At 64.1% G+C, this 133745-nt stretch overlaps 7 protein-coding genes across 17 annotated transcripts in view; 5 read left to right on the forward strand and 2 right to left on the reverse strand.

Moving 5' to 3' along the window:
• Positions 1 to 643: 643 nt before the first annotated feature.
• On the forward strand, positions 644 to 10417 carry C1QTNF6 (C1q and TNF related 6). Of its 3 annotated transcripts, none has more exons than XM_062202883.1 (3): positions 644 to 742; positions 6282 to 6534; positions 8369 to 10417. In XM_062202883.1, the coding sequence occupies exons 2-3, from the start codon at positions 6288 to 6290 to the stop codon at positions 8914 to 8916; spliced, it is 795 nt and encodes a 264-aa protein (XP_062058867.1). In that variant the 5' UTR covers positions 644 to 742; positions 6282 to 6287; the 3' UTR covers positions 8917 to 10417. The 3 variants fall into 3 exon arrangements, with proteins under 3 accessions (XP_062058867.1, XP_062058866.1, XP_062058864.1); XM_062202882.1 differs by lacking the exon at positions 644 to 742 and adding an exon at positions 773 to 1060; XM_062202880.1 differs by lacking the exon at positions 644 to 742 and adding an exon at positions 2357 to 3760.
• A 15522-nt stretch (positions 10418 to 25939) lies between these two features.
• On the forward strand, positions 25940 to 43374 carry IL2RB (interleukin 2 receptor subunit beta). Its single transcript, XM_062201885.1, has 10 exons — positions 25940 to 26004; positions 31947 to 32064; positions 32407 to 32521; positions 33530 to 33608; positions 34918 to 35023; positions 35833 to 35981; positions 36653 to 36818; positions 37389 to 37515; positions 38733 to 38817; positions 40717 to 43374. The coding sequence occupies exons 2-10, from the start codon at positions 31977 to 31979 to the stop codon at positions 41506 to 41508; spliced, it is 1707 nt and encodes a 568-aa protein (XP_062057869.1). The 5' UTR covers positions 25940 to 26004; positions 31947 to 31976; the 3' UTR covers positions 41509 to 43374.
• A 10997-nt stretch (positions 43375 to 54371) lies between these two features.
• Positions 54372 to 83644, forward strand: TMPRSS6 (transmembrane serine protease 6). Of its 2 annotated transcripts, none has more exons than XM_062202884.1 (18): positions 54372 to 54565; positions 58607 to 58809; positions 62340 to 62473; positions 63158 to 63225; positions 63631 to 63815; positions 63995 to 64036; positions 66994 to 67198; positions 69010 to 69146; positions 70431 to 70543; positions 70823 to 70932; positions 78448 to 78593; positions 78956 to 79054; positions 79685 to 79798; positions 80037 to 80153; positions 80260 to 80428; positions 81253 to 81524; positions 82407 to 82543; positions 82997 to 83644. In XM_062202884.1, exons 2-18 carry the CDS (start codon positions 58608 to 58610, stop codon positions 83153 to 83155), a joined length of 2409 nt encoding a protein of 802 aa, XP_062058868.1. In that variant the 5' UTR covers positions 54372 to 54565; position 58607; the 3' UTR covers positions 83156 to 83644. The 2 variants fall into 2 exon arrangements, with proteins under 2 accessions (XP_062058868.1, XP_062058869.1); XM_062202885.1 differs by having other exon boundaries at positions 63775 to 63815.
• A 1353-nt stretch (positions 83645 to 84997) lies between these two features.
• On the reverse strand, positions 84998 to 93952 carry KCTD17 (potassium channel tetramerization domain containing 17). Of its 7 annotated transcripts, XM_062202891.1 has the most exons (10): positions 93764 to 93952; positions 92851 to 92959; positions 90653 to 90744; positions 89656 to 89751; positions 88262 to 88387; positions 87215 to 87311; positions 87033 to 87101; positions 86589 to 86677; positions 86317 to 86333; positions 84998 to 85656 (listed from the first exon to the last, which is right to left on the reverse strand). In XM_062202891.1, exons 1-10 carry the CDS (start codon positions 93935 to 93937, stop codon positions 85587 to 85589), a joined length of 939 nt encoding a protein of 312 aa, XP_062058875.1. In that variant the 5' UTR covers positions 93938 to 93952; the 3' UTR covers positions 84998 to 85586. The 7 variants fall into 7 exon arrangements, with proteins under 7 accessions (XP_062058875.1, XP_062058876.1, XP_062058873.1 ...); XM_062202892.1 differs by lacking the exon at positions 87033 to 87101; XM_062202889.1 differs by lacking the exon at positions 86317 to 86333.
• Positions 93953 to 106779: 12827 nt separating this feature from the next.
• Positions 106780 to 113354, reverse strand: MPST (mercaptopyruvate sulfurtransferase). Of its 2 annotated transcripts, none has more exons than XM_062202894.1 (3): positions 113293 to 113354; positions 109983 to 110598; positions 106780 to 107370 (listed from the first exon to the last, which is right to left on the reverse strand). In XM_062202894.1, the coding sequence occupies exons 2-3, from the start codon at positions 110575 to 110577 to the stop codon at positions 107072 to 107074; spliced, it is 894 nt and encodes a 297-aa protein (XP_062058878.1). In that variant the 5' UTR covers positions 110578 to 110598; positions 113293 to 113354; the 3' UTR covers positions 106780 to 107071. The 2 variants fall into 2 exon arrangements, with proteins under 2 accessions (XP_062058878.1, XP_062058877.1); XM_062202893.1 differs by lacking the exon at positions 113293 to 113354 and adding an exon at positions 113209 to 113272.
• A 276-nt stretch (positions 113355 to 113630) lies between these two features.
• On the forward strand, positions 113631 to 119078 carry TST (thiosulfate sulfurtransferase). The gene is made up of 3 exons (XM_062202895.1): positions 113631 to 113673; positions 114320 to 114935; positions 118608 to 119078. The coding sequence occupies exons 2-3, from the start codon at positions 114341 to 114343 to the stop codon at positions 118904 to 118906; spliced, it is 894 nt and encodes a 297-aa protein (XP_062058879.1). The 5' UTR covers positions 113631 to 113673; positions 114320 to 114340; the 3' UTR covers positions 118907 to 119078.
• A 7177-nt stretch (positions 119079 to 126255) lies between these two features.
• Positions 126256 to 133745, forward strand: part of CIMIP4 (ciliary microtubule inner protein 4) — a 7759-nt gene continuing 269 nt past the window's right edge. Inside the window, exons 1-5 of the mRNA XM_062201886.1 lie at positions 126256 to 126404; positions 126483 to 126540; positions 127059 to 127568; positions 128413 to 128557; positions 133594 to 133704. Of these exons, the coding sequence (XP_062057870.1) occupies positions 126256 to 126404; positions 126483 to 126540; positions 127059 to 127568; positions 128413 to 128557; positions 133594 to 133704 (973 nt within the window). The remainder of the gene's footprint in view (positions 126405 to 126482; positions 126541 to 127058; positions 127569 to 128412; positions 128558 to 133593; positions 133705 to 133745) is intronic.

Consider the following 133745-nt stretch of genomic DNA (forward strand, 5'->3'; position numbering starts at 1 on the left):
GGAGGGGTGTGGCAGCCACTTTGCCCGACTCCTCTCCTCCAGCAATGGGAGTTGCTCCGACCCAAGGCCTTACCTTGAACTTGTCTCTCGGAGGCAGTTGCTAGGCAACAGCCCATGGCCAGCAGGCTCTGTGCATCAGTATCAGCACCACCAGGGAGGAGTGGCAAGTCTCCAGGACCTGGGGTGGGGGCGTGGGGGGAGCCATCGGGCAGCCTGGCTCCATGGGACTCCGCACATTGAAGAAAACTGTCAAGACACAGAGAAAAAAAAAGAAAGAAGACACAGAGCAGTTCAGGCTGCAACACGAGACGCCCCTCTCCCCCCGCCCTCTGTCATGGGCAGTCTCGATGAGGATCTCCGTCTGTCTACTAGTCACGGGACCCAAAGTCAGGAAGCCTGGGTCCCAGGCCCCACTCTGCCACAAATCCACCGTGGGTCACCTCTCTGGGCACAGGCCATTAAGTGAGCAAAAGCATTCCTGAGCCCGGACTGGACTCGAGGGCCTGACCGGGCGGGGGTCGATGCTCCCTGTGTCCGGCAGGGGGCGCCGCGGGACCTCAGGCTCCGCCCCCTCGCACCGTGCGGCGCTCCGCTCGGCCGGCCTCGGCTCTATTCGGCCACATTCGGATCCACTCGTTCAGACTCGGCTCTGCTCGGCCTTGTTCGGATCCGTTCGGCTCCGCCCGAGGCCCAGGGACCTCAGCAGGGACACCTCCCTCCCTCCTGGCGTTGGCCATCTCGGGTACTGGCCTGGGGGGCGGGGACCGAGCTGCCCGTGGGACCTCCGGCTGGTGGCTCCCTGCGGCCGGGGTCGCGTTTGAAGCCTAAGCCGGAGGACGTGGAAGGGGCTCCCCGAGCCAGGAGGCGGGGCGCCGCTCCCGTACTTTTCCAGGGAGGCGAGGGAGGTGGCACGGGCCTCGGGCTCCCCGCAGCAGGGAACGGGGCCTCCGGGGTGTTAGGGGCGGGGAAGGCGCTGGCCCGCCCTGTTTGCGCCTCTCCGTCCCCCCCGTGCGATGGGATTCGAGTCAGCCAACGCGGATTAGCCCCCTGGAGATCACACGTGGGTTTGCCGAGAGCGCGGGACGCGGACCCCGGGCCACCCCCGTCCCCGGGAGGAAGCGGGGAGCTGCTTGGGAGGGGTCGGTCCCTGTGGGCCCTCTGCTCAATTCGCAGGGCGTGCTGGGTCTCCAGGAGCGAATGCGGTTGGGGAGGGGTCGGGGGGACGGGGGTGTCCCGCCTGGCGCGGCTTCTTCCCCTCCCTCCCCTCTCCTGCCCCCTGAGTTCCCTGAGAAGGGGGAGGGGTGGTGCTCCGTGGGCTGGGCGGCGGCGGGGGCCGCTCTGCCCAGCAGGTGGCGCTCGCGCTACTGACCTTGAACAATGAGCCCCGTGACTTGTCACAACTTAAAAGCTGACCAGGGGATCATGCTACAGTGCTGTCTCTTGGGAGCGGGGAGGGGGCGGCTCTGAGTGGAGCTTCTGCCTTGGTGTCACCTGTGCTAACAGGCGCCATGGCGGGGTGATGAGGGGCACCCTGGGCCCGCCTCTCCCCCTGGCCATGCGGGCATCCCGGGCCCCAGGGCTCCCAGGCAAGGGTGTGCATTTGCACAGTGGCACGCCCCTTCTCCGTATTCAGGGTTTAACCAGGGAGGGGCACTGATGGGGCCAGCCGGGAGCACCCCCGTGGGGGATTCCACTAGGTGTGCGGATGGACCATCCGGCCCCGGGACACCCAGGCCCCAGGCTGCAGAGCTGGGACAGGTTTGTCTGACCAGGGCTGCAGCTGTGTCTCCAAGCCACTTGACCTGAGGTCCCACGGCTGGGAGGCCAAGGGATGACGCACGAATGGAGGAATCTGGGGGTATGGCGAAGGAGAGCAGGGAACCTCCTGAGTCTCTCTTGTGTCTCTGCCCCCAGCTGGCTGCCCTGGGCCCTGGCGAACGAGCGCCCTCTCTTGGGTTCATCGCTTGTCTGGGAGCCACAAGAGCCGGCTCTGGAACAGCTCCAGACCCCAGGCTCCCAATCGGTTAAGCGGGATGGAGAGCTGGTGCTGAGTGTGGCACGGTGCACGGTGCCCGGTGCCCAGCTCGCAGTCGGCCCTCCACCAGGCCCTTCCTGGGTCCCAGCCTGCTCCCCACCCCCAGCCCCGTCTCTCCATCCCCCTTCCTCGGAGTGCTGCTGAGTCAGCCCTTTTCCCTCCGTGGTGGCATGTGGGAGGATGGCTTCCGCCCTCTGCCTGCAGCCTGGCCCTGTGCCCTGGGAGCGCGGCCTGGGCCAGGGCCACGTCGCGGGCACGGCCACGTCACGGGCACGGCCAGCGCCGGTCTGCCTTGGCCCCCCCAGCTGTAGTCCTCTCTGCTTTCTTCGGGCCCCCTTAGGCGTCCGAGGAGCCCTGGGGGGATCCAAGTGGGACCTGGGGGTGGGGGAGCGGTGGCGGCTGGAAGTTAGGAGAGCCTGGCTCACAGCCCAGCCTGGCCGCTGCTCTGTGACCTTGAGCCGGAGACCCATCTTCCCTGGGCCACAGCGGCCCTGCCAGGGCGATTAAGGAGTGGGATTCCAGCCCTGAAACAAACAGGAAGTCGGAGGCCCAGAGACCAGCCCCGCTCAGGGATACCCAGCCGCGGGGGTGCTGCTGGGGCTTCCACACGTTGCCCAACTGGGCACCGGGACTTAGCACGCAAAGCCCCAGACCTAGATACATGCCCTGGGGTCCCTGCGCGCCTGCGACTCCTGGGGGTGACGGGCCCACCACCTCCCTCCTCCCGGCGTGGGAGTGGGAGCAGACCCTGACCTGTGGCCCGTGCTGCTGTGCCGCAGTGGGGGCCTGGGGGTGGGGGGTCACTTCAGCTTGAGACTTGTCCCCTCTGCTGAGGCTGGGGTCACGCTGCTTGCAATCATGGAAATAGACATCCTTTGGGGACCAGCCCCTCCCCAGAGACGCGGTCCAGCCCGGGTAGCCGGTGCTCGGCACAGGTGGCTGTGTGGGCTGTGCCGGCTGAGGGACCTCAGAGGCAGCGTCTGCACAGCCGTCTCTGGGCCCAGGAAGCCGAGGCAGGGAGTCGGGGCTGCCTGGCTGGAAGGGGAGCCAGGCGGGAGCCCAGGGCCCTGCCCAGCCCTGGGGACTTGCTGGGGGTCGCTTCTGTGGAGGAGGAATCAAGCCGAGTGGCTGAGCCCTAGGCGCTGTGTTGTGGGGCCTGAGGAGCCCACTCCTGCAGCCTGTCCCGAGCCCCCCCACGAGCATGGCCCAGATGGAGGTGGGGACCGTAGGCCCGGGAGCCCCGGGGCTGAGTGTGAAGTGACCCACCAGTTCGGGCCCGTGCCGCGCCACTGTAACTCGGCCAGCTGGTGGCCCTGCGGGTTCAGGCTGGATGGGGGAGTCAGGCTTGCGGGCTCGCCCCTCCCTGCCTCAGTTTCCCATTCTGCACAGCAAGGGGCTTTGGACTGCCTCCCACTCTTTCTAGGCCTTTGACTTGCATGGACCCCACTGGACCACCAAAGAGTTAAGCCAAGGAAATCCTGGCGCTGGGCTCCCGGCTCTCCGCAGAGCCCAGTGGCTGGGCTGTGGGGAGGGACAGGGAGGAGGGGGAATGGGAAGCCAGCTCAGCCGCTCCCTCCGCCTCCCTTGTGCCGTCCTCCCGCCCTCCTCAGCGGGGCTGGGGGTCCGGGCCAGCAACAAGTTCTTGTCACGGACATGGGCCAAGGAGCCGGGGGCCACCCGGAGACCCAGGGTCGGTGAGCCACCTGCGAGGCTGCAGGACACGGGGTGAGTGGCAGGGACCCTCAGTCGCTGACTCCCCAGGGCCGAGGGGGCCGTGGTCAGAGCCGAGCCCCCCTCCTCTTTGCTTGGACACATCTGGGGCCCTGCTGTCTCCCTCTGACCCGGCTGCCGCTCCAGCCTCTCCCCACCGCCTTGCCCTCAGCTTGCCCTGGACGTCAGCTCCGGCCCCGCGCGCACCATGCAGCCAGCCCTGCCTTCCAGCTCCGAGAAGGGGCGCCTTGTTGCCGCCTCCCGCTGTGCAAGACGTCTCAGCTCCCGGGTGCGGGCAGCAGGGACCCGCGCAGGCTCCCCCAGCGCCAAGTCCCGAGGCGGGTCGGTGCCCGGCAGCCCCCCCAGGCCAGGCGGCCGTCCCGGCCAGCTGTGGTTGTTACTTCTTTTGCTGCTCCCTGCTCCCTGCTCCCTGCTTCCTGCTTTCGGTGCCACTGTTCCCCGACTCCCAGCTTTGATTCCCGGCTGGCCGTGGCCAATAGGAAGCAGGAATGTCCCCAGATGGCGCTGTCCCCTGGGAGCAGCACTGGGTGGTGGGGGGTGAGCCCTGTCTGTGTCCAGGGGGGCGGGGTGGGGGTGGGGTGGGTGCTGCTGCTGTCTCTCTGTGAGGGACAAGGAGCGGAGCCGGAAGTCCAGAGAGGCCAGGTCAGCAGCCTGAGGCCCCACAGCTCCCACGCCACCCTCGGATGTCAGCTCCCGCCCCAAGGCCTCCGCTTGACCAGTGAGGTCCCTTCTGGAGAAAGGCGGGGGCGGGATTTCGCTCCTCTCCAAACCACAGGGCTTTGGAGTTGGCAAACAGAAGGTGAGGGTGCAGGTTCAGACGTGAGGATGCTGGGCGCTCACAGGTGGACCTGCCTTGTGGACAGAGCCGGAAGCCTCACCTGGGTGGACAGAGCTGGGCTGGGGAGGGCTCAGCTCCAGGCGGGTGGCCCTGGACACTGCCTGTCCCGCCCCCTTCTGCTGCAGCCACCCAGCACCCCCTGGGTGGGGGGACTTAGCCCCTGGGGTGGGTCCTGGGTGCAGCGGGTCAGCCCCGCCTGTGACACCCCTGCCCCGTGGCCCCGGGCCTGGGTCTGAGTCCTGACTGCACCCTGGGAGGCAGCAGTGGTGGCCCAGGTGCTGGGGTCCCTGCCACCCACACAGGAGACCTGGATGGTGATCTGGGCGCCTGGCTTCAGCCTGGCCAGGCCCTGGCTGCTGTGGGCATCTGAGGAACCAGCAGAGGGGCAACTCTGTCTGTGTCTATCTGTCTGTCTCTCTCTGTGTTGTTCTGCCCTTCAAATAAAAAAGAACAATTTAAAAAATAATATTAAACTTAGCTCTCGCCTCGGCTCAGCGGAGGTTGGATGGCATTTGAAAAGGTAATCATTTTACCTTCTCTGCACGTATTAACCGCAGAAAAATATTTTTGAATTGTACTAAATGTTAAAGGGGAACAAAAAGGAAATAAACAGAGACGCCAGAAGTGTAAAACCAGTCTGGTTTCAGAAGCCGAGTTTCTGATCGTGTGATAACTCGGCGCCAGCCCCGGGAGCCTGCCACCGAGGCTCCCGCCGGCCTCCCTGCCCCCAGCCCGGCCTGGCCCCGCCGTGGCGTCCCGGCTACTTCCTGCCCCTCTCCGGGCGCTCCGGACCCGTCTCGGCCAAGGTCAGAGGCAGATGCTCACCAAAGGACATCTCCACTCTTCCCAGACCTCCCTGACCCGCCCCCTTGAGTTCCAATTTGCCACCAGGGCAGCTGATTGGCGGGCCTGTGTTGATTGACCGGATCGCCTTCCAATGGGTTGACTCCTTCTGGGGCGCCTTCCCACAGAGCTGCAGGGTCAGGGTGTTGACTGCCCAGAGGCGGCGCACGCACCCTGGGCAGGCTGTCCACCCTCAGCGTTGCCCTCTGCCCAGGGGACCTTCCGTTTGTCTCTAATCTGTCCACCCAGAGGCTGCCTCCCGCTTGGTGCAAAGGCACTGTGGCAGCCAGCGATGGCCTGCGCCTGGGCCTCAGCCCACCCTTCCCCACTCCTCAGCATGTGTAACCCGTGGGGTTCTCTCATGGCTGTGGCTGCTGTCTGCTAGCATCAGTGCCCCAACACACACACACACACCTCGCGGGGGCGCCGGAGTTCACACTCAGCCACCTGCGCCCCCCTCACCCCCCTCCCCCGAGCAAGGCTGCAGGGGCCTCTGTCACGGGTGTGTGTGGCCAGGTGGCACGCACCTGCTGGGGGTGACGGGGCAACAGGCCCGGGGCCGGCAAGGGGCTGGGCAGCCGGGGCATCTTCCTCATCCCAGCAAGGGTCTCCCGGGACCCTGGCCCTCGTGGTCGCCTCAGAAGAGAGACTGCACATCCAGGCCCTGTCCCCAGCCTCTTGGCGACCTCGGGGCACTTGCTGCCCTGTGTGGCCTCAGTCTTCCTGACTGTTGAGTGGGGGCACTAACACCCCCTCCCCGGGGGATGCCCAGAGCGGGCTCGCTGTGGGGGCCGTGGCCTGCTGCTGCCGCTGACAGGTGATTCCTTGTTCCAGGTCACCATGGGGACAGCCGCCCTGGGTCCCCTCTGGATGGTGCTGCTGCTCCCTCTCATGGTGTGCGGGGTCCCCACCGAGGAGCCCACGCCTGCGGGAGCTGTGATCTCCACCCCTGCCGGGGGCTGCCGGCGGTGCTGTGACCCCCAGGGCCCCCAGGCCGATGCCGCCGACGTGGCCCCCGCCTCTCCGTCGGCCCTCCCATACGTGCTGCCCGAGGTCCGGCCCTACATCAACATCACAATCCTGAAGGGTGAGAGCCCAGCGCGGGGAGGGGCCGGCCTGGCTGGCAGCGGTCAGGGCGGCTGGGCAGGGGGCGGGCAGCAGCCCCGTCCCGTCACTCACGAGTTCACTGAGCACCTGCTACGTGGACCGTTCTGAAAACAGCCTCTGTCCCGGTGGGGCGGGCGGGCAAGGACAACAGCAGATTACCCAGAGTGCCCTGGGGAAGGACACGGGGGCCTGGCTGGGGTGCAGGCTGCAGAGGGGTGGGGGGTAGTGGGGGTACACCGAGCAGGCCACACTGCAGCCAAGACTCGCGGGAGGTGGGGAGGGGAGCACAGAGAAGGCGGGGGTCAGATCACAGCATCGGGGGCCCCCGGCCAGTGGCGGCACTCCTGGCCTCCAAGGGGCGCCCCATCCGGGTGACGTTCCAAGTGTACCCCTGCAGTGTCACGTGTGGGACAGACGGTGGGGGCCAGGGCAGACGCGGGGAGCCCTGTGGGGTCCCTGTGGCTGTGCCCTGAGGGCTGCCTCTGAAACCAGACGAGGTGGAAATTTCTCCCGTGGCTGAGCTGTCAGCGGCTGGCGGCTGTGGCCAGGCCCTGGCTGCCCTCGGCCTCCGTCATTCCTCTCGCTTTGCTCATGGGGAAACTGAGTCTCCAAGGGGCCACCTGAGGTGTCCGCGGGGCCTACCCACCCCACGGCCAGTGGTCAGCTGGCACCTGAGACTCCCCCCGCCCCTACCCCCATGCCTGCACATCGCAGCTTCCTGGGCCGACTTGGCCTGGGCCCTGTCTGCTTCCCCCCAAGCTGTGCTGTCCCTGCCGGGGACCTGGGTTGGCGTCAGGGGTCCTGGGCCCCAGCCCCGGCTCCTCTGCTCCCTTGCCCGGTTGGACCAGGCGGGCCTCCCTCCCTCCCTGCCTTGCTGCCTCCCACATAAGAGGAAGGCAGCCCCCTCCTTCCGACCGCCTCCACTTCCTCCCTCCCTCGGGTGTGGGCAGGTGAGTTTGCTCTGTGAGGAGCCATGTGCACCGGGAGGTCCTTGCCCAGTGGGCCTGCCTGGGGAGCCCTGGGCGGCCAGGTGCTCCCCCCCCCGCCCCCATCCGAGGCAGGCGCGATTCTTTGCAGGAGAGCAAGCCGAGCCCCCACCATGATCCTGGGGTGGGAACCCAGCCACGGTCTGGCTCCTCGCCCCGACGTCTCCATGTGGGGCGGAAGCGCAGGGGGCACCCCGTGGCCCTGGGCTGTGGCAGTGGCTCCAGGTGGGGACCCGGGTCCCACCTCCCACCTGGGCCCACGCTCCTCTAGGTGTGCAGAGGCAAGGCTGGGTTGAGTCCTGTGGGTGGTGTCTTCTTTTTGTTTTGTTTTTAAAAAGATTTATTTATTTGAAGTACAGAGTAAGAAGGAGAGGGAGAGATGGGAGAGAGAGAGAGGGAGAATCTTCTACCCCCTGGTTTATTCCCCAAAGGGCTGCAACAGCTAGGGCTGGGCCAGGCCAAAGTCTGGGGCCAGAAACTCCATCCCTGTCTCCCACGTGGGTGGCAGGGATCTAGCACTTGAGCGCCCTCTGCTGCCTCCCGGGCGCATCAGCAGGAAGCCGTATCATAAGTGTGCAGTATCCGGGACTCAAACCCGCATTGTGATGCGCGATGCTGGTGTTGCAAGTGGTGGCTTAACCCGCCAGCCCCAACATGGCGTCTTCTCTGACCAGGGGGAGGCTTAGGGAGGCCAGTGAGTGGCACACAGTAGGTGCTCACTAAACACAAGCCCCTTCCCTGGAGCTGGGCGGGGCGGAGCCTCCCACAGACAAGCGCGGCTGTCTCCCTGACATTGCCCCTTGACATCGCCCCTTCTTGTCCCCACAGGTGACAAAGGGGACCGAGGCCCGCTGGGCGCCCCGGGGAAGCTGGGCAAGGAGGGTCCCCGGGGGGACCGCGGCCCGCAGGGCACCAAGGGCGCCAAGGGGCAGGCGGGCAGCCCCGGCGGGCCGTGCCAGCGGCGCTTCTCGGCCTTCTCGGTGGGCCGCAAGACGGCCCTGCACAGCAGCGAGGGCTTCCAGCCGCTGCTCTTCGACACGGTCTTCGTGAACCCCGACGGGCACTTCGACATGGCGGCCGGCCACTTCGCCGCGCCCCTGCGGGGCCTCTACTTCTTCAGCCTCAACGTGCACAGCTGGAACTTCAAGGAGACCTACGTGCACGTGGTGCACAACGACGCGGCGGCCGTGATCCTGTACGCGCAGCCCAGCGACCGCAGCATCATGCAGAGCCAGAGCGTGATGCTGGCCCTGGCGCCCGGCGACCGTGTGTGGGTGCGGCTCTTCAAGCGCGAGCGCGAGAACGCCGTCTACAGTGACGACGTGGACACCTACATCACCTTCAGCGGCCACCTCATCAAGCCCGAGGACGACTGAGCGCCGCCGGGCAGCGCGGGTGCTGGTGGCTGGGGCTGGGCCTCCTCCCTCCTGACCCCCGCCACGCCCCTGCCTCTGTTCCTGTCCTCTCTCTCCCTTCCCTGCATATTTCCGTCTTTCTGCCCTACGTATTCTAGAATGTTCTCCACCTTACAGCCCCGGGCCTCTCCTGCTTGCCGATGTGCAGCAGCGGGCTCTGACCCAGCAGGTTGGGGCGGGGCCTGGGACCGTGCATGTCCCACAAGTTCCGGGGTGACGCTCCTGTAACCAGGTTCTAGAACTTTCCCAACACCTACATCTCTGAACATTCTGGAATCTTCCAGACATTCTAGGATTCTCCTCCCCCTCCTCTCTCGTCCTCCCGTCTGCAGCCACCGTCCATGCTTTCATTTACCAAACAGTCCCCGATGGTGCCAGGGCCTGGGAGGGCGGGGAGGAATCAGACCCCGCCCCTGCCCCCGCCCTTGGGGGGTGCGCAGTCCAGCCTGGGCTAGGGATGGGAAGATTAGGAAGCAAACCCAGAGAGCACACGGGGCGCCCTCATCCTGAGAGGCCGGTCGCTGTGCACCCCCGTGCCCCAGAGCCGGTCCCTGTGATGAGGGCTCCTTGTCCTCTTTAAAGGAAGCCCCGCAGTGGCCTTGGCTGGGTCAAGGGCTGTAAGGAGCGGGCCCAGGAGTTTGCGGGCATTCAGGCTAAAGTTACAGAGCCCAGACTCCTTGCTCCTCACACCGCTGGTGGCTGCAAGGGCTCCTGCCCTCCTCACCGCATCCCCTCCTTGCTCCTCCTCCCCCCCACCAGGTGCTCTGCCGGGGCCTTGCTCAGCCCCTCCTGCCAAAGGCATCTGAGCCTCAGTTTCCCCAGGGCCTCCTCTCAGGTCACACATGGGTGCTGTTTCCAGGTGCTCTCCAACCCTCCCCCGCCCTGTCACTGGCCAGGCTCTCCTCAAGGTGCTAAGGCCCAGGTGGGTGGTTTCTGCCCGCAGAGCCCTTCTCCGGCCTGGCGCTGCCCTTGCACAAGCCAGCGGGTGATGGGCCAGCTCGGGCGGGAACCCCCACCTGTGGGGCCCTCAGCAGGTCTGGGGGAGAGCAGCAGGCAGTGTCCCCCTTCTGTTAGGGGCCTTCCTTTGAGGCTCCCCGCCCAGAGAGGCCCCGGGAGAGGCCGAGGGGAGGCGGGAACCCCACGCCTTCCGTCCTTCTCCCTCTCCCAGGGTGGGGGGAACGGCGGCCCCCAGCCCCTCCCCCACCCCGGGTGGCCTGACCTCCCCAGAGCAAGGTGGCGGCTGCCCTCGGTGCTTATGCAGACTCTGGGCAGAGGCGGCCCCAGTGTGTGCGTGCGGGGGGGGGGTGTCTCTGGTGCTCACAGCCAAGGGAGCCACGCCACGTGGCCGGGGCCGGCAGCAGGGCCTGCCACGAGCCACGAAGCCCGGTGCTATATAAGCTGCCCAGCCCGACCCCACGCGCCCGCTTGTCCAGTGTGATTAAAGGCTGCTGCATCCCCCCGTGGCTCCGCCTCCTCCTTTCTGCTCCGCCCCTCGCCCGCTGTGGGAGGGGCCCGCTCCTCCTGGTCCCACGCAAGCCGGCGTCCGGGCTCCCCAGAGCTCCGCCTGTGTGCTGCCTGCCCATGGGGAAGCCAGCTCTCGGCCACGGCGGGCACAGTGGCACACCTGGGAGCTGGTGGGCCCAGCCAGGCAAGCCAGCTCATCCTGCGCTTGTCTGCAAGATGGCGAGGATGACAATGGACGTGTGGACAAGAGGAAGGTCACCGGCATCTCATGAGCACCTGCTGTGGGCCTCCACGGCCGCGGTGGCATCGCACCCATCACCGCCCCCGGAGAAGCTCTGCTGCTACACGTCCCGGGGGACCCCTGACAGGGCCAAGCAGCCCCGGGCCCGCCTGGGTCTCTGGCTCCAGTGTGGCACTGCTGTGTGAGAGAAGACGCTGCGTGTTTTAGGCAGAGAACCCACGCTACGGTTCACAGTGGGACATCTTCGTAGGTCTGAGAGCGAGAGAGCGAGATCTTCCATCTGCTGGGTCACTCCCCGGGTGGCTGCAGCCAGGGCCCTGCATCTGGGTCTCGCACGTGGGTGGCAGGCGCCCCAGCACGTGCGCCGTCTTCTGCTGCCCTCTCGTTGCCCGCTGGCTCCGTGGGGAGCTGGCCCAGCAGCCGGGGCAGGGCTCAGTCCCAGCACTCTGGAGTCATCCGCCTGGCCACACTGAGCATGGCCTGCGCCAGAGGAGCTCTGGGTGCTGCACATAGCATGGTGGCTGCTGAGTGCTGGCTGGGGCAGCCACGCACCTGCCCGGGCTCAAGTCCTCTGCAAACTCAAGGTAAAGCCCCACGCGTGTCCAGGCCATGTTGGCTCAGGGCACTGGGCTGGGCAGCTGTCACTCAGATGTGGCAGGGGACACACCGGACTGCTGTCCTGGACTGGATGGCACATGACACACTGGCCTTCAACGGATTCTTTCCCCAGCAAAGGCCTGGGGGAGCCTGGCCAAGGGTCCTGGGGAACCGGAGCCCCCAAGCCCGCTGCCAGGTGTGTGGGGCACAGCGCCCCCCAGGGGATCCACAGTGCTTCGTCCTGGTGACTCCAGCGAGCTGGCTGATGCCCACGTGGCCACCTCCCCACCCAGGGGAGACTTTGAAAATGACATTTCCTTCCCTGAGATGCTAGGCACCGGGGAAGGGAAGTCCAGGGAGAACGGCAGCCCATGAGTTGGGGCCTCGCCTCTGCTCGTCCTGGCGTCAGGTGGCCGGGGCCACACGCAGGGCACAGCCAGCAGATGGGGGATCAGATGGTGACCCGAGCTGGGGGTGGAGCCAGTGCGGGTGGCTGGGGACCTGCTCCTGGTCGGGTGGGCGGGAGCCATGGCATGGGCCTGGGGAACCTGTCGGATGTCCTCAGCCCACCTCGCAGAAGGTCAACACGGGCTCGGCGGTCACGTGGGCGCGTGGGGAAGGGAGCGGAGACTTGTGGCGGGGCGGGGTGGTGCGGGAAGGCCGTGGAGAGAGCAGAATCGTACAGCCGTGTTTGGAAAGCAGTGAGGGGGGCGGAGCAGGCTGACTGCTCTCCTTGGGGCCAGGGCGTCTTCAGGAGCAGATCCATCACCTTGGTGAGGACGTGGACGCGAGCGGGCGAGGCTGGAGGCAGGGGACAGCTAGGCTCTGGTCCCAGGAGTCCGGACACCCCGGGGTGCACCCAGCACCAGGTGCATTGTGGGTGTCATTTTGGGGGTGGCGGCCAGGTGCCCCCCAGGACCACAAAGGAGGTGAGAGCATTAGTGGCAGCGGATCTATAGGCTCTGGTCTCCCACGGGAGTCTCCCTGCCAGCAGGAAGTGGGCAGGCCTGGGGGCCGGGGTGGTCTTGCGGCCCAGTTCTGCCGGGATGGGGGAGACACATCTGTTTGCGCTCCTTACCTGTGACATCGGCTTCCGATCCGAGGCTATAGGGGGTGACTTTTCAGGACCCCAGTGAGACCCAGTGGAGGAGGGGCAGTGGGAAGAAAGCCTGAGGTATGAGCCAGCTGTCCCCCCAGATCCAGGGACACCTGACGGGGGTGGGGTAAGCTTCAGAGAATCAGATTCCAGAATGCTGGGCCCTGGAGCCGGCTGGGGCTTCAGCTCCTGGCATCCACCGCTTCCTGGCACAGCTCCCGGCTCAGAGCACAGAGCCGCACTGTCCCTACAGGGCGACCTGGGCCTGTCACTTCCTCTCTGTGAGTCTTGGTTTTGTCTCGACAAAGGTGTGACCATGATGGTGTCTCTGGGCGTTAGCAGTGTAAACAGTGGTGCTCAAAGTGTGACTTTTGTGAGCACTGGGGCTGCAGAGCTGCGGATGGGAAGCAAGGGGCAGGAGACCTCGGGCTGGGGGGAGGTGGCTCCCCCCTCCCCCCCCCCCCGCACTGTCACAGTAGCCACAAGCTGCCACGTGTGTCTGCAGAGGAGTGCGTGGGCAGAAACCCAGCACGACCAGAAACAGCTGTGAGGGACATGGGGCGGCGGGGAGGCGGGGTGCGGAGCGGGGCCAGCGGGCAGCCGCGGCAGCCAGAGAGGAAACAGGGATTTCCAGGACACGAGTTAGGAGTGCGCTGGCTAAGCCGGCGTGGCTTCTGAGCAGCTGGCCTGCGAGCCGGGGAAGCTGGGAGGCTGGGGTGCCCGGGCCCCAGGCCAGGGCTACAGTGCGGGCGGGGTCAGGACGGGCTGTGAAGTCGAAGCGGTGGGAGCAGGGTTAGCCGTGGGGGAGGAAGGGGTGGCCATCAGAGGGGCCGGCGCATGGAGGAAGCAGTGCAGGGCCGAGCAGCTGGGGCTGGGGAGGCAGATGTACACCCCAAGCTCCTGCCCGGGGCTGGCCTCTGTCCCACTGACCACGCATCGCCACTGGGAGCAAAGAATCGACGCCCCCAACACGGACGTGCACGGAACAGAACTCGCTTCTCTCTGTGCACACGTCACTGGCAGGGGCACGTCCAGAGCTGAAGTCAGGAATGTGCTTCTGGCCAGCGGGGCTTCCCGTCCCCATGCTTCCCTGCGGCCAGGGAGTGGCCACGTGGCTACGTGTCATCCGCACCGTTTGCCCATGGCCCGTCCGGGTTCCAGGCCTGCTCAATCCTGCTCACCTGTCGTGGGACACGTGTGCTCTCGGCCCGCTGAGCCTGGCTCCCCCTCCCTGGATACACCACGTGGCCACCTCTTCCCTGGGGTCCAGCCACCTCCCTGGGGTCCGCCCAGTGAGAGGGGAATGGCCGTGTGAATTCCAGACGCCCAAGCCTGTGGGAGGTCTTCCCTGTGTCCCCTCGCCGGGCTCAGCCTGGAGAGGAGGGGACAGGACCCCAACGCCGACACATTCCTTGTCTCTGCGCGGCTGCCCCGGGGTGGGGGGCATTGGGAGAGTGTGGGGAGGGCCCAGGTGGGGGCTGCTCGGTGCACCTGCTCCCAGAGCTCTGGGCTGGGCACCCGGGCTGCACGTTGTCTTGTCCTGTATTTCCGCTGTGCACGCTGAACACAATGCTTTGCTCTCAGGCCAGCCCGCCTTGGGGCCAGAGTGTGGGCCTGGGTCCCATCCGGGCATTTGAAGGGCCAGTCAAGGATCAGGGATTCTTTGGTCCAGCAGTCCTTCCTCACTTCTCATTGGCCAGAACAGGTCACATGACCCACCCATACCCAACCTCTGGGAAGGAGAATAGGATTATGAGACGTAAGTTTTGCCCTCGAGCCTCAAGTGAAATTAGAGTCCCCCTGAGAGGTGGGCGGCCAGTGAGGAGCTGGGGGTGGGCGCTGAGCCTGGTGATGGAGGCCCCTGTGTCCCCCATTAGAGGGCCTGGGTTCTGTTCCTGGCTCCAGCTCCTGGCTACTGCAGACCCTGGAGGCGGCGGCGGAGGGCTGGAGTGATTGGGTTCCCGTGACAGTGAGCGGGACCCGGCTGAGTCCCCAGCTCTGGGCTCTGGCCTGGGATTACTCTAGCCAGTGCAGACACCTGGAGAATGAGGACACTGGCTCTCGCTGGCTCTCGCTGGCTCTCTCTCTCAAATAGAATCAAGAGTCCATCTGGTTCGCATGTCCTGGAAATTCTCTGGCCACACCATCACCTGTGGGTATCTGACTCACCCGGGCGCCCTGGTTCTAAGAAGCCTTCCCAGACTGGAGTGTCCCCCAGTGTCAGCGCTTATCAGTCATCAGCTGTGCACAGCTGCAGGAAGCTCATGGGGACGGGGACTGTGGTGGCACCAATGTCACCCCCCTAACGCACCCCACCCCCACTCTCTCGAGCAGCAGAGCTGAGCTGCCCGGGGCAGCTGGAGGTGTGTGGTTACGGAGGCGGCCTCAGCTCAGTTGGCACTGAGGAGATGGGAGCAGGCCCCCTAACTGCTCCATGCCTCGGTCTCCCCACCTGTAAAATGGGTGTGAGCACGGATGTCCACGGGACGTGGCAAGGATTAAAGGGGTGAGACCTGGACAATCCTGGCACACGGCAGGCTCAGGGCTGCGACATTCATGATGCAAACCAGCGGGGAACTGGGCGGTGTGATCATCGCCTTCATGCATGAGCCACCTGTCCACCGCCAGTCATGGTGGAGGGAACCTCGTACCGGCTGAGCACTGTGCTAGGGCCAGGGCAAAGGGTGAGCGAAGCCCCACACGTGGCTGCAGCTGGGGGAGGTGGGCTTCGTACAGAAACTCCCAGCAGCGTCACAGGCCTGGGGCGGGGGCCGTGCAGGGCCAGTGGGAGGAGACGCTGAGACCCGAAGCCAAGTCTTAGTAGAGGCACAGGTGCAGGGGTCAGCGTGGGTCAAGGCCACAGGATGCTGCCCAGCACTGGGAAGGAGGAAGTGATAGGACCCGGAGCAGACCCGGGCTTGGGGATCCTATCTAGTGGGCGCCCTGTGGGGTTCCAGGCCACCGGAAACACTTGCATCCAGGACGGAGTCAGTGTTTGTCAGGATGGCTGGGGGGCGCGACCCAGGCTCAAGGTCTGTGGGCGGGGCCTGGCCGGGGAAAGGCCTCCCCATGGGGGTCTACGCGGAGGCTGCGGCTTGCACAGCTCCTGAGCCCGTCCGTCTGTTCGTCCACACCCAGCTTCGGCTTCAGAGATGTCATCACGTCAGCGTGAAATTGGCCGTGGTGGCGGTGTTCACAGCGTCTAAATGGGCAGGCCACACAGTCTGCCGATCTCTGGTTAGGTTCTTGCCAGACAAGGCCGTCATTCGCAAAGCAGCCTCAGAGTGGCCAAAGGTGCTCCCAGTGCTGTGGGCTTGTCTCTGTCGCGCTTCCTGTCTTTGGGGACCTGCAGGGAAGTCCTCAGGGGCACAGGAACCTGCGTCTGTGTCTGGGGCGGCAGCGAGGCAGGGGTCTGGGGGCAGCGGGGTCTCGCCCACAGCCAGGCTGTGGGGAGGAGACCGTGAGTCCCAGCAAGCGATGACGGCTGGGAGGAGAAAGCGATGATGGCGGCCAGTTGTGGCCCTCTTGGGCCCGAGCGGTGGCCAGCAGGCACCTCTGCAGAGGACAGAGGCCTGGGCGCCGGACTGGCCACCCCGTAGAAGCCACGCCGGTGTCACCCGCTGCAGGCACTCCTCCCTCTGCCCCCAGCAGCCCTGTCCGTGGGGGGGGCTTGACCACACCCTCATCCGGCTCAGGGACCGTATCTGAGAGACGTGGCTGCAGCAGGGTGCATCTCCAAATTGTCTGCACCGAAATGAGCTCATTTTAAAATTCTGTTTCTCTGTGGACTTTTCGAAGTCCCGTAAGATAGGCTGAAAATGTTTGTGCATCGTGTTAATTTGATCAGTGAAAGTTTTAAAAGATTCAGACCCAAATCACTTTCTGTTAACTGCTTGCTCTCAGAATTGTCTGGAAAATTCAAGCCAGCGGCCATGCTCGGCTGAGTATGCTTGTTCCCAGTTCTCCTCGCCCTCAGCCTACCTGACACCAGGAGCTTCCTCGGTTCGGCAGACCTCAAACCCACGTGTTCGCCGGACACCGTCATTCTGTTCCTTTCTATTTTTCCTTCTCCTCTCCCTCCCGTCCTGCCCATTGCCTGTCTACCCACCCATCCTTTCAACAGACACAGCTTTCACACCTACCCTGAGGCACATCTGGCTGTAGGTGCCATGAACTTCACCCATGACCTTCAGATGCCACCGCCCGGCTAGGCAGACAGACCCTGGGCCAATCCTTCCACCAATGCCCAGCCAATCGGATGTGGGAGCAGGTGCTCTGGGCTAAAGGGCAGTGCTGGGACACTGCAGGCCGGCAGCAACAGGTGGTGGGGGTGTGGCCGAGCCACACTCTCCTGAGAGGGTGATCCCCGGGGTGGGGCCAGCATGGGTGAGAAGGGGAGAGCTGGGAGCCCTCCAGGAACTGGCGGGCAGCCCAGGAAGCCGCGGTGAGGGGCAGGGCTGGGCCTTTCGTGGTTGCAGTGTAGGAGCCGTGGGAAGCAGGCTCAGGGCACAACCAGATTGTCATTTAAGGGGCAGTGGCTGGGACCAAGGGCACGGCCAAGGTCCTTGGGAGGCAGCGGGACGGAGGCTACTGGTCAGAGGCTTTGAGTGTTGGCTCCAGGACAGGTTAGGGCTGGGGGTGGCCGTGGGCATGGGTGCCATCACCCAGGGCCACGGAGAGGGGCAGGTGTAGCTGAGGGTGGGGCTGTCTCGGGGACCCTGGCAGTCAGGCCCAGGAGAGGGAGGTGAGCTCCTCTCTGGTTTGTGCCAACTATGGGGAAGTCGAGGAAGCACCTGGGTTGGCACCAGAGAGGCAGCGGATGCAGGCCCTGCAGTGGGCCCTGGCCTCACCCCTCCTGGCTCCTACAGAACAGGCTCCGGGCGGAGCACACATCGCCCTCTGGTGGCGACTTCTGGGCCTCAACTCACTCTACAGCAAGAAGGTAGCACTCTTTGTGTGCAAGGTCCCGGGAAGGCAGGCAACCCGCACACGGTGCTCAGAGCTGGGTCCTCACCTCCGCAAAGGGAACACGGACAGCGCAGCTCTGGCAGCAAGGAGGTCAAGGGCGGGATGCTTGGGGCGCGCCTTAGCCTCACGCCTGACCCAGGAAGTGCAGGCCAAGCCCAGGTGCTGGGGGGGGGTCCCTTTCCATGGTGGTCCCCATGGTGCGGGGTGGGGGTGACATTCCCAAGGAGCCAGGCCCTCGTGGGACTTGGGCTTGTGGGTCAGTCTCACCCCCCAGCTCACAGCAGAGCGCACCTGCACACAGGTGTGTGGAAAGAACATACCTGGGCGCACAGCCTCACACTTGCTCTCCTGGCTGGTGGGGGCGGGGCGTGACTTCCTCATTGTGGGGTTGCAGGGATCCGCGGGAATCTGCTCCCCCCACCTGGGATGAGAGGGGAGTCATGCACTGGACTCAGGGTCCCGCAGACAGCGGGGGATGGGGGGTTTACCCTCTACACCAGGAAAAGGTGTGATGGACTCTCCCTGGAGAAGTTGGGGTCAGGAAGTGCTGGAAGACCGGGGTCGCTTCTGGGAGGCCAGAGCTGCACAACCAGGATGGACAGAGACATGGCAAGTGGAACCTGGGGCTCCCGCAGGCTCTCCCAGGCCAGGAGGGTCAGTGCTGGAGCCCGGGGCCCTGGCTCAAGCCCCAGCCCTGAGACATCCCACACGTGCCTCCACCCTCACCTGCAAAAGAGCATTAAAATCCCAACCCGAAAGGGTTGTCATCGGGAGGGCAGGAGTCAAGGCCGGCTCCCAGACGTCCGTGTGCACGGGGCCTACGGTGGCTCGGCTTCTGGTGCAGGTTCCGACCCTGCAGGTCCGGAGGAGGCTGCGTGGCTGTGAATCCAACACACTCCCAGCAGAGCCCCACGCCCCGTCAGACCTCGACCCACCTTGGCACTGACATGAAAGCGCTCAGAACAGAGCCCAGTGCCCAGGAAGAGCTGGGGAAGCGTGAGCTGCGGGCACCTCTGCGGGGAGACCATCGTGGCTTCTAGAACATTCTGTCCTGGAAGCGTTCTGCCCTCTGAGCCCTGCCCAGCTTCGCGATGCTGTCACAGCTAACAGCTGCTCCGGGCTTCCTCTGGAGTCTGCTGTCTGGGCCCCGGGGAGGGGCAGGTGCTGGGGACAGGCAGGAGTCCATTTCAGGAACCAGCTGAGCCAGAGACACAGGAAGAGGGCTGGGCGGGAAGAGACGCTCCGGCCAGTCCCCCCGCTGCAGCGTCCACACTCACACCTCTGCACAGCCGAAACCGCACACCTTGCAGGAAAGGCACGGGTGACTTCAGCCGGGCGCCCACAGCACCCGGGACGGACCCACGGGTCTAAGCCGCTGGCCACATCCTCCTGATCAAAGCGCCTCACGGCCCCTTCCTCACCCTGCACCCCCGCCTCCCCCGGCCCTCGGTGCGCTGCACTGGCCACACCCGACTTGGGTCCAGGCCCTGGCTGGGGGAGGGGGAGGTGGTGGGTGGGTGGGTGGAGTGGAAGTGCCGAGGCGTGGGGGTGTGGAGGAGAAGCCGGAGCTAAGGGAGCTGAGTTTCAGCTCCAACCTCCCACCTTTCTCTGCGACACAGGTGACAGGCCTGCCTCACGGGGCCCACGTGGTGTCCATGGAAGTGTCCTGAGAGCAGCAGGCCCCCTCTGCATGTCAGGGCGCAGGTGCAGCCCCAGGAGGAGGCTGGTCGCCAGGCTCCCGCAGGAGGGTGACAAGGCCCGGGGCACTTGCCTTCTGTTGCTTTCAGGTTAGCTCATGCGTTCCGGGAGGCCCCGGGAGAGCAGGGTCATGAGTTCAAGCCCCAAGTGTGGGGTGGGGAAGAGCTTCCCGTCTTCCCGCTCAGGCGGCATCCTCACGCCAGCAGCCGCAGCCCAGGGCCGTGATAGCCTTCTGCCCTTGGAGGATTCGTGTGACCAGAGGCCTTCCCGGAACAGCCTCGGGACCAGGGCGGTGCGGGCCTGCGGTGGTGGTGGGGGGGGGGGCCTCCGCCCTTACTTCTGGACGTGATCTCAGCCACCGAGCGGCTGGCCCGGAGGTCCCCTTCCTGAGGCTGGCTCGCCAGCACCCTCCAGGGTCTGGGGACCCCCGCCCCGCCCCCACCCAGGTCCTTCCAGCTGGCTCCGTGAGGCTCCAGTTAGCCACAGCCTGTTCCTGAGGTCTGGGGCCCCAGAACTGCCATGGCCGCAGGCAGGCAGGCAGGCACGTGGGCCCGCCCAGGGCGGGAGTCGCACGGCTGGGCCCCAGAGCCTCCCAAGCCAGGGGCTCAGGACCCTTGGGAGGTGCTTCCGGTATGAGGACAGCCCTGGGACTGAAAGGAGGTGGAGCGGAAGGGGAGAAATGAGTGTTGGCGTCCTGGGCCTGGTGTTGGGGTGGGGTGTTCGCGGTTTGCCTGCTGGGCAGAGGTGGGGAGGTGCCTAGAAGCCGGGCCGGCGGGGGCACGCGGGAGCTGCCCGCCAGGCTGCCCTCGGCCCCCACCTGGGGGCGGTAGGTGGTGGGGTGCCAGGGGCGCCCCCCCCCCAGCACACACCCCGGGAAGGAGGCTCTGGCAGAGCAGCCCATGCCCGAGCTGCCTCAGCCGGGCCGGGGGGAGCCTGTGAGTCGGGAGGTGGAGGGTTCACAAGCGGGCGTCTCCAAGTCACTGTGAAAGCGAAACCAGCCACCCACCAAACACGGGGCCCCGCTCGCCGCCGGTCTCCTTATGAACCAGCTGCCCAAAGTGGGACGCAGCCTGCAAGGCGCTCAGGGGCCTCGGGCCGCGGGCCTGCCCGGAAGGCGCCCGGCTCCCCGCGGGCTGGCACACCTGGCAGCCGGGGCGCCTGCAGTGTGGCCCCGGTGGCCCCGCCGCTCCTGCGCCTGCGGGGCTCCCACGGGGCCCCCCCCCGCGGGCCTCCCACCTCGGCGGCCCCCGAGCCTGGCCCAGTCAGCCAGGAATTTGTTGCCAGACCACAGCACCCGCCCTGGCTGGCGGCATTCGAGAAGGACCGGGCACTGCGCGCACTGGGACGCCCGGCGGTCTCCGCAGGGACCCCGCGGAGTCAGGCTCGGAGCCGCTGGACTGGGGGAGCCCGGCCTTGTGCGCACCCTCCCGGGGGGCTCCCCGATTGGGCAGCCCGGTCACGTGCACGTTCTCCTGGCGGGCTCCGGATTGGGGGAGCCACGTGCGCGCTCTCCGGGCAGGCTCCGGATTGGGGGAGCCCGGTCACATGTGCACCTTTCCCGGCAGGCTCCTGATTGGGAGAGCCATGTGCCTGTTCTCCTGGCCGCAAGGGACGCTGGGAAAGTACCCTTCGGGCCTGTCAACGAGGGGGGGGGGCGCACAAGACGCACGAAGAATGCGCCCCTCGGACTCCGGACCTCCGCGCGTGGGGGCAGATCCACAACCCTTTTTGACAGACGCGCGGATGTGCCCGGGTGGCACCCAGGGCCTGCCGTGCCCCTGCGTGCCGTGGGCCCCTTCCTGCTGCCGGGAGTCCAGGGCCCCCTGTTCTCTGGGCGTCCGGCTTGCTGGCCCCCGTGCTCTGCAGACGCGGCGAGGTCCCTGGCCCCATTGTCTGCTTTCTCCTAACCAGGCAGACGCTGTCGGCGGCGGTGGCTGCCAGGCGCGACTTCTTAGAGGGACATTTTAATTATTTTCCGACTCCTTTAATAAAAACACTAAGCAAACAGGGCCAGCGGGAGTGAATTCTGGAGAGGAACTGCGTGGTGTCACCTTGCAAACGCCACACGCCCTCTTTCCTCGAGGCAACACCTAGGGCGTCTTCCGAGAAAGTGCGTGAGAAAAAGACAGAGGTGGATAGGATCTTATCGCGCTGTTTCCCACCAGAGAGGAAGGCCGCGGCGGGCGCTGCCCAGTGGTCTCTGGTGCATCCCCTGACTGTGTCCCCCCCCGCCCCCGACCATGGGCCCCTGCCCGGCAGGGAGGAGACCTGCCGCAGCGGCCGGCCAGGCTGCTGACCAGGGTTGAGACTGTGGACGAAATGTGTCCCTCCCTGGGCTCCATCAGCGCGGTGAGGAGGGTGGCCGGGGGTCTTGCAGACCTGACACCCTGGGAACTGGGCATGCTCCTTGGGAGAGAGGCGAGACTGGAGGGGGCAGGGAGAGAGGGGGCCAGTGCTTGGCATTGGCAGGTTAAGCTTCCACCTGCAGCAAGGGCATCCTATATGAGCGCCGGTTGGTGCCCTGGCCACTCCACTTCTGATCCAGCTCCCGGCTGATGCGCCTGGGAAAGCGGCGGAAGATGGCCCAAGTGCTTGGGTCCCTGCACCCACGCGTGAGACCTGCAGGAAGCTCCTGGCTTCAGCCTGGCCCAGTGCAGGTCGTTGTGGCCGTCTGGGGAGTGAACCAGCAGATGGAAGACCTCACTCTCTCTGCCTCTCCCTCTCTGTGTCTATAACTCTTTCAAAAATAAAGAAATCTTTTTAAAAAGAAATTGATGGGGCGGCAGGGGAGCTGAGGTTCGGGAACCCTGGAGGGGAGCCCTGTTCCTTGCAAAAGCGCCGCATTTTTTATTTCGGCTTCGGTTCTAATTGCATTTCCTTTCACGAGTAGGCATTACGTTCCCACGAAGCACTGTTCAGATGACAGGAAAGATGGTGCCTGCCGCTACCACCTGGGTCTCCCAGCTCCTCTCCCCTGGAGGCCTGGGCCGTTTGCTGTGTCTCCGGGCTCCTGCCCCACGTGCCCACTGCATGCACACTCGTGCACACGCTCACACCTCCCGCTGCGACACAGGAGGTGACACAGGCCTTGCGCTGATCTGTGCTTCCGTCACCGCACTCACACATCCTGGGACTTGACCCGGGTCAGGACACGGCTCTGGACACACGGCCCCTACGTGGCTGTCCCTGTCAGATGTGCTTTAGGCATGGCTGCACTGGCCCCGGGGCTGGAGACATGGTCGTGTCATCAGTGGCCTTGCGGAGGGCAGGTTCTGGTTTAAGCCACCCCGGCAAGGTAACTCACTCTGCAAACTGCCTTGGAAGGTGCTGGTGAGCTGCTCCCAGGGCAGCTGGTTGTTTGCACTATCGGGAATCGCCGGGGCGTTAGACATTCAGAAGCTTTGGTTCTTCCTCTTCTCCTTCCACTTCCTTCTCTGCCAGTTAACTGTCTGGAACCGTGTGGGGGAACTGCTCAAGGAGACCCAGGAGCAAGGTGAGCGCGCGAGATGCAGGTGCCAATGTGTGCCTGGACTCTGTCCTGGCTGCGGTGAGCAATCGTGGGGGCTGAGTTCATCTGGGGACGAGCGGGTAGGGAGCGGGTGACCCGACCCGCTTTGTCCTGGTCCTAGCCCTGATGATCCCATGTCCCGGGAACCCACTGGGTCCCGGGCAGAGTGGCACAGCTGGTGACCCTGGAGTGATCCTGGTGAGGAAGCAGGACAGGGAATGACTGTGTGGAGCAGCGTGGTCTGCACGACGGGAAGTGCCTGGGTGCTTGCCGTGGCCGAAGATGCAGGCGGCTCGCAGAGGCTCACGGGAGAGCACGGGAGGATTCAGGTGTGGGTGGTTGGTGAGGAGGTGACTGACCTACAAAGCGGAGGTGAGAAGGAGGAGGGCGCCAAGGTGAGGAGTGAGGGACAGGAAGGGGCCTCTGGCTGGGGGACGGGCGGGGGCCCCCAAGGAAGGGTGGAGAGGGGCCGGGGGTGAGAGGGGGCGGGGGAGCCCTGCAGGGCCGCAGGTGCCAGGCCTTGTTCTCCCTCTGGTCGGGCTCTGCTCCCTCCTCTGTGCCTGTCCCTTGTGTCTCCGTTCCTTGTGAAGTGGGCACCGGCAGGGAGTCAGACATCTGGCACTGCCCTCGTGGCCGGGGCTCAGGACTCGCCTCAGGGTGACAACGAGGTCCACGCATGGGCCAGGCGTGGGCACAGGTCGGGGGGGGACAGCACAGGACTCTGCAGGCTGCATGTGGGTCGGGCATCTCCCAGGAGCAGAGAGGGGGATTGCGAAACAACACGGGAAAAAGTGGCCGGGAAGGGGCCAGGCAGGTGGAGTCTGGTGGATCCCAGAGCTGAGCCTGGCTCAGCCCCCTAAGAGGCAGCCGTGGGATGGGCCGGTCACAGCCTGGAAGGGCCATCAGGGTCAGGGGACTTCATGGTGCACTCGTCCCTTGGCCACTGTGGAAGGCGGGTCGTTGGGTAGGGGCCAGGGTCAGTGGCCGCTGAGCTGGGGGACCGTGTCTGTGATCTCCAGAGGTGCAGGGCTGGCTGGTTCCCCGCAGGGTTGCATGGGGACGCAGTGGGAGGGCAGGCTACGGTGTGAAGGGCGCAGGGGCTCAGGTTTGAGTGCTGGGAGGGGAGGGGCCGGCTGGGCAGGCCTGCGTGGCCCTGTCAGCCTCCTGGCCTCGGGTTTCCTGTGGGTCAGACCCAGACTCCAAGGCTGGCTCTGCCACAGCCTGGCAGGGTGACCTGGGGCCTCGGTTTCCTTGCCTGCGAAATGGGAGGGCAGGAGCAGGCCCCGCCTGGGCAGGGTGGTCTGACCAAGCGCAGGGAGGCCAAGCTGGAGGGAGTGGCTCCACTGCCCCCACCCCAGCCCCCGTGCCAGGCTTCAAAGTCCTGTTCTGGATTCTTGCAGGGGAGTGGGGAGGGGAGTGGAAAGAAAGAGATGCAGCCAAAGAAGGGGCAGACGGGGGCTGGGGGGGGGGCAGGGTAGGGGAAGGAGAGAGACAGAGGAGGGTCAAAGGTGGTGCTTTTACTCTGAGAGACAGAGAGAGGTCTTCCATCCACCGGCTTACTCCCCAAATGGCCACAACAGCTGGGGCTGGGCCAGGCTGAAGCCAGGAGCCAGGATCTCAATCCAGGTCTCCCATGTGGGTGGCAGGGACCCGACCACTAGAGCTGTCGCCCGCTGCCTCCCAGGGTGTGCAGTAGCAGGCAGCTGGAGTCAGAACGGAGTCAGGACTCAAACCCAGGCACTCTGGTAGGGGTGGAGGTGTCCCAGCCGGCAGCTTATGATTTTAAGAGTTTAAATTGAACTAATTTGTTTGGGAGAAGGAAATAGATTCTGGGGCAGGTCTGTCCAGGGGAACACAGCCTTCCCACTCTCTTCCCCCTGCCCCGCCCTGCCCGTGGCCTGGCTTTCCTGCCTGGAGGAGGCAGCGTTCCTGGTTTCATAAGACTTCCGGAATGTTCAAGCTACGTGAATCTTGGCTGTTGTCTTTGCCGCTGTGACGGCCGTGCTCGGCACCCCCTGGTTCCTGGAGCAGGGACATGGGCTGAGGCGGGGGCTTGGGCCCTGCGCTGCGGCTGCGCCGAGCCCACAGGCTGGCCCACTGAGCGACATCAGAGGCTCTGCGGCTGGCAAGTCCACGACACGGCACTGGCCTCGGGGAGGCCTCTCGCTACATTGTCACCTGGCAGAGGGTGTCACGTGGACGGCCAGAGCAGGTGCACTGGCTCCAGTCTCCCCTCCGCTTCTCACGAAGCCACTAGCGCTGTGCGGGTGCCCCATGCAACACCTCATCTGATCCGAACCTCCAAATACCATGCGTGTGTGGTTTCTGACACAGGAGCTTGGCCAGAGGAACCGGCCTGTGTTGCAAGCCTGTGTGTGGCCACACTGGGTGCTGTACACACACCTCCGGACGTATCAAAGCAGCTGCTGCTGTCCCCTTGCTTGACAGGTCTGGAAATTAAAGCACAAGGTGGCCAAGGTCACCCAAGGTCACCCAAGGTCACCCACCCAAGGTCACCCAGCTGCTGAGTGGCCACGATACCCCCTGCTTCTTCCCCCTGCTGGCCTCCTGGGTTTGCACAAGGCAGTTGAGAATTCTCTGGGGCTTAATCCTGCGTCCTCACATCCCTGTGCCCTTCCGGCTCCTGCCTGCCCTTCCTCCTCACCCTCTGGGAGGAGGCAGCGTCTGTGAGGCAGAGCTGTCGAGGCAGGGAGAGGGGACCAGCACTGCTGCCCTCCTGGTCCCGGGGATGGGCGCTCCGAGTCCCTGGGCCTGTGCCGCCGCTCCTAAAGAGATGTGCATTTTTCTAAAAAGAAGTCCTTCTAAGTCCCTAATAAAAGAGAGAGAAGCCCTGAGTTAGCCCCCACGACCCCAAACAAAGCGGGTTGGGGCAGACTGGGAACCATGGCTGGGGAGAAAGCGGAAGCCTCTAGAATGTTCTGTGAGTGGCCATCGGATTGCTCCCAAAGCCCCCATCACTAGTTGCCTCTGAGTGTTAAACTAAGGAGCTTCCCAGAAGGCTGGGTGCAAAGAGGGTCTCAGAGATGGGGGTGCTGAGGGGGGACGTGTGTGCAGGCCTGGGTGTCGGCGGGGGCTGACCGGATGAGGGGGACCTGTGTGAGATGGGGGTGGGGGTAAGGGAGGCTGCGGCCCCTGCTCGTGCGTGTAGGCCCCCACCTGTGAGTGGCTGGGCTGTGCCGCCACTACGCCCCCAGCAGCCACCCCCAGCGTGGGAGGCAGATCTTTATCACCCATAGGTGCTTCAGGAGTTTCAGACTTGCTCACCCGCCCGGTCTCCCCGCCTCCCCAGCCAGGCCTGGCCCCTCCAGCCTCTGCACAGGAAGTGGGCTGGCCCCAGGGTTTCAGTCTGCGCTGGCCCAGCAGTCGTCAGCTACCTGGGCTGGAGCCGGAGATGGCCCCAGCCCCAGCTGCCGAGAACACTGGAGGCAGCGTGCCGCAGCCCCATGTCTCAGCCAGGTGATGCCCCCCGCCTCCCGCCCCCCCCCCCGGCCCCTGCCCACCTGTCAAGGGGCTCGGGGTGGGGGAGGTCTTCGGGAGGATGCTGGGCTCTGACCCCAAGGGGCTCAGGGTGGGGGAGGTCTTGGGAGGATGCTGGGCTCTGACCCCAAGGGGCTCGGGGTGGGGGAGGTCTTGGGGAGGATGCTGGGCTCTGTCTGACCCCAAGGGGCTCAGGGTGGGGGAGGTCTTGGGGAGGATGCTGGGCTCTGTCTGACCCCAAGGGGCTCAGGGTGGGGGAGGTCTTGGGGAGGACGCTGGGCTCTGACTCCAAGGGGCTCGGGGTGGGGGAGGTCTTGGGGAGGATGCTGGGCTCTGACTCCAAGGGGCTCGGGGTGGGGGAGGTCTGGGGGACGATGCTGGGCTCTGACCCCAAGGGGCTCAGGGTGGGGGAGGTCTTGGGGAGGATGCTGGGCTCTGTCTGACCCCAAGGGGCTCAGGGTGGGGGAGGTCTTGGGGGGATGCTGGGCTCTGTCTGACCCCAAGGGGCTCAGGGTGGGGGAGGTCTTGGGGAGGATGCTGGGCTCTGACCCGAAGGGGCTCGGGGTGGGGGAGGTCTGGGGGACGATGCTGGGCTCTGACCCCGCTCTCCCAGCAGTTTCTGTCTGGCCCTGGATCCCCCCTCCCCAGCCTGTCTGAAACTCCCCTGAAGGTGGGGCGGCCCTGGTGCAGGAGCTCCTGGTTGGAGAATAAGCCAGCCCCAGGGCCAGGCACCCTCTTCCCAGCCTCCCCACCCCACTCTGGGGCGAAGGCTTCCCTGAGCCCTGTGTGCTGGGCCTGGAGGGGTGGAGGAGGTGGGAGGCCGGTGTGGGGTGGGAGCCTGGGCAACCCCACCTGGAGCTGCCCGCTGCCTGCTGAGCACTGGGGGCTGGGGCCTGGGAGGCACCCTGGGCACAGTGCTCCGGAGGCGGCGTGTGGGCTGTGGGGGGAGCGGGGGTATCTGGTCGCCCTGGGATGGAGGTCAGAGCCTCGGCTTCCAGTCCCGGTTTGTCTCTTGGCTGAGGGACTGGAGGGGTCAATGGCATCCCCCGGTGCTGGGAACAGGCCTCCACCTCTGAGGCTCTCCCTGCTCGCACACTCACCTGGACAGGAGCACCTGGCAGGGAGGGAAGGTCTGAGGGGCAGAGCCGTCCTCAAGGGTCGCCTTCCTTCCCCAGGACCGCACACCCAGCTGGAGGCGCCCCGAGGGGAGCTGTGTGTGTGGGGAGGGTTGGTGAGGGGTGAGGGGAGCCGGGCCAGTCTGGGTCAGAGGCTGGGCGGACACACTGGGCTCCTGCTTGGCAGTCCCGCCCCAGCTCACCCTGCGCCCCACCAAGCTGTGGAGCTGCAGATGGCTCCAAACTGGGCTCAGAGCCCAGCTCTGTCCCTCGCTAACCTGGGCACGAAGCTGACCTGTGCCTCAGGTCACCAGCTGAGAAAGGGGAAGCCAGTAGTACCCAGGCTGCTCCTCCCCCCCCCCCCCCCAAATCAGACAGCCGGCGCTTGAGCCGCCCTGAGCTCCATGGGTAACTGCTTTGGGTAACTCGGCAGGACTGTGTAATGAGGTGTGGCCTCTGGGTCTTTGGCTGTGAGCGGTCTGGCTGTCTGGTGTGTGTGTGTGGGGGGGGGGGGGGGGCAAGCACCACTCCCAGGAGTGCACGTGAGCGCCCGTGGGGAGAGTTTGGCTCTACCCGTCCTTGTCTGAGGCGGGCTCTCGCCCTGGCTGCGTGACCGTGACCGTGACCTGAGCAGCTTCCCCAACCTCCCGGAGCCTTGGCTTCCTTCCCGTGGAAGGAGGCGGCTCGGAGCGCTCCCAGCCCTGACGAGCTCTGCACCCCTGCCCGGGAGGGGAGCCCACTCCAGGGGCTGCTCGCTGCCTGCTGAGCTCGGCCTGTGGTCTGGTCTTGACCTTCCTGCGATCTTGCACCCACTCTCCCCTGGGGCTCTGCCAGAAGTGGGGTTGCCCTGATAGCTGGGCCCGGCCTGGGGCAACACTTTCACCCAGGGTCCCCAGGGCAGGGCTAAGGTGATGGAGCGTGGGAGGGGCAGTGGGAGCTGTAGGATCCCAACTGCACGGCCTGCGTCACTGACGGACCCACTGGGGACGGTGGGTAGCAAGGGCAAGCCCATAGGTACCTCCCGGCTTCCTGCCCACCCCTGGGGCAGCACCTGGACACGGCGACTGCCCAGGGTGGGGGCTGTCGGCCCTGGTTCCGGGACCGGCGCCTGGGAGGGGAGGGTCTGTGTAGCGGGTGACAATGGCAGGGAACAGCTCTGCCCCTAACTGGATGTGACCTGGGCCAGCTCATGGCCTGGAGCCTCGGTCTCCCGCTCTGTGAAATGGGAACAGGCGAAGCGCTCACCCCGCACTGCCGGGGCACCTGGCCCAGAGCCAGCGCTCGTGGGTGTGGCGGGTGTTGTTATTGTCACCTGAGCATGCTCACTGCGCGTGGCTGTCACGGCGGGAGGGTGTGTCCGAGGGCTCACAGGGCCTGGGCACCGGGCTCTGCCACACCGGCCAGTTCCCAGCAGGGTGTTTGCCTCAGTCTCCTCTGAACGTGGGGATACTTAAAGCACTTTGCCGTGTGTCAAGAGCCTACCGTGGAGCCGGCCCGTGTAACGCCCACGTGCGTGGTTTGGGGGCAGCAGACTAGAGAGGGGGCAGGTCCTGCCCCTGGGTCTGTGCTGAGCTCCCATGTGATCCGGGACAAGTCTCCCCACTCTGGGCCTCAGTGTCCCCAGGTGTAACCAAGGGTGGTCCTCCAGCCTGACAACGCGCGGGTCCCCGAGTCTCTGCCCTGGGAGATGGAGCCGAGAGCCATCTGGGCCGGGCGCTGGGTCTGCTCCCTGCCCGCTCTGATGGCAGCGCCGAGATGGCCCAGAACCACCCAGACAGCTCTGTGAGTTTTGCCGTCCTGGACGCTTCTGGCCACAGCCACTCGGCAGCGTTTATTGGGCGCCTGCGCTGGGTCAGGTCCTGTGTTCTGTTCAGCTTCTGTGTAGCAAGCACAGTGCTCACCAGCCCTGCCACCGCCACGCTAGAGCAGGGAGCGAGGGCTCAGAGGCGACAGCCTTGGCCTCCACCGGGAAACCAGGAAGGGCTTCATGGAGGAAGGAAAGAGAAGTGTTTGGAACAGGATCTCTGGGGGTGATGGGGAAGACCTGGGAGGCACCTTGGCCGCAGGAGCCACCGGTTCACGTAGGCGGGTGTGTGTAGTGGGTGTGTGAGTGCGCACATGCACCTGTGTGGCAAGTGTGCCTGCATGTGTTCACGCCTGTGCCGTGTGTTGGTGTGTGCACACCCATGTGTTCATGTGGGTGCCTGTGGTCATGCATGCACATGTGGGTGCGCGTGCACGTGCACACGTGAACTCTAGCAGGTGTACTTGCTGCTGGGTGGGCAAAGGCTGCAGGGCCGGCCAGGCATGGTCTTGTTCCCGGTCCCCAAGGAGCCCCGAGAGCGAGGAGATGGGCCATCAGAGGTGGCTCAGGAAATAGGCTGTGGGCCTCAAGCTGTGGCTTCTCAGGGGCTCAGGGTGTTGTCCAGGCTGGGAGGACCCTGGGCCGGCCTGGGAGCGGGGAGAGGGAGAGACGGCCAGTTGTCCTTGGGTTGTCCCTCGGCCATCCTGTCTGTGGGGCCTCCTGGCCGGCTGGGTGTGGGGCCCAGGGGCTGGAGGCTCGATCACCCCGCAATGGAAATTGGCCCGGAGCAGAGTCCAGGGGAGCTGAACCTTCACTGGTGCTGTGGGGGAGGGGCTGCCGTCGGGGAGCTGAGGACAGGAGCCAGAGAGACCCTCAGAGTGGGAAAGGCGGTGGGGGCGAAGGAAAGCCACACAGCCGGGGGGCCTCCAAGGGTCTTGGGCTCAGACGGCAGAAGGGCGAGGGATCCGCAGCCTCCTCGGCCCCTCTCAGCCACCTGCTCCGCCCTGTGCCCCCACCCCTCTGCCTTGGGCCACAGTCACTTCCCCTGGATGCTCCACTGGCCCCCAGTTCATCTCCCTCCCCCAGCCCAGCTGCAACCCGCCCTCCTCGCTGCAGGCCAAGCTGGGATCTTCCCGAAAGGACCATCTGCTCTCTTTTCACCTCCTGCACCCACCCAGCCCCTGCAGAGGGCGGGCGGCAGCCACATTTGCCTGCCCAAAGCTCCTGCCGCGACAGGTCCCGCCTCACCTCTGCTGGGTGGGGTTTCCATGGCGGAGGCCACTGGGCCTCTCCTGCGGGCAGGGGAGCAGTGTGGCTGTCATGGGGGGGGGGGTGGGACACCAGGGGCTTTGGCAGAGACGCCCCGGGGGTGCAGGTCTTGGAAGATGTTAGCCTCTGTAAGCATCAGGGCTTCGCAGAGAGCGCTGGAGTTGCCTCCCGACAGGGCCGGGTGCTTCCTCCAGGCACAGCGCCCTGGGCCGGGGAAGCTGACGGGGCAGGTGGGGGGGAAGAGCGAGATGAAGGCCCTCGGTGCCTTGGTTTGCCCATCTGCTGAATAGGCCACCGAAAGAACCTGCGCGTGAGGACCCGGCGAATGAGCACACGGGCGCACAGTCCATGAAGACGGCCTCTGCCAGGGGCTGGGCAGAGTGACCAGGGCTTCCCTCCCCGGGGCTCAGCGCCCTGTGGCTTTGCTGGCCCGATGCCTGGTCAGCTTCCTCTCGGCGTTACCAATCTCCACCACAAGGGTGTGCCCCAGGTTCCGCTGGGGTCCTCCAGCCTCCCGGAGGGAGGGGGCGTATCCTCCTACCTGATTCCCCAGCCCCACCTGCGCGGGATCTTTCCCGGAGACGCAGGGGTGGCCCAGGGGCACAGGGCTCCCTTCCCTCCCAGGCAGCAGGCGTTTGGCACAAGCTCTCCTTCCGGGTGGGCCCTCCGCTGCTCTCAGAGCCGCAGAGCAGCGGGCACCCCCGTCGTCCAGGGTGCTTGGGGCTGCTGGATGGCCCCTCTTCTGAGCGCGGGTCTCGCTGGACCTCCTGCAGGTAGGAGAAGCCCCCAGTCCCTGGCCGACTGTTCAATGACTTGTGGGTTTGTGCCTGATGCCCGCCATGGGCCAGGTCTTGGGAGACGTGGTAATGAGTACAAGGCAAAACTGCCTGCCCTGCCTGAGCTCAGCTGGCCCCAGACGTGCGTGCACGCGAGTGTGTGCGTGTGAAGGCAGAACGGGGAGGCAGAGGCAGAGGTCCCCCTTATTTGTGGCTTTAATTTCCGAGGTGTTGCCACCTGTCATTAACTGTGGTTGGGAAATAGGAACTGGAAGAGACCAGAATAAACAGTTTCTAAGTTTTAAATGATGCGCTGACCCTGGCAGCATGGTAGAGCCCGCTGCATCCCGCTCTGACCCGACTGGGACGTCCACCACCCCTCACGCAGCCTGTCCACGCTGCGTCCGCTCGGCAGCCGAGCCTGAAGCTAAGTCCCGCGCCTGCGTCCTGCACCTGGCTTCACCCCTCGGGGAGGCGTCCCATCATCTCTCCCCAGTTGACCGCAATGGCCAGAGCTGCGTCCATCCGAAGCCAGAAGCCAGGAGCCCCTCCCATGTATCACATGTGGGTGCAGGGGCCCAGGGACTTGGGCCATCTTCCACTGCTTTCCCAGGCCATGGCAGAGAGCTGGATGGGAAGTGGAGCAGCCGGGACTCAAACCAGCGCCCTGCACAGAAGGGGTTACTGTAAACAAACAAACAAATCATGCTGTGATGCAGAAGACATGGTTTGGGGATGGGGAGCCGGGGTGCTTTGTTAACATGACCTGGCCAGTGGAAGCGACATTGGGGCAGAACCTTGAAGAATGGCAGTGAACAGGACTAGCAGGTGCAAAGGCCCGGAGGCTGGGCTGTGTTGGCATGGTGGGGAGCAGAGGGGCGGGCCCAGACTGCCGGTGCAGCAGGTGGGGCCTGGGTGGGATCTCCCTGAGCAGTCTCCTCCTCTTCCTCCCTCCAGGGCTCCTGTCCCCAGCTATATCCTGTGGAAATGATGGCGGCCCCTGCCCTGCCCTGGTGCCTGCCCCTCACCTTCCTCCTGCTGCTGGCGACCCCCTCTGCGTCTACGGCAGTGGGAGGTGAGGACCCCAGCGTCTGGGCAGTGGGGCTTGCCCCGTTTCCTTGCAGGGGCGGGGGAGGGGCATGGGGGTGGGGGGCGAGGGATCAGACCCGCACTTGCCCTGCCCCCACTGCACATGCGGGTCTCTCCACGCCACAGGAGAACCCTGTTTTCTGTTTTCCCTGCCCTGCCGCGGCCTGCTTGAGACCTTACAGGCTCTGGGACTCAGTTTCCCCCTCTTTGAAATGGGTCCACCAATCCCTGCCTTGCCTGTCAAGAGTGGCCTGCCTCCTTCCTCCCCTGGAGCAGGGCTGGTGGGTGCTGGCCCCTCACTCCTCTCCTCGCCTCGCCTCGCCCGCAGACCCTGGCCAGCTCACCTGCTTCTACAACTCCAAAGCCAACGTCTCCTGTGAGTGGACCCAGGAGGGCAGCTTGCCCAACACATCCTGCCACATCCATGCCCGGTCTAACCAGCGGTGAGTGTGGCCCGCGCAGCCCCGCCCGCTCTGAGGCTCCTGGACCCTAAATATGAGACCCTGGGATCCGTCCTTATGGAAGCTGGCGCTCAGCACCCCGCGTGCTGGGGCCAGGCCTGCCCGAGGGCAGCCAGAGGACACTGCCTGGGGACACTGGGCATGAGCCTGCCGTGCCAGGGCAGGGCTCCGCCTTGGGGACCAGGGGGCCGAAAGGGGACTCTCCAGGCTTTGTGAGTGATCTGGGATTTTGGGAGGCCCCTGGGGCAGCTGTGGGGACAGGGAACAGACATCCAGGTGGGCCAGGCTCTGAGCCGGCTGGGGCAGTGGGGAGGAGGGGCAGAGGTGGCTTGGGGCTGTGGCTCTTGGGGGGAGGGGCTCCTCCAGGGCTCCCACGGCTGAGTTGAGGAGGGGGCCTTCAACCTAAGCCCTCAGGGGCTTTGGAGGGGTTTGGGGCGAGGGGAACTCCCGTCTTGACCTTGTCATGTTTCTAGTGTCACCCTGACTGCCCCCAGGGCTGGCCAGGATGGGGAGGGCAGCAAGGATGCTCCTTAGGGAGGAATGTGGTGGGGGGTGACAGGGACCCTCAGGGAGTGGGGCCCCTGGGCTCTTGCTGGGGGGGGTCTCTCCTGTTCTTTTTTTTTTTTAAAGATGTATTTATTTATTATTTGAAAGGCAGAATTACAGAGAGGCAGAGGCAGAGACAGAGAGAGAGTTCTTCCAACCACTGGTTCACTCCCCAGATGGCCGCAATGGCCAGAGCTGCGCTGCTCTGAAGCCAGGAGCCAGGAGCTTCTTCCAGGTCTCCCACACGGGTGCAGGGGCCCAAGGCCTTGGGGCATCTTCTACTGTTTTCCCAGGCCATGCAGAGAGCTGGATCAGAAGTGGAGCAGCCGGGACTCGAACCGGTGCCCATATGGGATGCCAGCACTGCAGGCGGCGGCTTTACCCGCTACACCATAGTGCCAGCCCCCCTTCTTGTCTTCTAAGGGAGTTCTTTTACCTTGAAAGGACTTGGACTAAAACCTGTGAGCTGATCCAGGTGAGGCAGACGGCCTGGGCCTGTGACCTCATCCTTGGTAGACCAAAGGTAGGCAGCCCTCAGGGCAGCAGAGGGTGGTGGAGGCTGAGCCCCGGGCAGCGCCCAGCCAGCCCCGAGCGGGCTGCCCGGGCTGGGGAGGAGGTGGAGGGAAGGAAGGCAGCACCCGAAGCCTGACCCGGGGACGGGGGCTCCCCGCGTGCGTGGTCCCTGCTCTAGCCGTCGGCCCGTGCTCCATGGGTCCTTGTCGGGGGTGAGAGCATCCTCAGAACTCCCTGTCTGGCCTGTCTGAGGTCTCGGCGGTGCCGGGCCATGCAGGCTCTGGAGCTGGTTTCCAGGCCTGGCTCCACCTGCCGGGAGACCCTGGGCCCCACTTTGCCCTTCTGTGAAATGGGGATAACAATGGCCCCTAGGCTGGAGGGCTACCCTGAGGCCGAAGGACTTAGACTGGCACCTGCCCCTGACTCTGCCATCAGTGGGGGCCCCAGCCCTGTCCCCTCCCTGACCCATGAGGAAGCAGGTTCAGAGGGGCGTGGGCCCTGCCGAAGCCTGCACAGCCAAGGGGCTGCAGAGCTGGGACTGCCACCGGGCCCTTCACTCTTCCTCTAGGCTGCCTGTGCAGGGCCCACGGTGTGTGCATCCAGTCAGTGCCCCCGAAGCCCTGCCCGGCCATCGCCAGGTCACGCACAGCCAGGGGGCAGGGGACGAGCAGGCAGCCTGGCTCCCCCTCCTGGCTCTGCTGTGTGGCTTCAGGCAAGGCCTATGCCTCTCTGTGCCTCAGTCTGGGCAGACTGCGGAGCTGCGCTCCCTCCATGGGGCTGCCTTGCCCACCCACTGGGTGACCTCGGGCTTCTCCCCTACGGCGTGAGAACTGGGTCTCAGGCACCAGAGGAGACACTCACCTCCTGGCCATTTCCTTCCAGAAAGCTCAGGGTGTGGGGTGAGAGGACACGGGGGAGTGCTCGCACTAGAGGCCACTGAGCACCTCGTGTCGGCTAGTCAGGACCTGCACCTTGTCGGGGAGCTTGCATACCTCTCGTGATGGGGAGCTCCCTCCCTTCCCATGCGGCCCACTTCTCTTTAGACCAGGGATTGGTGAAGGGCCAAAGGCAAGCTGCTGCCTGTGTTTGTAAATAAAGTTTTATTGAAACCCGGCCCTGCTGTTGGGCGTGTCTCTGGCTGCTTCGCGCAGCCACGGCAGACTTGAGGGGTTGTGGCAGAGACCATGTGGCTTGTGAAGCCGGAAATAGTTCCTCCCTGGCCCCGGGCAGAAAATGCCGCCCCTGCCTTGGATGGAGGGGCGCCAGAGGGGCGCTGGTGAGGCCGTCCCACCCCAGCGCCTGCCCCCCTTGCCTCGCAGTCTCAGAGCCTGACCTCAGCCGACCTTGTGAATATAAGCGTGGTGTGCGGGGCCGGGGAGTCCAGGCGGGTGGTGAACACTCAGGACTTCAAGCCCTTCAGCAACCGTGAGTGGCCCGCGGTGGCGGGGAGGCGGGGCCTGGCGGCGGGGAGGCGGGGCCTGGTGGTGGGGAGGCGGGGCCTGGTGGTGGGGAGGCGGGGCCAGGCAGCAGGAGGCGGGGCCAGGTGCCTCTGCCGCCCAAGTCTCCTTCCAGTGCTGGTCAGGATAATAATCTGGGAGTTTGTTGAATGACTGAGTGCCTGGCTCCGCCTTTCCCTCCCTCCCCCTTGGGGGCCAAGAGGTGGGGTGGAGGGGAGGCCCAGGCAGGGCTCAGAGGGCAGCCGCGCCTTACCTGGACGTCCTCAGACTGGCAGGCCCTTGCAACACACCAGAGCCTTGGTTTGCTCATCTGTGAAGTGGGGATGCAGGGTGGCCGCTGGCACAGGGCTATGGAGAGGTGGCACTGAGGATGTGGCCAGAGCCCCACACGCACCGGGTGTCTGTGGGGCTCCATCGAATCTCAGGTCCTAGAAACTGGGATTGATTGAAGTTCAGAACCAGAAACCGTTCTGCTCCTCACACTTAAAAGTGTGAGGTGATCCAGGTAAAGCCCACGGTTGAGTCCAAGTGCCGAGAAGGCTGCCCCGCCCCTCTGGTCAGTAACTGTTGGTTCAAGTTCAAAATGGCAATCTGCTCTCAGCGAGCTCACAGCCGGGCCAGGGAGACAGCAAATGAGTAAAGACCCCAAAATGGAGGCTCCTACTCAGGGAAGGCTTCCTGGAGGAGGTGATGTTTGCACGGACCTGGAGGATGGGCGGGGTGGGGGGCACGGCTATCTCGCGCCTGCTGGCTCTCACCTCCTCTCTCCGGCTCCAGTCCGCCTGGTGGCCCCCAGCTCCCTCCAGGTCATCCACGTGGGCTCTCGGCGCTGCAACATCAGCTGGGAGGTGGTCCTGGTCTCCCACTACATCCAGCGCAACTTGGAGTTCCAGGTCCGGACGCGGTCCGCAGGCGAACGCTGGGAGGTGAGTGTCTGGCTCCTTCCCTCCCTGTCCTCTGCCTGTCCCCCAGCTCTGTAAAGTCACACCTGCCCCAAGCATAGGGGGACGCTGGGCCGCCCGGCACTGCCTCCTCTCTCCAAACTCAGCTGCGGCGGATCCCGGGGAAAGATCCCCACTGCCCCGGAACCTTCTAGAGGCCTGGGAAGCCGCCTTCCCGTGACCCCAGGAGGCTGTCGCCTCTTCACTCACTTCCTCATTCCCGCCGTCAGTCAGTCACCTAGAGCCAGTCGGTCACCTAGAGCGCCTACCAGGTGCCCGCTGGGGCGACAGTGGGGGGTGAGCCAGCAGGGCTCCTGCTCTCAGCAAACTCACCCGGGGCCAGACGCCGCCTCCTGAACCTGCAGCGTGGCCAGGGTTTTCCACACACAGAGCCAGCCCGGGCCCGCAGGACGTGGCTGTGTGCTGGGGTTGGGAGGGAGCCCACGCGTAAGCAGGTGCCTGGGGAGGCTGGGTGACCGGCTCCGGCGTGCACGGTGGTGGCTGCTGAGACTCCAGGGGATGGATTGGGGCCGAGTGTGGCCCAGGGCAGGCAGACAGGGGGCCTTTGGGGAGCAGGGGAGGGCGGAGAGCATGGCCGGGGAGGCGGGGTGGGGACGGCTCACGCTGACCCCACCCCGACCCTGTCTTGGTCCCAGGACGTTCCCCTGCTGGACCTCAAGCAGAGGCAGCAGTGGATCTGCCTGGAGACCCTCCGCCCCGACACCCAGTACGAGCTGCAGGTGCGGGCCAGGGCCCAGCGCGACAACAGCAAGGAGTGGAGTCCCTGGAGCGCGCCCCTCGCTTTCAGGACAAAGCCTGCAGGTACAGGCAGCAGGGGCGGGGCGGGGCGGGGCTCTGGGAGCAGTGGGGGCGTGACTCTGGGGCGGTGGGCGGGGTGGAGGCATGGCCCCGACGGCCAGCTCCGCCCTCTCCATGCCCCCCCCTTGGCTCACTTGTGTGACCCTCTGGGCGGACCCACTTTGCAGATGGGATCAGTGAGGGGAAGGATTTGCTCTTGGCCCTGGAGTAAGCGGGAGCGGGGAGGAAAGGGTCTTTTCACTTTGTCCACCCGGAGCCCCAAACCCCTGCTTCCTGCGGGGGGCCGGGCGCCTGGCACTGAGGCCTTGAGGCGGGTGCTGGCTGAGCGGGCTCTGGTGAGGCCGCCTCGCCTGTCTTCACACGGGGAGACGGGGCGGGGTCTTCGAGGAACTCAGAGGCAGTGGAGGGCGGCGGGCAGGTGGCTGGGCGGCCTGGCCTGGCTGCTGACACGGCCGCTCCTCTCTTTCCAGCCTTGTGGGTGGCTTCCCAGAGAGGGTGGGCGTGGGCAGACGGCACACCCCCAGGCCCGGGGCGTGGCAGGGGGGGCCCTCTAATCCCCCCCACTTCTCCCAGCGGGCAGCACCCGGCAGGAGGCCCCGCCCCTGTCTTGGCTGGTTCACGCCATCCTGGGCGTCTGTGGCGCCTTCGGTTTCTTCTTCATAGTCTACTCGCTGGTCTACTACCGCACCATCATGCTATGGTAAGAAGGGAACCGGTGTGTGCAAAGGCCCTGGGCAGGAAGGAGCAGGGCACTCTGGGAAGAGGATACAGAAAGGCTGGGGCAGGGAGGGGGGTCGAGGAGACCTGGACCTGGCCGTGGGGCAGCGGGCCGCCTGCTGGCCGTGGCCATGGTGGTCTCCACAGGCAGAGGGTGCTCTTCCCGGCGAGTGAGGCCAGGTGGGCCTGAGAGTCAGCCCACCTGCCCAGGTCCGCACAGCCGGGGAGCAGCAAGGCTTGGGCAGAGGCTCCTCCCTGCGGGGTGCTCTCGAGGGCCGCAGAGCCCCGTGCGCCCTTCCTCAAGCCGCTCCCGCTGGCTGCCCTGGCTCCCACACTGGGCGGGGGGGGGCTTGCCTGCCCGCCCTCCTCGGTGCCAACCTTGCAGCAGCTCCCTCCTGCCTGCACTCCTCCCAGGATGCCCTCGGCACCGGGAGTGCACTCCCGGTCCTGTGGGGCCTCCTCCTTGGAGTTAATCAGAAAATGATGCCCCTCTGTCCAGGCTCTCATCTTGGAAAGCAGAACACGAACTGGGGTTCCGCCCCCACACACCGTTGCCCCAAGGCCAGATGCCTTGAGCAGTGCACATCCTGAACCACCATCCATGGCAGCCCTAGGAGGCCTCTCTGCTACCTCCTTGCTTCTGGTTCACTCTTCTCCAGCCACGTCCACCCCAGACCACATCCTCCTCTCCCCCGTCTCCTTTCCCGTTACCCCTGCCTCACTCTCTTAGCCCTCTGCTTTGTCTCCACAGAAGGGATGGTAATGTTGCACACTGGTCGTGTGTCTGTCTCCCATCACATGTGAGCGCCCCGAGCGGTGGCTGTGTGGCGCAGTGGTTAAGACGCTGCTTGGGACACCTGCGTCCCACCCTGGAGGGCCTGGCTCCAAGCCCTGGCTCCACTCGATCCCAGCTTCCTGCTGCTGTGCACCTGGGAGGACCCAACTGGATCCTTCGAGGCCTGGTGGAGTTCCCAGCTCCTGGCTTTGGCTCTGACCTAGGCCCGGCTTCTGGGGAGGAAGATGGAAGATTCTCTCTCTCTCTGTCTCACAAATAAAATCTTAAAAGCTAACACCAGCTCCCTGAGAGCCAGGGCCTTCTCCCTGGCCACGCCGTGTGCCCGTGGCCCGCAGAGCTATGGGCTGACCCCAGCACACAGTGGCCACTTTGGGTTCTCACGCCTTCCCCTCTCCTCCACGCAGGCTCAAGAAGGCGCTCAAGTACCATATCCCGGACCCCTCCCAGTTCTTCCCCCAGATGAGCTCGGAGCACAGAGGCGACTTCCAGGTGGGCGCCGGGGGAGGAGAGGGGGCAGCCGGAGGGGGGGGTGGGGTGGTACCGAGGCCATGCGGGAGCAGTGTCAGGGCTGGGCTCGGCCCGGCAGTGCCCTTGGAGCCAGCAGAGGGACCAAGCAGGACGCGCTGCTGCAGGACGGGCTCTCCCCACCCACAGCCTGCGCACCTGCTGGGGAGGTGGCGGGCAGTGCCTGCCCTGCCCCTGCACACCACACCTGGGTGGCCCCGTGGCTTAGCATAGACTTCGGCCAGTCATCCAGGCGAGCTGAGGCCCCGCCCACAGATGGGCTCTGAGGGTAGCGGCGCTGGGAGTCCCACATGGGGCCCAGCCGCGTCCCCGCCCCCAGCTCATGCCCACTTCTGGAAGGAAGCGTCCAGTGGGAAGAGGGCTGTGGGGGCTGCTTCCCCCACCTGCCCCGGCTCATGGCTGCTGGGGCCCCATCTGCAGTTCTTCGGGGACTCCCGAGGCTGGGGCTGCCCTCCCTACACTCCTGGTGTGGGGAACGCGTCTCCTTTAAGTTCCTCCCTCAGCTTGGGAGGTAGTGAGATCCCCATCAGCAGAGGCATCCAAGCAAACCGTGAGATCTTCTTGTCTACATTCCTGCCCTGGGCCTAGTGTGTGTGTGTTTGGGAGGGGGGGAGTCCGGAGGGGCCCTGGGGAGGCACCACGTGACTGAGGTCGGGAACCCCCACACTGCGTACATGGGCAAGGGGCCTGCTCGTACCCCTCCCCACCCCTGCGCCCGTGGGATCTGGGAGTGACCAGGGGGTGTGCGTGCAGCGAGTGCGTGCACTGTGCCTGCGTGCAGGGGACAGCTTGCCCTGGACCCTGCTTCAGGGCCTTGTGGGGAGGCTGGGGCCCAGGAAGTGGCTGACCACACCCTGCCCGGGGCCTTGTGCACACCAGTGCCGGCCACAGCCTGGCCGCTTCCCTCCTGGCGGCTGCTCGGGGCTGCCAGGCCCTGCCCTCTGCCGCTGTTTCTGGTGTCGCTGACTTCGGGGCCCTGCACCTGCTCTGCCCCTGCCCCTCAGCGCAGCGCCCCCCTCCTCCATCCTCAGCCTTTCTCCTGCCTGAGCAGGGGGCGGGTCCCACCGAGCGGGGTGCATGTGCATGTGTGTGTACGTGTGCACCCGTGTGCGTGTGTGAGAGCCGGCTCCGTCTCACGGACTCAAACCCGGCGTTTCTCTGCTTGTTCCTGAGCTCACGTGCGACCTGCAGCGTGGGCCCTCGGTGTGGGGGCTGCGGGCCACCTACGGAGGGCTCCCGGGACAGAGGGCTGGTGGGCTCCTGCCCCGCCCGAGGCCTCTGCCAGGAAGTCAGAACTGACACTCAGAGCTGCAGTCCCTGGGCTGCCCGGGTCGCACTGCCGCTGGGTGCCAAGGTCCCAGGGATGGCACCTGTGCCTCGTGCCCCTCCTCGCCAGGCTCCCGAGCAACTGCGGGTGCGCTCCTCTCTTGGCTGAGGGCAGCGCGGGAGGCAGGGGTGGGGGCTGCGAGGCATGCCCCGCCGGAGATGTCTACGTCCCAGCTCTGCCGGCAGCAGCTCTGTGACCGGCCCTGGCCGTGACCCCTCAGCGCAGCGGGGAAGTTGGTGAGCTGTGCCACTGAGGACGGCTCTGCTTTGGCCTTGGCTGGCGCCGGCGCACACTGGGACACTCTTGTCCTTTTGCTGCGTCCCCACACCTGGGACAGCGCCAGGCCCTCAGCAGGTGCCTGGGGAACAGCGTGCTTGAGCCAGGCAGCACCTCCTGGGGCTGTGTTAGTCAGGCTCACTCCCAGAGGGTGCCCTTAGCCAGGGGCGCACACAGTCAGGGCGGGCCTCCTGGAGAGGGCAGCCCTGGGCGGGGTTGCTGGGGCCGGCACTCACCCCGCTCTGGCCTTTGTCCCGCAGAAATGGCTCTCGTCGCCCTTCCCCTCCTCCGCCTTCAGCCCCGCGGGCCCGGTGCCTGAGATCTCCCCCCTGGAAGTGCTGGACAGGGACGCCAAGGCCGCCCAGCTGCTCCTGCAGCACAAGGGCGCCCCGCCCCTGCCACCCACAGCCAGCGGCCACTCGCTTGCCAGCTGCTTCACCAACCAGGGCTACTTCTTCCTCCACCTCCTGGACGCCCTGGAGATCGAGGCCTGCCAGGTGTACTTCACCTATGATCCCTGCGAGCAGGAGCCCGAGGCGGCGGTGCCCGGAGCCCCTGCACCTGCCGAGGCGGCGGCGCCTGGAGCCCCTGCACCCGCGGGCGCTCCCCTTCCACTGCTGTGCCCTGTGTCCGGGGACGACGATGCCTACTGCACCCTGCCTCCGGGGGACGAGCTGCTGCCCTCCTGCCCCACTCTGCCTTGTGGCCCAAGCCCCCCACACCCTGCCCTTGGGGGCAGCAGGGCCTGGGAAGAGAAGGGGCCACCCTCCCTGCGGGAGGGGCTCCTTGGAGACTGGGCTCCTCCCACCCTGGGCCCCTCCGGCCCCGGCGCCCCCCCGCCGGTGAGTGTCCAGCCACCCTCAGAGCTGGCGCAGGGAGAGGCAGGGGAGGGAGTCCCTGCCCCCAACCCTGAGCAAGGGGCCGTGTCCTCCTGGGTGGGCCCTCCCGGGCAGGACCAGACCAGGGCCCTCACCTCGGGTCCGGCCTTGAACACCGACGTCTACCTGACCCTCCAAGATCTCCCAGATCAGGACCCAGCTCACATAGTGTAGACGGGGCTGCCGTAGGACACACGCGTGCCTGTAGGCGGCCCCACCCAGCGGCCTGCCCCTCCCTGACTTCATGCTGCTCCCCAGCCCTGCCTACCCCAGGCCAGGAGCTCCGGAGCCCCTCCCTGCTCCATCACGGGGTCCCACGACTTCCATCTCCTCTGCAGCCCCCCAGCTGCCCCCCAGCCTCAGTCCTGGGTCGCCCAGGGGGCTTCCTGCCCCACGCTGACACCACAGGGCAGCCAGGGTGTGCTTTCCAAAGCAGACAGGGCCACGCTCCCGCCCCCATCCAAAGCCTGCCATGGCTCCCCGCGGCCCTCCACGGCACGTCCTGGCCCGGCCACGCCACTCGGAGCTCCCTCACGCCCCACACCTTGGCACCTGCCGCCCTGCCTCGTCCAGGCGACACATCCCTCAGCCTTTGGGGCCTGTGCTGCTGTCCCTCGGGGACGCGCTCCCTCCAGTGCGCCAAGGCTTCCAGGCTGGGTGCCGGCAGAAGGAGCTCCTGGGGCCATGGGTGGCTGCAGGAAGAGGCCCCACCCCATCTCCCTTGGGCTTTCTCTGCAGCCTTCACAGGGGGTCCAAGCCTGGACAACACCCCACAAAGCAGATGCCCGCTGGGTCTTTCCACGGTGGCTTTGCGGACTCACAGCGAGGCCACTGGAGAGCAAACCCCAGTGTCCGAGCAGCCCAGGCAGCAGCGTCCCCCTAGGAGCAGGCCCAGATGCTGTGGCCAAGGGGCCCCCAAGGCGGGTCCCTCTCCCATCATCCTCCAGGGCAGGAAGCTTCCAGAAGGGAAGTATGGTGGGCAGGGCCTTCACTGTCTTCTCACTGCCCTGGCAGTGCCCAGCGCCCCCTCGGATCCTTGGATGAAATAATGAACTCTCTGGCCCCACCTTGCCTGGGCTCCTGGCCGGGGCTTCCTTCCCTGGGCGGCCCCTCTTGCGGGGGCTTAAGACACGCCCACTAGGTTCCCGCACCCCTGCACCTGCAGTCTCCCCCTCCCACACAGCTGGCCCCCTCCTTCTCAGGGCTCACAGCAGCCGTCCGACTTCTCTCGCCCCGGCCTAGACACGCACGGTCACACCGGTCACACCATGGCGGATGTCACAGCCTCCCCTGCCCCAGCAGGGCAGCGACCCAACCCCACCTAACTGAGTGGCCACCGCTCACCCTGCATTTACAGGCCCTGCTCACAGCTGATTGAACCCCTGGCCACAAGCCCTCTTATAGGTTCTTCCGCAGCCAATGAGGTGGCTTGGAGCAGTAGCTCTGTCCAATCAGGGAGGCTGGCCTGATGTAGCCAATCAGATTCTTCCTCAGTCTTGCGTGTTGGACCCCAGGGAGCCAGGCCCTGGAGCAGGTGCTTGGGACGGGCCCGGAGAGGGTCGGCCGGCGGTGAGCCTGGGGAGCCGGGGGCTTCGGGCTCCTGATCCAGAAACTGCTACTTAGCGAGGGCAGTTACGCGCTTCGGGTGAGGCCCTGCTGCCTGTCCGTCCGGAATAGACGCTGCTTTCTTGAGGTTGCCCGGGTCTCGCGTCCTTACCCAGGGAAGAGCTCACTCACCGGGCCGTCCCGCGGCGCCCTCCCAACATCTGCCCTGCGCGCCCCAGCCTGCGGTCAGCCCGAGCCCTGCTCACCCCCTGGCTGTGTGTCCGGAGGCAGACCTCGCAGCTCGTCTTGTCTTTGTCCCAGTGAGGGAAGTAGCCTTGGCTTCTTCCACTCTGAAGAGTTCCTGGGGTGGGGGTGGGGGTTAGGGTTCCTCAGGCTCGGCCATTGTATTATGTGCAGCTTTTAATGATCCCTGTGTCTCATCTTTATTATTTTCTGAATACCGATGCACAAAACCGATTTTCCCTATAAATACAAAATGACTGTAAAAAGCAAGTACAAAAAAAAAAAAAGCAAATACAATAAAACAAAAATGATGTTTAAATTCTTTGCCTACTGGAAATCTGTTACCTCTGGGAGGGGAGATTGACAGGTGTTGGGAAGTCCGGAAACTTCCACCTTGGGAGTTCACGAGCGGGAGCCAAGTTTCCTGTATTATGTGTGCAGGGAGTGTCCGACACCATTCCACGTCAACGCCTCCCGAATCCACGGGGGGAAATACTGCACTTGATGTGGGATATTTTCTGCTTTCTTTTCAGCGTCCTTGGTGGGAAGAAAAAAAAAAATGTTGAACCAGATCATGAGCGGCAACTTGCAGCCATTATAAAGCTGCACTCATGGCAGACATTGCTAATTGATTGCAACCTTGCATGGCAGACATCTCTAGTCAATCACAGCCCGCCTTCCGGCAAAGCCTGCGTGCAGCTTTAGCTTCTGCAGTGCTGTGCTCTGTAGGCAGCCCCCAGTCTGCCTGGGCGGCATCACCTACTCTTCCCGGCCCTGAATTTCCAGGCTGGGAGGCTGGGAGGGGCTCTGAGCAGCCAAGCCCGCGGAGCCCAGCTGTCTCCCTCCTCGTCTGGCAGGAGAGCTGAGCTGGTGGTGAGCAGAATAGGGTTGGAGACGGAGCCAGGGGAGAGGGGACAGGGAGGGAGCAGCTGGCAGGGGCAGAGGGGTGAAGGAGGCAGCGGCTCGCCCGGGTCGGGTTGCAGGAGGGAGAAGGGTGCCAGTTGGGGGCCAGGTGCAGCCCGGGGCCCCCGGGGGGCATGGGCAGAGCAGGCAGCAGGAGGCAGCCGGGCAGAGCTGCAGGATAGGAGGGAGGGGAGGAGAGCTGGGGCCCGCCCGCCGCTCATGTTTCCTTCGCTGAACTAGATCACATCCCTGGCCCTCCCTGGCCCCTGGGTTTCTGCTGTCCCCATCTCTCAGCTCCTGCTCTGAGCGACTTCCGGTGCCCACGCATGCCAGGCAAACGGTGGTAGCCGTAGGTCCAAGCCTCGGATGGGTAACCCAGCGCCGTGCTTCCCCTTAGGACAGGAGAAAAGACCCAGAAGCTCATGACAAGTGTGCCATCCCCGAGCCTCCCACACCTCATCTCTTGCCAACTGCCAATGGCCCGCACGGCACACGTTTGCTGGTTAGGAAACCGAGGGCAGGACATGCCCTGATGCTTCAGCGGAGCCAGGATCCGAACTCAGGTCCCTTGGGCTCCAGAGCTCTGGGGGCTTTGCGTAGAACAGGCTGCATGGGGAGTGGGCATTGGGTGCAGAAAGCAGGAGCCTGCTGGGGAGCCATTGGCAGCGTGCGGCACAGGGGAAGCCACGGCGGGTGCCACTGGCATCCATAAGGGGGTGCAGGCTCCAGTCCTGACTGCTCGGGTTAATGCCGCACAGGAAGCAGCAGAAGTGGCCCAAGGACCTGGGCTCCCACCCTGCCAGCCACGTGGGAAACTGCAGCCTGGCCCAGCCAGGCATCTGGGGAATGGACCAGTGCCTGGGAGGCACTCTCTCTGTCTCTCCCTCTCTCTCTCACTCCATCTCCCTTCCTTCCTTCCTTCCTTCCTTCCTTCCTTCCTTTTTTTTTTTTTTTAATTTGACAGATAGAGTGAGAGAGAGAGACAGAGAGTAAGGTCTTCCTTCTGTTGGTTCGCCCCCCAAATGACCACTATGGCTGGCGCTGCGCCGATCCGAAGCCAGGAGCCAGGTGCTTCCTCCTGGTCTCCTATGCGGGTGCAGGGCCCAAGCACTTGGGCCATCCTCCACTGCCTTCCCGGGCCACAGCAGAGAGCTGGCCTGGAAGAGGAGCAACTGGGACAGAATCCGGCACCCATATGTGATACTGGTGCTGCAGGCGGAGGATTAACCAAGTGAGCCACGGCGCCGGCCCCACTCCATCTTTCAAATGAATAAAGCCACCAGGGGACACCTACGCCACCCATCGGGGGCCTGGTTTCGAGTCCCAGCAGCTCTCCTTCTGCTTCCCGCTCCCTGCTAATGGGCGCCCCGGGAGGCAGCAGTGATGGCCCCAGTAGTTGGGTGCCCACCACCCACGGGGAGGCCCGGATGGAGTTCCTGGCTCCTGGTTCCAGCCTGGCCCAACTGGCTGGCGTGGGTGTTTGGGGGGTTAGCCAGCAGATAGGAAACCCCTCTTTCATTTTCTGCCAGGTAAATAAGTAAATAAGAAAAAGCTGCATAGAAGACGTTTACACTAATGCAAAAAAAAAAAAAAAAAAAAAAAAAAAAAAAAAAAACCTGAGCAAAATTCCACTCCAGGCTTCCTGTCAGCCAATTAAGAAAGAGGAAGAGGGTCAGTGCCGTGGCTCACTTGGCTAATCCTCCGCCTGTGGTGCTGGCATCCCATATGGGCACCGGATTCTGCCCCAGCTGCTCCTCTTCCAGTCCAGCTCTCTGCTGTGGCCCGGGAAGGCAGTGGAGGATGGCCCAGGTGCTTGGGCCCTGCACCCGCATGGGAGACCAGGAGAAGCACCTGGCTCCTGGCTTTGGATCAGCACAGCGCGCCAGCCTTAAGCGGCCATTTGGGGAGTGAACCTCCTGCGGGATGCTGGCATGGTTGGGGGGAGAAGTTCATCCACTGCACCACAGCACTGGCCCCCAGAGAGGCTTGAGGTGCTCCCCTGGTCGTCCGTGGCTCTGGGTGCCCGTGGCACGTGGCTGAGCAGGGACTTTGTGTGTTTCACTCTGGAGGTTGGGGGTAGGGGTGGCTCTGAGAGCAGGAGCCACGCCTGCCTCATTTGCTGTGCACCTGCCCACACTCCCAGACTCCCTTAGGACCCTATCCGGGCACCCCGCTCCTGGGAGGCCCCCGATGTGCCCCAAGTTGGGCTGAGTTCTTCCTCCTGCTGTTTCCCTCCGAGCCACCTTGGTTGGAAGCATCCCTTGTTCCAGGGGCTGCGGCCTGGGCTAGCAGGTTCTGGGAACGGTCGGTGGAGGCTCAGCCTTGGAAGGGAGAGGAATTGGTCTTGCATGTTAGCAGCCACTGTTCAGCATTGGGGTAGCAACAGCTGAGGCCGGCAGGGCTCTTCCAGAGCCGGGCTGGCAGAGCACGGAGATGCATGAGGCTCGTGCCCTTGACCCTGACTGCAATGCCAAGGCCAATTTCCAGATGAGGCCAAGCAAGGCTCAGAGTGGTTGAGGGACTAGCCCAAGGTCACACAGCAGAGCTAGGATTTGCACCCAGTCAATGTGTAGCACTGAACGTGTGCTCAGCCCTAGTGTCAGACAACCTCACAGCCACCCAGAGAGAGGAATGGCAGAGGGAAGGAGGCCCCCGGAGGATGGTGCTATGCCTGGGCCATCCGTGAGTTTAGAGGCGGTGGGGGGGGGGGGGGAAGGGATGTTGATTAAACTTGAGCTCACCACCCAGCACCGGCTGGGCTCCTGCGAGAGCCCCGGGACATCCCCTTGGCTGTGGCATTTTCCACTCCTAGGGGCTGACGCACACAGTGCTCCCAGCCCCACAGAGCCCCGGGGGAGGGGACCGTGCGAAAGCGTGCAGGAAACTCTGCGGGGGGGAGGGGCCAGGCTGGGTTCCGGGAAGCCAGGACACGGACGGGAGGGAGGAGTCGGTGGGAGACGCATTATCTTTCATGGGTCTGTGCACCTGCTGTCTGTCACGCTGGCCCCGGCCAGGAAGCAGCCACCTGCCCCATCTCCCTGCCTCCCCAGTCTTGCGGGGAGGAAGCGGCTGTGGGCACCAGCGCCTGCCCCTGTAGGCACCCCTGTTCCCCTTTGTCCCCTTTGCACGGGGCTCCGGGGCTCCATTGAGAAACGTGGGGCGGGGCTCTGAAGGAGTTCTGTCTCGGGGAGGGACAGCGACTGCTGTGCCAGACCTCAGCCAGGGGACCTGGCCGCTGCCCGGCTCGGCTGGGAAGCGGCTGGTTCTCCATGGTTCTTGCATTGCTCGTACATTTGTTCACGCAGCAGCACAGGAGGGCCTGTGGTATGCGAGGCGCGGTGCTTGGCGCTGGGGATCCAGCAGGGAGCAAACCCGCTGCCTCCGGCCCTGGTGGCCCTCGCGGCCTCCCTGGGACAGGGCAGGGCTGTGGCTACTCTGGAGCCAGGAGGCCTGGGGTAGGCTCTGGCTCAGCTGTGACCTTGGACAAGCGCCTGAGCGCCTCTGTGCCTCTGCAAAGGAAGAGAGCAGCAGGATGGCCGTGAGGGTGAGAGGAGTGTATGCCTGGGGCCAGCGCCTGCGGTGCCAGCATCCCGCATGGGTGCTGGTTCGAGTCCCGGCTGCTCCACTTCCCATCCAGCTCTCTGCTGCGGCCTGGGAAAGCAGTAGAAGATGACCCAAGTGCTTGGGACCCGGAAGAAGCTCCTGGTTCCTGGCTTCGGATTGGTGCAGCTCCGGCCGCTGAGACCATCTGGGGAGTGAACCAGTGGATGGAAGACCTCTCTATGTAGCTTTGCCCTTCAAATAAATAAATATTTCTTAAGGAAAAAAAAAAAAAGAAGCGCATGCGTGTCAATTACCAAGAAGAGACGCCCGCTCTTACCGTCCTGGCGACTGCTTAGCGCGGGGCTGACCTGCACTCCGTGGTGGGCTGTGCCTCTATCGCCCCCCACTCACCCGCCTGCTCCCTCTGGGGCATAATGGTTTGAGGTGTGGCTCAAGTCTGAAGACAGCCTTGTAGAAGGTGCCACACACGCCATGTGCAAAGCCACAGGGTCCTTGTCCCACCTCTCACACTCAGCCACTTAGCCGCCAGCCTAATGCCAGCCGCCAGCCTAATGCAGAGTCCAGGGAGCCGTGCCCCCCCCACATCCGTCCCACTGGGCCCCTCCGAGCCTCAGTTTCCTGGTCTGTAAAATGGAACGAGGAGCACAGGAAGGCGACTCTGCCCCACGTCTGAGCTGTCTCAGCGGGCAGTCCGCGCTGCAGCCTCGGGGAGATGGGGAAGCCTTGCTCGTTTGATTTAAAAACCCCGCAAGCTTGCCATCGGCCCACGGGCGTCCTACCCCACGCCCAGCTCTGATTTAACGCCCCAGGAAGGTCACTGACGGAGAAACCCACTGCGCCTTGCTAGGGCGCCCCCGGCGCTGGCCACGTAGGGCTCTGCATTGTGACACGTTTACTGCGCCACCCCGACGGGCACTGGACAGTCAGCCTTGAAGGAGCCGGGCTGGCTTCCAGCGGGCTTGGTGTGGGTCAGCCCCCGTGGCTGGGTGGGCGGCCCTGGCCGGTGGTCCAGGCAGTGCCCAGTGCCGGGGCAGTCCTGCGTCCGCGTCGCTCAGAGCCAGCAGCTGCGAGCAGACACGGCTCAGCCAGTGGCCTCTGTTGCTTCCGATCGTTGCAGGTATGAAAGTCACAGCTAATCAGAGCCTTGGCGGCGGGGCAGGGCGGGGGCGACAGCACCAGTGAGGAAGACGACTCAGGCGCTGGGGGGGGTGCACCCCCAGTCCCTCACGTAGGTTCTCTGTTCACGTTTTCATGAGAACACTTGGGGTTATTGTTGAGGTCAAGTAACGTGAAACTCGAGCTCAGTTTCTAAGATTTATTTTTATTAATTTGAAAGGAAAAGCAGTTATGGGGGGGGGGCTCCACTGCTCCTTCACTCCCCAAATGGCCACAACCACTGGAGCTGGGCCAGTCTGAAGCCAGGAGCCAGGAGCTCCATCCGGGTCTCCTGTGTGGAGATCCAGCCTGCCCCACAGGGTAGCAACAGCCAGTGGTGTGGACACAGACCCCACCATTCCCTAGTGTGGCAGGGGCTGAACTTGCTATACCCCTGACTGTAGACGTTTGAGACCAAAAAAATATAAAATTAAAAATCGGGGGCTGGTGCTGCTGGGCCATGAGTTAAGCCACAGCTTGCAAGGCCAGCACTCCCACATGGGTGACGGCTCCGGTCCTGGCTGCTCCACTTCCAGTCTGGCTCCCTGCTAATGAGCCTGGGAAAGCAGCAAAGGAAAGGCCCAAGTGCTTGGGCCCCTGCACCCACGTGGAGACCGGATGAAGCTCCTGGCTCCCGGCTTCAGCTTGGTCCAGTTCCAGCTGTTGGGGCCGTTTGGGGAGTGAACCAACAAATGGAAGATCTCTTTCTTTCTCTCTCTCTCTCTCTCTCTAACTGCCTTTCAAGTAAAATAAATAAATCTTTTAAAAATATTTATTTTTATTTATTTGAGAGTCAGAGTTACACAAAGAGAGGAGAGGGAGAGAGAGAGAGGTCTAGAGGTCTTCCATCTGCTGGTTCTCTCTCTAACTGGCCGCAATGGTCAGAGCTGGGCTGATCCGAAGCCAGGAGCCAGGAGCTTCTTCCAGGTCTCCTATGCGGGTGCAGGGGCCCGAGGACTTGGGCCATCTTCTACTGCTTTCCCAGGCCAGAGCAGAGAGCTGGATCAGAAGTGGAGCAGCGGGAACTCGAACCAATGCACACATGGGATGCCGGCACTGCAGGTGGCGGCTTTACCCACTTTACCACAGTGCTGGCCCCTACAAATTTTTTTAAAAAGAAAATTGGAATTCTGTGTTCATAGGAGGTTTGTACCCACTCTTCCTAATACCTTGTGTGTGCAGTGGTGATAGTGCCCTTTAATTTTGTTTTTGAGAATTTATTTCTGGGACAGGCACGGGGCTAAGGATCAGGTCACCTGGGCTCCCGTCCCAGCCTGCTGGGTGGGTCCCGCACCCTCCCTGGGGCTCAGTCTCTCCTGTGTGTCCCAGGAGTGACCCCACGGTGGAGGGGAAAGGCAGAGGTTGGCTGAGTGACCTGTGTGGCCGTTTCATTCTGTGTCGCTGCAGCCGGAGGCAGCGTCTCTCCAAACCCCAGCCCTGACTGGTGGTGACTGGTGGCCATTCTCCTTCCCTGGGGCTGGGAAGTAGCTGGGACATCCTGGGCCTGGGAGCTCCCCCCAGGGACACCTTAGAGGCCGGAGCCAGGGCACCGCGCAGGGACAGGGTGGGAGGGACAGGGACAGGGGAGGGTGGCCCTGGAAACAGACCACTGGCTCTGATATCTGGGTCCTGGGTTTGAACCTGTTGGGGACTTGGGGGCTTCGTCATACTCCCCCTCCCACCCCCAGTCTTACCAACAGCTCCCGCCCCGCCCCTTGCCCTGCCTGCTGTGGGCTGACCTGTGTCCCCCAGAAAGAAACACTGAACTCCTGGTACCCAAACGAGAGCCTCTTTGGAAATAGGATCTTTGCAGGTGAGGTGGGGGCTGGCGCTGCGGCGCAGCAGGTTAAGCCGCTGCCTGTGACACTGGCACCCCGATTGCGTGCAGGTTCGAGTCCCGGCTGCTCCACTTCCCATTCAGCCCCCTGCTGATGGCCTGGGAAGGCAGTGGAAGATTGGACCCCTGCGCCTGTGTGGGACACCTGGATGGAGTTCCAGGCTCCTAGCTTTGGCCTGGCCCAGTCCTGGCCATAGCAGCCATTTGGGAAATAAGCCATCAGATGGAAGCACTCTCTCGCTCTCTCTCGCTCTCGCTCTCGCTCTCTCTCTTTCAAGTGAATAATATAAAAAAGATGAGTCAGGCCCTTATCCAGGTTCCAGCTGTCCTCACAAGAAGAGGAGGAGAGACACAGACACTCACGTGGCCTTGTGGACAGAGGCCAAGTTATGCTGCCTCAACCCCACGAACACCAGGGGTCCTCGGCCACCATCCAGGGCGCACGCGGGCTTGCCGGCACTGACTCTGGACTGGCAGCCCCCGGCCCTTGCTCGAAGTCCTCGGTGCAGGCTCCCCAGGGAGCTCCTGCCCGCCTCTGGGCCCAGAAGAGCCCCACGCCCACACCTGTCTAGACAGCGTCTGGCAGGGCTGGGAGCCTGCCCCGCCCCCTGCCCCGCAGCCCTGGGCCTCCGCAGCAGGTTTCAGAGAGAGGCTCTGAACAGCAGAGAGCAGCCTTCAAGCTGGGCTCCTCCCACTGCCGGGGTGGGGGTTGGGGGGCTGGGATGTCAGCCCCTGGTGGCCTCCCTGAAGTGCAGACTGGGCTGGGGGAAGGAGTGGCTCTGCTACCCCTCAGGCCAACCCAGACCCTCCCCAGGCCGGTGCCCTCGGTCCCAGCACCCACCTGGAACCTGGGGCTGTGACCTTCTTTAGAAATAGGTTCTTTGTAGAGGTAAGGAGTAAAAATGAGGGGCCGGCGTGGTGGCGTAGCAGGTAAAGCCACCACCTGTGGTGCCGGCATCCATATGGGCGCCGGTTCGAGTCCCGGTTGCTCCTCTTCCGATCCAGCTCCCTGCTAATGCACCTGGGAAAGCAGCAGAGGATGACCTGAGTGCTTGGGCCCCTGCACCTGCATAGGAGTCCTGGATGGAGTTCCAGTCTCCTGGCCATCTAGGGAGTGAACCGGTAGATGGAAGACCCCTCTCTCTCCTCCCCCTCTTCCCTAGAACTCTGACTTTCGAGTAAATAAATCAGTTAAAAAAATAAAGAGGAAGAACAAAACCAGAGTGAACGCGGACACAGAGACACAGGGCAGAGGGAAGGGGCCCCGGGGTGCTGAGGGGAGATGGGTCGAGGCCTCTCCAAGGCGGGGATTGCCCAGGTTACTGGGGGCAGCCAGAGGCTCAGCAGAGGCTCCCTGAGGGCCCTTGGCGAGAGCGCGAGCCCGGGGTCCTGCTCCACCTGCCCTGGGCTGGGGGACTGGGACCGGGCCAGCCTCTCCTGCCTGGCTTTAGCCTCTTCACACGTCCACGCCTGGCCTCCAGGGGTCGCTGTGATGAGCAGCGCTGGCGCCGTTGAGAGTAACACCGTGCGTGTTCGGTGCCAGGCACCCTCCAGGCTGCGGTGCACCTGCGGCCAGGGCGGACAAGGCCTCTGCTTCCCGCGGCTCACGGTGCAGAGGGGATTTTTGTTTGTTTGTTTGTTTGTTTTGATAGGCAGAGTGGACAGTGAGAGAGAGAGACAGAGAGAAAGGTCTTCCTTTTTGCCGTTGGTTCACCCTCCAATGGCCGCCGTGGCTGGCGCGCTGCGGCCAGCGCACCGCGCTGATCTGATGGCAGGATCCAGGTGCTTCTCCTGGTCTCCCATGGGGTGCAGGGCCCAAGCACTTGGGCCATCCTCCACTGCACTCCCTGGCCACAGCAGAGAGCTGGCCTGGAAGAGGGGCAACCGGAACAGAATCCGGTGCCCCGACTGGGACTAGAACCTGGTGTGCCAGCGCCGCAAGGCGGAGGATTAGCCTAGTGAGCTGCGGCACCGGCCGCAGAGGGGATTTTAAACGACGCAGCCGTCCTGGCTCCAAGTAGCGAGGCACCAGCCAGGGCTTTGTCTCCTGAGGGCAGTGAGCGCCCTGAGCAAGGCCAGCCTCTTCCCTGTCCCACCGGGTCAGCCTGGCCCGCGAGCCCGGGCCAGGCCTCTGGGTGGTGTCTCTGTCCCTAAACACCCCAGGGGCCAGCACTTGTGTGGCGGGCAGGTTCCCAGGGAGCAGCGAGCCGCCTTTCGCTGTGGCTGAGTGGCCCCTGGAGCATCCAGGCCTCTCACTCCCCTTGTTGCTAGGGGCAAACTTGCCCGTGTCTGGAGCTCTCGGGGCTCTGGGGGGTTGGGCCCCAGCCTGTGCCTCCAGAGGTCCCCCTCTGTGCTGGCTGTGCCCTCCTCAGCGGCTGCCCTGCCCCGGGCCACAGCGGATCGATGGCTGGGCGCCGCCAGGCACAGTGGACGGTGATTGTGTAAGATCTGCTGGCCGGACTGTTCGGCTGCCTGCCCGCTGGGCGGGCCGGGGCTCTGCAACCTGCCCTGGGCTGAGCTAGGGTGCTTTGGCCCTGCCCCTGCACATGGCCCCTGCTCCCTGCCCAAACCCCCTTTCCTGGGAAGTTTGCCAGGTGGGGGCCGGGGCAAGGCTGTGGACCCCACGGTCAGGGTCAAGGTCAAATCCACAGGCAGAGGTCAGGGCTGAGGACTGGGAGAAGGTGTTCCCCGCTCCCCAGGACCAGCTGGGCCTTCCCCACACACCTTCTCCTGCTGCCGGGGAGGGGCTCGGGTCTGCGTTAACCGAGGGGGAAGCATAGCTTGTATGATTCAGAGAAATCACAACTTCCTGCGGCTAACACGGGGTCAGCCTGCACCCCTCGGGTGACACCCCACACCCCGCACTGCACACACACGCATCTGACATATACATGCAGCCCACACGCATGCGCCCCGGGACTCCCATGCCCCCAGCACATGGGGTCTTGGGCATACACACCACATTCTGGCCTCAGGATTCATGCTGACCAGTCAACCCTGCCCACACCCAGAGCCCAGCCGTGTATCACGGATGAGGGCATTAGCGCCCGGCTCAGACCCAGGGCCTCTACAGCGGCACCGTCCAGAGGACTCAGTGAGCCCCGCGTGGCAGCCACGGTCGCAAGGCGAAAGGAGGGAGGGCACTGGACGTTAGCAATGACCCACGCGAGGCGGCCAGCGTGCGGCGGCTTCAGTAGCCGTCTGCGTCCGAAGGCTGGTGGACACGGTTTTCAATCTTGGGCTGCAGAACCTGGGTGAGCACGTCTCACATGAGGCTGGCCACAGCCTGGGATCTCACAGCCACAGGGGAGGCCGGCACGCCGGGCCGGTGCAGCGGCTTAAGCCACCGCTTGCAACACCAGCATCCCAACTTGAGTTCTGGCTGCTCCGTTTCCTGTCTAGCTCCCTGCATCAAATCCATTCCTCACTCCACCCTGTCTCCTCTCCCGTCCGCAGAGCACCTGGGTCCAGGCTCTGTTTCTTGGGCCAGCATCTCCTCCGCTCTTAGCTGTGCCCCAGGCAGACCTGTGCAAGCCCTTGCCCTTACCTGCAGGGCCTCTGAACATCACCCCCCCACACCTCCGCCTCACGCTCCTGGGGACCAGGGGCTGTAACCAGGCAGGAGCGTCACCAGGCAACGGCCCCCAGGGAGAGTTCAGATCGCCTGCACCTGCCCGCAGCCGGTCTCGGGGGTTCCTGCGGGGCGGGGTGGGGCGGGACGGGGCGGGGCGGGCACTGCCTGCCCCCTGCCTCCTGCCTGTTTACCTGCACCGCAGTCACTGTGCCGGCCTGGACCCAGCAGGAGGCCTGTGGCGCCTGGGGCCACAGACCACAGGGGACAAGGGCCAAACGCGGCCTCGGCCATGGCTCGGGGCCATTGATCCAGCTCTGGCCTGCCGGTGGGGGCGGGGAGACCTTGGCCTGGACAAGCAGAGGCTCCTGTGGCCTGTGAGCAGGCCGGGCACCCACCTGCCACACCCGAAGGTAAGTGGGGGCTTCCAGGACCAGTGTCTAGGAGCGAGCCCGGGACAGGGTGCTCTTGGGAAGCTGGGCCTGCTTCCCTGCGGCTGGAGCCATCTGCCCTGCTCTGTAGCCAGGCCTGCAAGGCCTGAGAGACCGCAGAGTGACCGGGGAGCAGGAGACAGGGGTGCACAGAGCTGGGGTTGCTGGAGACGGGGGCGGAGTGAGGCCAGGTGTGTGGACACCTCGAGGGGCAGGGGCAGGGGAGCGGTCAGGGACTCCAGCGGCTGGGCGGCCTGGGATTCGGGGGGCAGGGATGAGGGAGGCACCCCGCCCGGCTCTCCGGCCGTGGGAGACAGGCCCAGAGCCCGCCTCACACCCGAGGGAGAACCCCAATGCGGGACCCTGGGCTCACAGGCTCAGAGTGGGGCCCATGCGCGCGCGCGCGCGCGTGTGTGTGTGTGTGTGTCCCAGCATGCCTGTGCATGCAGGAGTCTGCCGTCACAGGGCTGTGGAGTATCTGCGTGCGTGTTGTGAGTGTGTTTGCACGGCGGCAGGACCCCCCAGCCAGCCTGGGAGCTCACAGCCGCAGGAACGCCCTGCAGGTGCCTCCCATGCTCCCAGGTCGGGACCCCCACCCTGCCCTGGCGGGGTGGCCCCGTACTATGGGTCTCATTGCTCTGTGCCTCAGTTTCCCCTGCTACTGAACAGAGACGCTGGAGTGAGCACGCCAGGCTGCAGGCAGCTGAGGCGCTGGGCGGTTTGTGGAGTTGCCTGGCACAGTAGGGCATTGCACACGGTGGCCAAATCCAGCCGTGTGGCCAGCGCCCAGGCTGCTGCTGCCGGAGGGGCCGCCCCACACCTGGCCTCTGTGGCAAGGAGCCCGGTCCCTCCCTCCAAGTGCTCAGCATCTGGGGGATGGACACGATGCTCATTCAGGGAACTGGGCATCGAAGGGGGCGGGGATAAATAGGCGGTTTGAAGCTTTTATTGCTAGATTCACAACCCAATCTTTTTTTTTTCTTTTTTAATATATTTATGGCAGCCCAGGATCCTTCACAGGGCAGTGACTCCTCCTGGGGCAGTCTAGGAGGGCTGCCAGGAGGAGGTGAGGTCTCCACTCCCTGTGACAAGGGGCACGGACGAGCCAGCCAGGTCTGGAGGTGGAAGCCCAGGCAGAGGGTGGGAAAGCTCAGTGGTGAGTGAGAACTTTTAGGGCTCAGGACCCAGGGGGGTTCCCCGTCCAGGGCTGGTGCTGGGCCCTGTTTGCTGCCAGTCTCCCTGTTAATACGCACAGCACAAGTCCAGAGAGGAAGGAGGTTAAGGAAGGCATTTCGGGAGAGGCGGCATCTGAGCCAGGACTTGGAGGGAGGCAACCCGAAAGAGCTTTCCAGGGGGCGGGAATGGCAGGTGCAAAGGCCCGGAGGCGGATACGCTGCAGGTCTAGCGAGATGCTGGGGCAGAGCAGAGGGAGGGAGAGACACAGACTGGGGGGCTGGACCCTGGGGACACCAGGGGGAGCCCGAGGACGGGAAGGGGGTCTCTTCCTGCACCCCCATGCCCAGCCCCGAGCCCGGCTCCAAGCAGGTGCTCCACAAGAGTCAGGTGGCCGTCGCGGCTCCAGGACTCTGCAGGTCCAGTTTCGAGAGAGCGTTGCCCCCAGGGGGCCTACAGACCGAGTTGCATCATTCATTCCTTTTTTTTTTTTTTTTTGACAGGCAGAGTGGATAGTGAGAGAGAGACAGAGAGAAAGGTCTTCCTTTTTGCCGTTGGTTCACCCTCCAATGGCCACTGCGGCTGGCGCATTGCGCTGATCTGAAGCCAGGAGCCAGGTGCTTCTCCTGGTCTCCCATGCAGGTGCAGGGCCCAAGCACTTGGGCCATCCTCCACTGCCTTCCCGGGCCATAGCAGAGAGCTGGCCTGGAAGAGGGGCAACCGGGACAGAATCCGGCGCCCCAACCGGGACTAGAATCCGGTGTGCCGGTGCCGCAAGGCGGAGGATTAGCCTGTTAAGCCACGGCGCCGGCATCATTCATTCTTTCATTGATCGTTTGTTCCTGGGGACTGGCCCGGGGCCGGGGTTCCACGGGCACCAGGGGTGAATGGGGACATAGGCGCTGCTTTTCTTGAGTGGCAGAGATGAGGCCGGAAGCCAGGCGCGTTTTTGATCTGGGAGGGGTTGTCCAGGGCGGGAAATGTCCCGAGAGTCCTGCAGGCCAGGGGCGCGGCCGGCACGGCGGTGCCTGCGGGGTGATGCGAGCTGGCGGGCAGCAGCCTGGCCACGGCGGAACTTGGATGCCACGGCCGGGGGTCTGGGTGGCAGGAAAGGGGCCTGAACGAGTGGCTGGCATTGGCGGGGGTTGGAGGAGATGTCCCAGTGACAACACGCAGGACGCGCCCGGGGCGGGCGGGGGGACTGGGAGGCGGGCGCGTTCCTGCCTCCTGGGGTATTGCACCAGGGGCTGCTCCGTGAACTCAGGGACCTCCCACAGGGCTTCAGGGAGCACTGCCTGGGGACACAGAGTCCACAGAGGCAGGGGGAGAGGTGCCACCGAGCAGCCTCCCCCAGGGGACCCCGATGTACAGCCCCCACCCCCGAGCCTCAGCTCCCCGCCTGCACACTGACGGCTGTGGTCAGGGCGAGACTCTGAAGACAAACTCACCAGCTGGGTGACCTCGGCCAAGCTGCACAACCTCGCTGTGCCTCAACTTTCTTATCTGTAAGATGGAAATCCTGAGACACAGACACCCCCCCGACACACACACACATGCGCACACACACATGCACATGCACGCACACACGCACACGCACACGTACACTCACACACGCACACACACATACACACATGCACACACGCACGCACACGCGCACACACGCACGCATGCACACACACAGCACACACACGCACATGCACACACGTGCATACGCATGCACACGCACACCCAGGCTGTGGAACGCTTTCACGAGAGTGCATGTAAAGCCCTGGAAATAGGCAAATCAAGGGTCCCCGGGTGGCCACCGTGTCTCCACGACTCCTCCAGAAATAGTTCCTTGGTGACTTGGACTCAAGAGTGAAACGGGCGGAGGGAGGGGACCTGGGGAGGAGAAGGGGCCAGGAGCCAGCGCATCCCCTGGGCTCTCTCCAAGCAGCGCCCCTCCCCAGGCCACAGGGAACAACCCCAGGTGGCCAGCCAGGACCAGGCGGCTCTGCGCTGGCGCCTCGGGCCACTTACTGCTCCTGTCTCTCGTGTGTTCCTCGCGGGGGATGCTGCAGGTGTCTTGGGCAGCGGGTGGGCACTTCACGGCATTTGCCATCCCCGGGCCGGGCCCCAGAGCGGCCAGCAGGGACTGCCCCACATGCGTAGATGTCTCCTTAATTAAGGGGCACAGGGTAGCCCACCCAGGTGAGAGCCGCCCTGGTGTCGCCACTCCTTGCATGTGATAGGAGCCTTCGGAGAGTGAGCGCATCACTGGCTGATGCCAGACCTGGGTTCCCAAGGAGCTGCGGGGGTGCAGGGCGAGGGTGAGAGAGGTGGGCCGGGGCCCCTCGCCCCGTCTGGAAGGGCCATGTGTCTCGCTGGGAGGTCCCAGACACCCACTCTGTGAAAACCGAGCCACGGCCCAGAGGAAGCCCCGTCCCAGTCTTCTAGGGATGCCTTCAAAGAGGGTGGGGTGGTGGGGTGGGGGGCGTTTCTGGAAGGAGAGTGGATCCTGGCCCCCAGCCCCCCGGCCCAGCTCAGAGCTGGCTCAGGCAGCCTGGGGCAGGACCATGTGGCCTGCACAGCATGGTGGGGGTGGAGGGGGGAGCTCCCACAGTGGGAGAGACGCCAAGGGCAAGGGGAGTGGGCATGCAGGGGCTGTGCCCGGTGCTGACTGCGGTGCCATCTCGGGATGGGGGTGCAGGCCCTGGAACTCTACCCCAGGGAGACGGGAGGGCGCAAAGAAGCGGGTGAGCCAAGTGCAGCCCTGCCGCCCGCCTTGCTCCCGCCCACCCTCGGTCTCGACTCCCAGGCTGCTGGCCCCGGCTCCGGGCTCTTTCCAACTCTGGTCTGTTTCCCTGTCAGGATGCCTGCGTCCGAGGCCCCCCAGGCGGCCGGCGGGCAGGGTGATGGAGGTGATGGCGAGGAGGCGGAGCCAGAGCCGGAGGGGATGTTCAGGACCCCTGCGGAGGCCAAGAGAAAAGCCCGGGACCACCTCCGCTTGGCGCCCCTGTGGCTCACCCTGGTGGCGCTGGCCGCAGCCGGAGTGATGCTCTGGTACTTCCTAGGTAATGATGGGCACTACCTGGGGAGGGCTGGGAGGTGCGGGTGGGGACCCTGCAGGGTGGACTCGGCTTCCCGGCTCAGCCGCACCCAGCCCCTGGCCATGGGGCCTCGCAGGGCCTCTCCTCGCTCTGGCCGCCTGTCCTGTCCTGTGTCGGGGCACACGTGCACTGTGTGCTGGCCGGGTCCCGTGCTGTCTGCTCCCCGCCGGGCACGCATCCTGGATCCTTGCTGGCTCTCCCAGCCCACGGTGCTCATCACCCTGCGAGCCCGAGGGCTTCATCTGGGCTTCCAGAGCTTACAGCCCCCCTGGGCCGCCCTGGGCTGGGAGCCAGCACTGCCGGAGGCCCTGGGGGCACGGGTGTGCCTGGTGCTGGGTGGGGCTTCTGCTCACCTGAGGCCATCCTGCTGCCCTCTCGGTGGGGACCGCAGCTCTGACAGCTTTGACTCCAGGGCCCAGCGTGAATGGGGGAGGGGCTGGAGAGCAGCTGGGCTTCAGGGCATCTCCTGTGTCCCCAGTCTTTTTTTTTTTTTTTGACAGGCAGAGTTAGTGAGAGAGAGAGACAGAGAGAAAGGTCTTCCTTCCGTTGGTTCACCCCCCAAATGGCCGCTATAGCCGGCGTGCTGCGCCTATCTGAAGCCAGGAGCCAGGTGCTTCCTCCTGGTCTCCCATGGGGTGCAGGGCCCAAGCACTTGGGCCATCCTCCACTGCCTTCCCGGGCCACAGCAGAGAGCTAGACTGGAAGAGGAGCAACCGGGACAGAATCCGGCACCCCGACCAGGACTAGAACCCGGGATGCCGGTGCCACAGGCAGAGGATTAGCCTAGTGAGCCGTGGCGCCGGCCCCCAGTCTTTTTTTTTTTTTTTAAGATTTATTTATTTATTTGAAAGTCAGAGTTACATATAGAGAGGAGAGGAGAGAGAGAGAGAGAGAGAGAGAGAGAGAGAGAGAGAGAGAGAGAGAGTCTTCCATCTGATGGTTCACTCCCCAATTGGCTGCAATGGCTGGAGCTGCACCGATCTGAAGCCAGGAGCCAGGTGCTTCCTCCTGGTCTCCCATGCGGGTGCAGGGGCCCGAGGACTTGGGCCATCCTCCACTGCTTTCCCAGGACATAGCAGAGAGCTGGATTGGAAGTGGAGAAGCTGGGACAGAATCCGGCACCCATATGGGATGCTGGCACTGCAGGACAGGGCATTAACCCGCTGTGCCACAGCGCCGGCCCCGCTGTGTCCCCAGTCTTGGCCCTCCCCACCTCTCTGACCTCATGGTTCCCCATCCGTCCCCTGCAGCCCCAAGAGCAGCTAGTGCCTGCTCTGGGCCCTTCCTTCCTTCCTTCCCATTCACCCACCCAGCCACCCACCCAGCCATCCATCCATCCATCCACCCACCCACCCACTCATGCACCCACCCACCCAGCCACCCAGCCACCCACCCATCCAGCCACCCACCCACCCATCCACCCATCCACCCATCCACCCATCCACCCATCTGTCCATCCAACGAATAAACACTCAGGAGCATTCGCTAACCCTAATTAGCCTGTGCCTTGGGCTCATTTGCTCATTCATTCACCCCCCATCTGCTGGGCGCTGGGCACCTCCCCCGTGCCAGGTTGTCAGGTTTCAGGTGGAGCCCAGCCCTCATGGTTTAGCACCGAATCAGCCCTGCCAACATGTGCTCGGACAGAGGCGGCCCCGAGGCCGGGAGCCACGGCAGGCACCGCCCAGCTTGCCTGAGTGACTGGAGCCTTCCCACTGGACAGTGGGCAGTCAGAGGGCATCTCACTGGCTCAGTGTAGGGTGCCATCTCCGGTCCATCGACAGGAACTGGGGGACCCTCTTGGGAGCCGTGGAGGCGGATCTGGGTGGGCTGGTCTGGAACCGCCCTGGGGGCGAGGCTGCCGGGCGTCCCGGGTCTTACAGGGCTCGTGGATGTGATTGCACGTGGACCGAGCAGCGTGGCAGGGAGCAGACAGGATGTGATGTCACCAGCTGCAGGGAGCAGCACCCCGAATAGCACAGGGCCCCCAAGACGTCCTTGGGGAGCAGGATAATGAATCTTTGGGGCAAACCACCAAGCACTAAGCCGAGGGCCTGAACTCACCGGTCCGTTGTCTGACCCCTCCAGCCAGGACCCCTTGGGTCCCTCCTGCCGCCTCCCCTGTCTCCCGCCCCCTTCACAGCCAAGTCCTAGTGGGAGCCTCCAGCTGGCAGCCCGGCCTCTCTGGCGCCCTCTGCAGTCCGGCTCCGCTCCCACTCCAGCCGCCAATCCCATGTCCAGGCCTTGACCCAGGGAGGAGAAACCCTGGGTGCCCTTGGCTTGGGGGCCGCCACGTGTCTCGCCCCTCCGATGGCCCTGACTTTTCCTCCTCCCTCTGACCCCCACCCACTGTCTGGCCCTTGCTGCCTCCGACTCCCACCAGGGCCTCTGAGAGCTCAGAACGCAGTGTGCCCTCTTCCCCAGCCTGCACCGCGCCCGATTCCTCTGGCTTCTTCTCCCAGTCCTCTCTCTGTCCCACCCAGGCTGGGCCGTCTCCAGCTCCCCAGTGCACCCTAATGCATCGCTTCTCGCCCTCCCCACGGCTCCACGCCCTCGCCTGGAGGGCTCCCTTTCTCGACACGAGAGCTGGGGACCATTTTATAAAGCAAATCGATCCTCTGATTTCTCTGCTTCAACTCTCCCACGGCTCCTTTCTTACTCAAAATCAAACCCAAGTCCTCTCGGAGCTCGCAAGCCCTGCGTGGCCTCTGCCTTCCCCGCGCCTCCTCTCTCCCTTTTGCTCACAAACTCACCAGGCAAACGCCTGCCCCAGGACCTTTGCACTTGCTGCTCCCTCGGTCTGGAACGGCCCTCCCACAGGCACACTTCCTGACACCATCATCTTCTCCCCAGGCCTCTGCCGTGCTCCCCTCCCCTCCACAGCATGCGCCCTGTAACCTGGGAGAGGCCGTGGTCCCTGCCTGTTAGACTACAAACTTGTTCACTGCTGGAGTGATGTATTCCCAAGTGTTCGACATCCGTCCCCACACTCCCGGGCTCTCACACCTTCGCAGTCCTCACATCTCAGCGGGAGGGTCACTGTGGGGTCAGCCTGTTCCTGTGCCACGACCCCTCCGTGGCCCCTGTGCTGCTCCTCGGGGGGCAGCCGTCCCAGTCGCAGCCCGCGTGCTGTGGGGCCGCTGGAGGGACACCCGCTTACCCAGCACTCTTGGCTCTGCCAGGGGAGGCGCGGCTGTTGTAGCTGACCTGGGCAGCCCGTGTAGCAGGTGCGTTAGCGCCCGCTTGTGGAAGGAGGGAGGGAGGTCGGAGAGAGGGGCTGAGCGGGGCCTGGGCCTCCTGGATGCCTGAGGCTTCCTGGCCTTCACGTCCTCCGTGGCCTTGGTGCCAGTCTGGATGATGATGGTGACGACAGGGGTGAGGATGGGGAGGGCGCTCACGGGGGTGGCGATGGTGCCTGGGCGGCAGCAGATGGCGTGGGATTCCAGGAGCCTCGCCCGCTGCACCTGCGCTCAACCCGGCGGCCCCTCCTCCAGGGTACAGGGCGGAGGTGACCATCAGCCAGGTGTACGTGGGTAGCCTGCGGGTGCTCAACCGCCACTTCTCCCAGGACCTCGCCCGCAGGGAGTCCAGCGCCTTCCGCAGCGAAACCGCCAAAGCCCAGAACATGGTAGGGAAGGGGCACACGCAGGGCTGGGCGTGGTCAGTGGGGCCCCCTGGGGGAGGCGGGGTACTCACTGGGGGTGCATGGCATGGGTGCGGCAAAGTGAGCGGACCCACGTCGAAGGCACTTGTGTTAGACTCTGCCGTGTCACTCCGAGGGCGGAGCTTGGCCCTGCTGGGGGCCCCGCGTGCCCTGTGACACAGCCACCACCCGTGCCAGGGCCCCGCCCAGCAAGGCGGCCTGGAGAGCCGCAGGGTGGGTCAGTACCCCACTCTGAGGGTGCTGTGCGCCATGTCCCGGCTGCAGGCTTGGAAGCAGACACCGTGGCCAGGGTTTCCAGGCGGTTCCGGGAGGCCCCGGGACGTGCCGCCTCGTAGCTGCACATGGGCAAAGCCTCCCCCGAGCCGGACTCCTGATCGCCATGGCCTGGCCGTGCCTGGGGCGGTCAGGGGTGGGTGCAGGGGGGCCCTGTGGCCCGGGGGTCTGCTCAGAGTGGAAGAGGGGCTTCTGGTAGGGGGAGCGAGGCTGTTGGCCTTCGGGGGAGAGGATGGAGGTGGGGGAGGGGCTCAGGCTCTGACTACTGGTGACCTGGCTGGCCTTTCCCCTGGGGCTCCCCAGCGTGGACCCCAAGATGGGGGGGGGCTGGTGCCGCCGCAGAGGGTCATGGGGGCTCTGGTCTTCCTCTGGCAGCTCAAGGCGCTCATCACCAGCACGCGGCTAGGCGCCTACTACAACTCCAGCTCTGTCTACTCCTTTGGGTACGTTGTCCCCAGGCAACAGCCGGCCCCCGCCAGGACCTCAGACTCAGCCCTGGGAGGGGACCTGTCTCATTTTCCGAGGGCGTGGGCAAAAGACCTGGCTGCAGCCGGTGACCTCCCTCCATCGGGCTTGGTCTTCTCATCTGTGTAACGGGCACAGCACTGTGGCAGGGTTTACCCTGGGTGACGACCACAGCGGGCTGGTTAGGGGCCCGGCACGCACTGGGAGGGGGGCGTTGAGAGCACGGGCCCCAGCATTTTGCCGCCTAGGTTAGCCTCACGGCCATGCCTCAACTTCCCCCTGTAAAATGGGGGTGACAAGAGCGGCTCCCGCGGAGGATGCTGGGAGGCTTCCCCACGAGGGCAATCAGCGCCCGGCGGGCCCCTCACTGCCGCCTGCCTTAGGGAGGGACCCCTCACCTGCTTCTTCTGGTTCATTCTGCAAATCCCGGAGCGCCGCCGGCCCACGCTGAGCCCCGAGGTGGTGCGGGCACTGCTGGTGGAGGAGCTGCTGTCGGCGGCCAATGACTCGGCGCCCCCTCCCTACAGGGCGGAGTACGAGGTGGACCCCGAGGGGCTGGTGATCCTGGGTCAGTACCGGGAGGAGGGGCCCGCTCCCCGCGGGGACAGGAGGGAGGGGTGGGGCGTGGGGCAAGTGCCCAGGCCCGGCAGCTCCGGCGGTCTCCTCCGTTTTCGTTCGTGTGTGTGGCCTGTTCTTTGTGCATTTATTTTGCCCTTGTTGATTTCTTTGTCCGTTTCCTTTTGACAGAGGCCAGTGTGAAAGACGTAGTAGCGCTGAATTCCACGCTGGGTACGCGCCTCGGCTTCCCGCCCGCTTGCCTTTGGCTTTGGCGTCTTTCCTGGCTTGGTTGAGGGTTGGGAGGCCACGGGGCTCCCTGAGCTGGGGCAGGAGCCCAGCCTGGGTCACCCAGGGGAGGAAGCAGGGGCTGAGCAATCGGAGGGGGTGTGGCACCCGTGTGTGGATGCACATGTGTGTTCATGTGCTCTCGTGTGGACACGTGTGTGCACATGTGTGTGGACATGTGTATGTGTGAGTCTTGCCTGTGAGCGCGGGTAGCAGGTTCCGTCACAGGTGAACTTGAATCTGCTTTTCCACCGTCGAATCCAACTTGCCCCCGGGCCACCAACAGTCTCCCCAACGGGCAGCCCGTCAGCCACTCTGGCTTCAGACCTGGTCTTTCAGAGGTGCGCTTGGGTCGCCTGCAAGGATGCTTGCTTTCCACCCAAGGCCGTGTTGCTGTGGTCACTTTGCTCTTGTCCAAGAGACCCCGGTGTCTTCCTGCGAAACACCGGCAGGGCCACCTGCTGTCCACATGGCAGTCTGTGCGGCCGAGGAGTTGTGCAGTGCACCACCTGGGCTGCTGTACCTGACAGCCCTGAGCACAAGCCCCGAGCCCTCAGATTCCCCTCCGCACTTGGGAGTTCCATGGCGGGGCTGTGGCGCAGGTGAGCACCTCAAGCCCATCCCAGGGAGGCACCTGCACCCCGCTTCTGCCTTTTCTGATCTCCCTCTTCCTGGCGCTGCGGTCACATGCTTGCTTCCTGGGGGAGTGCAGGTAGCGAGGTCAGAGTACAACAAATAAGAAGTCAAATCCTGACTCAGACAGGGACAGTGAGTAGGATTAACTCACTAATGAGGGGACCGGGGGGACAGTAAAGAAACAAGCAATTCTTCTGTCTGTGTGCCTGTCTATCCATCTACCCATCCATCCACCCACCCATCCATCCACCCTCCATCTGCCCATCCATCCATCCATCCATCCAGGCATCCGTCTGTCCATCTCCCTACCCACTGACCACTTCCATCTGACTTCCTGTTGTCGGTGGAGAGAAGAATGCTGGGGAGAGGCTGCCTACATAGCTGGTGAACGCCCCGCCCCGCCCCGCCGGGGGATGAACCACAACCTTTGCGGTGGTCTGTTCTAGTGAGCCGGGCTGTCCGCAGCTTCGCGGGCTTCCAAAGGTTAACATCCCGCTCTGCAGAGCTCGGGTTTGCACAGCACAGCCGACCGTGGGGCAGGGCTGCTGCTTCCGGGAGCCTTAAGGGGACTCCGCAGCCAGTGCTCAGGGGCGGGGGTGGGCATGCGACAGCCTGCCTGGCCTGACCCACGCAGCCCGATGTCTTACGGGTGACTTTCACACTTTCCACATTGAAAAGACTGTGGGAATGTGGGTCTCTCTTCCAGGAGCACCCACATAGTGGCGCTGTGTAGACCTCCCCTAAACTATGTACTCACTGGCCCATTCCCAAAAAGTCGTCTGGCCTCGGACCTGGGGAGCCGTTTCCCAAAGGTTGAGGTCTCAGGACTCCTGGCCACTCCTAGAAATTGTTGGGGACCCCACACAGCTTCTGCTCCTGTGGATTGTGGGTGTCCATACCGTATTTACTGTAGAAGCGAAAACTGAGCCGTTAAATACTGTTCATCCATTCATTCATCCTTATTTATATAGGAAACAATAATAAACTCATTAACCTTCAGGCAGTATTTTTATTTAAAAAATAGCCATTTTCCAAAATTCTCACATCAAGTGCCCATGCTAGAAAGAGAGCCCAAGGCCTTGGAGCGAGGGACTGGGTCTGTCCGGGCATGGAGGGGACGAGGCGCCTCCGGGGCAGGTGCTGGAGCCCAGGGGGCCGGGGGCTGCTCCTGCCCACCTGGGGGTGGGGGAGGCTTCTTGGCAGGGCGCCTGCCTCCCTGCCTCGCAGCCCTGTGGGGCGGCTTGTGTGCTACGCTGGCTGCTGCTTCTGTCTTCCACTGCCGGTCCCTGGGGCCCAGATCACTCAGAAGGTGCTGGGTCATGGTCACGGGTGGACGCAGGCTGCAGATGCTCTGCTTGCCCGGGCTGGCGCTGAGTCGGTGCTGGGGTGGGGGTGGGGGGGCAAGGGCTTCCCTCTGGCCCCGCCTTCTCCTCTGCCCCCCCATCTGCCACCCTCACTGAGCACCTACTGTGTACCAGGCACCCCGCTGAGCTCTCGCCCGCACATCATTCCCAGGCCGGGAGTGTGTGCTCTCACTGACTCCACTCTACAGGTGGGAAAAGCGAGGCCCATGAAAGATCACACGCCCAGGAGCCAGCCCAGGTCTGTCTGGCCGGGGCTGTGGAATGGGCAGTAACGGCAAGCAGCTCCCGGAGCTGCGGCTGCTCCGCCCTCCTCCTCTCCTTATCGACATCACAGCCCATCCCCCAGTCAGGGCCGCCTCCCACACCCCTCCCCAGTCTGCGCCCCTCTCTGCCTGCAGGGAAAGCCCCGTGGCTTCTCCGGCACTGCACAGCCACCGCACCGCCTCGCTGTGGCTCCCAGCGGCACAGAGTCTGGGATCTGAGCCTCACCACGTCCGGGCCCTGCCTGACCCGCCATGGCTCCCACGGCCGCAGGACCAGGCAGTGCCCGGTGGGGTGCGGCGGGCCTGGCTCCCTCTCCGGCTAACGCTCCCGCTGTCCGAGCTCTGGGCTCAGGTTTCCTTGTTCACGTGGCCCCTCTGCTCAAGCTGCGACCCCCGCACCCCCCACCTAGGGCAACCTTGACCCACAGGCCTGACTGATCTGTGAGAGAGAGCGCGGGTGCCTGAGGGTGCCGGAGAGGGGAGAGGCGGAGACACTGAGAGGTGGGACCTAGCACACCTGGCCCCGCCCATCCCGCCACCACCTGGGGGCGGGGCGAGTCCGGCAGGGCCCCGTCCCTCGCCCCTGGGGGGCTGTCCTGCAGGCTAACAGCTGTCAAGGGGTCTCCTTCTCGCCCTCCAGGCTGTTACCGCTACAGCTACGTGGGCCGGGGCCAGGCTCTCCGGCTGAAGGGGCCCGACCAGCTGGCCTCTGGCTGCCTGTGGCACCTGCAGGGCCCCGAGGATCTCATGCTGAAACTTCGGCTCGAGTGGACGCGGGCCGACTGCCGAGACCGGCTGGCCATGTACGACGCGCCCGGGCCCCTGGAGAGGAGGCTCATCACCTCGTGAGTCCCCAGGGTGGTGGGCGACGTGAGGTCAAGGTCACTTCAGAATCTGGGGGACAGCAAGGCCAGCCTAGAGGGGTGGGGGCAGGAGGTGGGCACGGCCTGAGCCTTGGTTCGTTCATCCATCTGCAAGGTGGCCCCGAGGGGGAGCTCTGGGAGGCCACGTGGCTCGTGAATGCCTCCAAGTTTGACGGCAGCCTAGACTGCCCACCCCTGCTCCGCAGCTGCCTGGCTGTGGGCCACTCAGAGCCTCAGTTTTCCCACCTGTAAAATGGCTGCGTGACTCATGCTTGCCTTGCAGGGTCATGGTGAGCATTTAAGTAAGATGATGTGGGGTGGTCCTCACACCTCGTGAGCGCTCAGGAGCTTCGAGCCCTGGCTGCTCTCACTGCGGAGGGCTAATCCGGGCCAGGCCACAAAGAGCATGGTGTGTGGGGAGCGCCCTGGGCGTTAGCATTTGCTAAGTGGGGAGCTATGGAAGGTTCTTGAGCGCTTCAGGCTAGGAGCACTGGGCGGGGAGATGGAAGTGACTAGGGCCAGGAAGGAGGGCCAGGGCGGGGCCTTGGGCTCCGGGGGCGGGGCGTGGGGAGGGGTTGAGCCTACTGTTTTCTGGAGTGACTTTGCTCTCGGGCACTCTTGCTTGGCAAAGCAGGCTTCCAGGTGCGGGCGGAGGACCCAGGGCCCTGCCCAGGCCGCTGTCTCTCCAGCTGCGTGGCTACACATTCTCAGCCTGCCCCGCCCTGCCGTGCGGTGACCTCAATCTGGGGGCGCGTGGGCTGGGTTCCTAGAGTGCCCCGGGAAGCTCCGAGAAGCCGGGCGCTGTCAGGTTTCCACTCCGGGTGGGTGGGTGGGGGAGAGGCTTCTCCCCGGGGACCCCCTCCAGTCTGCACGCGAGAGCCGCTGGGGAGCGGGGCTGAGGGGACATGGGTGCTGCCGCTGGGACCCTTACCCAGCTTTAACCGCAGGTTGTTGCCATGGGTTCCACACTGGATTCACCCCACGGGCCCTGCTGCTAAGGAGAGAAAATGCCCCCCAGCCCTCTGGGGACCCCCACCCGGACACCAGGGCGGGAAGCTGGGGCGGGGGTGCACTGCCCCAGGGCTCTTGCACAGACTTCTGGAGAGGCTCTGGGATTGTTCTTCCCCAGGCTGCGGGCAGCAGGCAGGGCCTGGCCGCAGTGGGCACACACCCCCACCCCACCCCCGCCGCGGCCAGGCCCAGCGTGGAGCAGCCCCGTGCTGGATGGCGGGGGGTCGGGCGGGGGTCTGCTGAGGACGGTTCAGTAGGCTTCGCAAGGCCTCCGGGGAGGCAGTGGGCACCCCTCGCTCCCAGCCTGGGCAGGGCAGAGCAGGGCAGGGGGCACCGGTGGGTGCACAGCGGTGCCCGCCGTCTCAGGCGGCACCACGCACAAGCCTGCCTCAGTTTCCCCACCTGGATGCGAAGCATTTGGCCATGACAGCCTGGGAGGAAGCTTTTCTAGAAAAGTCTAGAATCCTGTTCCAAGCCTCCCAGGCGAGCTCGGCCACGCACACCCCTGCTTTCTCCCTGTCCCAGCTCAGGACGAGGCCCGGCATCTGGGGGGTGGGCGGTCACTGCAGGTGCCGTCTGGGGCTCCTGCCAGGAGTGCACGGCGTCACGGGCGGTTCTGAGGGCCGGCGAGGGGCGCGGTGGGGCGGGGATGGTAAGCTCCAAGGCCAGGTCCATCCCACCTGTCTCTCCTGAGGAGCTGGCCCGACCCTGAGAGCCTCCCCAGAGCCCACACAGGCAGCCCCCAGCCACCCTGCTGCCCTCCCGGCTCTGTGTGCCGCCAGGGTCTACGGCTGCAGCCGCCAGGAGCCCGTGGTGGAGGTGCTGGCCTCGGGCGCCGTCATGAGCGTGGTCTGGAAGAAGGGGCTGCACAGCTACTACGACCCCTTCGTGCTCTCCGTGCAGCCCGTGGCCTTCCAGGGTGAGGCCGGGGGCGGGGCAAGGCACGGGAGCGGGGGAGGGAAGGTTCTGGAAGCCCCTTAGCTCTGCACACCTCCTCCCCTTCGCTCTTGCCGTCTTCCCCACTGTCTTGGTTCCGGGTTTCTTGTCCGTCCTCCCTCCCCTCTCTCTTTCTCCCCTCCCATTCTGGGCCTGGCCCTCCTCTCCCCCAGCCCCACTACCTGCTTCTCTGTGCACCTGCCGTGGCTCAGCCCCCTGGGTGGATCTGCAGATGCAGCCCTGATGGGGCTCAGGGCAAAGGTGCGATCCCCCCGGGGGGGTAGGGGTAATTCTGCAGAAAGGGAAAGCCCCCCACCCTTCCCCAGCCCCCTGCTCTCCTCTCGCTTCTGGATCCCCCATGCCCACCCCTCTCCCGGGGACGCATGCCTCACCCTCCCCTCCGTGGCCGTGCCTCTGCGTGGACAAAGCAGACCTTGAGGCTTCTAGAGCTGCGGACGGGAAGGGAAGATGTGCCTGGTTGGGAGGGGGGCGTCCCCACCACTGCTCCCCTCCCTGCCTCCCCCACTCCCTGTCCCCGCCCCTCGTGGCCAAGCTCTGGGGTCTGCAGTAGTGACTCAGGTCCCGCCTGGCCCTGCTGGGGTGCCCAGGGGCTGCCCTGGTCTGCTCTGTTCCCTTGGGAGGCTCTCACTGGGGCTTCGGGAGGGGTGGGGAGGGCCACGAGGGAGGCTGGGGGGACCTTCGCCGTACAGAGACGCAGCCAGGGTGGCTCCTGGCCCTGCAACCCCCTGGCCTGCCACTGTGTGACCGCAACCAAGCCACTCCTCTCCCTCCTCATCCTTGAAAAGCAGAGCGATGCTCCGTCCCCCAAGCCCCGTAGCTGGAGGTGCCCGGGCTGCAGGTGCCGCCGGCCGTGGACACAGCCCCCAGCACATGTTGAGCACTCTGGGCGCATCATGCCCGTTTCGTGGGCTCAGCTGCCCTGTGAGGGGTGTACTGTTGCTATGGAAACCCCAAGCTGGGCTCTCACCCCAGAGTCCCACAGGGCTGGCCCGACCCTCGTCCTGCTCCCCTGACCTAGTGAGCTGATGGTAGAGGGCGTTGGCTTGTGGTTATCAAGGCCAACACGGAGGCACTGAAGCGAAGGGAGCGAGCACGGCCCCTGCCCCCATATCACAGATGAGGAAACTGAGGCCCAGGCTCACACCGTTTCCTTCAGCCACTAGGCGGGGTTGTCGGGGGCGGCAGGTGGCAGGTGCAGGTGAGCAGCGCTGAGGACTGTGCGTAATGACGTGTTCTCCGGGCCTAGACTGCCAGTTCAACCTGACGCTCGAGGGCCGGCTGGACCTGCAGGGCGTCCTGAGCACCCCGTACTTCCCCAGCTACTACTCCCCCAGCACCCACTGCTCCTGGCACTTCACGGTGAGCTGCCCCGCACCTGCCCTCTGCCCAGGGGCCAGCCCCAGCTCTGGGCACAAACCCTGCTGGGCGGACACAGCTGTGCCGATGTCTGCCCTCTGTTGGCTGCATGGTGCCTGTTTGTTGAGTGACTGACAGATATTCGTGCTGGTTGCCACTGTGTGTGTGTGTGCATGCGTGTGTGTTGGGAGGAGGGGAGTCCTTGTTGCCCAGGGAGGCGGGTCCATGAGTCTGGCCACGCCCACATGTCACCTGATCCGTGGTCGGCTCCTCCCACCCCAGGTGCCCTCTCTGGACTATGGCTTGGCCCTCTGGTTCGACGCCTACGCCCTGCGGAGGAAGAAATACGACCTGCCATGCAGCCAGGGCCAGTGGACGATCCAGAACAGGAGGTGACCCCCCGAGCCCTTTCCCCCAGGTTCTGGGCCTCATGGGAAGCCTGGGGGTGCCAGCCCCTCTCTTGCACACACCCAGTTTGTACCCAGACCCTGTGGCCGTTGGTCCTACTCACATCTCTGTGAGTGCCGGGAGCCCACGGGTGGCTCCCTGAATCCTTAAACGAGAAGACGTGGGGACCCAAGGGCTCCGGAGCACCCGTGGGCCTTTGCCTGGACCCCCCCTCCACGTCTGGTCCCTGTCCCGCTCTCTGCTGCACAGTCAGGCCACTCTCGCTACCCGGGTGCTCCCGTGCCTGCCCCCCCCCGGCCCCCACTCTGATCCCTGCTCCTGCCCTTGGCCTCTGTGGGGAGGAAGATTCCCACTGGGAAGGGAGGTGGCGGGACACAGCTGGGGTCCTGCAAAGCCGGGGTCCTGCAGAGCCAGGCCGCTGCTCTCGGCCGGGGGCGGGGCAGCAGAGCCGCCGTGGTGCGAGTCAGGCCCGAGAGCGTCGGGAAGCAGAGTGCCGTTCCTGGGCCATGGGGGTGCACGTGTGGCTGTGGGTGGGGCTCGCCCCTCTGCGTCAGGAGCCCACAGATGACCTTGAGGTTCACTCATGATTCACAGTTCTGAGAAGGCTGACGCAAGGCCTTCCTGCCCTCCCCGGGTGCAGAATCTGATATCTTGGTGGGGGGCGGGGAGAAGAGCTGGCAGCTTGGGGGCTGGCACCCCCATCCCCCGCCTTGGTCCCATTCCACATGCAGGAGGCCGGGCCCGGGTGCCAGGGGCTGGCCGTGCAGCACTTGGGCCACGGGGCGGTAGTTCATCCACCTCCACGGCCCGCCCATTTTCCAGACAGGGAATCGAGGCTCAGCGGGAGCAGGTGGTACTCCAGTGAGCCCACGGTCAGGGCCTCTCCCATGCTTGTACCCCGCCAGGAAGAGTGGGGTACAGGGCCGGGTACCCCCTGCTCCCCAGTGCAGCTGGAGTGGCCAGGCAGGGGTCTGGGAGCTGGAGTGTGGGAGACGCCGCTGAGCTACCGCAGGTAGCAACTGGGGTGTTTCGAACAGGCAGCGTGGAGTGGGGGGTCTCCTCGCTGCAGTGACGCCTCGGCGGTAGACTTGTAGGCCCCTTGATGGCGCTGGCAGGCTTGGAGGGGAGCCCCCTCCTGTGCCCCTGAGCACCGTTGAACTAGGGTGGGGGCTGCCCTGGCCATTGAGCTCAGTTCACACCCACTCTACAGGTGTGGAGACTGAGGCTCAGGGAGAGCCAAGGACTTGGCTTTTGTTTTGTTGTTGCTGAAGATTTATCTGAAAGGGAGAGAGAGAGAGAGAGAGAGAGAGAGAGAGAGAGAGAGAATCTTCCATCTGCTGGTTCACTTCCCAGATGGCCACAATGGCCTGGGCGGCACTAGGCTGGAGCCAGGAGCCAGGAGCTCCATCCTGGTCTCCCACGTGGGTGCAGGGGCCCAAGCACTTGGACCGTCTTCTGCTGCTTTCCCAGGCACATTAGTAGGGGGCTGGATCGGAAATGGAGCAGCCGGGACTTGAACTGGTGCTCGTGTGGGATGCCGGCGTCACAGGCAGAGCACCAGCACCGCTGCTCACTTGGCTGCTTGTCGTTGTCGTTTCAGTGTTGAGGTGGTGGGCAGGTGGGCAGGGTGGGCCTCAGGGGCCTGGCGTCCCTGCCCCCTCTGCAATCTCCCAGGTGTCGCCGCTCAGAGGCATGTGCCCTTCCGGCTTGTGCCCGGGCTCCGCTGCACCTGCTCGCTCCCCTGTGAAGCCAGGGCTCCGGCCGCTGCAGGGCCCTAACCTTTCACCATGCAGTAAGATGCTCCCAGTGGGCTGCCCTCTCCCAGCAGGCCGATCAGGCAGAGACAGCTGAAGTCTGGAAGCCAGACAGACCAGAGTTCAAAACCTGGCTCCTTTCTGGAATGCCTGCGTGGGCAAGGGCTTAGCTCTCCCAGCCTTGGAGAACTCACCAGAAAAGGGGGCGAGAGGCAGCCGCCGCTCCCTGCAGACTAACGGAGATGGCGAACGGAGAGCACCGGCCCACGCCAGCCTGCGCACTGCCGAGCTCCGTGTGGCCCCAGCCCCACGTTGACAAGCAGCTCAGGGCGGGCTCGGGGCTGGGAGGGGGTCTACACTGCCAGCCTCAGCAACGCAGCGAGGAAGCAGGGCCTCACCCGGCCTCCATAGCCCAGGGAGTAATGATTTGCACAGTCACGCTGGCCAGCAAGTAGTGTGCAGGGAGAGCCGGAGTGTGTGCGGTAGCACGCACTTGTGTGCACACTTGGCTTGTGCTGGCTCTTTTCCCGGATGCCTGAGCCGGCCCTGCCGATGGTTAGCTCAGCGCCGCCCTTCCCAAAACCCATCCATTGGCATCCTGGGTGGAGCTGCTGCGGGGCCGCATCCACAGTCCCCGAGCTGCCTGAGAAGTCCCAGCCCCAGTTTCTCAGAGCTACTCTCGGGGTCCGGGGTTCCGAGGCGGAGAATCCTGCCCGGGGCAGAGTGAGGAAGGGCGGGCGGCGGCACCTGCCTGGGTCAACCATTTCCTCCGCTCATCACCGCTTTTGATAAGCATCGTCCTGTGTAGACGGGGGAATTTGAGTGAGGCTTTGCTGGAAAATGTTTGCGTGGGAGGCACAGACATGTGAGGTCCGCGAAGGGGAGATTTGCAGGCTCAGGGCTTGTGGGAAGAGGAGGTGCAGTCCTGTGGCCCTGAGTGGCCACGCTGGGGAGCAGGACGCGTGGTCAGAGGGGAGCCCCCTCCGGCCGCAGCACGCGCTGGGGACAGGCTCATGCTCCTCGCCTGAGTCCTCTGAACCCTCGGTGCCTCCTCTCACTCCACTTCCTCCCGTGCCCACCTGACCCGAGTGCCCAGGGAGCGGAGGGGGAGCCTTGGCCTTGTGAGACCTGGACCCTGGCTGCTGGGTTTCTAAGAAGCCACTCTTGCGGGCTGCCCCCACCGCACAGTCCTCCCCACCCCCTTCCGGGAACCTGCCTCCCGCCAGCTTCCTGTGACGTCACTTGTCATCAGCCAACTCTTTCTGACTGCTCCAGGCTGGCAGGCAGGACGCGGCTCCCAAGGCCTCTGGCCTCGCCTGGCTGGGGGTCTGCTGGCCCCCGAGCCCCTAGGCAGCCAGCACTTTCTGCAGTCCCCCCCTCCCTGACACTCCGGGGCATGGGGCTTGGGGGTGGCCGTGCAGGAGGTGGCAGCCCCCAGCTGCTGTCCCAGGGGAGCTCCCAGCCCGACCACGTTAGCAGCAGCCTCCACGGAAATCATTGTCTCGGGCACCCCTTAGGGCAGACATCCCGCAGTGGGGATCAAATCGCTCCCGGGCCACACAGTTCCTAGGGCACAAGGTGGCACCTGTGGGGAGGGCACGGCTCTGCCCTGCCGACAGGTGCTGCTGCATCACAGGGTGATGGCACGGTTCCTCCCAGATGGAAATGCGTTAGGAATGACAACTGGTGGCGGCGGGGGGCGGGGGCAGTGCTGAGGCTGTGGTACAGCGGGTAAAACCGCTGCCTGCAGTGCCGGCATCCCATAAGAGCGCCGGTTGGAGTCCTGGCCGCCCCACTTCCGACCCAGCTCCCTGCTATGGCCTGGGGAAAGCAGCAGAAGATGGCCCAAGTCTTTGGGCCCCTGCACCCACATGAGAGATTGGGATGAAGCTCCTGGCTTCAGATGAGCCAGCTCCAGCCATTGCGGTCATCTGGGGAGTGAACCAGCAGATGGAAGACCTCTCTCTCTCTCTCTCTCTCTCTGCCTCTCTATAACTCTGCCTTTCAAATAAATAAGTCTTAAAAAAGATATGACAGCTGGGGAAACTTTAATATGTCTATGACAGTAGCCCCCTCCTCCACTTCCCATGGTTCCCCCCAGCCCCGAGGGTGCGGGAGCAAGGCCCCCAAGCCCTCCGTCTCCTGCTCCCCGTCACTGGTCCAGGGCCAATCCCTCGGGGATTAATCTGGATAACATCTGCTTTTCCACTTTGAAACCGAACAAAACCGTTTCCCCCAGTTTGAAAGAGGCCAGAAGGGTCAGGCCAGCACGGGGGCGCCCCCTGCTGGCGGCTCCTGCTCGGAGGCTGCTGGGGGCTGTGGGACGCCCTGCAGGGCAGGGGCTCCCTGAGGACCTCTTTACTCGGTTTAAAATTACTGAGCCCTCCATAGAGATTGTTTTTAAAGATTCTGTTTACACAAGTTATTTTTACCTCCTCATAGTATTAAGGATTAATCCTGGGAAAAATTTAAGTATATATTACCACTGCCTCCCCAACCTGGTAACCTGCTATTTTACTTTCTGTGTTTCCGGTTAAATGGAAAATCCCAGAACTAAATAATAATTCACTTTATTTTTAAAAACTATTTATTTATTTGAAAGGTAGAGTTACAAAGAGGCAGAGGCAGAGAGGAAGAGAGAGAGAGAGGTCTTCCATTCGCTGGTTCACTACCCAATTGGCCGCAATAGCTGCGGCTGGGCTGATCTGAAACCAGGAGCCAGGAGCTACTTCCAGGTCTCCTATGTGGGTTCAGGGGTCCAAGGACTTGGGCCATCTTCCACTGCTTTCCCAGGCCATAGCAGAGAGCTGGATTGGAAGTAGAGCAGCAGTAGAACCAGCGCCCATATGGGATGCTGGTGCTGCAAACCAGGGCATTAACCTGCTGTGCCACAGTGCTGGCCCCTTATTTTTATTTTAAAAAAAGATTTGTTTATTTATTTGAAAGGCAGAGGTACAGCGAGAGGAGACAGAGAGATCTTCTGTCTGCTGGTTCATTCCCCAAATGATCTCAGCAGCCTAGACTGGGCTGAATCTCTCATGCAGGTACAGGGGCCCAAGCACTGCAGCCATCCTCCACTGCTTTCCCAGGGGCATTAGCAGGGAGCTGGATCAGAAGTGGAGCAGCCGGGACTTGAACCTGTGCCCATATGGGATGCCGGCACTGCAGGCAGTGGCTTTACTCTCTGTACCACAGTGCCGGCTGCCACTCATGAGTCTGAAGCCACCTCCCTTGCAGTGTATTGCTGTGTTTATCCCATTCAGTGTTAGTTATTGCTGCTAGGAGACGTGGCACTGTGGCTCATCTCTCACAGCGCCCAATTCACACATCCACAGGACTCGGCACACCCGTGGTCCCCGGTGCCACCTGGGGTCTCGCATCTTAGCCCCTGTGAATGAAGCAGCGACTCCTTGCGTCCTTTAATTCATAATACACCCATCGTAGGTCAGCGATAAAATAAACAGCTTTCTGACCAGTTAGTTCTATTTCTGCAGACAATTTGGTGACAAGAGGGTTGTCATTTTAGATGATTGTCAGGTTCTTTATGAGGTGGCTTAGGAGACCGTGCATGAGCGCCACCTCTGTGTCCAGTTGGCTATTGCAGCTCACACCACAGCACACACCACATCACACCACAGCTCACACCACAGCTCACACCACAGCACACCTCCTCACACCACAGCTCACACTACAGCTCACGCCACCTCACATCACAGCTCACACCACAGTTCACACCACATCATACCACAGCTCACACCACATCACACCACAGCTCACACCTCATCACACCACCTCACACCACAAACACCACCTCACACCTCATCACACCACATCACACCACAGATCACACCACTTCACACCACAGCTCACACCACCTCACACCACAGCTCACATCACCTCACATCACAGCTCACCACAGCTCACACCTCATCACACCACCTCACACCACAAACACCACCTCACACCTCATCACACCACATCACACCACAGCTCACACCACTTCACACCACAGCTCACACCACCTCACACCACAGCTCACACCTCATCACACCACAGCTCACCACAGCTCACCACAGCTCACACCACCTCACACCACAGCTCACACCACAGCTTACACCACCTCACACCACAGCTCACACCACAACTCACACCTCATCACACCTCCTCACACCACAGCTCACACTACAGCTCATGCCACCTCACACCACAGTTAACACCACATCACACCACAGCTCACACCACCTCACATTACAGCTCACCACAGCTCATACCACATCACACCACAGCTCACACCTCATCACACCACCTCACACCACAAACCCACCTCACACCTCATCACACCACATCACACCACAGCTCACACCACAGCTCACACCACCTCACATCACAGCTCACCACAGCTCACACCTCATCACATCACAGCTCACCACAGCTCACCACAACTCACACCACCTCACACCACAGCTTACACCACCTCACACCACAGCTCACACCACAACTCACACACATCACACCACAGCTCACACCTCATCACACCACCTCACACCACAACCAGTAGCCCTATCAGGAGGCTGCAGGGTAGGCCAGGTCCCCAGAGGGTTCTGTAGACATAAAGAGCTCGGACCCTGGGCATGCTGCAGTGGGTAGCGGGGTGCCCCCCACAGGCTGGGTGAGTTCTATGGTGTCCTGAGAAGGCTGGATTCTGGCCTTGGCTTGGCCTTGCCCCCGGGGGGACAGTGACTCCTCCCTCACTGGTGGGGTTCCCACAAGAGGCAGGCCCCGCCCCCACACCTGTGACGGTAGCACAGCCTAGAGCCCTGAATCCTTCACTGGTGAATGAATGAATGAGCGAATGAATGAAGGTCCAGTCCCATCCTAGAGCGGCTGCTGTCTTGTCAGCTGTGAGCTGTTCCCACAATGCACCTGCTCTTGGACCGGTCCGGCTGTTCTGGGGTGACCCCCTGAGTAGGTGCTGCCTCCATGTGGGGGAGGGGCATCCTGTGCGCCAATGGTGCCGTGCCTGTCTGTCCTGTGAGGGTGCCCCACCTGGGGTGGATGGGAGCCCCCAGCTGCTTCAGGGGCTGGGAGGGTCCCACTGCTCTGGGGTGGTTGCAGGTGCTCCTGGAAGCCCTGCCCACTTACCCCGTGAGGCGAGCTGTACCCAGAATCTCTGTGCCAGGAGCCCCCTGCCCCCCATCTGGAGCTGGGAGGGCTCTTCCCTGCTCTCGGGGGCGCCTGCTCCTCTGTGGGGTTCTCCCGCCTGCTTGGTTTGGACAGGAGCATCTTCTTGGGGGGCGTCCAGTAGGGATGTGAGGTGCTCCCTCTGCTGGGGTCCCGGCGGCGGGGGGCGGGGGGGGGCATGCACAGAGCAGGGCCTAGGAGAAGAGCCAGTCTTTCTTGGGAGTCCAGAGGCCGCTGTCATGAGGAAGGACAGGGACTTCAGAGAAGTGCTGGGACCCGTGAGGCCCCCATGGCCCCTGGGTGCTTGGGGGTGGAGGGCAGACTTCGGAATTCCTCCCGCAGACAAGGGGAGCCATGGAAGGCTTCCGGGAGGGGAGTGACTTAGCCGGGCTACTTTCTAGGTAGCCCCACAGGAGAAATCAAGGCATAGGAGGTGCGGCAGGAGGTACAGCACCCCCCCCCCCCCCGCCCCGGCTGCCCTGTCTGTGCCCAGGACCCAGGCTGTGCTTCCCTGTGGGCTGGGAGGCAGCCTGTGTGACCTGTGCCATCTCCGGCCCCTCCCAGGCTGTGTGGCCTGCGCACCCTGCAGCCCTACGCCGAGAGGATCCCCGTGGTGGCCTCGGCCGGTGTCACCATCAACTTCACCTCCCAGATCTCCCTCACGGGGCCCGGCGTGCAGGTGCACTACAGCTTGTACAACCAGTCGGACCGTGAGTATGGGTAGGCCGGAGCACGATGGCACGCCAGCCCTCAGCCGTCTCTCCCCGCCTCTGCCATCCCTGGGGTGCAGGCAGCTGTCTATGAGGCTGGATGAATGGGGCGCCCGTGCGTGTGTGTGCATGTTGTGTGACTGTGTGTGCAAGGCGGCCACACGAGCCTGGAGGCATCGACCCTCAGGCATAGTCACGTGGGTGTGGCGTGCCTGTCTGGCTAGGTCTGTGTACCCAGGTGTCCGTGGGTTCCTGTGTGCGTGCATGTGGGCACACAGGTGCACGCCTTTGTGTGTGTTTGCATGACCACACACAGTCTCATGGCGCCCTCCCTGCCCCTCCCACCTCCTGTGCATCCCCAGCCTGCCCGGGAGAGTTCCTCTGCTCTGTGAATGGGCTCTGTGTCCCCGCCTGTGACGGCATCAAGGACTGTCCCAATGGCCTGGACGAGAGGAACTGCGGTGAGCAGTGCCCCGCCCCCACCCTGTCCCATCTGCCCTGGGCTGAGCTGAGTGGAGACAGCTCCCCCTGCCGGCCACACGCATGAAGTTCCTGCTGTCAGCTGCTGGAAGTGGGGTTCCCTTGTCAGACCGAGGATGGGAGCGCAGATGGGTCACCCCTGGGCAGCGGCAGGGCCGCCGAGCTGGGACCAGGGTCTCCTGACGGAGCTCAGGGCTTCTGCCCACTGGGCTATCACCCGCAGCCTCCCGAGGAGACAGCAGGGGGAGAGGGGAGGCCTGGGCGGCAGGAGGGACTCCCGCTCCCTCCGACAGCTCAGGCTGGGAGCTGCCCACTCTCGCTGGCCGCGTCATCGCTCAGAACAAAGCCTCTCTCCTACATCCAGGCGCCACCTGCCCCGGCCCGGCCATCGGGGGAGAGGAGCGTGGGCGGGGGGGGGGGGGGTGCCCCTCTGGGATGACCCCGCTGGAGTACTGGGGAAGCTGCCCCGGCTTCCAGCGCGGTCCTGGACAGGTCCTTTCAGCCGCGCTTCCCCAGGGGAGGGGTGGCTCCCAGCAGCCTAGAGGGGCCCTGAGGCCGAGGCAGCTGAGAAGGTGCTGGCGGCTCCCTCCACTCCGGCTCTGTGCCCGCAGTTTGCCGAGCCACGTTCCAGTGTCGGGAGGACAGCACGTGCATCTCCCTGTCCCGGGTGTGTGACCGGCAGCCCGACTGTCTCAACAGCAGCGACGAAGAGGGGTGCCAGGAAGGTGGGGTGGGAGGGGGCACGGGAGGGGGAGTTTCCTGTGGGCACCTGCGGCTGAGGCCTCTGCCCTCTTGTCCAGACACCCACCAACCCCTCGGCTCCCAAGCCTGCGTCTGTCCATCTGTCAGTCCATCCACCCCTCCTCCACTCCCCCTCCCATCCATCCATCCCTCCCTCCCTCCCCCACTCTAATCATCCACCGACCCACCCATTCCTGTGCCTGCCCCCCACCGCCCACCCAGGGGTGCCCTGTGGGACGTTCACCTTCCAGTGTGAGGACCGCAGCTGCGTGAAGAGGCCCAACCCGCAGTGTGACGGGCGGCCGGACTGCAGGGACGGCTCGGACGAGCGGCACTGCGGTGAGCCCGCCTACGTGGGGCTCGGAGGGAAGCCCCCTCCCCGTCCCCGTCCCCCTGCTGCCCTCCTCTCTTTCTCACCGGCCGCCCCCTCCCCCGACGCCCGCAGACTGTGGCCTCCAGGGCCCCTCGAGCCGCATCGTGGGTGGAGCCGTGTCCTCCGAGGGGGAGTGGCCGTGGCAGGCCAGCCTCCAGGTTCGGGGGCGCCACATCTGCGGGGGCGCCCTCATCGCCGACCGCTGGGTGATCACCGCGGCCCACTGCTTCCAGGAGGAGAGGTGAGGGGCGGAGCCGCGGGAGGGGGGCGGTGTGCGGGACGGAAGTGCCTGCTCCTGCCCCCGCCAGGCTTCGTGACAGCGAGCACACGGTGTCCAGCCTCTGGGCTCTGCTCTCCCTGACCGGCTTTAGGTCGGGTCACTGCCTCAGTCAGTCACTGCTTCATCTACCCGCCAAGGGCTGGGTGCTGGGGACGCTGTCGGATCTGGTCATAAGCCATGACGCGCCCCACGCCGTGCCTGGCGTGATGGGGGTGACGACACTGCCACCGCCCCTCCTGCCTGCCGGGTGGGCTCACTGCCCACCACCCCCGTCAGCCGGGCTCTGCAGAGCCAGAGGCCTGCCCGCTTTGTGCCCTCTGCTGGGAGTCCTCTCTCCACCTGGGCCCCTCTGCCCTCAGCCTGCGGACCTGGCTTCCTGGGGCCCGCACTGCCCAGGCCCTGCTGGCTCCTCCCCACGAGGCGTCACCATCTCAGGGCGGTCAGAGAGTGCAGAGTGTGCAGGAAAAACCGGAAAGAAACCTTTACCAGGCGCCTGGCCCTGGGCTGGCTCATTTACATACACCATCTTAATAGATTTGCATATGAGTAGGTGATGCTCTCCCCACTTCACAGGTAGGGAGACTGAGGCCTAGGGGATGCCACACACCTATTGAGCGGGGTACGAAGCTGGTGTTCGAGCCCAGGCAGGCACCTCCAGGGTGGATGCTCCTAACACTGGAACAGGAGGAAGGGTTGGGGTGGGGGTGGGGTGGGGGACAGGGTCCGGGGGAGAAGTGGCTGTCCTCGGGTCCCTGCACGAGGACACCTTCCCCGCCCACCCCCAGCATGGCCTCGCCCGCTCTGTGGACCGTGTTCCTGGGCAAGGTGTGGCAGAACTCGCGCTGGCCAGGCGAGGTCTCCTTCAAGGTGAGCCGTCTGCTGCTGCACCCGTACCACGAGGAGGACAGCCACGACTACGACGTGGCCCTGCTGCAGCTCGACCACCCGGTGGTGCGCTCGGCCGCCGTGCACCCTGTCTGCCTGCCCGCGCGCTCCCATGTCTTCCAGCCGGGCCTGCACTGCTGGATCACGGGCTGGGGCGCCCTGCGCGAGGGCGGTAAGCAGGCTCCCCGGCCGGGGTGGGTCGGGGACAGGAGGAGGGCGGGGCAGGGCCACAGGGCGCCTGCGGTGGCTTTCAGAACGATTACTAGTATTATTATTTGAAAGGCAGAGAGAGAGAGAGAGACGGCTCCCATCTGTTGGTTCGCTCCCCAGATGTCGGCGATGGACTGTGTGGGCTGGGGCTGGAGCTGGGAGCCGGGAACTCAGTCCAGGGGTCCAAGCCCCTGAACCACCAGGCCGCCTCCCAGGGGCCCCAGGAGCTGGAGGCCGGCACTGAACCCAGGCAGGGCGGGGCACCCCGAACGGGGTGGGGGTGGGGCTTTAGAGCCCTGTGCAATGATCTGGAGGCAGAGACCTTTTAAAGATGGAGAAACTGAGGCACAGATGGAGAAGCAGCTTGCCCAAGATGACAGAGAATCGTGGCAAAGCAAGGAGTGTTTCACTCTCGTTCATTCATTCATTCATTCATTCAACACATTGATGAGCACCTGCTGGACGCCAGGCACGGGGTCAGGCTGAGAGGACATTCTGGGGGTGATGAGAGGACAGGGACAGGGAGCTGCAGGGGGCAGTGCAGGCAGGGGCGGCTCCCCCCTGGGTGAGCCGGGGCGGGCACCCAGAGGCTGAGGCTCAAGGACAGGGGGAGGCGTTCGCAGAGAAGGCGCAGGTGTGGAGCAGGAAGCCCCGAGTATGGCTGCAGGGGAGCCTGGGGGCTTTCAATGGGGGGCTCTGTCACCATGAACCAGGCAGAGGAGGAGCCAGTGCGGTGAGGAGCAGGTGTGGCCCCCGCGAGGAGAGATGGGCAGAACGGCAGGAGGAAGGGCAGGCGGACCCGGGCACCTCGCACCCTCTCACCTCTGCCCTCTGCCCGCGGCAGGCCCCACCAGCAATGCCCTGCAGAAGGTGGACGTGCAGCTGGTCGCGCAGGACCTGTGCAGCGAGGCCTATCGCTACCAGGTGACCCCGCGCATGCTGTGTGCCGGCTACCCCAAGGGCAAGAAGGACGCCTGCCAGGTGACCCCCGCGGGGCGCGGGCGTGGGGGGAGCCGGGGGTCACACTCACATGGGCCTCCCAGCAGGGCGTCCAGCCCCACTGGGTGGCCAACGCTGGGGCACTTGCCCGATGCTGTAGGGGTGCAGGCCAGAGGGGTCCTGGGGTGGGCGGGTCTTCAGCTCAACCCCAGCCTTGTTCCTTGGCCTCCAGGAGGCAGAGGCTGGTGGGGACGTGCAGGAACCCAGCCATGGTTCTGCCAGAGCTGGGATCCACTGGGGGCCCGGCAGGGCTGGTGGGGACGTGCAGGAACCCAGCCATGGTTCTGCCAGAGCTGGGATCCACTGGGGGCCCGGCAGGGCTGGTGCGGGTGGGGGCTCTGGATTCAGCAGAGCTTCAAAAGGGGGTTCGACTCTGTTGCTACCACGCAGCAACCTCCCAGCAGCTGGGCCTTGACCCTCGCCTCTCTCCCTCAGGGGGACTCCGGGGGCCCGCTGGTGTGCAAGGAGCCCAGTGGCCGCTGGTTCCTGGCGGGACTTGTCAGCTGGGGCCTGGGCTGCGGCCGGCCCAATTATTTCGGCGTCTACACTCGCATCACAGGTGTGATCGGCTGGATCCAGCAGGTGCTGACCTGAGGTGCTGCCCCCTGCAGATCTGGGGCCAATCTCCAGGACTCGGAGAGCCCAGGGCACCACCCTGCAGGGGAACAAGTGGCCCTTGGAGGCAGGAGGTGGCACCCCGCCCTCCACCCTGCTGCAGGAGGGCCATTGGCTGGTGGTCAAGACATCCCCCGAGGCGGGGCGGGGGGCTCACATTCAGTCCCTCTGCTTCCCTGCGCGTGCCCCCTGGGGGAGGAGTGCTGTAGCCAGCAGGGGAGTCTAAGGCCTCCCCTCCGGGGCAGCATGGGTTCCCCGAGAAGACCCCCCCCGCCCGAGGAGCCCCCAGTCGCACCGGAGGACTGGGAGGGTCTAGTAAGGCCACCTTCAGCCCTGGGGACCGCCGAGCGGCCCCGCTGCCTCTGTAAGCCAAAGGGTGGGAAGCCCGCCCATGCCTGCGGCCTCGGGGCCTCCTGCCGCCCCCTGGCGGCCGGCCCAGCTGCTGTGGAATAAAGGCTCTGACCCACAGCCCGCTGTTGGCTGCTGCATGGGGGTGGGGGCGCCTCTCAGAAGCAGAGCCTGCGTCCTGCTCAGCCCCTTCGCCCAGTGTCCGGAAGGAAAAGGTGGGGGTGGGGCAGACGGGGTGGCCATGGTCCGGGGAAAACGCCAGAAGGCAATGGCTCCTCAGGTGGGAGTTGGGATGTGACAGGTGCCTTCTGGAAGGGGGAGGGGGGCACTGAGGCTCCGAGGTGGGCAAGGATGTCCTGTGAGGGCACTGGGCGCAAAGCCTGGACCTGAACCTTGGGCTCCCGGCCACCTGCCGCCTGCCTCCCCGCCAACACTCGCCCCTCTGCGTTCCTGGTCATTTATGGAGAAATGTCTCGCGGGCGGTGGGGAGGATGGGCGCCGTGGAGAAGACTTGCCACCCTGTGCCCAGGGTAGGGAAGGGCATTCCGGGGGCGGGGGACACGTGTGGGGAGGCCTGGTTTCCAAAGATGACACACTGAACAGCCAGCTGTGTGTCAGCCGGAACACAGGGAGGAGGAGGAAGCAAACAAGCCGCGTGAGAAAGCTTGGGGAGCTACCGAAGCTCCACAGCCGGGGAGCGAGCGGCACAAGCGAAGTGACGTGACGTTCTAGAACCAGCCCAGCACCACTGCACAGGGAGTGGGAGGGAGGAGAGGGCGCCCGGAAGGGGCTGGGTGGTGGGGATGGGATGGGAGGGACGTGTTGGGTCCCGGGCACCCTGAGGGGCAGGGGCAGGGGCAGTGGAGTCAGGCCTGGCTGGTGTGGGTGGAGCTGAGCCGGGGGGGGGGGGGGGGGTTGGGGGGGCTCCCTTGAAGAGGAAAGAGGGAGCCCCAGTGAGCACCCAGAACACGGAGGGCATCTCCAAGACGGGATCAGCCTCTTCCGTCCAAGCTGGGCCCTGCGGGTGACGGTGCGGCTGAAGTGTGCAGGGGTGGGTAGGGAGGGAAGGCACCTGGCCCTGGGGCAGGCAGAAGCTGGGCTGGAATGGACGGTGCCTGGCCTCCGCCCAACAGCGGTGCTCTGCTGCTCACAGCCTGCCGTGTGCTCTAAGCCAAGCTGGACCCCACAGCGAGGGCCGCGCTGCTGGGAGCGAGTCCTCGGGCAACACAGGGCCCCGAGACAGCAGAACCAGGCAGGAGGCTGAGGGAGGCGAAGGCACCGGCCAGGCTGCGGCCCAGCACTCACAGGACCGGCAGGAGGCCCGGGCATCTGCATTTCCCGGGACTTGAGCGGTGTGGGGCGGGTGGCAGCACTGGGGGGGGGGGGCACCCTCGGCTCTGCCCCACTCCTTGGGGTCCGTCGACCCTGCCTTGACTTTAATGAACTCTGTCCCCAAAGTGAGCCCGAGAAGAGGGAATGGCCAGGCCGGGCTGCTTCTTCGGGCTTTATTACATGGTGGGTGGACACAGCCGAGGAGCGAGGCCCCACCCTGGGGAGTCACGTGCAGGGGCCCCGTGCGTGGCCCCCGCCTTGCCCATACCCTCCCCCGTCACAGCTCCCAAGCATCGGCCTGTGGAGCCCAGGCCAGGGCGCCCTGTGGGCGATGCAGATGGGTGGGAGTGGGGCAGCCAAGGTGGAGGCCAAGTCACGCCCCGACTCCCCAGTACCTGACTCCACGCCCCCGCCCAGGGCAGGTGCCAGAAGGGCGCCTCCTGCACCCGCCAGCACAGGGGAGGGGGGGCAGCAGGAGACGGAGGCTCAAGGAGCGGACGTGACCGGGCCTGGAGGGGCCACGTCCGCCATGCAGCAGGGGGCAGGGACGAGGGGGCCTGGAGGCCGCCGCTGCACAGCGCCACACTTTGGCCACGGGCAGGCAGCCCAGCCCAGCCCCGGAGGCCCGGGCAAGTCCCGGCCGCGCAGGCGCAGACAGAGGCAGCGGTGGGGAGAGCGCTTCTTCGGTCTCGGGCCGGAGGCCCAGCCCGCGATACAAAAATAAAGGATTTCAGATGGGAACCCCAAGTCCCTGCAGGTGATCTGGGACCTCACATCCGCGTGCCTCTGGCTGGTAACAGCTACAAAATAAGAGGGGGTGGGGCAGGAGGAGGGGAGGCGGGGTCAGAAGACCAGGAGGGGCGATGGTGGGGGGCAGGGTGGAGGGGGTGATGGGAGGACCAGAGGGCAGAGAGATTGAAATGGAGGGAGACAGGGTGGAGGGAGAGAGAGAGAGGCGGAGGCAGGGTGGAGGGAGAGAGGGAGAGAGAGGCGGAGGCAGGGTGGAGGGAGAGGGAGAGGGAGAGAGAGAGAGGCAAGTGAGTCACAGGCTCCCTTCTGGAAGGGTGGGGCTGAGGCCCAGAGAGGCGGAGTCAGAACTGAAGAGGGAAGCGGGGAGGACACCCCAGCTCTGCCGTCCAGGGGCCCCGTGCCCCACCCTGGGCTGAGACTCGGCCACAGCTCGGTGTGGTCAGTGGTGGGTCAGCGCCAGGAGGGGCAGGTCACTGTGGCCCCCGGCACAAGGAGTCACAGGGAGCCGCTGTCTGTGCGCAGTTTACAATCGACTGCAGCCCAGAGAGGGACATGGACTTCCTGAAGGTCACACAGCAGGTAGACGTGCCAGAGCAGGGGGCAGGTAGGCACCTAGCCAGGGCTTTCCTGCCACACCCCCGTCCTTAGCCAGCTCCAGCAGACTCCTCAGAGGGCCAAGGGTCCCCACCACCTGGACAGAAGCAGGGGACCAGGGGTGCAGGAGCTCCTGGGTGTGCAGGGACGAGGCCGAGGCGTCTGGCTTCAGTCTCCTGCCCTTCCCCCCCAGGCCAGCTCCGGGCAGGTGGGAAAGAGCTCCCACCCCCCCACCTCTCTCCTCCTGGGGCCTCACCCCCACGGCTAAGCCAGCCTGAGGACCTTCTGGAGGGAGCAGAAACGAGCCACGAGCCCAGCTCGGCTCCAGGGAGCAAGGGATGAGCACCCTCCTCGCGTCCCCCTCCCTCCAGGCCGCCAAGCTACAAACCGGGGACGGCAGCTCGGGGGGGCGGGCGAGGGGCCGAGCAGCCCTCACTGCCGGCTCAGCCTCAGGTCTGGGAGGGCGCGGACGGGAACCTGCAAGGAGGAAACGTGAGGCGGCGGCCAGGAGCCAGGGGTGAGGGCCCGGGGGCAGGGGGAGGCCGGCCTCACAGGTGCCCGGCGGCGGCAGTGGTGGGCTTGGCGGCCCCGGGGGAGGTGCAGCCGTGCCCCCTGTCCCCAGCCCGGGAGGCAGGGGGTGCCAGGAGGGGCGCAGGCGGCGGCAGGCAGGACGCGGTGGGAGGCGGGGCCGGGGCGCGGAAGGCTGGGAGCAGGGCGGGCCTGGGATGGAGGTGTGAGCAGGCGGAGAGAAGGCCCGGGCAGGGGCACACAGGGAAGAGGCAGGGTGCAGAGGAGATCCAGGAGGAGGAGGAGGATGGAGATGAAGCAGCACCTCCAGCGGGGAGCGGAGGAGGCGGCGGTGGGGGGGAGGGAAGGTTAGCGGGGTCCCGAGAGGCCTGGGCTGCGGAGAGAAAGTGAGAGAAGGGTGGTTATGCGGGAGGGGGGCGCAGGCCCCTGCGCTGACCCTGCTGGGCCCGCCCACCCCCGGCGGGGCAGGGAGCGGGCGGGAGGCACCTTTCTCCTGGGCATCTGCCTCCACCTGCACCCGCGCCACCTCCACCTCCACCTCCTCCTCCTCCTGCTGCTGCTCCTCCGGCGGCTCCTGCGCGCTCTGTGAACCAGCGGCGGCCCCAGGGAAGAAAGAGTGGAGACGCTAACGAGGGGGCCCCGACCTCGGGCGGGGGGGGCGGGGCGGGGGGGCTGCAGCCAAGAGACTGAGGCATCTTCTCTGGTCCCCCGAGAGGCGTGGGGGGCCCGGAGGGGACAGTCTGGTTGTGGGGGCCAAGAGGAGCAGGGGCGGGTGGGTGCGTGGCAAGGGGCACCTGGGGAAGCCCTGCTCTGCGGGGGGGGGGTGGGTGGTGGTGGCAAGTCCAGAGCGGAAATGAGGCAAGGACGCCCTCGGGCGGACACCTGCCGCACCTGGGGTGCCGGCTGTGGGCGTCTGGCACCACGCGGGACAGCAGCCGCGGGATGGCAGCCATGGGCTGGGGCTGGGTAGGGAGACAGGAAGCCACAGTCCCAGTGGCCACTGCACGGGGATTGCCCCGGCAGGCTGCTCTCCGCGACCCGGGCTGAGCCTGCTCTGGGGGCTCTGACGGCTCTAGGCGCAGCGGGCTGACGCTGATGGGCGTGCCAGGGCAGGAACCCAGGGCTGGACCCCACAACCCCACAGTGCGGTGCACGCCCTCCTGCACACGGCCGGGCTCTCCAGGGTCCCGCCAGCTCTGAGCCTTAAGACCCAGCACAGGGTGTACACGCTACCCTCTCACTACACAGGGACCAGCAGGGACGGGACTCGTCCGAGGTCAGAGACAGCGTCCCACGGGCCCTGGCCCTAGCTCCCTGCATTTGCCTTGTGCGCCTGCACCCTGGGACGGCCCCGTCCCACCGCCTGGGCAGACGGGACGGTGATGGCATGGGATGGATGGCGTCGGCTGTGACCATGAGGTTCTGCGTGGGCAGAGGGAGGAAGGGAGGGAGGGAGGAGGAGAAGTGGGATGGGGAGGGGAGGGTGGGGTTGGGTGGGGCTCCTTCGGATGGGGCGGGGTGGGCGGGGCTCACCGTGGTTTTGCGGCTGGACTCAGAGCTGAGCCCGTGTGGGGAGCTGTGCAGCTCCTTGGACACCACGCACAGGAACTCGGCCTGATCCTCGCTGCCGTAGTTGTAGGAGGAGCCAATGTTCACCAGCTGGGGGCAGAGCATAGGGAGGAGGAGGAGGGTGGGGGCAGCGCAAGGCAGACATGGGCTCTGTCAGTGGGGCCCCTGGGCTTGCAGAGTCTCCACCCCTTGCCACCTGCACCTCTGGGCGCACAGTAGCGCTGTCCCCATGCCCAGCCTCACCCAGGGACCCGGGCCAGCCAGGGCGTTCCCTGGCACTAGGCAGGCCCCAGGCCCAGGCATGGTGGGGCTGGCATGGCGGAGCTGTGAGGGCTCCCCTCGCTGCGAGCCGCAGAGGACACTCAGGCTGCCTGTCCACTGCCGTGGGCCGCGGCCAAACCCCCAGCGGCTCTTGCGTGGCTGTCTTTGTGTGGGCGTCCCTAGTAACCACCCTCACTAGTCCTCGTGCTGGCACGGTCCGCAGGGACCCGCACTCAGCAAAGTGAGGCCTGCCGGGGATCCCACAGCCGGGAAGGGTGGGCCGGGGGCTGGATCCAGGATCCCGGGGCCGGCGCCGTGGTGCAGCGGGTTAAGCCGCTGCCTGTGACACCAGCATCCCGCATGAGCGCCGGTTCAAGCCCCCACTGCCCTGATGCTGCTCCCCGCTGATGTGCCTGGGGAGGCAGCAGATGGCCCACGTGCTTGGCTCCCTGCCACCCCTGTGGGAGACCCGGATGGGGAGCGAGGCTCCTGGCTTGCGCCTGGCCCAGGCCCAGCCCTGGCTATTGAGGCCATCTGGGAGTGAACTCTAGGATCCCGTGCCCTCTGTGGGGCCCTCGCAAACCCAGAGGTTCACTGCTTTGCTCCGTGCCCGTGCCTGCGGCTGGTCCTTCCACACTGCGGCCACCGTGTGGTGCCCTGGCTGCCCCGTCCCGCAGCGCCCACGCACCAGGGGAGCGTGTGCGCGGCGGGGGCAGGGGGCGCCCAAGCCCTCCTGCCCACACACTAAATCTGACCTTGGCTCCCCTGCTCTGGAAGCGGAGCGAGGCGAGCCGCCAGCCAAGCGCCATCACGATGGACACGCTGGCCATGGCACACCTCCCCCGGGGCCACACCCCTCCCGGAAGCGGCTGCTCCTGGCTTCCCCGATCACAGCCGGAGGAAGGCCGACGCGAGGTGGGCTCCACTCCCTGAGCTGTCCCTGGGGGGCACTCCTGCGACTGTGGAGCCGGGAGGGGACTCCCACTGAGGATGCACGCTGGGCGGAGCCCCCGCCCTCTCTCCTGACCCCGTGCAGCCTCCCGGAAGGGCCGGGGTGCGGGCAGTGGCGGGGACGTCAGGGAGGGGCCCGTGCCCACCTGCTCGAAGCGCCAGCCGTCGGACATGGTGGACACCATCTGCGTGAGCTCCTCCTCCTGGCACTGCAGCACGCGGTACACGTGCTTGGGCGGGACCTGGGGGGGGGACGCTCACATGGAGGGCACCCCGCGAGGGGGAAGGGAGCCCGTGTACAGCCCTCGCCCCAGCCATACACCCCAGGGAGGAACGAGGAAAAGGGGGGAGGGGAGGAGCTACGCTCTGGGCATGTCTGCAGCCACGCGGCACGCCTGGTCTCACGCCGCCCTCCCAAGGGCCCTCTGTGCCTTTCTTGTTGACGCTCAGAGAGGCCCAGCTGCTTGCCCAAGGTCGCCCAGCAGAGCCAGAACTGGATCACAGGTGGCCCAGGTGGTCCCTTGTGGAGGCGGGCCCTCGGGAGCCAGTCTCAGGGACCGCGGGGTGGGACCTCACTACCCCAGCCCGTCACCCCCAGGCGGGCAGAGGACGTCTCCACTGCCCCCTGCAGACCGGGCCACCGAGGCCCAGGGCCTGAGCTCGGCCAGGTGCAGCGGCTTGCACCGGTGCCCGGGGGAGCGCCCGATCCTGCGAAACCACTGCCTAGCCCTGCCCTGTCCCCACTGGGCCCCGCCGTGCCTGTGAGGAAGGGACGGGAGGGGGCCTCAACGCCGCCACGTCCAGACCGCGTGGGACTCGGCCACCGCAACGAGGCCAGGCTGTGTGCAAGGTGCCAGGAGCTCCCCCGACCGAAGACAAGGCCCCGCCCCCCCCAGGCTCCCCTGGGGCTGCTCCCAGGCTCCCCTGCGGCCCCGCCCCCCGCCCACCCCAGGCTCCCCTGGGGCCGCTCCCAGGTTCCCCTGCGGCCCCGCCCCGCTCCTCCCAGGCTCCCCTGGGGCCGCTCCCAGGTTCCCCTGCAGCCCTGCCCCGCTCCTCCCAGGCTCCCCTGGGGCCGCTCCCAGGTTCCCCTGCGGCCCCGCCCCCGCCCCCCCAGGCTCCCCTGCGGCCCCGCCCCCGCCCGACCTGCGTCACGGCGTAGTCCTTCTCCTCCATGCGGTCTCTGATGATGCGGACTAGCGGGCCGATGTTGTAGAACTCGGCCTCCTCCAGGACCCCTGGCACAGACAAGGCAGCCCCGTCACCCCCGCGGCCCCCAGAGGGTGGGTGCGAGCGCATTTCCGCCTCCAAAGGAGGGCTGAGATGCTGCCACGGCCCACGCTGCAGGGCACAGGCGTCGGGGAGCCTGGGGCTGCACCAGGGCCTGAGAGAGAGAGAGCAGGCGTGCAGCGGCTGACCCCTGGAGCGCGCGCGAGAGCGAGCAGGCGTGCAGCGGCTGACCCCTGGAGCGCCCCCACGCAATGCCCTGCGCGCGCTAAGCGCCAGGCGCTGGGCCAGGGGCGTCTCCCTCTCCACGGCCTCGTCATTCCCACAGCTGGGGAGACCGAGCTTGGAACCTGCTGCAGCCTGCTCCAGGCCACACAGCCAGTTGGCTGCAGAGCCCGGCTGTCGCACTAGAGACGTGGAAGCTGTGTGTGCACGCGCGTGCATCCCCCGGGCACAGCACTCTACAGTCTGCACCCTGGTGCTATCCCAAGTCACCGGGAAATGAGGAAAGCGGGCATCAATGCCCCCACTTTCCAGCTAAGCCGCTCTGAGAGACTCAGCGGGGCACCCCGCCACGGAGCAGGGAGAGCTCAGGGCACCCCACCCCCGGCCCTGACTGGCTCCGGGGCTCCCTGGGGAGCGACTGCTTGAGTCCCGCCCAAGGTGACAGCGTTAGGAGGGAGGTGCTGAGGTCCCACGAGGGACCAGTGCCCTCGTGAGAGGAGGCTGGGAAGCAGGCGCGCTCCGTGTGCTGGGTGTGGCACGGAAGCCTGCGGTCCGCGACACAGAAGCGGGACCTCGGCCCCCAGCCCCGACAGATCCCCCAGTCGGTGGCTCTCTGTTACAACAGCTGGAGCTACGGCAGCGCTGCTTCTGGACTCCCCTGCTGTCCCCGGTGCCCACGACAGACCTGGCTCAGAGTGGGCAGCCCGCGGGTCTTGCTGCCTGGGTGATGGGATTCTCCCAGGTGCCCTGGGCGGGGCCGGGCAGGTGACAGGTGCCTAACCACGTGCCAGCACCGAGGCCGGGCACTGACCCCAGCGCCGCCCAGGCAGCAGCGCCTCCTCCCTTCGCGGCAACTCGGTGAGGCGCACCCACGCCACCCGCAGAAGGGCGCGCGCAGGCACGGAGGGGCTGCAGTTTTCCCAACGTCACACGGCTGGCATGTGGGTCTCCTCCCGGTCCCTCAGCCCCTGGATGGAGGCCCCAGCCCGGTCTGCAGGTGCTGAGGGCTACAGGAATCTGAGAAACTGGAACCTGCAAATAGCTGTTGGCTGGGCTGCAGCTGCAAGGTTTACGGCCCCGCCCTAGGGGAGCTGCTCCTGGGCCCAGGCCACGCCCACGGTATCTGTGCTCCAGGGCTGGGGGGAGGAAGGGGAGGGCCCTGGAGGACCTACAGGATGCTCTGCTGTGGAAGCCCCCACCACTGACACCTGCAGCTCCGAACCTGGCTCTCCGCTCGCAGACCCGGCCCCCACCTGACATTACCGCGGTTACAGAGAGACAGGCCAGACCGGAGCCTCTCACCCGGTCCCCAGCAAGAGCTGATTTGGCCCCGCGGGGGTCTCTGCCCTCGCCTGGGGCTCTGCTAAGCTGTCACTCTTGAGACACGGGGTCCCCTCTGTCTGTCACGGCGTCCCCTCTGTCACGCAGGCCTGGGCAGCCACAGCCCCACCAAGGAGCGCATTCCCGAGCCCAGCCCCCACCCACGCGGGCTGCTAGCGCTGGGGAGCGCCACGGGCTGCACCCACTTGCTCACTGCCAGCCCTCCCCAGGCAGAGTCTGAACCGCTGGACCAGCTGGAGCAAGAGGGGCCGGCTCTTCCCATGCGGGCCTCCACCCCGCTCCACGCACCCCAGCCTCTGCGCTTCCCAGAAGGCCGGGGAGAGCGCATCCCTGGCCGCCACACAACCCCCGGGGCCTCCCGGGCTCCCTCTGTCCTCTGCCTGCATCCCCGTGCGCTGGGCAGAGCCCCTGGGAGTCGGTCCCGGCCAGCCGGAAAGAGGCAGAAGCCGCGGGAGGAAGAGCGGCTCTCCCCGCCTGCGGGCAGCGGCTCTGGGCCTCTGCGGCTGGCAGACCCGCGATGCGGGCCCCAGGCCCGGCCCCGGCCCACTCACCCTCCTCGGCCATGTCCTTGTCCAATACCAGCTTCCCATGCCGGAGGAAGTTGAGGATGGGCCCGAAGTAGGTGGGGTCGCGGTCAATGAGGTAGGCGCCGGTCTCGTCCTGCGTGGGGCAGTGCACAGGCAGTGAGGGGCCAAGCATGCGGCTGCGCCCCGCAAAACGCATCCCACCCCACTGTAGGCCCTGGGCGAGGGCCGCAGGGCAGGAGGGGGTAGCAGCAGGAGGCCGGCGCACCGGGGTTCAAGCCCCGCCTCTGCCTCTTCCTGCTGTGTGACCTTGAGCCAACGCTCTGGCCTCTCGGGCCGCATCCCTGGCCCCCGCATTTCCGGCCACCGTGAGCATCCCGCCAGAGGAGGTCCGAGCAGCTCGGGCTGCTGCGGCCCCGGAAGCCAGCGGGCCCTCCTCCTGCAGCGGTTTGTTTACAAGTTTCCCAAGGAGACGCTGTCTCATTGGCTGCCGGCCGCCAGCAGGGAGGCAGCGCGCACCCACACAACCCCATAGAGGACCCAGGCCCCACGGAGGGGACCCCCGACCTCCGGAGGGGAGGGGCGGGTCCAAGGTCGCGGGAAGCGGGCCAGGAGACGGCGAGGTCACGTTCGGACCAGCCCGGGGAGAGGAGGCAGAGCCCAGGGCAGGGAGGGTCCCCCCTCCCAAGGTCAGGAAGACGAATGGGCGCCCGGAGCCGCGCTCGCCCAGAAGCCCAGCCCCCGCCACCCCTCGGCCGCCCACACCCCCCGGGGGCAAAGAAAGGACACGGTCCGGAGCCGAGGCAGCGCCCCAAAGCCCCAAACGGCCGCGCGGCGTCGCCCGTTACCACGGCAACGGGCGCGCCCCTCCCCTGCTCCCGCCTCGGGCTCCGCGGAAGGGAACCCAGCCGGGCCCCGCGCCCGCGCCCGCGCCGCCTACCCGGTCCGACTGCAGCTCTTCGCCCTGGCACAGGCGGCTGAGGAAGGACTTCTGCTCGCGGCACAGCGTCTGCCGGGTGGTCAGGAACACCGTGCCGCCGACGTTGAGTCGCACCCACTTGCCCCAGCCGCCCGCCCCCGCCGGCGGCGCCGCCTCGCCGGCCTCCATCCTCATCGCTCGCCGCGGCGTCTGCAGCTCCCGCCGGGGCGCGCGCGCGCGCGCGGGGCGGGCAGGTGCGGCGCGCGGGGCGTGCCGGGAGTTGTAGTCCGAGGGGCCCGGGGGGCGCGGGGCTCTGCGCTTGGCCGCCGGGGCCCAGCGCGGTGTCGGGTTCTCTGGAGTCCCCCAGACCAGCCACCCCGTCTTTGTTCTCCGCGCTCGCCTGGCTCCCGGAACCCCGCAGCGCCGCCCCGCTGTGTTCGGGCCCTTCCTCCTCTCCCCCTGCCCCGCCCCGGGTGTGAGCAGCGTGAGCCCCTCCGCCCCCAAGAGGAGACTCGGGCAGAGCGGGGCTCAGGGAGGGGTTCCGGGCGTGGGCAGACCCGCGTCGTCCCTGCGGGGCGTGGGAGAACTGCCCCAGCCTGGGGCTCAAAAGGTGCGGGAACGGGGCTGGGGGGTGCGGGAGGGGCGGGACACGGGACGGCCTGCACGCGGCCACGCGGCCAGAGGCGGGGCGGGGGCAGGCGTGGACTAGAACCCGCGCAACAAGCACGAGCTGCCGCCCCCCCCCCTCCCGGTGAGGGACTCGCAGGGTCGCCCGTGGGCTTGCGGGAAGTGACCTGGCGCCAGAGCCACGGGTGAGCAGCAGCCCGTTCAGCTAGGCTGCTTTTTAAAGATTTATTTATCTGAGAGGCAGAGTTAGAAAGAGAGGGAGAGAGACCCAGAGAGAAGTCTTCCATCCACTGGTTCACTCCCCAAATGGCCACAAGGCTGGGGCTGGGCCGACCCGAAGCCAGGAGCTTCATCCGGGCCTTCCACGTGGGTGCGGGGACCCAGGGACTCGGCCGTCTTCCACTGCTTTTCCAGGTGCGTCAGCAGGGAGCTGCATGGGAAGTGGAGCAGCCGGGACTGGAACCCGCGTCCCTGTGGGATGCGGGCGCCGGGAGCCCCGCCCCCGGCACAGACCCCTCTGTGCTGCTCTGGCAGTGCCCAGCGCCAGCTTGGAGGAGGTGACGGACAGGACAGAGCGCTGGGGTTGTCTGAGGACAGGGGTCGGGACGCCCGAGGCTCCCTTCGTGCCGCACCCGTGTCTGTTGAAGCGCTTTGTGCTTCCTCCCTGCAGGCCAGGGGCATCACGGCTCGGACCACGTGTGCCCTGGAAGACAGCTTTAGTGAGGGCGGGGGCTCCGTGCTGGGACTGTGCTGCAGGCCTTCTCGCCGGGTGGAGCGTGTACTCTGGCCCAGGTCGTGCCCGTGTGTCCTGGCGTGCTCAGGTCACTCTCACAGCCCCTGAGGTCCATCCCTCCGCACCCCCATGTGACAGATGAGGGCACCAAGGCTCGGGGGCCATGTGGCACCCCTGCGATCCTGCCTGTCCTCGTGGCCTGCCACCCCTCCCGACCCGTGGCATGTGCCGGCGGGGAACGGTGAAAACCCCAACATTCCTGTGTCTGCCTGAGCAGGCGGTGGTAGGCGGGAGGAGGGCCGCGCTTCCGGTGCCTGCTGCTCCGGGCCGGGGTGTAGGGGCGCAGGCTCCCAGGCCAGGACGCAGCCCCAGTTTTGTGCCTTCCTCCATTTCCCCGCCTTCGAGTCAGGGGTCACAGCGGCACCTGTTGTGAGGGCTCAGCAAAGACCAGGACGTGCTGGCTTCCCTGAATCCAGTCCTGGCCGGTCAAGGCTGCCCCTTCAGGTTCCTTCCCCACAGCTCAGGGAGGAGCCAAGGCCACCAGCTCCCCGCGCTGGGGTTGGAGGGGGTGCAGTTACCAGGCCACCCGGTGATCCGGGCCACAGAGTTCAGGGACCAGGCCACCTGGTGATCCAGGCTCCAGAGCTCAGGGACCAGGCCACCCGACGATCCGGGCTCCAGAGCTCAGGGACCAGGCCACCCGACGATCCGGGCCCCAGAGCTCAGGGACCAGGCCACCCCGGTGATCCGGGCTCCAGAGCACCCGGCGATCCGGGCCCCAGAGCTCAGGGGCCAGGCCACCCCGACGATCCGGGCCCCAGAGCTCAGGGACCAGGCCACCCCGACGATCCGGGCCCCAGAGCTCAGGGACCAGGCCACCCCGACGATCCGGGCCCCAGAGCTCAGGGGCCAGGCCACCCCGGCGATCCGGGCCCCAGAGCTCAGGGGCCAGGCCACCCCGGCGATCCGGGCCCCAGAGCTCAGGGACCAGGCCACCCGGTGATCCGGGCTCCAGAGCTCAGGGACCAGGCCACCCCGGTGATCCGGGCTCCAGAGCTCAGGGGCCAGGCCACCCCGGTGATCCAGGCCAGAGCTCAGGGACCAGGCCACCCGGCGATCCGGGCTCCAGAGCTCAGGGACCAGGCCACCCGGTGATCCGGGCTCCAGAGCTCAGGGACCAGGCCACCCGGTGATCCGGGCCAGAGCTCAGGGACCAGGCCACCCCGGCGATCCGGGCTCCAGAGCTCAGGGACCAGGCCACCCGGTGATCCGGGCTCCAGAGCTCAGGGGCTGCCATTTCCTTCCGCTCAGCCCCGGTGACCCCGGACGACCTGGGGAGGTGGGGGAGCTGCCGTAGCGCAGACCGCATCCTGCAGTGCCTCCCTGGGCGCAGCCCCGAGTCCTGGTCTGAACCTTCTCATCCCAGTGACAGCAGCCCACGGCCGGGGGGCGTGTCCCGCGTCTGCTGTCAGCCTGCCATCGTGGGCACTGTCACTCAGCCCTGCTGGGGCTTTCTGGAATCAGCCCTCCCTCAGTTTCTGCAAGTTCAGAAAGTCAGAGCGCTCGGCTTAGCCTCCCCCCCTTCTGGTTCTTTCCATCAAACCCAAGCCTGTCCCTGCCTGGGGATGGGGCAGTGCTTCTCCTTGGAGTGCAGCGTGGTGGGGTTGAGTCTGAGCCTTTCCAAGTATCGCGAGAGCGGGACAAGGTGCCAATCAGAGGGAACACTCCGGGCTGGCCAGCCAGTCACGGGTGAGAGCAGCGCTCAGGGGCCGGAATCTGCCGCGTGGTGCCCTGGCTCCTGCACCTGTTAAGCTAGGCGCGTATCCTCTTCCCACCTCACTGTTGGCCACGTGCGGTATTTGAGTCCTAGTGCCCTTTCTGGTAAGTGTGCTAGTGCTGTTGCACGCGGCAAACAGCATCGTTCACGCCAGCTGGACTCGCGTGTCTACCACAGAGCGAGTGGGTCACTCTCATTGCCAAACCTCCACCCAGCCTGCCGCAGTGTGGGCCTTCAGAACTGCCGGCACGAAGGCGATGCCCACCCTCTTGGGGCACGCAGAGAAGGCGGGGGCCGGCGTGCACATCGCGCGGTCATCACGCTGACCTGGCCGGGCTCCGGTGGGACCATCTTGACCTGGGCGCTGCTCTCTTTTCAGCCAGCAGGGGGCGCGCAGCGGGCTGCCCTACACGTTCTGACAGGGCGCGGCTGTAGGCAGCGACTCAGCTTCACCAGCAGGGGGCGCCCCAGCCTGTCCTGGTCCTTGAAGAACCGCAGCGGCCCGGGGCACGGTCCCCGGCACGTGGGTCTGAAGTTGTGGGTTCCCTTCTCAAAACCTCAGCTCCTGGGGGCTCTGAGGCCTAGCTCTTCCGAGCCTCCTGCTGGAACCCACGCTTCCCCTCTGGTTCCTGGAGATTGAATTCCACCGCTTGACCAGACACAGCAGGGACCTGTTGTCTGGCTGGCTGCCTTGGTCCCCGGACTCCGGCCCCTGAGGCCACAGGACATGCAGGAGCACTCCGCGTGCCAGGCACTGCACCAAGCACTTCCTGGACCCTGACCCAGCAGGGAGGCTGGGATCCCCACGGCACGGAGGGGGAGTCCCAGGGTGCCCCGCGCTCTGGCTGGACCCTTTCCACCCCCCAGGCCCTGGCTCCTCCCTGACCCATGTGGGCATGGGAGCGGGAGCAGAAGGGGTGGACATCAAGCGTCTCCCTTGCCTGGCACCTTGGGGTAGCTGCGCTATGGCAGCGCGGGTGCGTCCAGCAGGCTCACCGTCTGGGGGTTCTCTGGCCGCCCCTTCGCTGAGAGAGGTCCATGCCACAGCTCCCTCCCAGGCAGTGCCTCCTCCTTTTGGCCCCCTGGGACAGCTGCTCAAGGATCTCCTCCACACCCAGCCCCTCGCTGGGCCCCCGGGGAAACCAGCAGGTGTGCTGTGCTCCGTCGCGGCCCCCTGCAGCACTGGCCAGGTCATCATGTCACCTGCAGGCTTTTCCAGGCCTGGAACACGCCCAGCCCCTCTGCCCCCCCAGAATCGGGTACAGACAGATCAAGCTCCGCAGGTGGTCTCCTTGAAGCCCCTCTCGCCCAGCCTGCGGGGGCACCCCCACCCCTCAAAGCGGCACCCCCACCAGCTGCATGTTCTCTTCACCAGCACAGCCCCAAGAAGCACAGCTGGGACATTAGCGTCGGTAACCATGGCACTAGCATCTCTACGTGTTTGTCCCATTAATGTCCTGTGTAGCAAAAGAAAGAAAAAGAAAAACAAGGCTGAGCAGCCAGGCCCCAGGTACGACTCACCACATTTGGTTGTTGTGGCTCTCTATCTTTTTAAAAAGATTTCTTCATATGAAAGGCAGAGTGGAGAGAGAGAGAGAGAGAGAGAGAGAGAGAGAGGTCTTGTATCTGCTCATTGACTTCCCAAATGGCTCTAATGGCCAGCGCTGGGCCAGGCAGATGCCTGGAGCCTGGCACTCGACCCAGGTCTCCCACGTGAGTGCAGGGGCCCCAGCTTCCCCAGGCTCATCAGCGGGGAGCTGGATTGGAAGTGGCGCACCTGGGACTTGAACCCATGCTCATTCAGGAGGCTGGAGACACAGGCGGCGGCTTAACCGGCTGCACCGCCACGCCGGCCCCTGTGGCAGTGTCCCTTTAGTCTCCTTTGACCTGGGACAGTCTCTGCCGTTCACTTTTGAAGGGCGTGGGTGCTCATTTTGTAGAGTGACCCTCGGCGGGGGCCTCCTGTCCCCTCTTCTCTGGAGTCATCGCACGCGTTTTTGGCAGAGCGCGCACGGAGGGGAGGCCGCGTTCTCCGTGCGTCGTGTCAGGAGGTACCTGAGCATCCCCCCATTGCTGCTCAGGGCAGCCATGATCAGCTTGTGACGGTGGCACCTGCCAGGCTTCTTAGCCACGCAACTCTCCTTTCGTCTCAAATCAAACGGTGTCTCGTGGGGAGATACACGGAGAGACCATGCTAACACGGCTTCTTGTCAAAGAGCTGATTGTTAATTTTAGCATCCATTGATTGCTTCTGCCTGGAATAATTACCATGAGAATTGCTGCGTTGTCTTTCTAGTTCTGCATTCCTTGTTCATTTATTTGGTGGCATCTTATCAAAGAGAGTTTCCCTCTGCATTCATTTACCGTGGCCTGTTGACATCTGGGGCCATTTATTCTGATGCTGGCATCAGCTAGAATCTGATCAACAGGAGCCCTTCCAACTGGCTTCTGAATCCTTTTTTCTAAAGAATCTATTTTTAAATTTTCTTTGACAGGTCTGGAGACAGAGGGAAAGAAATACAGGCAGAGAGCTCCCACTCGCTGACTTGCTCCCCAAATTCCTGCAGCAGCTGGGCTGGGCCAGGGCAAGGCTGGGAGCCAGGGTCTCCATCTGAGTTTTGCATGTGGATGGCAGGAATCCAACTGCTTGAGCCATCACCTGCTGCCTCCCAGGGTGCACAGCGGCAGGAAGCTGGAATAGGAGCAGAGCTGGGACCGGAACCCAGGCCCTTGGATGTAGGGTGTGGGCGTCCCAAGCAGTGCCCTAACCACTGCCTAAACCGGCAGCTCACAATAGGTTCTTAGAGACACTTTGTAAAAGCCGTACCATTGCCATGTTCCATGTTGCAACGTGACATTCCATGTTACAGTGTTGCCATGTAACATGTTGCCATTGTAGCCATTTGTTAATGCTGCCCTTTGTGCAGTTCACCTGCGCTGAGGACATTCACGTTGCCATGGTGTCTGGTCATCATCACTCATCCATGGGGCTTGTTCTGTCTTGGGAAAGCGGAACTCCGCACCTGTGAACCAGGAGCCCTGCCTCCACACCCCGGCAGGCGTCCCGGGTCAGGGCCCCACAGTCTTTGAGCGTTTCCTGACTTTCTCATCACAGCCGAACGCTCGGGGCTCCTACTCTACTGTCCCTGCCCCCGCAGAGGCTGAAAGCAGGACCCCAGCTCTAGGAATGCTCATGGCAGAGCCAGGATCCCCCCCACACACACACACACTGGGGGTCAGTCTCACTTTCTGGTCTACTCCTGGGTGTTTCTTTTTGCAGGAAGTAATAAGTCCATGTAGGTTTCTTAATCACCCCTTTTCGTACACAAAAGCGCAGCCTGACCACTCTCTGGCATTTTGCTTTTTTCCACTTAACATCTTGAAGTCACCCCCTCCCGTCATTGCACAGAGCTCGCCACACCTTTTTCACAGCTGCATAATACTCCACAGTGCAGCTTATCCTGCCGTTTCACACTCACACACACACACACATTGTTTCCAATATTTTAGGATTTCGTGTAATGCTGTAACAACTCATTCAACCATGCCCCAGTATTTTCGTATTGTTGAGGTGGGCCCTCGGGGTAGGTGTGGAGAAGCAGGTGGCTGGGTCAGAGGCGAGCGCTTGCACCACTCACCAGCTGGTTCCAAGCCTCCTTCCCAAGGCCTGAGCCAGCTTCCCCGCCAGGAAGCAGCAGGTGCCTGTTTCCCCAAAGCCTCACCATCCTGACAGTGGGCAAACGGCATCTCACGGGAGCCTCGCTGTGCTGTTCTCTAGTTCCAAGGGAGCTGGGCACGTGTTCCGATGCTCGGGGGCCATTTCAACAATCTCTGTGTGATGTGGAAGTGTGGATTGTCCGTTCATGACTAAGAGAAGCCATGTTCCCATCAGATTGCTGGTGTCCTGCTACCTAAGCTTTTGAAGGCTGTTCTCATATGAGGGATATTATTCCTTCTGCGATATCAGTGGCAAATATTTTCTCCAGATCTTCGGTTTGCGTTTGACTTTTTTTGTAATTTCTGCTTCCTGCGGGTTGTTATGCGGTGGATGACCCAGCGTTCTGCTGGGTGGGGTTTGGGTTTGAGTGAGGGAGAAACCCTTTCTGCACTCCCGGGGTACAGAGGCGCCCGCCCACGCTCCCCGGCAGTACTTGGGCACGCGCATTTTTACAGGATCCGTGCAGGGATTTTTCCTGTGCTCCGGATGCAATGTGGATCTGGAATTATCATCTCCAGATGCTCCTGTGTTAGCAAGCCCCTCTCCGTCCCAGCGGCATGAGATGCCACCTTTATCGGACGCCAAGTTTCCCTGTGCACTGGGGCTATTTCTGGAGCTGCTTCTTCTTTTTCTTTGAAAGATTTATTTAGCTATTTGACAGGCGAAGTTACAGAGGGAGAGGGAGAGACACACACACACAGAGGTCTTCCATCTGCTGGTTCACTCCCCAAATGACCACAACATCTGGGACTGGGCCAAGCCTAAGCCAGGAGCCAGGAGCTTCATCCGGGTCTGCCACGTGGGTGCAGGGGCCCAAGGACATGTGCCACCCTCTGCTGCTTTCCCAGGTGCATTGGTGGCAACTTAACCCATCTCACCACACGCCGGCCCCTGGAGTCTCTTCTATTCAGCCAGTCTGCCTACTCACACCCACGTCCCCCTTAAACAAATGACTGTGGACCAGAAAAGAGAAGCACCCCCCCAACACACACACATGTGCACAGGCACGCACACATATGCACATGTGTGCACACGCAAAAGTTACTTTATCCTATGCACACGTCATCTCTACATGGAACACAGGACGCTTAATAGGGACTGCTGGGGGAAGAGAACTGGCTGCCCGGGCTGGCTTTGGGTCGGGACTCCCCACCAATCCTTTGAGAGCTTTCCAAGTGTATTCAGGGTCCGGGTGTTTCCTCATACAGTAGCTTAACTCTTCAAAACCTAATTGTTTGCAGGGTGGATTTGGCCTGGCAGTTAAGCTACCAGCTGGAGGGCTCACAACCCATATGTGGAGGGCCCAGGTTCAAGTCCCAGCGAGTGCACACCCTGGGAGGCAGTGGTGATAGCTCATGGGGCTGGGTCCTTGACACTCATGGGGGCCCTGGATGGAGCTCTCTGGCTTCTGGCTTTGTCCTGCTCCAGCCACAGCTACTATGGGCATTTGGGGGGTGAACCAGCAGAGGGGTGATCTCTCTCCAAATAAAAACTTTTTAAAAGAGAAGGCCTTTAGCTGGTTATAGTGAATCCACAGGTTCCTTCAGTTGCCTATTCTGCTGTTGTGTTCTGGAGTCTCTAATAAGTATTTCTTAAGGCAGCAGAGGGAGCTGCTTGGGTCAGCGAGGGGTTGTGATGACCTGAGACCCAGATCCTGCAGCTACGGTTTGCACACTGCTGCCCTCTACTGGCAATCAGGTGACTTGCCAGTTGCCATCCGTGACAGCTTACCAGATACCACCCTCACCCCTAGCCCCTGGCACCCATGGCCAGACCAGCTGAGCCACAGCTCTGCGCGTGCCCCCTGCTCCCCCGGCTCTTGGCTGGCCCCCACCTCATCCCTGCCCTCAGCTTCTGCCCCATCCTCCTCCAGACCTGAGTTTCGAAGGCTGCGGTGCCCACACCTATTTGTGGCTCTCTCTGCTCCAGTTCCCCTTAGGCTGACAATCCTGCCCGACCTCCCACCGTGCCTGGTGCGGCTCCCAGCTGACCACTGAGCATGCGCTGGTCAAGCCTCCACGGGGGGGGGGGGTCTCTGGGGTCCTCCCTGCCCAGTCATACCTGCTGTTGTCTCTCACCCCTGGCTCCTCTCCCCACCCCCCTGCTGCAGCCAGGCTCTGGCAGGGCCCATGGTCCGGGAAGGGAGGCCAAGGACAGACTGCGAGGGCCTGGTTGGCTGCAAAGAAGTGTGGAGCCATGACGTGGGCCTTCAGGGGCACGAAGCCCTGCCCCCCGGTGGGCGGGGCCAGCAGGTGTGCACCAGGACCCTGGGAATGAAAAACACACTTCACACTTCCACTTAGAGCCCGCTGAGCCGGCGTCTGCTCCAATCACAGCAATGCTACCCCAAAGCAACCCTACAATGCAGATTGTCCCCATGTCACAGATGGGCACATGGAGGCCCCTGCCTACCTCACAGCCAGGGAGCAGGAGGCTGGGGCCCTGCAGAGGCTGCCCCGAGCACCCCCAGCTCCTGCTGCAGCTCTCCCTGGAGCGAGGGGGCAGAGCCTTTGGATCCAGAACCGCCCCTCCCTTCTGTTTCAGGATTTCAGATACTCCTCCCCAGGGGGGCTGTTTGCGCCCACCCCTCCCCGCTAGGCAGTGCCTCTCTCAGGCTCTGTCTTCAGCCTCTGCGTCCCAGCTGCCGGTGTGGGGCTGTCCCCGAGGACGCGTCCTGGGCGTGGGGACTGTGGGGGCCTGGCCCCAGGGGGCAGGGCAGAGGTAGGAAGCCTCAGGCCTCGGAGCTGACTGCAGAGGGGTAAGGGAAGCAGAGTCTGTTAAGCACCAGGTCTGGGCGCAGGGGACCCAGGGCGGTGGCCACGCCCACTGAGACAGGGGCCACGGGTCGAGCTGGGCAGGGCTGGGGGCCAAGCAAGCAGTGGGTGCGTGGCTGTGAGTTCCGCAGCAAGTTGTGGAGGGCAGAGTGGAGCCACTGCCCAGAGCCACGGGTTATGCACTGGAGTTGCAACTCCAGGTGCGGGCCCACCCGGAGGCAGGCCGCACTCGAGGGACAGCCAAGAGGAAGGGCAGTCAGCGAGGGCGTTCCCAGTGAGGAGGACCTGAGGCTGATGGGTCCTGACAGCTGGGGACATTTCCGCGTAGGGACGAGCACCCCGAGGCCATCACCGGGCAATAAGGGAGACACGAGGCTTCTGGAGCTCAGCACCTTTCGTCTTCTCATTGGTTATTTTGTTTGAAGTTTGGTACTGGGGCCAGCGCTGTGGCGTAGCGGGTAAAGCCGCTGCGTGCGACGCCAGCATCCCATGCGGGTGCCGGTTCGAGTCCCGGCTGCACTGCTTCCAATACTGCTGCTTGCTAATGGCCTGGGCAAAGCAGCGGAGGTCGACCCAGTGCTTGGGCCCTGCACCCGTGTGGGAGACCCGGATGAAGCTCCTGGCTCCCGGCTTTGGCCTGGCTCTGCCCTGGCTGTTGTGGCCATTTGGGGAGTGAACCAGTGGAGGAAGACCTCCCTCTCTCTGCAACGCTTTCAAATAAATAAATAAATAAATAAATAAATATTTAAAAAAATAATAAATTTGGTACTGACCCAGCTTCCAGTACACCTGAAAATGTTTTCTTCCCCCACAAGACTTCTCTGTGAGCTGAGACCACCCCCATGCTAATGGCATGGAGCGCGTGCCGCCGAGGCCGTCGCGGTAGGAGTGACCCCCGCCACTGCTCCTTTATGAGTTTTACCTTAGCTGACCGCACACCCACCCTGGGTGTGGCAGCACTGAGCTGCACCCACTTCTCAGATGAAAGACTGAGGCAAAAAGGCTCTGGAAGGCAGGTGTGCAAAGCTGACTCCACAGCACTAGGACCAAATGACCACCTGATCAGTGCTCAGGGCACTGTGTAGAGCGGGGCTCGGGACTCTGCCCCCTCCTGGCCACGATCCAGACCGTGGAAATGTTCCAGAGCAGCTGGTTAGACAGATTGGGTAACGCACTTCCAACCGCCACGGCGCACAGGGGCTGCTCAGCAAATATTTGCCGGGTGGGCAGAAATTTCGTTGTCCCGTTGTCTTGTGTTGCAAGGTGCTGCCTGGAATACCCGGGGTGGGGGTGGGGCGGGCGCCCGCAGAAGCAGGGACTCGTGGTGTGTTGTTATTCTGGGAGCTGAGGCTGGCGGGAGACAGTGCCCTGGGTCACTCCTTAGGGTCACGACACAGCCTGAGGCTCGAGGCGACCCCGGAAGGCACGGCCGCACCCGTTCTCCCAGCACCGGGCAGGTCTATGTGTTCGCACAGGCCCGCTGGGAACCTTCTGGGGAAAAGGCCAGTGGGGATCCGCCTTGGTGCTCTTGCTGGAGGCTGGACAGGGTGAGGGGAAGGGAGCCGGTCCCACAGGCCTTGCTCAAGACCCCTGCGGAGCTGCAGAGCCACGGCCCATCTTCCACGGGCTCCTGTCATGTGTTTCTGTCCTTGCCCCTTTGATCCTGAACCTGCAAAACCTTGCAGGCAAGATCCACGGGACAGGCTCCTGTCAGACTAGCTGTGTGCCCTGGGGCACATCATACAACCTCTCTGAGCTTGCCATTTGCTTGGTAAAATCAGTCTGTTTTAAAATAGTTCAGCACAGGGCTGGCGCTGTGGTGTAGTGGGTAAAGCTGCCACCTGCAGTGCCAGCATCCCATATGGGTGCCTGTTTGAGTCCCGGCTGCTCCACTTCTGATCCAGCTCTCCCTGTTGATGGCCTGGGAAAGCAGTGGAAGGTGGGCCAAGTCCTTGGGCCCCTGCACCTGTGCGGGAGACCCAGAAGAAGCTCCAGGCTCCTGGCTTCAGATCAGCCCAGCTCTAGCTATTGCGGCCATTTGGGGAGTGACCCAGCAGATGGAAGACCTCTCTGTCTCTCCCTCTCTCTGTCTGTAACTCTGCCTCTCAAGTAAATAAATAAATAAATTTTAAAAAATAAAAGAAAAAGAGACTGGAGCTACAGAGGGCACCCTTGTCTGGAGGAACTGGGACAGATCCGAACTCCCGGGCATTCGCACACAAACCCATCTCCTGGAAGAGGCAGGGAGAGAACAGGGCTTGTCTGAGACCGGATGACAGGCGGTGTCTAAACTGCTGAGTTCAGCCTCAGGGACTGAAGATAGATAGAGGGTGGGGCTCCCTCCACGTGGGGGTTCCCTGCCTGCACCGGAGTCAGCTCTCATTTCCCTGGGAGCAGGGGCTCGGCACTGCAGGAGGTTGGACATTGGACTCTCGTGGAGAGAGGCCAGACACGCATCCCACAGTGCGCTCAGGCAGCCCTGCCCCGGGGAGCCCCCCAGTCCACACGTCTGTGCTGAGGTGGGGGGACCCCGGCCGGGACACATGGGCCTTTGCAATGGGCTCCTGACCGGGTTCCCCTTCTTCCCCAGTACGCGCCGTTCCCATTGCATGGATGTGGAAGCCGAGGCTCAGAGAGCCTGGGACTTGCCCGTGGACGTGGGAAATGACCGGGCAGCAGGAAAGTCGATGGGGCGTGGGCTGAGGTGCAGAAAGAGAGAAGCAGAGTCAGGAGAGCCAGACCTGGCCCTGGCCCAGTTGCCGTGAACTTGGTAAGGCCCTGGCCCTCTCTCGTTTCTAGAAGGGCCAGACCAGGTGGTGTTGAGGGCTCCCCCCAGTGACCAACAAGGACCTGGCGCTGCCCGGAGAGGCGGAGAGGGGGACCCAGCCCCAGCAAGGCATCTGGGGCCCTCTCAGTCGGCCACGCGCAGCCTCCCCCTGGGACAATCACGGGGCGGGGCCTTCAGCAGGTGGTGCCGGGGGCAGGCAGGGATCAGTGCCCTGGGCCCACCCAGCCCTGCTGTGTGCAGGGACCCAGCCTCCCTGAGCTCCCAGAGCCCAGACCCAGGTTCCCCGAGTCAGGCATGAAGTCAGCCATGCCCTGGCGCCCCCAGCTGGGCCAGCCTCCTCTGGAGCTGCGGACCCGGGCTGTCCTGTAAGAAGACGCACCTGCCTACCTGTGAGGCTGTGGGGACCCTGCAGGCGTCACAGCAAAACTGGTCTCAAGCAGCCCACAGCCAGAGGGAGGCCCCCAGGGTTAGGGGGTGCTGGGGGTGCTCGGATTGTGGGAACAGAGCTCCCCAGGCTGCCGCACTGCTCAGAAGCCAGGGACAGGTTCCCCAAGACCTTGAGGTACTGTAAGCACCCTTGGCTGGGTGCTCAGGAAAACCGGAGTGGCCCCATGGGTGCATGGATTTGGCACGTGGCTGTTTTATTTCCTCAACAGGGAAACAAGGCAGGCGGGGCGGCCCCTCAGCACCGTGTGGGGCAGCCGGCGTGTGGACCTGGGTCCCCTGCCCCCCGCTGTCTCCTCCCTTGCCTCTGCAGGGAGCCCAAGAGTCAGTGGAAGTTCTGGGCCTGGGATGTGGCCTCAGTGGACACTGGGGCCGGATGGAGATGCGCTGTCAGTGCAGTCAGCGTAGCCGGGCTGGGCACGGCTGGTGGCCGGGCATCGCCGGAGCTGGCCTGCGTCTTGCCCGGCCTCAGTGCGTCTTCCCCCGGCCCTCGGAGATGATGTCCTCGGGTCGGGCACGCATGAACCACTCTACCCAGGAGCCGTCGTAGATGGGCACGTCGGGCTTGCCGCACAGGTAGGCCCCCAGGGCCACGTGGCAGGCAGTGACGCCCGAGCCGCAGGTGGCCACGAGTGGCCGGGACAGGTCCACCTTCTTCTCCTGGAACAGGCACCGGATCTCCTCCGGGCTCTTCTCCAGGCCCTCTGGGGTCATGAACTCTGTAAAGGGGATGTTCACGGTGCCGGGGATGTGGCCGGGTTCAATGCCTGCAGCAGGGGAGTGGGAAGGAGGAGACAGAGGTATGGCATGAGCGGCAGCCCATGACTGTGGCACCTGCCACACAGAGAGCCCCCCCCGACAGGCAGAGTGCCAGTCCTGCCACAGGCACCACACATTCTGTCCTCCCCACCACGAAGCTCGGGCACTCCTGAGACATGTTCCCATTCCACAGACGGTGATGCTGAGGCTGTGAACGGGTTCAGGAGAAAGCACCTAGCACACAACTGGCTGGAGTTGGAACCTAGAACCCAACCCCACTAGAACCACTCTTGGCCCCACAAAACAGTCAACAGGAGCCCTGCCGGGCGGGGTCTGTGGCCCTGGCAGGCATGGAGCTGGGATCCCGCAGAGTTCAGGCAATCGCTGGACAATTACAAGTCCATGGCTGTTACCAACAGCCCTACTGGGTGCCACGAGGGCCTGTCATAGGCCATGAGCAGTCATCACCCATGGACACTGCAGTGTGTGCCGTGCACTGGGCACTGCTGGACCTCCCCCTGCCCCTCAGGGTGCCTCCTCCGTGGGAAGTAAGGACGGCCCGCCCTTGTGTACAGTCAGCAGCCTGAGAGGCACTGATTTGCTCTGGCTAGAAACGGGGAGAGGGACTCAAACCCAGGCCATCCTGGAGCCACTGGCTGGTGTGCCCGTTGCCTGAGGGGTGAGCAGGAGTCAGCCAGGTGCAGGGGCCGGGGCTATGGGGGCTGCAGTGTCTACTCTCAGAGCACAGCACAGAGGGGCCACTCCTCCCCGCACGTGCAGACACTGGGATGGCGCAGGCAGAACCTGGGCTGGGTCACAGGTGACCCACAGAGCCCCACCCAGAGCAGAAGAGCAGCTGCCCCTCCAGGTGGAGACTACGAAGACAGGGCTGCTCCTCCCCCCTCCAGAGAAGCGGGCCTCCCCTCCCTGCTCTGGGGTGGGCAGGATGACAGCAGCAAGGGCTAGGAGTGCTCCCCACCGCCTGAGATGGCACTGACCACCAGGCCGTTGCACCTGCCAGCTTCGTCCACCCTGGCACCACCTGCTGGGCGTGTGTCGTCACCGTCCATTTTCTAGGTGAGTGAGCATGATTGAGGCAAGCATTCAGAACCCCCCAAGAGCCAGAGAGCCACACACGAGTGACATCACGTCCACGTCCCCCTGCGCAGCATCCCCACACGTGCACACATGGAGCCGGGTGCTCTACACGGTCCCTCTCATCCTCTGTGCCCTGTGTGCCAGCTCCCATTGCACACCTGAGGAGCTGAGGCTCAGAGACCAGGTGAGCTCCCTGGTCACACAGGCAGCGCAGCCTGGGGCGCAGCTCTGAGCCCAGCTCTGGCACCAGCCAGCTCCCCGTGTTGTTCCATCCCCTGGAGCTCAGCTGGGGGAGCCAACAAGATCAAGGTGGTGCCCGGATGAGGCTGGGCGCAGCTGAATCACCACCCACGTGGCCTCTCCGTGGGCTGGCTCTTAGCTATTTATCACCATTGCACTGCGGGTCTGGGGCCCGAAGCCGGCACACAGTGCTTGCCCTTAAGTCATCCAAGGCAGTGCTGGGCTAGCCTTGGCTTGGGAAACACGGAACAGGAACTAGAACAGGAACTCTAGCCCTGGGGACAAGGGACATCACCCAGGGAGAGCTTCCCCAGAGGCAGTGGCCCTGGGCTCTTGCGCTGGGGACCACTGGCTGCTCTCTGTAGTTTAACGTGCGGGCTCCTCGCTGAGCAGGGCAAGGCGGGTGCTGCTGCTCTCTCCCTCTCTGCACAGGGACAGTGCGGTGACCCCGCGGTGCGGATGAGCGGCCAGTTCCAGGACCAAGTCCCTTAGACAAAAACGGCGGCGTCCGTACCCATTCTCAAGCAGACTCGAGACATCTCCCGGTTACTTACAGAACCTCATGCCAGGTAAATGCTGTGTGCTAGGGCTAGTGTCGCACGGTGTTGTCTGGGGGATAGTAAGGGACACGTACGTGTACATGTCCAGTGCAATTCTTTTTTTTTTTTTTTAAGCATTTTCCATCTGAAGTCGGGTGAGTCCCCGGGACAGGGAGGCTGTGGTTTATGGCGGAGTGACTGCGCCTGCCCCCTGGGGATTTTGGAAAACTCCCACCCATGGGGTCTTTGAGCCCCTTGCCTGTGGGGTCCCCTCCCATACAAGGCTTTCCCCTACACCCGGAAGCCCCGCCCCCAGGCAGAAGGCCCTGCCCCCTCCCCAGGGAACAGTCACCCTGGGCTCACTGCTCCCAAGAACCTGGCTTCCCTCTGCACCCAGCGCCTCTTCCTGCAGCCGGCATCCCCTGAGCTCCTGGGTCCACCAGATCGGGGCCTGTCACCGGGATTGTCCCAAACTACGCCCCGCCCGCCCCGCCACCATTCCGCAGGGAGCCACACACCCGTGGAGCCGGGGCGAGAGCTGTCCGGGTTCTCGCACTGAGATAGGCGCCGACTCCGGGCAGTCCCTGTGCAAAACGCGGTGGGCCGGGATGCGGTGGCAAGATCCACCCTGCAGGCACGGAACACAGGTCCGGCTTCTCGCTCCTGGCAGTGGCCTTTGCAGGTGAGAGAAGGCCAACGCAGTGCCCCCCACCCCCGTCCCCACCCCTCCCCAGCGCTGTTACCGTCTCGGGGCTCAGGCTCCGTGCCCTGGAAGCGGCCAGCAGCGCGGGCATCCACCACTTGGAAGTGCCGGGCTTCCAGGTTCTCCTTGATGTCCTCGTAGGTCTTGACGAAGGCGGGGTCGAGCTGCGCGTGGAACTCAGCGGGCGCGGGGTGGCTCTTGCCTGAGCCGAGCGGGAGGCCCTGGCGCAGCCAGTGGCGCAGGCCGCCGTCGAGCAGCGACACGGTGCGGTGGCCGAAGGCGCGGAACATCCACCAGACCCGCGGCGCCGCGTACAGGCCCTGCTCGCTGGCGTCATAGACCACGACGTGTGTGGCGGCGCCCACGCCCAGGCGGCCCGCGTACTCCGCGAACTGCTCGGCGCGGGGCAGCATGTGGTCGTAGGGCGACGTGCGGTCGCTGCACTGGTCGATGTCGAAGAAGGCGGCGCCCGGGATGTGGCGCTCCTCGAACTCGCGGCGCGCGTCGCGGCCCAGCTTGGGCAGGTACCAGGAGGCGTCGAGTAGCTGCAGCGGCTGCCCCGCACGCGGGGCCCGCAGCGCCTCGGCCACCCACTGCGCAGACACGAGTGCACGGAAGAGCTGCGGGGCGGCCATGGTGTCACTCGGGCTGCAGGCCTGCGCGACAGGGAGGCTGTCAGTAGGGCCCTGGGCCGGCGCCCTGGGACTGGGGCAGGGGTGAGGGCTGGAGAGGCAGGTGGAGCCCGCCTAGGGCAGAGTCCAGGGATGGAGAAATCACTTCGAGGGGACTTTGGTCCCCGGGGGCCTCGGCTGCCAGGCCTTGGAGCTACAGAGCTCCAAGTGACCACACGGTGATGAGCCCCAGGAGAGGGCCCTGCGGGAGGGGGAAGGGGGGCCTCACTATTAAGAACAGGTGCAGAGCCCCTCCCTGAAATTCAACTCAGGTTCACTCACAGCTGACCAGGTCCCCGCGTGCATACACAGCCCGGGTGGCTGGGATGTGCTGGGTCCTAGCTGTGTGCCATTCTCATACCTCACCACACCTTGCAAACAGCGCCCGGCACAGCACAGTCAGTTATTTGTTGAACAAACAGTCTTGAGAGGTTTGGTCTGTCGGGACCATTTTGCAGAGGGGAACACTGAGGCTCACAGACGCACACTGACTCCCCTGGGGCATCCCACTGGGCGGCCTGGCTGCAGACGCCAGGCTTCTCAGCCACAGGGGTTGCTGTGCTGGCCCAGGGGGTCCAGCCGGAGCTGTCACCGGGTGCTTCTGTTCGCAGCAGCAACAGGGACTCGGCTCCGCACACCTCCTCCCTCCGCTGCTGCCGTGGTGGACAGAGCACCAGCGCACAGCCTGCGGCCGTGGGTTCGGGTGCCGGGTGCCCACAGTGCGCAGCTGCCCTCGTGCAGGTTAGAGGAACAAACCCCTTCTGTGAAGCAGGGGCAGAGCCCCCCCAGGGCCGCTGGCTGGGTGTGCGCCCCCTCCGCTGGGCACCCTGTGGAGGGCACAGGCTCACACTCGCGCCAGCAGCCCTGCCGGCCACGTGGAGGGGTGGGCAGAGAGCAGGGTCAGCGGAGCGTCGTGGGGAGCAGGTGCCGAGCCCTGCAGCTTTATGAATGAGGCAGTGGACTGGAAGTGCCGTGTGCTCAGCCACAGAGCTGGTCAGTGGGGCACACTGGGGTCCCCGAGCAGGTTCTGTTTCTGATAACGGTGCTCCCAGCCTCCACTCTAATAGAAAAGATTAAGAAATGAACATAGGAGCCAGTGCTGTGGCATAGCGGGTAAAGCTGCCGCCAGCAGTGCTGGCATCCCATAGGGGCACTGATTCGAGTCCCCGCTGCTCCACTCAGATCCAGCTCTCTGCTGTGGCCTGGGAAAGCAGTAGAAGATGGCCCAAGTGCTTGGGCCCCTGCACCCATGTGGGAGACCCAGAGGAAGCTCTTGGCTCCTGGCTTCGGATCAGTGCAGCTCTGGCCATTGCGGCCAACTGGGGAGTGAATCAGTGGATGGAAGACCTCTCTCTCTCTCTCTCTCTCTCTCTGCCTCTCCTTCTCTCTCTGTGTAACTCTGACTTCCAAATAAATAAGTTAATTAAAATAAAAAAAGAAATGAACCCAGAGGGGCCGCCATACAGTTGGCTCCATTGCTGATCACCTTGAAAGGTTTAGTGGAACCCCGTGATTTCTTCCATAACTCTCGTGGATGACCCTGGGACCTACAGCAGTAAACTTAGAACCTGAGAATTTCAGGACTGGGTGTGACCCGGCCCAGCCCTCTCAGCTGAACTGCTGGCCATGGAGGCGGCTGGGAGAGGGCAAGCCTTGTGTGGCTGAAGGCAAGGGGGGAGACGAGAAGAGGTATCAGGTCCTGGTGGGTGGGTGGGGAAGTGAGGCACTCTGGGACATACAGGACAGCCCCTGGCCCATATGGGGGGTGGTGGTGTCCACAGTGGCGATCAGGGCTGGGCCGACTGCTACAGGGCATCCCCTACCCATCTGGTTCCTCCTGGCACCTGCTCTCCGCCTCTAACCCCCCCCCCCCCCCCAGACCTCAGAAGACTCCCTAGGTAAATACTAGTCCAAGGATGAAATGCAGCAATTTGCCCTGGGAAGCATTTCCGGGCAGAACCAACTTTTCTGACAAGGGAGGCAGGAGCCTGCGGGGCACCGTCGGGAATGCTGAGTGCAGACTGGCCGCGGCCAGCGAGGCTCAGAGGAGCCAGGTAAACAAAGGCAGAGCCCCACGCGGGCCTCAGCGCAGGGGTTCGGCCCGGCCTCCGCCGCACCTGCTCCGAGCCCCGCTCCCTCCCTCTCTCACGTCTCTAAATAAAGTTCCGGGCCTGGCCTGCCCCGCGGGGCTGGCGCGAGCAGCGAGTGACACCGTGGGAGCGCTCGCGAGGTGCGCGCACGCAGGCGCGGGCGCCTGTTGGTTTCACTTCACCAAGTTCTCCGCCAGCTCCTCCCCGCCGGGGGCTCTGCTCCGCGGGACCTCCTCTCCCGGCCTCTCGCCCTCCCCTCTACCCTCGCCGGCGGCACCAGGCCACCCCGCCCCGACCCGCTGCTCCCCACCCGCCACTCACCCCGCCCCACCCTGCGGGCCGCCCCAAGCGGCCCGGGACAGTCCCCCTTCTTAGGGAGGACCCAGGGGCGCCCAGGACGCCCTTCCCGCGGGCCGGCGAAGGAGCTCCGCGGGGGAGCCTTCGCCGCGCACCCCAAGGAGCGGCCTCCCCCTAGGACAGGCGGGGGCGACGCCGCAGCAGTTACCCGGATCTCGGGCTCCAGGCCTCCCGGCTCCGCCATGGCGCCCCCTCCCCGCGCCCACAGCCCTCTCCCCCTCCCGCCACCAACCTGCGGCCGGCCAAAGGGAGGAGACTCGGGCACAGCCCACCGCCGCGGCCACTCCGAGCCGCCGCCGCCAGCGCCTTCCACTGGCCCGGCGGGTGGGGGGGGGACGCCCGCGCCTCCGCGCCCGGCCCCGCGCCGCGCTCCCGCAGCCCGGCGCCCCCCGGCAGCTGCCCGCGGGTCTGTGTGGCGCCGAGCGCAGAGGGGCGGCCGGAGTGCGGCGCGGCGGCGCGGGGTCCGCGCGGAGCCGGCCGCGGCGGGCGGGCAGGATCCCCCTCCGGGGCGGCGCGCGATGGTGCGCGCCGCCGGGGCAGCTGCGGGCTCCGGGTTTGAACCGCCCAACTTCTGCGGAGGGCAGGGGCGAGCGCCAGGCGGCGGAGAGGGCGAGTGAGTGCGGCGGCCGCCCCGGGTCCGGCCCCTGGCCGGGCTGCCTGCGGCTCGGGGGAGGGTCCCGGCGGCGAGCGCGGGGCGGGGCGCCCCGGGATCCCCGGCCCAGTTGGGGGCAGTGGGCACCGAGCTGGGGCCGGACTCGGGCATTCTGGAGGCGAGCGAGCCTTTCGGGGGAGGGATGCGAAAGCGTACGCGGGGCTCCCGCGGAACGCTCCCCGGGCGCCCATCCCCTGCCCTCCCCGGGAAGGCCGTTCCGAGCCCGAGTGTGCCCTGGCCCCTCACCCACCCCACTACGCTGGGCATGTCTCCCCGGCCCTTCCCGGCGGGATCCCGAGAGCCAGGGCCATAGCTTTCTCCGCCAGATCCCCCCAGTGGAGGTCCGCCTCGGGCAGCAGCTTGCGCCCCACCCCTTCTGCGCTGATCTGGGGCGGGCCCGAGGCGAGCAGCGGGGCGGGCCCTCCCCTCCCGCGGGACTCTGCACCTCCCCTCCCGCGGGACTCTGCACTCCCCTGGCCCGCCGGGGTGCTGTTGCCTGCAGTCGCCTGGGAGCACAGCGAGAAAAACAGCGCTTCCGCCCAGCCCCACCCCAGTGCGCATCCAGGCCCCTCACGCGCGTCTCTTTCCCGGTTCCCCTTGGCGCCAGGTGACTCGCGGAGCCGAAGCCATGGTTCAGCAGGTGCTCTACCGGGCGCTGGTCTCCACCAAGTGGCTGGCGGAGTCGGTCCGGGCCGGCAAGGTGGGGCCTGGCCTGCGAGTACTGGACGCATCTTGGTACTCCCCGGGCACCCGCCAGGCCCGCCAGGAGTACCAGGAGCGGCATGTGCCCGGTGCCTCCTTCTTTGACATCGAGGAATGCCGGGACACGGCGTCGCCCTACGAGATGATGCTGCCCAGCGAGGCGGGCTTCGCTGACTACGTGGGCCGGCTGGGCATCAGCAACGACACCCACGTGGTGGTCTACGATGGCGACCACCTGGGCAGCTTCTACGCCCCGCGGGTCTGGTGGATGTTCCGCGTGTTCGGCCACCGCATGGTGTCAGTGCTCAATGGTGGCTTCCGGAACTGGCTGAAGGAGGGCCACCCGGTGACCTCAGAGCCCTCCCGGCCTGAGCCGGCTGTTTTCAAAGCCACCCTGGACCGCTCCCTGCTCAAGACGTATGAGCAGGTGCTGGAGAACCTGCAGTCTAAGAGGTTCCAGCTGGTGGATTCCCGGGCCCAGGGGCGGTACCTGGGCACCGAACCGGAGCCGGATGCAGTAGGTGGGTGTCGGGGGGCTGGGGTGGTCCCTGGGGATGGCCCATTGGAAATGGGGGAGGGGCAGTAAGGGTGGCTGGGACCCTCTCCAAGCTTGGCCCTCAGTTCCCCCAGGGAGGCGTCAGTCTGAGTTTGTAAAAGCAGAGGGTGCAAACTGGAAGGCCTTTGCGGGGTGTGCGCGTGCCCATGGCCGTGTGCTAACCAGCAGCCTGGCATCGGCAGGACTGACTGGGGCACGTCTATGAGCTCCCTCACATGGACCGAAGGGCATTGTGCCCAGGCGCCAGCATTGGCATCGTGGTGCAGAAACCGCCCAGGGACCCCCCCCCCCAGCTTCCCAGGGCCTCACTGGCTGCCCAGAAACCCCCATAGACAAACAGTGCCCTTCCCCCAGCGCCCCCTTGTCTGCCCGCTCCCCAGGGTTCCCCTGACTGGTGTTTGCAGAAGGCACAAGGCTGGCCGGCAGTTGAGCTGGGACAGCGCGGCCGCTGCACACCAGACCCTTGCCTTGGGTTGTACTCTCCCGCCCATCAAGGTTTAAGATCCCAATTCAGGGTGGGGGGCCTGTTGTTATTTGTTCAGTTCAGTAGCAGAGTCAGGATCTGAACCCAGCACCGCCTTATTCAAATCGGTGTTCTCAACCAGGATCCTCCCGTTAGGGACCACTCCCACTCCCCAGGGCTGGCGGGGGACCCCCTCTGCGAGGTAACCGGGGGAGATGGCTCCCCTGTCTCCTGTCCTGGGGGTTCTGTGTGGGTTGAAGGGTGGGGGCTGAGTTCCAGAAGCTCCCAACCAGAGAGCGGCCGGCACATCTCGCCTTTCCCAGCCAGGCACAGGGCTGCGGTCTTGCTGCCACGGCCCCACCCTCCCTTGTCTCCTGGTCTCTCAGGTCCAGGCTGGCCTGAGCCCTCAGGGCGGCCAGCCTCTCCTTGGAGGTTCTTTCTTGGCCGCAGCCCCTCCTTCAGGCTCTAACTCATGTGCAACATTTTGTCTAACTTGTTGACAAATGTGTCCTCCTTCCTGTGGCTGGGCAGGAGCGGGAGAGAACACCAGGAAAGCCGGTTTGCAAGGTCACCACAGCAGACAGGGGAGACTGAGGCACCCCGGGCAGAGGCAGGTGACGACGGCCCCACAGCTGGTGAGGGCAGGGGCAGGGAGTGGCCCCAGTCGGGCTTTTCCCAGGGTCCCTGTTTTTCTTGCCTGGCTGGTTCTCTGAGGTCTGCAGTTGAAGATTCAAGTTCATTTGGCACCTTGCAGGGACTCCTGGCACGGAATGTCTGCAGGCCCCTCCCAGCCTTGGTTCATGGCACCGCCTCCTCTTGGGACTTCAGCTGCCACTGGGGGAGGGCAGGTGCAGTGGGTTCTCTGGCGGCTTCCCAGCCTGCCCTGCAGCACACTGGGAAATAAGGGAAAGCCGGCGCTTGGAGGTGTGCCTGGCCCAGTTTCCTCACTCCCATTTTATCTTATTTTATTTTACTTTTAAGATGTATTGATTTATTTAAAAGTCAGTTACACAGAGAGAGGAGAGGCAGAAAGAGAGGTCTTCCATCTGCTGGTTCACTCCCCAAATGGCCACAACGGCTGGAGCTGCGCCAATCCGAAGCCAGGAGCCAGGAGCTTCTTCCGGGTCTCCTACATGGGTGCAGGTGCCCAAGGACTTGGGCCATCTTCTACTGCTTTCCCAGGCCATAGCAGAGAGCTGGATCGGAAGTGGAGCTGCCGAGTCTCGAACCGGCGCCCATGTGGGATGCTGGCACTGCCGGCAGCGGCTTTACCTGCTACGCCCCAGCACCGGCCCCACCCCCATTTTACAGATGAAGGAACTGAGGCTCTGAGGGGGACACAGCCTGCTGCTACTGGGCAGCGCCTTCTGGAAGCTGTGCATTCTAAAGCCCCTGTGCCCTTCTGTCCGAGCCCAGCCCACATCCCTCCAGGTCCCCTCTGGAGCACCCAGGGGCACGGATTCTCATTGAGCTCGGCTGCTCCTTCCTACTGTGATCCGCAGGCGGCAGCCTGCAGGGGAGGGGGGAGGTGAGGCTGAGTCCCACCTTATGGGGGGGGGGGTACCAGAAGAGAAGCCTCTGTCATAGGCGGAGTGGCCACGACTTGACCCCAGTTGGCGTCAAAGGCCACTTCCCAAGGCCACTCCCGTGGGTAGGGTGAGCTGAAAGCAAACATGTGGGCCAGGGGGAAGGTCACAGCACCAGCTGTGGCTTGGTGGTGGCGCCGTGGGACCCGGAGCCCCTGTGCCTGTGTGTCTCCCTCCCAGGGCTGGGGCGAGGTGGAGAGGGCAAGCCAGAAAACCCTGGCAGTGAGCATCCACATCTGTCCTTGACCTGGGGACGTTGTCTCGCCCACACAGCCCTAACCGGGCTGCAAAATCCCAGATCTCAGAGCTGTCAAAGAACAGGAGCAGTCGCCTCTTCCTTTCCTCACTCTCGGCCTCCTTTCCCAGGGAGGCTCAGGGTGGCCAAAGAACCCTGACTTCGCTTTCTGTGGGCTGTGTGCCCTGGAGCAGGTTCCCTCCCCCCTCTGAACCTGGGCAGATGGGTGGCGAGCCGCGAGCCAGCCCTGACGCTGGACTGGGCAGACGGTGCCTTTGCTCCACTTGGCTGCTGTCCAGAGCTCTCTGGTCAGGCTCCTCCTGCACACGGGCAGGCAGTCCCTGCTGGTCTAGATCCCCCTGGCCAGCAGATTGGAGAAGGAGCCCCCCAGGCTGGCCTCCCACAAGCAGGGAGGGCACCCTTTGTTGATGACGCAGGAGAAAACAGCAAAGTGCTTTCCTCGGGGCTGGGATTGGAGCAGCCTGCTCACGCCTGCATTCCCAGCCCCACTGCCCGAGGGTTGGGGCACACAAGCCCCTGGGAGCGGCAGATCTGCTGGTCCTGGCTGGCGGGGCTGGCGGGGCTGGTGGGGCTGGCACACAGCTGCTCGCAGAACCAAGTTTCCAGATAAAAACGTGAACTCGGAACAGGAAGGAATGGCTGTCCCCTGGAAGTGGGGACATCTTCGCCGGCAGGAGCTCCTGGCTCGTGCTAGTGAGTTTGGGGACCCTCTTGGCCTTGGGGCGAGGGGACCAGGACCTTGTTGCCATGAGTATGTGCCTACTGTATTCTCAGGGCCGCTAGGGGTTGTTACCTAAGGCACCTGCATGTGCGTGTAAAGCAGGTGGGGTTATCTCCCATTCCACAGAAGGGAAAATTGAGACCCAGTTGCACACAGCCCTGGTAGTCTGGTCCCTCCCCTCCCACTCCTACCACTCTGACCCCATGCTGCTGAGCTCCAGGTGTAATGGGGTAGTGGAGACTTTTGGAGGTAGGGGAGCCCAAAGAGATGGTGACAAGCTGGCACTGGGCCCCAGTCTACTCCCAGTCCCTGGAGTCTGCACACGGTATTGGTGTGTATTTGTCTCATTGGCTCTTAACATCCCTGTGAGCTAGAGATGGACAGGTGAGCCCATTATACGGATGAGAAAACTGAGGGTCAGAGAAGAGAAGGGATTGTGGTGACAGAGCCGAGACTCAGGCGCTTGTCCTCTCCAGCTGGTGCGATGTTGGACATTGCCACTCTAAGACAGGTTTTGGGGGAGGGGTTGGGATAAATCCTGCTCCAGGAAGGTCAAAGGTGGGCTCTGGTGGCAGTGGCTCCTCTCACCTGTGCCCCTGCTCCCTCCGCAGGCCTGGGCTCGGGCCACATCCGCGGCTCGCTCAACATGCCCTTCATGGACTTCCTGACGCCTGACGGCTTCGAGAAGAGCCCGGAAGAGCTCCGTGCCATGTTCCAGGCCAAGCAGGTGGACCTCTCGCAGCCCCTCATTGCCACCTGCCGCAAGGGGGTCACCGCCTGCCACATCGCCCTGGCCGCCTACCTCTGTGGCAAGCCCGATGTGGCTGTCTATGACGGCTCCTGGTCCGAGTGGTTCCGCCGGGCGCCCCCAGACACCCGGGTGTCTCAGGGCAAGGGCGGGAAGGCCTGAGCCGAGGCCTCGGCTCTGCTCTACTCACCGGGTCTCGACCAGCGCAGTGAGCCTGGCCCCAGCTGCCGCTGGCCCAGACCTCGTAGGCAAAGGAGATCGGCACCTTCTTAGCATTGCTATGCGCAGCTCACCCTCCCCCCACCAGCACTGGAATAAACGTGGTCTTTTCCGAGTCGCTTGTCTGCCCGCTGCTCCCTGGCCCCTGTGTGTTTCCCCCTCCTGCAGGCTCCTTAGGACGCCAAGGACAGAAGCCACCATCGCGGCCCCCCGCTGGGAAAGCCCCCACTCAGTTTGGGCAAAGGGAAGGGGGCTCTGCCCCAGGCACGCTGGCGTCTACCCAGAAGAAGAAGGCCAGAGAGGTGTAACCAGGAGCTACCTCCTCCTGCTGGAGGGGGCAGGGCCCTTCAGAGGGGGCCCCCGAGGAGGAGACACACAGGCAGACCCCCTTGGGGGGAGGGCTGAGGGCCCAGCAGTGAGAATCGGGAGGCTACAGCAGGTGCGAGCAACCTGCAGACATCTGAGCTCCTCTTTGGGATGGCAAGGGGGAGCCCAGGCCGCACCTGTTGCAAGTCCCTGCCACCCAGTCTCTCTCTCGGTTAGGACAGGGTCCTGGAGGGTGGGGGGGCCACATCTGCCTGCGGAGCATCCTGGCCCCAGCCCTGCTCTGGGGGGAGTAGGTGCCCACCAAATAGGAGGAGACAGGCTCAGGGCCTGAATGCTGAGGCCTGTGGGATCTGAGTTGGGGTGGGCACCGGAGGCAGTCTGGACAGCTGGCCTGTCTTCTTATTTTATTTATTTGTTTGAAAGGCAGGTGAGAGAGAGAGAGAATCTTCCATCCTTTGCTGGTTCACTCAACAAAAGATGGCCACAGCCAGGCCTAGGCCAGGCTCAGACTAGGAGCCTGGAACTCCAGCCTGGTGGGTGGCAAGGACTTCTCCAGGCACATCAGCAGGAAGCTGAATCGGAAGTGGTGTAGCCGGGACTCGAACCAGCGCTCTGAGATGCCACTCTGTGCATGGCGGCTTCACCCACTGCACCACAGTGCTGGCCCCTCGCCCTTGCATGGTCCTCATGCCAGCTTTAGGTCCCCTACGGAGCCTTGCTGGGCAGGGGAGCAGCTGCCAGGACAGTCGTTCAGTCCACGCAAGCACGGAGCACCTGCTGGGAGTCAGGAATGGCCCAGGTACCGGGGGCCTTGAAGGGAATGGACAGTCTGCTTCCCACTGCCCTAGTGGGCTGCAGCACACTTGGGGGTGGGGGAAGAAGCAAGGAACACATACCGTGTGCAGGCGGTGCTAAGGTGCCGAGGAAGAAAAGGGGTTACTGAGCAGGGCTGGGTTGGGGAGGTGAGCAGAGTCCTGTGGACCCCTGGGGGCAGGAAGCTGCAGCAGAGGGAGCTGTCAGTGCAAAGGCCCTGAGGCAGGACTGTTCAGGAAACCTTGTGTAGGAGTGTGGGAGGAGCCAAGGTCAGAGGTCGAGACACAGTTCCGGAAGAGCCTTGCAGCTAAATGAAAGGACCTTCCACTTTTGTAAGATGAGATGCTAGGGGAAGAGTTCTTAAATTATTTATTAGTTTGAATGACAGAGAGAGGGAGGGAGGGAGGGGGAGAGCTCCCGCATCTGCTGGCTCACTCTTAAATGCCTGCATCTGCTGGGGCTGGGCCAGCCCAAAACGGGAAGCCAGGAACACGGCTCCTTCAGCCATCACCTGCTACCCCCTGTCAACAGGCAGCTGGAAGCAGGGGGCAGACCCAGGATTCGAACCCAGGCCCTCTGATGCGGTCCTTAACTGCTGCCCCAAACGCCCGCCCTCGGGAGCTTTTGGACGAGAGAGGTGAGCAGACCCAAGCGAGGTCCCCCCAGCATCCTGGGTGTGGAGGTGAGACAATGCCATGGGGTCTCTGTGGGGGCCCAGCTCCTGTTTGTGGCAATGTCATTGTCTCCCTCCGAGGGTGGTGGGACCGGTGGCGGCAGACCCCTTCCGGGGTTGCAATGTCAGAGACTGGTGCGACATCTTGCAAGGAGGCTGATTCCTGGACGGGCTGGGGTGGGGTGAGTGGCTTGCTAAAGGGCCTACGTGGCAAGGAACTGAGGGAGGCCTCTGGCCAGGAGCCAGCCAGCCACAAAGGTGCTCAGTTCAATGGACCCCAGCACCCACGGGAGCTTGGCCGCAGAGCCTGCCCCAGCAGAGCCTCAGGGACCACAGCCCTGGGCAATACCTCGACTGTAGCCCCCACCAAGAACCCCAAACAGAGAGCCTGGCTGAGCCATGCCAGCCCGAGACACACAGATGGGGATTAACACATGGCTGTTAAACTGCCACGTACCGAAGCCATAAGCCTTGAGTACAGGGACCAAGAGCAAGAACAGGGCCGTAGGAGGTGATAGTGCGCTAACCTTGAGCAAGTGGTGGTGGCAGTGTGGGCCGGGGCTGTGGAGAGGCTGAGGCGGGCGATGGCCTTGGGGGTGGGTGCCCTGGGCCCGGCGTGGTTGGCTCTGTGTGTGCTGCGGGGCGATGTGTTGGGCATTTCACAAAGGTGACTTTGTGCCCCCCCCCCCCCCGCCCAGAGTGGGTCAGGTCTGCTTTCCATAGAGCAGGGGTGGGGGCCGTCCCGCCGGCAATACCATTCAGTCTGGCAAGGCAACCGCAGGGGGGAGTTGAAACTCAATAAATCTGTGTAGCTGGCTAAGTCTTTTAAAGATTTATTTTTATTTTATTTGTAAGGTAGAGTTACAGAAGAGGGAGAGACAGAGGTCTTCTGTCCGCTGGTTCACTCCCCAACTGGCTGCATTAGTAGGGCTGGGCCAGGCAGAAGCTGGGAGCCAGAGCTTCTTCCAGGTCACCCATGCAGGTGCGGGGGCCCAAGCCCTTGGACCATCTTCTGCTGCTTTCCCAGGCCATAGCAGAGAGCTGGATGGGAAGAGGAGCAGACGGGACTCGAACCGGCGCCCATATGGGATGCCGGCACTGCAGGCGATGGCTTTACCCACTATGCCACAGCGCCGGCCCCTGGCAGGCTAACTTGTAAGCTCATCATTCTGCATGGCCAGAGAATGAGGTGGTTCTGGGCAGAAGAAATTCCCCAGCCCTGACCCAAAGGGAAGTTCAGCTACAGAACTCGGTCCGAATCGCTCCTCTAATAAGTGATGGGCCCACACTCTGGGGCCCCAAATTAACCACGATGCCCTCTGTCTTCTAGGGAGCCCCTGAAAGACTGGGTGTGTGCGGGGGGGGTCATCCCCTATACTCTCCCTCTTTCCCCCTCCTCCCGTGCTGAGCGACAGCCAGACCAGACAGAGCCGGTGCTGGCACCCCCAGTCTTTGTCTCCTCTTCCCGTCATAGAAACGAGGCCACATAAGGTTGTTGACCTCTGTCTGCCGCCCTGTGGTTGGAGGGGAGGGGAGAGGACCCTCTCTGCTTTAATTTTTCTCCCTATCCCTGGGCATGCGACTCAGACAGCCCCAGGCCTGTCTCTCCCTCCCCCACACGCATGCTTTTAAACACAGCTGTGCCTTAAATCAGCTGGCTCCTTAGCAACTGGTGCGCTCCTATGCATGCATCGACACCCCACTTCTGCGTGCTCCCTGCCCCTTCCCTAGACAGACTGAGCTCCTCTGCTTATTCCTGCACTGTCCTTGGCTCTTGGTGGCATCTGGGGCCTCTCTGTGGGGCATGGGGGACACTCAGTGTGGACAGGACAGTGGAGTACACAGGAAGTGCCCCTCCTGGCCCCATCACCCTCTGAGGCAACAGTGGTCACCATGGCAACCCTGCTGCTCCCGGCAACCCCTCCCTGGGCTTCCTCTGTGGTTCTGCGGCCGGCTCTGCGCTCCCGGGCTCTGGCGCACACTGAGGGCTTCTAGAGCTTTCTGAGGCAATGAGGGACATTGGGGAGGTAAGGGAGGGAGAGGCGCATGCGCAGAGGGCTGGGGCTCTGCCAGACCACGGGATCGAATCTTCCTTCTGCCCATTCAGAGTTGCTTGTGAGTGAGGACACCCCAGGCTGCACCAGACCCACCTTCCCACCTTGGCCGACTGCTCCTGGGAGCTTTCTCTGCAGGTCAGACACCGGCAGTGGGGCCACGCTTCTGATGGAGCCAGGCCAGGCTGCCCCGGGGTGGGCGTCGAGGGCAGGAGCGGAGACCAACTGCAGCTTCCGCTGACTTGAAGATGTGCGGCTTAGTTTTATTTTCTTTTACTCTAAATATAAAAAAAGATGAATTTATTTATTTGAAAGGCAGAATTACAGAGAGAGGTAGAGACACAGAGAGAGAGAGGGGTCTTCCATCCGCTGGTTCACTCCCCAGATGGCTGCAATGGCCAGAGCTGTGCTGATCCAAAGCCAGGAGCCAGAAGTTTCTTCTGGGTTTCCCATGCAGGTGCAGGGGCCCAAGGACTTGGGCCATCCTCCACTGCTATCCCAGGCCACAGCAGAGAGCTGGATCGGAAGTGGAGCAGCTGGGACTAGAACCAATGCCCATATGGGATTCTGGGCCGCAGGCAGAGGCTTAGCCCACTACCCCACGGCACCGGCCCCACGGCTTAGTGTTAGCTCCACCTGACCAAGATACTGTGTCTTTGCAGTGCCTCGGTCTCCCCATCTGTGAGGGGTTAGGGAGTCGTCACCCTGCATTCCCCATGGGGTCCTACAAAGGGAGACTGACCTACACGATGGGCACAGGGCTCGTAGCAACGGCAACATTTCCGCTGCGGAACAAATCAGCCCCAAATGCCGTGGCTTCAGAACAAATAGCCCCAGAACGCTGTGGCTTCAGACCCCGGCTCAGGGCCTGTCCCAGCGGCCATGGAGCTGCTGCCTGCATCTTCTGACCACAGAAGGATCCTTCTCCAAGGCCGCTCCCAGCCGGATTCAGGTCTGCTTCAAATTGTTGGCCAGAGCCCACCCTCCCCGCTCCTTGTCACGCGGGCCTCCCCACAGGACAGCTTGTGACGGGACGTGGGCTTGTGTCAGAGCCAGCCAGGGAGCAAGTGTGAACAAGGCACACATCACCGTCTCTGGCAATCGTGGGGGGCACACCCCCCTCTTCAGATGTCCTCTGTTGGTCAGAAGCAAGTCAGCAGCTTCAAGGGGAGGGGATTGTACCAAGCGACAGGGGTCCCTGGCAGCTGTCCCAGTGCCTTCTACTGGCCTTTGAGCATGTACGCCCCATGCAAGACAGGCTGGTCCCCTCTGCAGAGGTCCCACAGTCTCGCTCGACTCCGGCCCAGTTTGTGGAGCAGAATCTGGACAGACGCCAGGCCCCGGCGCCATGCCCTGGCTCTGTCGCTCTGTGGGCCAGTGAAACAAAGCGCTGCTCTCTGAGCTCGCGCTGGGACAGACACAGCCTCAGAGCTGCATGGGCAAGGGGGCACTGGACACCCGAAGGACTCAGCGGGCCACAGCAGTCCTGCAGCCCAGCCGGGCAGGTGCTGGGGGGCTCCTTCACTGGACCCCTGCTCTCACCTCTGCCCTGCCCACTCTTGCTCCTACCCTCTGGGTCCTCCTTGGTTGTCAAACACTTTTTGTGCCGTGTTCTCTTTTAGCTTTGTGCTGTCACCATCCCCTTCGCCCCCAGCTGGCGATACTTCTCCTGCAGTAGTTTTCTCAGAAATGGTGTGAGAGGCTCAGTGGGGCTCAGCCCCTGGGCTGCAAGCCAGAGCCTTGTTTCTCTGGAGTCGCTCCGGGGAAACACAGCTGTAAGCTCCCCAGAGGTCCTCGGGCCTCCGTGAGGAGCATACATGGGGCATCGCCTGTGTCTCCTTAAAGGGCCCCTTGCGTGACTGAAAATGGTGCTGGTCCCTTGGCCTGGGGTTCCGGCAGCAGGCTGTGCAGGAGGCACCTTCAGTGCTGTCTGGAAGTCTCCTTCCCTACCTCGCGGAGTTCGTCCGTCCCCTGTCTGTCTGCAGACAACAGTCACCGAACGCCTGCTGTTACATAACAGAGGCTTCGCTTCCCGGAAGTCTGGAGAACACGCTCCTTACCTTCTGTGCCGCCCAGGCAGCATCCTCCAAGTCCACATTTCTGCCAACACAGAGGCGATCTGGACTTGTTCCGTCCACTGCTTGACCCCAAAGCCGCGGTCACACGCTTAGGTGCTTGTCCCCAGCAACACGCCTCTCTTGGCACCGAGACCCGAATTAGCTCTCCATGGCCTGGCGATAAATGCCCGCAAGGCTTGGCAGTGGAGACCGTTGCTTTAAGAGGCTCCTGGTTAGGATCTCCACGCTCTGTGGGCCACTCCCCTGCCAGTGGCTTGGCTGGGCCGCCTGGCTCAGGGTCCCCTGCAGGAGACCTTCAGGGGTCATCTTCCACTCCCATGCTCCTTCAGGTGGCAAAACTCACTTACATTTTCCAAGGACTGATGGCCCAGGGGCCTCGCCACTTATAGCTCAGGGGCTGCCCCCAACCCCTCGCCACCGAGGCCTGTCCGTGGCACCGCGCAAAGCATGGCAGCTGATCATTGTATCTCCTTCTTCCTGGCCCCTGATGCTTCCCGGGAAGGAGGTGGCTTAGACGGATAGGTAAAGAGATAACTTTACATCGCAGGACTGCAAGGATTCCAGCTCCCCTAGGCCTGACTAGCTGCCTGCCTACTCACACATCACGGACATTAGCCAGCAAGCCAAGGAGAGCCGGGGAAAAGGGCGGGAACAAGATAGGAGTCACTCCTCTCCCCTGGAAGGCACTGCTGTCTCCGCGGCCAGCCACAGGGTCCCCCCCCCGAGGAGGCGGGGACTGGGCTTGCACAGGGCCATTGGAGGTTGTATCAGAAGTGACCCAGTCATCAATTATTATTCCACAGCCAATCCAACAGCGGGCTCTGCTGGGCCAGCTTTCATGAGAAATGGGTCGATCTGGTTTCTACCTGTTCCTGTGTGGGTTTAGACAGGTCATCGCCCCTCTCTGGGCCTCAGCCCCCAAAGACCCCTCCAGCTCTGCCCCCTCGCTCCTGCTGCTCCCTCATCACTCACCTTTGGAACCAGGTGCACCATGCCATTTGAGGGAGCTAAGGGGGAACCCAGCTGCGGTAGCTCAGAGAATGGGGATGAGGGAAAGACCCCCCCCCCGGGAGAAGGAACAGGAGCATGAAAGCCGGGGGGCGGGGGAGCTGTCCCCGCCACGGGACGCCGAGGCCGTGACCTCGCTCCCGGCTCTTCCCCTGTCTTCTCAGCTGCTCCTCTTCCCCGACCGTGAGCCACCAGCCACTCAGATGGGTACCATCCCACACGCAGGAAGCAAAGCAGTCGCCAACGTGGGCACTGGGGCAGCGCAGCCTGCGGCCAGGGGCCTGCTGGGGCCCCTAGTGGGGGGGGGCGCGTGGGGGGAGGCACGAGGAGGCAGAAGAGATGACGGCGGCACTGGAGGAACACAGAGTCCCCAGGCCGGCTGAGGAGGTCCTGGTAATGCTGCGGCCGGGCGGAGAGGGCCACGTCCCAGAGCGCCAGGGCACCTCCGTGCAGGACTGGGCAGCTGGCCACAAGCCCCCTCCCCCACCGTGAGCGCCGGGCCCATCTTCAAGCACGCGGCCTCTGTGTGTCATCTGAGACGGTGAAACGCGCCGCTTTGTCCACAGGACTGAGCTGGATACGCCTGTCTGGGGCAAGAGTCCATGGAGCTGGGCCACCGAACAGGTAGAGGCGGACCAGGGGCTGCGAAGACCGGGCCGGGCCCTCTGGAGGGACGCCCACCCCGGGGCAGCAGGGAGCCGGCTGCTCTCTTGCTCCCTGTCTTCCCAGACCCCTGTGGCCATGACTTCCTGGGGGGGGGGAGGGGAGGGAAGGAGAGCCTTCCAGGAAGGGGAACCGTGGGGGCCAGGGCCTGGAAGGGAGCCGGGGCTGGGCTCTGGTGCAATCTCAGGGAACGGGGCTGTACTGAGAACAGGGGAGGATTTTGGTGCAGGGGGTGGGGTGGGCTGCAGCAGGTCCTGGGGCCACGTGGAAGGTGGCTGGGGCTGGCGGGTGGGGCAGGGAGACGTAGCCCAATGGGGCTGGGGCACACTCCTGCTGGAAGATCCCGTGGGTGCCCTGAAGGCCCTGGGGCCCCGGGTGAAAGCTCAGACCGGAGGCCCAGGAATCTGCATTATTAATGAGCGCCCTGGTGATTCTGATGTGCAAACCCTGCTGCCCGGGGCCTCGCAGGCTCACTGTAGCAAGTGAGGCCCAGCTGCAGCGACTTCTCCCTTCGTCTCCTTCGTTCTCCCCCTGCCTCTGTGTCTGCTTCCTGCCCACCCCCTCCTTCCTTCATCTGCCCGTCTGCAGGTACCGTCAACCTGACCAGCGCCCCTCCGCAGGATGCGGGGGGCCGGCAGGATGCCGAGCCCTGGAGAACCTCCTGCAGCTCCTTGGACGTCTCCAAGTTCAAGCACCAGGCCCCGAGCAGCGCAGGCAGCACCCTGGGGCAGGGCCACCTGGAGGAGATCCGGCCCCCACCCCCGACCCCCGTCAGCATGGGTTCTCCCGGGAAGAAGGGGGGTTTCAGACCCTCCTCGAGAGAGAGCAAGGGCTCCTTGCGAGAAGAGGCGCGGCGGCAGGAAGACCCCAGCGCCAAGTCCCAGGACCAGAGCGGCCCGCCCGCACCCCCACAGGGCAGCGTCATTCCCGACAACATTCGCCACAAGTTCGGGAGCACGGTGGTGAAGGAGCTGGTCTCTGAGGAGCAGGTGGCAAGGCCGGGCCGCAGGGGGCGGGGCGGCTGAAGGATTCCGTGTGAGCCTCCTTAGAGGAGGACACGGAAGACGCCTGCGTGGAGTGCAGTCCTCTTAGTAACAGCATCAGGAAGTGGTGCTAACTGAGCACCTGCTCTGTGCCAGTCCCTGTGCCCTGCTGAAACTCACTTAATCCCCACCACCACCACCAGGAGGCGCTGTCTTCATCCCCATGTAGTGGATAAGGACGCAAAGCTTAGAGGGGTTAAGGACGTTCACCCAATTCGGCCAGTTGCTGGGACGAGGGTCCCCACCAGGCTGGCGGACCTCGAAGCCCTACAAGTAGGCCCAGTAGACCCTTGCCAGTGTCAGCAACTGGCAAATGGCACAGCTGGGGCTCAACTCACGTTTCCTGCCTCCTGGGCCAGGACTCAGCTTCTCCGAGCCTCAGTTTCCCCATTGGCTGAGGGCCCACCTGGAGCTGGCTGGTGTGAGGGCCCCGGCTGCAGGGGGCCAGCCAGGGCCTGGGGCTCCTCAGCTGTGTGACCTGAGGGACTCTGACCACCGGAGACCCAGTTTCTCACCTGTAAAACGGGACAAGTAGTGTCGCCCTCTATAGACCGCTCCTGGCACTGCACTTAGGTGCTCAGTGTGGAGAGGAGGCTTGTGACAGTGAACATCCCAGAAGCCCGGGGTGGAGGCGGTGGGTGGGGGCAGGGGCCTCGGGGTGGGGGGTGTTAGTCGAGGGCTTTTGGGCTGAGCTTGGGTGGGGTCTGCGGGAGGAGGGCTGGAGGGTGGGGGTGGGGGGCAGCTTGCCCCTGCTTTCCGTCCTATACCTTCTCCCTGCCTCCCCACGCAGGCTCAGAGGGCCATCGGCGAAGTCGCGGAGGGCCAGAGGAGGGCGAGCTCGTGGCCCAGCAGGACCCAGAGCCCCGTGGAAATCTCCTCCATCTTCTCGGACTACTACGATCTGGGCTACAACATGCGCTCCAACCTGTTCCAAGGTCAGGCCAAAGGCAAGGCTGAGGGCTGTGGGCACCCACAAGGCCTAGGGTGCGTCCACCCCGCCTGGGGGTCTCGGGCCCTCATTTCACGCCCCTGTGCCGAGCAGGTGTGGAAGCGTCTGTCCTTGCTGTCAGTCACTCCCCAGCCTGGCACGAGCCCCTCAGCCTCCTGACACCTCTGGGTTCTTCTCTACCAATGGGAGGCCCGGGTACCTCTGGCCCGGGCACCTTTGGTCTCAGTGACCATGCCAGGTTTCTAGGGTTCAAAGTTCAGCTCAGCTACTCCCCAGCCGGGTGCGGCCATGGCAGGCTCCTGAGCGCTCTGCACCTCAGCTGCCTCCGGGGCACTGTGGGATGCCTCCCACGTGTCCTCCTCCTGGCTCAGGTCCCTGTCGCCCGAGGAACCAGACGCCCACTGGAAGCCTGTCTGGGTTTTTCCTTTGAGCTCAGAGCAGGAGTGGTGCCCTGTGCAAGCCAGGACACAGCCCAGGCTGTCGCCTCTCGGGGCCCCAGAAATCCTACCTTCCAATTCTCACCTCGTGCTTCTGACATAGAATCTTAGAATGTCCACATAAACATACAAACAATACTTTAAAATCAGCACAGCCCGCTGGAACTGTGCCAAGGGCGTACTGGCTACAGCTCACAAGAGTCCATTGTTAAATTTTCCTGAACTGATTGGCACAGAACTGCTGTGTTAAAATTGGCCCCAGCGTCAGTGTTTCTACTCTGGACATTGACAGGTGCTCTGAGCCAGGGCTGCTCCCTGCCGTGTGTCCCACGCACCTGTCCCTCGGACTCACTCGCTCTGGGATCAGCCTTTGCAGTCGCTGTGGAGGGAAGGGCAGAACTCAGAAACAGGCAGGTGGGAGGCCACCGTAGGTCTTTTCTCTGAGTGGCAAAGCCAACCCAGAGCCACAAGTGACGCTGTTTGGCTTTGGTGAGTGGGTTGCTCCTGTTGCTGTGTTGAGAACAGGTGCAGGGGAGCTGGGGCAGAGACAGGGAGACCAGTGCAGAAAACCCAGGTGGGGCAGACGGCAGAGGCTCGGTGTCGGGAGCTGGGCTGGTGCACCGTGCCATTTTCAGGGCGCTGTCATATAATATGGTGGCTCGGGGAGCAGGCGGCCTGACAGGACAGGAGTCAGCACGGCGCAGCGCCAGCCGCATATGCTCGCGATGCATCTGGCGTGTCCGGGGTCGGGAATGAAGGTTGGTTTCCGGGTGTTTGACCTGAAGAACTGGAAGGGCGGCCTTGCTGTTCACTTGGTCCGAGCGCAGGTTCCAGGAGGGTCGGGTTCAAGAAATCCTCTCCCGTGCTGAGTCACAGAGATAAGCTTTTAGGTGGCGTCCGAAAAACATCCGGGTTTGCTTTTCACGTCGAAATCTTTAATCCCCGTGGAGTCGGTTTCCATTTGCCGTGTGAAGCAGACCTTCGTCTGCAACCCGATCGGCTCAGGACCTTGTGTTCCGCCTTCCCCGGCCGCCGGCTGCGCCATTTTGCTGTCCATCAAGTGCCGGCTTGTGCACGCATCGGTTTCCGTCCATACTGCACTGTAATTGCCGAGGTGTTATAAGCAGTCTGGGGCCTGATCGGACGACACACACCTCCTCCCTCTACAAGTCAATGCCTTTCAGAGTCTTCCTCTCCCTGTATCAGCTTCAGAGCGGCCTGTCAATGTCCACGAGCCCCCTGGTGGGATTCGATTGCAGATACGTTCACTCTCCAGCGTGGCGTAGGGCAGCCGTCGGCTTCGGGAGCCCGGATTTTCCAATCCATCAATGTGCTAAGTAGCTACACTCATTCCAATCTCTCTTCAGTGTCTGTCAAGAATGTTTTGTAATTTTTCTCTACCAAGAGAACAAGGTTCGTTTTGGGAAAACCTCGGAGCTTCTGGACTGCTGGTGCTCTCTTCTTCAAGCTGTCATTTCTGACTTTGCTGCTGGTGCACACGGATGCTTGAGACTGGGCTTGTTCTGTGTTCATTTTCTCCCGTCCGCCCAGTCATTCCAACAGTCGTACAGTCTTGGGGGCCGCTTCTTCTTTTAAGATTTATTTATTTATTTGAAAGGCAGAGTTACAGAGAGGCAGAGGCAGAGAGGTAGAGACAGAGAGAGAGGTCTTCCATCCGCTGGTTCACTCCCCAGATGGCTGCAATGGCTGGAGCTGCGCCGATCCAAAGCCAGGAGCCAGGAGCTTCTTCCGGGTCTCCCACGCAGGTACAGGGGCCCAAGGACTTGGGCCATCTTCCACTGCTATCCCAGGCCATGGCAGAGAGCTGGATGGGAAGTGGAGCAGCCAGGACTCAAACCGGTGCCTATATGGGATGCTGGCACTGCAGACCAGAGCTTTCACCTGCTATGCCACAGCACCGGCCCCTAGGGCTTCTTTTGACAAATGATAGTGGCCACACTTAGATAACATGAACATTTTTAAAAAAAAAGATTTTTTTTTTACTTGAAAGGTAGATTTACAGAGAGAATGAGAGAGAGAGAGAGAGAGAGAGATTTTCCCATCTGCTGGTTTACTCCCCAAATGGCTGCAATAGCTTGTAGGGCTGGTCCAAGCTGAAGCCAGGAGCCAAGAGATCTATCCAGGTGTCCCACGTGGGTACAGGGGCTCAAGTACTTGGGCCATCTTCTGCTGCTTTCCCAGGCACATTAACAGGGAGCTGGATCAGAAGTGGAGCAGCCGGGACTCCAACCACACCAGCACTGGTACGGGTTGCCGGTGCCGCAGGCGGTGGTTTAGCCAGTGCACCACAGTGCCAGCCCTCTATTTTTTGGACACACCTTGGCTTTCCTTCTTCCCAACCTAAATTGTCCCCTACCACCACTACCCTGCCTATGCTCTTAGTGGTTCCTCTTCACATTGTCACCCCGGAGTCGGTAGACCAGCGTTAATGAAGATGTTCAAGTGTTCCTCTAACTCTTAGGGTCTTAGAAGGCTTGGGCTGCGAGTCCTCTCCCACGCCCTCCTGGGCCTGCGCGCTGCCTCAACAGATTTTCAGCTGCGCAGAAGCAGAGCTGTGTCCTCGCGGAGCCTGGAGCCGCAGCGTCTGGGTCCGAGCCCCGGGCCTTTCACCACCAGCTGTGCAGCTTCGGACAAGTCGTTCAGTGTCTCTGTGCCCCACTGGCCTCCACGTAATAACGACATCTGCTCTTGGGGTGACAGCAGTGCGGCGTGCAGCTCGCGGGAAGCACCCAGAAGTGTGCGAGGCACGAGAGGGACCCCCACCGTCTCAGCTCCCCGCGGCCAGCGGTGTTGGGGCCCCTTCCTTAGATACGGATGCTAGTGGCTGCGTACTTAGATGAACCCCCATCCCTTTTCTTCTCGCGTCCGGGTCGTCCTCCTGGGCTCACTTCCGGAAGCTAGGTGTAGTGGGCTCTGTTGGGGGGGGGGGGGGCTCTGCCAGGACTGTCTGCCTAGCGGCGGTGCTGGGAGCATGGCTGCTCGGCCTGTTTTCCATCAGCACTCCGGTCTGGCCCGGTCTTCCTCTGTCTCCGGGGGCCTCATCCCATCAGTTACGCCAGGCCGGTCTCTGGCTCCCTCCTCCCTGCGCCACGTGTAAAGCCCCCGGGGCCCTGCTGCTCCGAATCTGCCTCGCCTGTGCCTGCGGAAGGAATTCCCTTTCCTCATCCTCGCTGGGGGATTACGATTCTGGGATCTAAGAACCGGCATCGCGCATCAGTTCTGGGGAGATGTTAGCCTGGGACGTCCCTCCGACCGCCTCCGCCCACTTCTCCAACGCAAAGCGCGCAGCTCCTCGCGCCCCCTGCGCCTGGGCAGCGCCTTCGCGCTTCGCCCACCGCTTCCCGCTCTGGGCTGCGGCTCTGCAGCTGTAGCTCCTGGGTCCCCACGTCCTCTCCGCTGTGACTGATCTGCCGCGCTCGCTGTCCGCTGAGTCTCCTTTTCCGCTTTGATGACAGCAGTTTTCAAACCTAGGGGGGAGCCAAGCGCATGGTTTATTCAACAGGCTTTGCACAGGACACCGACCTCCACGTGACCAGAGCACAGCCGAGCTTGGGTCTTTGTTTTTAAAGATTTATTTATTTATTTGAAAGGCAGGGTTACAGAAAGGCAGAGAGAGAGAGAGGTCTTCTATCTGCTGGTTCACTCCTCAATTGGTTGCAATAGCCAGAGATGCGCCAATCCAAAGCCAGGAGCCAGGAGCTTCTTCCGGGTTTCCCACGTGGGTGTAGGGGCCCAAGCACTCAGGCCATCTTGCACTGCTTTCCCAGGCCAATGCGGAGAGCTGGATCAGAAAAGGAGCAGCCGGGACTCGAACTTGCACCCATATGGGATGCCGGCGCCGCAGGCGGCTTTATCCGCTACGCCACAGCGCCAGGCCCCGATCTTGTTTCAGCTTTCCTCTCATCACCCACCTGTCCACCTCCACTGCAGAGGATTTCAAAGCAAATCCCAGGCGTCTTATCACCCACAAGGCTTACCTTTCCACCTTCCCGGGTTGCATGTCTGAAATAGCACTGGCTTGTTTTTACTAACCCGCGTGCTTTTTTGCTTTGTTTCTTTCTGGATAGCACCTTGTTCTTTGCTTATAGGTCCATTCTTCCACGGCCTCAAATCTTACATGCACTTACTTTACATTCTGGTCGTTCAATCGCTTGCCGCCTGTTTAGGATTTGGCCTTCAGCTTGGGGTCCCGATCATGGCGAGCGCTGCCTCGTGTGTTCTAACTGTGTCGCTAAGGACACGTTTTCAGAAAGCACAGCCAGCACTTGCCACGTGCCAGCCGCCCCAGGGAACATCCAAAACTTGGTCCTCTTTCCGACCTGGCGAGAAAACCGTCTCCCTTTCTGTAGAGGAAGAAACAGAAACTTAGGGGAGGCTGGGGTCTTGTCTGAGCCCCACGCCCGGTGGAGCTGCGCTTCGAACCCAGACCTGCTTGTCTTGGAAGCCCTCCCCCCTTCCAGCCCCCTGCACCACCCACAGCCACTGGAGGCTCACGCCAGCATCAACCATGGGCTCCCTAGCCCCGGCCTCCTTTAACTTGGGGATTTCTCCGTGGCATTTGCAGGGGCCCCCCAGGAGACTAAGAGCCTCATGAAGGCTTCCTACACGCCGGAGGTGATCGAGAGATCAGTGAGGGACTTGGAACACTGGCACGGCCGGAAGACGGACGACCTGGGTAGGTGGGGAGCTGGGGGGGAGGGGCAGAGGTGGCCGCGC

Source organism: Lepus europaeus, chromosome 10 (genome assembly GCF_033115175.1).
Source record: "Lepus europaeus isolate LE1 chromosome 10, mLepTim1.pri, whole genome shotgun sequence".
NCBI classification, from domain to species: Eukaryota; Metazoa; Chordata; class Mammalia; order Lagomorpha; family Leporidae; genus Lepus; species Lepus europaeus.

Excerpts from the sequence above, each read along its gene's own strand:
- C1QTNF6 (XM_062202883.1), top strand. The coding sequence starts at position 6,288 with ATGGGGACAGCCGCCCTGGGTCCCCTCTGGATGGTGCTGCTGCTCCCT. Across the intron at positions 6,535-8,368 it reads CAACATCACAATCCTGAAGG|GTGACAAAGGGGACCGAGGC; the intron begins GTGAGAGCCCAG and ends TTGTCCCCACAG.
- IL2RB (XM_062201885.1), top strand. The coding sequence starts at position 31,977 with ATGATGGCGGCCCCTGCCCTGCCCTGGTGCCTGCCCCTCACCTTCCTC. Across the intron at positions 32,522-33,529 it reads CATGCCCGGTCTAACCAGCG|GACTTGGACTAAAACCTGTG; the intron begins GTGAGTGTGGCC and ends TTACCTTGAAAG. Across the intron at positions 33,609-34,917 it reads TCATCCTTGGTAGACCAAAG|TCTCAGAGCCTGACCTCAGC; the intron begins GTAGGCAGCCCT and ends CTTGCCTCGCAG.
- TMPRSS6 (XM_062202884.1), top strand. The coding sequence starts at position 58,608 with ATGCCTGCGTCCGAGGCCCCCCAGGCGGCCGGCGGGCAGGGTGATGGA. Across the intron at positions 70,933-78,447 it reads TGGACGATCCAGAACAGGAG|GCTGTGTGGCCTGCGCACCC; the intron begins GTGACCCCCCGA and ends GGCCCCTCCCAG. Across the intron at positions 78,594-78,955 it reads CTTGTACAACCAGTCGGACC|CCTGCCCGGGAGAGTTCCTC; the intron begins GTGAGTATGGGT and ends GTGCATCCCCAG.
- KCTD17 (XM_062202888.1), bottom strand. The coding sequence starts at position 93,937 with ATGAGGATGGAGGCCGGCGAGGCGGCGCCGCCGGCGGGGGCGGGCGGC. Across the intron at positions 89,752-90,652 it reads AGGACTACGCCGTGACGCAG|GTCCCGCCCAAGCACGTGTA; the intron begins GTCGGGCGGGGG and ends TCCCCCCCCCAG. Across the intron at positions 87,312-88,261 it reads AGTCCAGCCGCAAAACCACG|AGCGCGCAGGAGCCGCCGGA; the intron begins GTGAGCCCCGCC and ends GCTGGTTCACAG.
- MPST (XM_062202893.1), bottom strand. The coding sequence starts at position 113,244 with ATGGCGGAGCCGGGAGGCCTGGAGCCCGAGATCCGG. Across the intron at positions 110,599-113,208 it reads GCCTGGAGCCCGAGATCCGG|GCCTGCAGCCCGAGTGACAC; the intron begins GTAACTGCTGCG and ends CCTGTCGCGCAG. Across the intron at positions 107,371-109,982 it reads GGAGCCTGAGCCCCGAGACG|GCATTGAACCCGGCCACATC; the intron begins GTAACAGCGCTG and ends CCCCTGCTGCAG.
- TST (XM_062202895.1), top strand. The coding sequence starts at position 114,341 with ATGGTTCAGCAGGTGCTCTACCGGGCGCTGGTCTCCACCAAGTGGCTG. Across the intron at positions 114,936-118,607 it reads ACCGGAGCCGGATGCAGTAG|GCCTGGGCTCGGGCCACATC; the intron begins GTGGGTGTCGGG and ends CTCCCTCCGCAG.